The sequence below is a fragment of the Homalodisca vitripennis genome, chromosome X (genome assembly GCF_021130785.1).
Source record: "Homalodisca vitripennis isolate AUS2020 chromosome X, UT_GWSS_2.1, whole genome shotgun sequence".
Taxonomy (NCBI): Eukaryota; Metazoa; Arthropoda; class Insecta; order Hemiptera; family Cicadellidae; genus Homalodisca; species Homalodisca vitripennis.
Window position 1 is genome coordinate 57,001,856 of NC_060215.1, and position 144,179 is coordinate 57,146,034.

Sequence of the window (144,179 nt, forward strand, 5' to 3'; positions counted from 1 at the left end):
TGTAGACGTTGATACTCTTGTGCTTATTTTACTTCAGCAACAACAATTATTGCTGTATCAACAGTAATTAAGATCTTTAGTTGATTAGCTAACATGCAAGTTCAAATCAAATCAAAATCAAAGTTATATCAAAATGAATATCAATATCAATAACATGGATTTGTTTTTTTTTTTTGTACCGTAGGGGTTTAACTGGGATTGTTTTATAAAACTCATCAATTGATACAATTTTAAATGATACTTATTACGTAGTTGCCCATTTTTACTCTGTATTACCTGTGGGATAAGTTTTTGCAATTATAGTTCGATTTATTCAATGGTAACCATTATGTTTATTTGTATAATATTTAAAAATTCTATGATTTAAAAAGCGTTCATAAGATATATTAGCAACACAAAAAGACCAGAAGAACAAAATCCATTGCCTAATATTATTAAATAATACCCAACTATAACTTATAAAAATTAATGAACATAAATACCATATCCTAAAATTTGTAACAATAAACCAACCAACATCATTCTTCCTCTGACAGGAGCTTAAACACAAGCCTTTGGAAACCAAAAATTAAATTTATATGTAATGGTAACTTTACTATAAAAGCTAACAATATCATAAATCTATTAGCAACCCAAAAACTATATTCAAAACTTATTCTACATATCTTGACAATGAAACCAAGCACGGCACAATATTGTTTGTATATAGCTGTAGAAACAAGCACTCCAATGTCTCTGGCAGCGATCAACCTCCACAGAGCAACTAATCTGATTTTATAGTCATAAAGATGGTATTAGTAACTCGGGAAAAAGACAAGACACTCCTTTAAGAAACATTTTGCTTCATTTCACTGTGGGTGCACCATTCTAAAATGCAGTTTAATTCCTCTCATAAGTCATAACAATACTGAATAGAAATTATATTGATGTACAATTTAGCATCAACTCTAAAAAGAAGAAGTTTGGTTTTGTTGATTACATGATTTTATGCAAGATGAAGTAGGTCCCAATATTGATCATTGATATTGATATTGAGTCTGCCAGAAATAATAGCAAAGGCAGAAGGTAAAGAACCTCTATAGATGACAACCAGCAAACCTCCCTCTCAGTAGCTTCCAGTTTAACCAGCAAGTGAATATGGCCTATCCAATTGAATACCTTAGAGAAATCAGTATACAAACTATCCACTTGACAGTAGAGAAAAGGCAGACAGTAATATCATCCTGGTAAAGAACTAAATGAGTATTGACTGATCTGACACTTGTAAAACCACGTTGAGAAATGGAAATGTAGCTTCTGATAATAAAGGATAGCCTTCTCAATATAACAGCCTTCACATGTCACCAATGAGGAGTGGGGAGGAAATGAATGTCATCCTCACACCTTTCTATTTCTCAGTTTCAGTACAAATATTATGTACAATTCAACAATGATAGTTTGAAAAATAAATTAAAACAACAAATTTACTATATTATGACCATTTCGTGTAAACACTAACTCATAATTTGATACTTTTTAATGCAATTTAATTATTATATGTTTGTTCTGTGCTTCATTAAAATTTTCAAAACCTATACACTTTTTTTTTACATTAAGTACACATACAATGGTGTAAAAAAACACATAATTAATATAATATTCTTTTTTCTATAACAGGTTCGTTTCGTACCGGTGTGTAGTTTGATAATAATTTTGTAGATTACAACACTGGTTGGGTCGCGTCATGGCATGGGCCGTGCGGTAACACACGCATTGTACGGCCCACTTCAGACTTCGTCTGTAGTTCATATAATATATATATATATATATATATATATATATATATATAATAGTCTCTGGACATTTGAAGTTTCACAAATTGTGCTCATATTGGGCTCCCAGGCCGCTTACCGGGAAACACAACATGAGAAGAATGGGTGTGCTCTAGAGTTTTTGGTCCGATATCATGAGGAAGGTGATACACTATTAGAGAACATTGTCACAGGTGACGATGAGTTTCTCACATAATTCCAAAAACGAAACGTCTGTCCACGGAATGGTGTCAAATGATGTCACCGGTTAAAGCGAAGGCCAAGCAAATCTCAACACTCAAGGATATGGTGACGGTGTTTTGGGATAGACATGGAATATTGTTAGTCGAGTTTATGGAAAGAGGAAGAACTATACATGCAGCCGATTATTGCTGACAAACTACGACGTGCAATACGGAATAAGTGACGTGGTCTATTAACACCTGGAGTTCTCTTGTTGAATGACAACCCCAGGCCCTACTCTGCCATCCAAACCCAAAATCTCATCAGATCATTTGGTTGAGAGCAGACTGACCACCCGCCTACTGCCCAGACATGGCGCCGAGCGACTTTCACTTGTATCGCCGCTACCTAAAGGAGTTTCTCAGCGGTAAGCGCTTGACAACACACTGATGACAAGGTGAGATAATCACTTAAAGATTGGTTATCCTCCCAGGCGGCAGACTTCTTCCACATCGGCATTCAAAAGCTCGTACAACGTTATGTAAAATGTTAAAAAATGGAGACTATGTTGAAACAAAATAAGGATATCAGGAATCAAATAAAACGAGTTTTTTAAAGTCTGTTGTTATTTATTTTTTATGAGAAATCGGACTTTACTTTTCGGATGATCCTCGTAATTGTGATGCCCTTTTTTTATCATGAATGAGATAGCTCTATGAGAGTAGCAAAGTATACCGGGAAATTCTTTTTATAAATGATTACAAATATTTCTGTATCCAACGGATTTGATGTTCAAACTAAGATTGATTGGCTATAAGTATTTTTTAGTTTGACTTATCTCAGTTCATAACGTAATTATCCTGAAAGTAATCCAACGATTTAACATCCATCCTTTAGCATAAAATAAGATTTTCTCTGTATTTTATTTATAATGTTTTAACTATTTTCAATGCTATCTCGGTATCATCATATTAAAAATTTTCAACTGGCAATAAAAGTTGCAATTATGAGCAGTTCCCCGATTAAGACCAACAGTCTCATAAGTTCCGTACGACGTGGACGGGAAGAATCATCTTTGGGAAGAAAGAGATCGCGTCGCGCTCTGCGTATCTTATAGCTGATTTTAACATCTTTTTGATAGTTTCTCGTCGAATAACATCGTGTTGCTGACTGTGTGTTCTTACCCTAATGTGTATTATAAAGACTTCTCTACGCAAATGCCACTGAGAAACGATATTTTTGCAGAGTGATGAGCAGTAGCGTAGCCAGAAATTTCGTTCGGGGGGGGGGGGTCCGAAACAGGGGGATCCGGGGGACGTTTTGTGTGTTATTTGCCTATAAATTCACTGGTAAAAGGTAAATACCAAAAATATGGAGCTTTAGTAACTACGCCTTATAGAAAGTGGAAAGAAGTAATAGGCAAATTAAACTCTCACAGCAACTCTAGTACCACAAATTTTCTTGTATAGCTACAGAAACTTTACGAAGTTCGATTCTGGCCAAGTAGAAGGCACCAAAGTGATGTTGGATTCACTGGATAAGAAATAAAAAGATCAAAACAGAGCTTCACTCAAGCGTATAATTGACTCAACTATATTCTGTGGAGAAAATGAAATACTCCTTCGGGGACATTGGGCCACTGGTGACGGCCGAAAACCCTTTAGAAAAGAAGGGCGATTTTCGAGCGTTGCTCGGGTACAGATCAAACTAACGGTCGGAAAATGCACCGGAAAAACTCTACTGATTAGAAGTTCGGCCACTTTGGATTTCACTGATTGGGGTATTTATGAATGAGTTATAATGACGATTTTTTGTATCATTACACTGTAGACGAGTATATAATTATCGGAAAAATCACTTTCGGTCGGAAATAAAATACACCTGAAGAACTTCAACTACTTCGGACTTCGGTTGTTGAGGTAAACGTGGTATTCTTTTATTGAGTTAGGACGACGATTTTTTGTTATCATTAAACTGTACTCGACTACCTATATAATAATCGAGAAAAAAATCACTTCCGGTCGGTAAATACCAAAGAAAAGCTCTCTACTGATTCGTTTTGACGATTTTGGATTTCACTGGTTGAGTGGTTGAGGTAAAAGTAGTACTTATAATTATGTTAGGGCATTGAATTTAGAGATTAATTCAACGCCGACTAATAAATATATAATTATCGAGAAAAAGAAACAAAAATAATCACTTCCGATCGGAAAATGAAATAATACCTCAGTCAGTGAAATCCAAAGTAGTCGGAACTTCTTATCAGTAGAGTTTTTCCGGTGTATTATCTGACAGAAAGCGATTTTTTCAATTTTTATTTGATAATTATATAGATATTAGTCGGCGTTCAATTGATACCTAAAATCAATGTTCTAACATAATTCTAAGTACCACTTTTATCTCAACGACTCAACCAGTGAAACCCAAAATCTTCAAAATCTGAATCAGTAGAGCTTTTCCTCGGTATATTCCGACCGGAGGTAATAATAATACTTTTTATTGTGTCAACAATAATAAAAATTGCATACAATCGTCAAATTAAATTATTTAGAAATATGTATATCTATTTTAAATTGCCCCCATTCATACCCGTTCATACACAGTCCACACTCATTCCTAAGACTGATACATACTTACATCCATACGTTTTAAAATCTTCTAAATTTTACCACCAGAAATAGAGGATGATCGAATTACTTTAAATTTCATCCCAGCGGCTCATCTTAAAATCTTCCACTGAATAAAACACCCTCGACACCAAAAAGTGTCTCAATCGAGCTTTAAATTTTGTTGGTTCATTCAAATTTTTGATTTCATCAGGGAGCTTGTTGATCAGCTTAACACCAACCTCGGATGGCAAACGTTTAAATGCGGCTGTTCTGTGCGGATGTAACCGAAGGTTGTCCCTGCCTCTTGTCCCGTATTGATATACGTCCCTGCCCCGGACGAACTCGCACTTAAATCGGCAGAACAGGGCGACATCGAGGATGTAGAGACAGGGCAAAGTTAGCAATCCAAGCTCCCTAAAGGCATCTCTGCATGAATTTCGGGATTTCAATTTTGAAATGATGCGGACAGCTTTCTTTTGACTTCTAAATACTCCCTCAAATTTGTATTTAGAACAGCTGCCCCATAGCCTCAACTCGTACATTAGATGGGGGTGTACAGGGCCGAAGTAGGCCATTTTTAGTATATCCCGGGAGCAAAATTTTGAAAGGTTCCGTAGAGCATAAATGCCTGAAGAAACCGTTGAGCAGGTACTTTCAATGTGATTGTCTCAAGTCAGACTTTGATTAAGGTACATTCCGAGGAACTTGGTGGAATCAGTTTCCTCTATGAGGACATCGTCCGCCATCACAGCAGCGCGATCCTCAATCTCTCTTTGCCGCAAACAGAAATTTAGTGCATTTGATTTGGAGTTGTTGGTCCTCAGATTTAATTTAGAAAAAAAATTGAATACATGAATTCAGTTCTAAAAAGGAAATGATTTCTAATTCATGTTTTGTTGGAGCTTTAATGCAGAGCGTTGTATCGTCAACATACTGGACCATTTTCCCTCTCAGGAGCGATGAGTTCCGCCTGCTGATGTACACAAGGAACAAGACTGGTCCAAGTATAGATCCCTGTAGGACTCCATAGGAAGAAAGTCGCTAATTTAAAATGATTTAATTGTTTTTTTTTCTCGATAATTATATATGTATTAGTCGGCGTTGAATTCATACCTAAAATCACCGTCCTAACATAATCCTAAGTAGGGTAAGGTAAGGCAATTTCGCAGTAAAACCTAAAAAGTTGGCTTTTATTACAAGAAATATTGATTTAAAAACTACAAAACGTAATGTAATACAAAACAACACATATTAGTTTAAAATTTCCTTTAGTTTTAAATTTTATTGCATTATATATGTATATATAAAAGCTGTTTTTCTTAAGTCTTTCAAGGTAAGGTAACTTTGCATTAGTACAGGTAATCCCGCAATAGTGGTAGGTAATTTCGCAACATTGTACAAATAGGCATACCTGGTGTTAATCCGAGTCCTCACTTCCATAAAAATGGCTCACAAGCGTCACACATATAAATTAGCTCCTTTGTAGGATTTTTCTGGCACTTTTCGTGATAGGGGAATTTACAAAATGAACACTGTAACCACTGAGCACCATTCTTCTTCTTCACGTCCTCCGAGAACAGTTTTCAAGCATACACCACACTTCCAATCATCATCAGGCTTGGCAGGCCTATCTTTAGGAGTGCCGGGTTTTTGGTTGATCCATTTATCTCTTCCGGGTGGGTTTAGACACTTCGCAGAAGAGTCTCGTGGCTCTTTTGGGGGGTTTTCTTTCTTTTTATGGCGCCCTTCGTAGCCATATCTCCAACTTCAGATGTTGTTTGTTTTTTGGCGCGTGAGGAACTTCAAGCAGATCTTCTACACCATGCAGTTGTTCTTCAGAGGGGTCCTTTGGAGAAAGGGGAGACAGTGTTTGTCCAAGATCACAAGGTAGGCCTGACTTCCTAACACGAGTAGCAGGTGAAGATGGACCATAGCGATCAGTGAGCCTGCTTGGTGCCAATGCTTCTGCAGAAGAACGTTTGGGGTTATAAGGACAAGCCCCAGCTTTCTTGAATGAGTGTATGATATTCAGAGGAGTGAAAACTTTCCAGAAATGCAGGAGTAAAGAGCTCGTGGAAATGGGAACGACTGGGCATGTTGTTTGGGTTCAGTAACATGTGATTGTTCGACAATTTAGCCCAGACACTTTTTCAGAGACTTGTAAACTCCTACATCAAGGGGTTGAAATAAATGACTCGTGTGTGCAGGGAAAGTCATAAGGTAGATTTTCATTTTGCTTTGCAAGTTCTATGACTTCAGGCCCAACATGCGAGCCATGAGAGTCCATCAGTAAGACAACAGGCCTTGCTGGACAGATAGCACCAATGAAGAATTTAAACCATTCTAGGAAAAGTCCTGAATTTATCCAACCTTTTGGGGATAGCCTAATAAGTGAGTTTAGGAAGACTGTTTTCTTTGAGTTGGTTACTCCATCTTATCCCTTTAAAAATCACCATTGGTGGGGATGAAACTTCCATCAGCGCAAACACAACACAATACTGTTTGAAGCTGTCCCCGTTCTGCGTATGTTCTTTTATAAACATATTTTTTCCCCAACTTGACAACAATATTTTATTCGGTTTTACAACATATGTGAGTCCTGTGTCATCTACATTCCAGATCCTATTTGGCTGGTTTTTTATTCCCAGTTGAGACAAAAGTTTGTCTAATTTTTGAAAATAATCTTGCACCATCACTGGATTTGCCATGCTTGCTCTGTACCTTGATAAGTTTTCGGGTGTCCGAAGACACAAATTATAGCGTTCTTTAAATTTTGACCACCACCATTTGCTGGCCGTCTTTTTCTCTGTGTTAAAAAAGTGTGATCTGCCTATTTTGTCTGAAAGGTCATAAGCCAGTTTTCTAATTTGAAGCACTGTAAGGCCAAAACCCAATTCCTGCATTTCAACAATAAAGTTAAAAACACGCAACTCAATATCTGAGGGCAAGGCGAATGGTCTGCCCATTTTGAGAACATGAGCATGATCTAAATCGTCATTTTGACTAAAAAGTCTTTAATGTATTATAAGGAACCCCAGAGTCCTTGCTTGCTTTGTACAGGGTTACTTCACCTGCCTTCACTTTCTTCGCCGCACTTACTAGATCAGATATTTCATAATTTCTATAAGTCTTACGTTTGCTTAGCTCTTTGTCTTTAGGTTAAAACCATTTTTAAAATCAAGAGTAATCTGAAATTATATGAATAATGATGTTCACGAAACACAGTATTAATCAGTTAGGTAATTTCGCAGTGAAAAATAAAGAGTAAGAGAAAGGTAAGGTAATTTCGCAATAGCCTACATTTGATTTTTTAAAATATGCATAATAATATAAACATTACTTATGCGTCTGTATATCGATTTTATCAGGCAAAATAGCAACAAACTTTCTTAGGAAAAAAATAAATTACCTAGAACAGTAACAGGAACGTGTAAAATTATAGTGACTTTGCTAACAAAAACATCCTAGTTTCTAAGGTTATAGCTTATTTATTTTTAAGGTTAGAATTATCAAACTACTATTAAATGAAACTGTGTTTCATGAACAACATGTACCACACCAGAACTTCTACCACACACACGTATTATATAAACTAAATCCACCAAACAACTATATACTCGTAAAACAGCACAACACTCTAAAAGAAATTGTCAGACATAACCTTTAACTTTTTGTTTACAACACGAACTAGAAAGCAGAACCGGCGAAACATGTGTTTCTTCAAAAGTAGACATCTTTTGCTACCTAGAGGCAAATGCATGAACTAATAACTTTACAGGCAAGTCTGTAATAAGAGGAACAGAAATTAATGCGAAGTTACCTATACTGCGAATTAACCTTACCTTACCCTACCACTTTTACCTCAACCACTCAACCAATGAAATCCAAAATCGGCAAAACTTGAATCTGTAGAGAGCTTTTCTTCGGTATTTACCGACCGGAAGTGATTTTTTTTCTCGATAATTATATAGGTATGGTGTACAGTTTAATGATAACAAAAATCGTCGCCTAACTCAATCGAAAACCCCACGTTTACCTCAATCATTGAAGTCCAAAGTAGTTGAAGTTCTAATCAGTAGAGTTTTTCAAGTGTATTTTCCGACAGAAGGTGATTTTTTCGATAATTATATACACGTTTACAGTTTAATGACACCTAAAATCAAGGTCTTAACTTAATTCTATGTAGTCACTTTACGTCCCCACGACGAATTTGAACGAAGTGGTCGCTAATTTAAACTGTTCGCCGTGTTACGGTTCAGGTTACTTTGCGACGTCACGTGACCGCGCCCTATAGAAATACCGTGATTACACTACACTATCCGAAAGACCGAGCCCAAAAGTATCGTTTGATACTTTATGATTTAAACGAAAGGACAATTATATTTTTAACAACGGTCACTTCAATCAGTGAAATAAATCAATTTAATGTTTGTAGACAAGAGTAATGATAACTGTCCTTTTGTCTCCTGCTCCATGCTTTATTTTTTAATATGTCTTAAAATTTCGGGGGGGGGGGGGTCCGGACCCCCTGGACCCCCCCTTCGCTACGCCACTGGTGATGAGGATGTTACAACACAGCCAAAAAGCAGCGGACAAATTTCGCCGGCGGTTGTTGGTAGCTTCTGACCGAGTGACCAGTGCGTGAGTGGCCGAAGCTTGACACGCCGCTGCACGCTTGTAGTCATGAGTGCCTTCGATCTCTAGTCACATGGCAGTGCCAGTGGTGCTCAGTAGCAGGTGGGCTGGGCTGTCCATGGCCGTTGGAGGGGCAGCTGTCGATAGCTTCTGACCGAGTGACCAGTGCGTGAGTGGCCGATGCTTGACATGCCGCTGCACGCTTGGCATGCTTGTAGTCGCGAGTGCCCTCGAGCTCTAGTCACATGGCGGTGCCAGTGGTGTTCAGTAGCAGGTGGGCTGGGCTGCCCATAGCCGTTGGAGGGACGGCTGTTGGTAGCTTCTGACCGAGTGACCAGTGCGTGAGTGACCGATGCTTGAAATGCCGCTGCACGCTTGGCATGCTTGTAGTCGCGAGTGCCCTCGAGCTCTAGTCACATGGCGGTGCCAGTGGTGTTCAGTAGCAGGTGGGCTGGGCTGCCCATAGCCGTTGGAGGGATGGCTGTTGGTAGCTTCTGACCGAGTGACCAGTGCGTGAGTGACCGAGGCTTGACACGCCGCTATTTGATTGTAGTCGCGAGTGCCATCGAGCTCTAGTCACATGGCAGTGCCATTGGTGCTCAGTACCAGGCTGGCTGGGCTGTCCATAGCCGTTGGAGGGACGGCTGTTGGTAGCTTCTGACCGAATGACCAGTGCGTGAGTGGCCGTGGCTTGACACGCCGCTGCACGCTTGTAGTTGCAAGTGCTCTCGAGCTCTAGTCACATGGTGGTGCCAGTGGTGCTCAGTAGCAGGTGGGGTGGGCTGTCCATAGCCGTCGGAGGGACGGCTTTTGGTAGCTTCTGACCGAGTGACCAGTGTGTGAGTGGCCGAGGTTTGACACGCCGCTGCACGTTTGTAGCCGCGAGTGCCTTTGAACTCTAGTCACATGGCAGTGCCATTGGTGCTCAGTACCAGGCTGGCTGGGCTGTCCATAGCCGTTGGAGGGACGGCTGTTGGTAGCTTCTGACCGAATGACCAGTGCGTGAGTGGCCGTGGCTTGACACGCCGCTGCACGCTTGTAGTTGCAAGTGCCCTCGAGCTCTAGTCACATGGTGGTGCCAGTGGTGCTCAGTAGCAGGTGGGGTGGGCTGTCCATAGCCGTCGGAGGGACGGCTTTTGGTAGCTTCTGACCGAGTGACCAGTGTGTGAGTGGCCGAGGTTTGACACGCCGCTGCACGTTTGTAGCCGCGAGTGCCTTTGAACTCTAGTCACATGGCAGTGCCATTGGTGCTCAGTACCAGGCTGGCTGGGCTGTCCATAGCCGTTGGAGGGACGGTTGTTGGTAGCTTCTGACCGAGTGACCAGTGTGTGAGTGGCCGACGCTTGACACGCCGCTGCACGCTTGTAGTTGCAAGTTCCCTCGAGCTCTAGTCACATGGCGGTGCCAGTGGTGCTCAGTAGCAGGCTGGCTGGGCTGTCCATAGCCGTTGGAGGGACGGCTTTTGGTAGCTTCTGACCGAGTGACCAGTGTGTGAGTGGCCGAGGTTTGACACGCCGCTGCACGTTTGTAGCCGCGAGTGCCCTTGAACTCTAGTCACATGGCAGTGCCATTGGTGCTCAGTACCAGGCTGGCTGGGCTGTCCATAGCCGTTGGAGGAACGGTTGTTGGTAGCTTCTGACCGAGTGACCAGTGCGTGAGTGGCCGAGGCTTGACACGCCGCTGCACGCTTGTAGTCGCGAGTGCCCTCGAGCTCTAGTCACATGGCGGTGCCAGTGGTGCTCAGTAGCAGGTGGGCTGGGCTGTCCATAGGCATTGGAGGGGCGGCTTGAGGACACAACCGCTTATCACTCAGTGAGCGGCTGAGCGCCGAGCTGTCAAGGAGGTATTGCGTCGCTTGTTCAACCTCATTACCAAAGGTCAGTTACTACTTTCGGCTAAAGCACTACTTCTAATTATCTTAGTCATACTCACCTTCCTTATTAAGGTTACTAGATCACAGCTTTTACGAATAAGGTACTGGTAACTACTTTTTTACAATATTGCAAAGATATCTGAATTTATATTTATTTTGCGTATTTGATATTGTATTAACTTCATCATTCATATAATTTGAAGAAATATTGTATTAACTTACACATATTTTTATTAAATGATTTTCTAACGAAATACTCCAAATTAGTCATGTTATTCATTTACAGACTATAGTGTAATTGTATTTTATACATTTTAATAAACTGACCAGTCATAATGAGATTTAATTGCCATAATTTCTTTTTATACACTACTATTGTGTGTACAACGATTTCGATGTTGTTCCCTTCGATATCATTTTATAAACCATTGAATAGAATGTTTGTCTTCCTTTACAAGCTATTTATTATGATGGGTCTATGGTGAATATGACCACTTATACCCCATTTGGAGTGGCAGGCGCGTAGTTTTAAACTTGCTTGTGTAAAAGTTAACTTTAATACACCTCACACCAGACCACGCTGCTGTCGGAATTTGTTCCAGTGTGTTCCCGCGGCGTACTGCTAACGTACTCTTTTGAAAACGTAAAATGCGTACCCGCGCCTCTGCATTTTTTCAGATATGCTCTTGTTTTTTTGATGTGACGTCCATATGGTCAGTTTGAACCAGAAATGTTACTATATAAATATATATTATTTTTCTTATTAGGTGTTACTTAATGTTAATGTTAATGTTACTTACAAAAATAACAAACACATTGAAAATAAATATATAATATCTAAATAAGTATTAGGTTTCTTCAATAAGCTATTATTCAGCGTAACATTTGTTATTGATGAATAATTTTACTTATATTTTGGAAACAAGTAATGAATTTTCTGAACAAGTTTTGATAACAAAACGCTTCTTATCAGGGTGTTATGATTGTGGGGGGGGGGAGGATTTTTGCATATGGTTCAATAGTTTTAAATAAATAAAGACATTCCTCTAATACTATGGTCTACTTCGCTTCGTTAGCGTCTATCTGTCTAATGTCAGCATTTATTCCGTTATTTGTCATCCTATCATAACAAATAAGGTATTAAACTTTTTGCATTTTTAAGAGCTATCTTTTGTGTGCCTCTAAGTATCTTTTTTCGTCCGTTTTCATTAAATTTGGCTTTGACACTTTTGAAGGTTACATCCTAATAAGATACTCATAAAACATGCAACACTAAAACGCCATATCTTAAACCGTTTTTAATTTATGAATCTTAAAATAATAAAAGCAGAGGCAGATAGACGTTAAACGAAGCGAAATAAATCATAGTGTCACTGGAAACTTTTTGTTTATTTTCACATATCGGACCACACCACAAAGTATTTCCTCGCTCTTTTTAACACCCTGTACACGCATTGAACAATGTTATTTGTGTACTTATTCATGCGAATTAAGTATTGCGCGTACTTATTTGTGATTTGTGGTAGTTTGATGTTCTGAACAGTGAAGTATTAAGTTCAAATTTTAACAACAAATTATAAATGTATTACGTTATTTTATGTTTTATAATCATACACATAACCATAAACATAAAAATATAATCAGCCAACTGGTGATGTAGCAAGACCAACTCAGAATCTTATAAGCATAGACCCTACACATTCACATCGATATATGATTATGACATTCACATTCAAGACCTTCACAGTCTACAGTGTAGACGTCAATCCAAACGCCCAACTCTCATATATATATATATATATATATATATATATATATATATATATATATATATAATTTGTTGCTTTTTTATTTTCTAAATGGGCGCCTTTAACAATATTTCTGTGCCAAATGTTTTATTTCTTACATAAATGCTAAAAACAGTTATCTAACCTAAGCACTATTTTACTAGTTTTAGGATTATTTTGATGAAGGAACGGTTATGGTGTGAAGTTAGCGGCATCATTTTTGTCGTTCTTATATATGGAATATTCTTATTGTCCTCGCACATTGAATTCGTGTATAAATCGTCTTTTACCACTCAACAATAAGTTGTAAATCTAAATATTTATCGTTCACGTTGGTGTACTATAAGTGATATGAACGTCTCATAACACAAGAATGAATTTGGTCAGCAAAATTTTGTGAGAAAGAAATAAACTATTTTGTCACAAGTGTCTTGTTTAACATATTTATTTTAATTAGTACGAATTTCTCTATGGCTATGCTTGGCTGAGTAGTGAGTATGTTATTGTAAATTTAGTAATTTGTATTAAACAGGATACCATGTGTAACACCGAAAGGATATAAAACACAGGATACTAAAATAGCACAGTTAAGTTATAATTTTGGATATAAGTAAATTCATTCAATTACAAAGTATCCATCCTTTGTATTTCCACGGTTGAAAGCTTAAAAATATCCATTGCATTGGTGTATTCAATCAATCATTTATATACACTTTCAAATACCACCTATTCCAAATCAAGACTCCAGCCTTTAAAGGAATTTAAAGCCGGGTTTACTGAAAAAACATCCGGAAATTTGTTTGTCCGACAAATACTGTGTCAACCTTAATCAGTTTTCATTCTCATCCTTGGTCACCGTATTTTTCAAAGTCGTCTGAATTAAAAAGCATAACCACATCCAACGGACTTGGGGGTGTAGTAAAATTAGTTGGAGGATTAGTTAGGTTCTAAAATTTAAAAAGATTGAGATTTAAAAAGCAAATAACAAAAATAATAATGAGAAAAAGAAGCTCAGTCACAGCATCTGCGTATTAGTAATATTTGTGAAGTTAAAATATATTTTGTTGTATACATGTTATAATACAGTAAACTTCGTTGTATGATAGGACATTAATTTAACATGTTTTAATTTAATATGATAGGACATTTAAATGTAAAGTAGCCTAATTTACAGGATTTTTTCTGTCAAGTAAATAAATATGCAGGTTTTTGTTAATAGCTTGTTAGTTATCATCAGGATAACAAGCGCTGATTGTCTCAATAGCTGATTAGCTAATTGGATGGAGACAGCCGTTCGTATCCTACCAACATGTTCATAAAGTTTTTAATGTTGAAAGTAATTTCATGGATTTGAAGTTTTTTTATGGAAATACATACTTTATAAAGTGCTCTTTAAGCTGAATACAAAGCTATTAATGTCATAATGTTAAATTGTTTTATAGTATAACAAAAGCCTTTTAAGCAAGGACGTAACCAGCGAGGGGGTCCAAGGGGTCCGGAAGTTTCAATTTTTTGAATTATTTTTTAGTAAACGATTATTATTATTTCAATAAAGCAGTATTATTGACATGTACTGCTGTAAGATCGTTCTCAACAAAAAGAAAAAATTGTCCAAGAACTTTTTAAGGAACAAAATAAGGCCTTACTCTCTGTCCACTACGGGAAAAATATCTGTTGTCTGGACCTCTCCCAAAGTTTTTCCTGGCTACGTTCTTGCTTTTAAGAACGTTTTCCTGGAAAAATGGTAGTTTAATATTGACCGTTTTATGAGTGTTTGTTAAAAACAACTCTCAATTAAAACCATAATATTTTTCATATCAAATTCGTTTCTAGGATCAGCAAAACCGTTATAATCAATTATTAGAATTCTTATAAGGAGTAATATAGTGTATGCATTGTATTTTAGTGTTGCCTTAATTTTGAACTAATTGATACTAGTGACGATTTTTATGTACTAGTACAGTAGACGAGAGTATGCACTGTTCGTGTCACTTCGACTCTTGCTTAAGGAAACCCCGACTTGGTGTGAAGGTCTTCAGGGTTAGAGGAGGTGCGGCGTCACGATGTGACGACGAGTACCTGCAGCTGGCGACTGTGACGTAACAGAAACCAACGCTATTCTTACGAAGTACAAATAACTAACACATAAAACTTGTTCACTAAAAAATGGCTGAATGATGACTGCATCTCAACAGTCAACTGACCCGGCAACCGGAGAAATTCCGGATGTATTTCTACGAAAACGTGTGCTGTTTCCTCTTCTCGACCACAGTGGACGTTGTATTTTTCCTCTAGGTTAATTCGAGATGACGAGTAATTTATTATTTGCTGGGTGATGGGGAAAAGGAGAAGAACTGTCTAGACAAGCTCGTTCATGTCTCACTAGGATCATAGGGTAAAATGTACATATATAAATCGATGCAATTATTTTGAGCATAATCAAACAAGAAAGCAATAGAATATCTAGACATTTCATCTCCTGCCTCATCGCTCACCATACTTTATAATATTGTTATATACTCATTATTAATCGTGTCGGAATTTTTAACGGTATAACGTCAATGTATGATATAAATGTCCCAAGTTGAGGAAACAAGCGCTGATGGATTAACATTTGTTATTATTAACACGTTTGTCCAACAACAGCCACAAAAATCAGATTACCCAAATAAATCATAAGATTGTTCACTGTTTGCAAGTTCCATCGATTCGTTTTTGAACGCATGGTACTACTGCATTAGCATCTAATTACAAAGAAGTTTGTTCAGATAGATTCTAAAGTATGAATGGCCCTACCTAATTTCAAGAAATGACTCCACGTCTAGAAGGTTATCACTGAACAATCAGGTACTTAAAAAATTTATTTAACAATCATTTAATGTAACACATAAAACACAACACGTGTAGGTGCTCTAAGACATATTCGTTATATATCTAATATATAACAGGTAACTGAATAGCTAACATTTTATCTCCACTCAAATAACTCACCAAGAAAGGCGTATTATTCACCTGTGACGATAAAGTGAACTGGTTATCAAGTAGTAACGCCTGATGATGGTAAATATAGGTCCTAAATTTATAGATTAAATATTTGTTTTACGCTTTAAAGGTGATAAAACCATTCTGATTATATTATTATTTTATTGCTTCAAGTCGTGGCATGAATGGCGAAAAGTAGTCTATCTCGAGAGAGAAAAGTTTGGACCTCCCTGTGACTAGATTTATCCAAGTTATAGAACTCCGTGTAATTTATTACCTAGTTATAGCCAATTTAATGTTCACGACAAGTTTTTCGCAATCCCGTGAACAAGAGAGAAAACAAAGGTTAATTCTTGACGTGCATACTATCTTGGGTACAATAATAACAACATACTTCAAATTATCTACTGATGGATCTTACCACAACACACACTACAGTACATTGCCACAAAATTGATACAATTGTGTAAACCACGTGTGTATCAGATAGTATTAACACATTCAACTGTGTGGCTCTAGTGACCTTCCGGAACATTTTACCCACACTTGTGTATTGAAACTTGTATCTCAACCCAAACAGTTCCTGTGTCTTATAAAAGTAATTAAAGGTTTAGAATGATTCAACAAATACAAAACATTCAAGATCTCTAACGAGTTTAACAGGCTCTACAGGAAGTAAGACGTATCTAAAGTACTTGCAAGTTAATTACCTTTCCCTCATTTCATTCACAGTGTTATCTGCTGTTATAGCTTGAGCTCATCGTTATCATTAGTTCTTATCAAGTCAATACTATGATGTAAGAGTAAACAAATCTTTAGTGTCTGTTAATACAATGTAGTTTAAGTGGGAATGCATACAAAAAAGGTCGTTAAAACTATTCATTAATGCCACTGCGCAAACGATTTTCGATGTAAATATTGTAGTCTGAGACTAAGTAACAGAATTCTCGACCTTATTATTCAAGTAAAAATTGGAGAAACAATTAAACTAGTTTAGTACATGATTTGATTTATTCGAGCCAGTTATACTATTGAACTAACTGAGAGTTTAGGAATGAAAACCATTGTGAGTTGTAAATAGTACGTATTTACAAAAGTCCAAATCTTCGATCAAAACTAAAAGTGTAGTTTTGGATTGTTTTATTACTGTAGGAATGGCATGAGATCAGATGTTCTTAGTTCAGTTGGAAACAACATTATAAACTGGTTGCTAATGAAATGGGTGGAGAGATTTTGTTATAGGATATCCACGGTTGTAACATAACATGCATTGAATGGTCAACTGGACCCTTTTAAGGAGAAAACACTCGAACAAACGAAAACTTTACAGACATGAAGTTTTAATTTTATTAAATAAGTTTGTAGTTGTAAGACATTGTATATCACTAACTCGCCTTCGGCTCGCCCAGGCCCCTATTTGATTTTTCGCCAAATTCGGGGATAAGCGGAAGGTGCATTTATAAATAGGGTTTACCAGGGTGTTAAGGAGACTAAAGTATATGCTACCTTAAATAGTTTTAAGTAACGTTTAGCTTCCAGGATATTTTGTGGTTTAACCAAAGGGGGTCAGAACAATAAGGGGATTTGATTACCTGAAGAGTACTTGAGCAAAGGCAGTATTTATAATCATAAGAATAAGTTTATCAAGGGGTTTAATTTGCCTAGGAGATTATCTGGGCATACCAGAGAGGTTCCTCTGGGGTTAAAATAACAGGGTGTTCTTTCCTACAGAGAGTTGTGTCTATTATGAGAATACTTATACAGTAAGTAATCTTTGTTAGAAGAATAAGTTTATCAGAGGGTTTAATTCAACTCTGGTTTAATTATCAGTATTGCACATATGATAATGTAACGAATATTTTCTTTACTGTCCTCTATCAATTCCCGACATTACAGTCTAAGTAGAATTAATTAATAAAAGATGAATAAAGGGAAGGTTTGTAGAGAAAATTTAGTTAGGAAAAATGTCTTCAGACTTCCCATAGTCAGTCCAATTCTTTTCTAAGTTCGACAAGTTCTATATAGTTTCCTCTTGTGCTAATATTCTCTCAAAGCTAGAACAAGAAATAATAATGGGGACAAAAATAATGGTGACCAGGAAATTGGTCCGATTCGTAAATTCAACACTTTTTACATTCATTACTTAGGCATTTCCTTGGCATGACAGCACTCTTTCTATGTTGAAGACTATGTATCCTGAAGTTGTGTTTACTAACGCTACTTCATAGACGTCGAATGTGCGTTGAACATTGATGTATTCTAAATGTAAATATCCTAATAAAGTCATAGACTAGAGGACATAGTGGCTATATGGGACCTCTATTCTTTTCATTTAGACATATTGAAAATATATACAATAAATGTTTTATATTAATAAATACAAAATTTTAAAAGTCTAATTAAAAATAGATGTTTTCATTATTTTAAACAAAGATAAATACTTTGTATAAGTGTTATTTCTAAAACACCCCATGTTATGTAAAAATAATAAATCCCCAACTTCTTAAGGGCCTATTTGTGCTTTTTAAATTATGTTTAAACACTTTAAAATGTATTTAGAAAGAAAGCAAAAGTTCAATCAAGGGAAGTTAATGGTAGATTTTAGTTTTATACGATATAACTTGTTAGATATGATGTTCAAAAATTGAAGCAATTTATTTATGTACTCTTGTTATTTATTCACGATTACAATCGAGGTGGCTACTGATGTTTTGTTTGAATGGAATATCTTGTATGAAGTTATCAAATCGGAAATCCTCCACTTCTATTCAAAGCAGCTGCACTTAAAGTTTCAGTTCTTTCATATTTTAAAGGCTAAATTGTCATCTTCAGCTACCGCCAGGCCATACAATTTATATTTCACTATAATTATCAGTAATGAACTGGCTCTTCCTGTATTACACAAATGAAAAGATTAGTTTCCGACCTAATTTCTTAGTATCCGTCCTTTTGCTGTCTCAAGATGGAGATCGTTACAAAATTGTTCCGTGCCAGAAAGAGGTTTTGTGTATTTTAGTACAATTACTCCTTTAGCCAATGTTTGCAGCCTAATTTTAGCACGTGAAATAGTTTTGTGTGATGGCTCTTCATTTATTTAGGAACCACTGAAGTCTATTTGTTTGAAGCCATTACCTCTGAGTAGTGTTGTAAAACTCAAAGCAGCTTCGACTTCCGATAAATGTAATCATCAGATTGGGTTGAAATTTGCGATAAATTCCAGTTCGGCCGGGGAGTTGTGGTCCTGGATCAATTACCACCGGTATCCCTGCAGAACATTTCTTTCACCTGTTAGTGTTTTAAGCCTAAAATTTTATCCGCACTCTTCTCCATTTGCATTCTTTATTTAGAATTATCATCAGAGGATTCTGGAAATTTCTTCCTCTTCGGTAGCCCCTGCCCCGGCATCTCCCGGTATCGTCCTCCTAAGGCTGACGCCTCAGCGTATTTGGATCATTGTAAACCATTCACAGCTGCCTTTCTCGCCACTTTCATTTGCATCAGCACTGTATCTAGAGTACGGCCTTCATTTCGTACGCCTTGTTGAGCAGCTTTTTTGTGCTTCTTACGTTCTTGGAACAGCTTAAATGTTGAAAGTATGAGAAAGCTGTCTGCTCAATCATATTTCCATGATGTCCCTATCAATCATGGAACGTATAATTACGTTGGGCGGATACAAGTTTGATATACATGGTACATTTACTTAAATGTATATAGGAGTCCTCTAATATTTCACACATTTAGACCTGCAGTGAAGTTCGGTCTCTTGCGCTGTAGGAATAATTTTATTTCAGATATCCTCAAGTAAAGATTGTGCTCTTTTTCATTCGTCTGCCTGTCCTTTACCAATTTATATATTTAGTTAAAATTATGCCCAATAATGAAAAAAATGTTAAAGAAACTATAACTACTTTAATAAATAAGGCATAATGTTATATACGAGTATGCATTGAGTAGTAAGTTAACGAAGTTAATTAATATATTTGCAAAAGTGATAGAAAGAAATAGTTTGTTCGAAATATCGAGGTTGACACTAAAAACTAATAAAAACAAGAAGTGAGGTTTTAGCCGCCAGCACATGGATTTTCTCATGAGTAAATAATAAAAAAACTACAACATGGACATTCAACTATATAATTTTCCTCAAAACTAGTCAAAAGTGAGTTAACACTGGTTAAGAGAAATCATAATCGGTTTTGTGAGTCGCCTCATTAGAAGCATCGGTCCACCCTGCTGTGAAGAGTTTATCGGAACAACTAAACAATACTTAGAAGACCTCAATGTAACAGTTTAATTGATCAAATTAGTTGCGACATAGTGTTTACAGATTAAGCTCGTCTTTACATATACAGACGAGTATGAACTAAACAGTCTTTTCCTCCATTGTCTTATAGAACACTACAACTATATAACCCTAATTAAAATATTTTGTCTTTAAATAAAACTCATTCTTAAATAAATCTAATGGTAGAGCTAAGTAACTATTATATTTGATCCTACTTCGTTTTAGATTAAGCAATTATCACTTCTTTGTGTTGTAATAAAAGAATAGAAGTACATATTATTTGTTTAGCTTTCTCGTTATTTCAGAAATAATTTTCGCTTTTAGTGTTTGAAGTCAGTCTAGTGTGATATAAGCTTTGCATTCATTTATGCTCCAAAAGTATAGATTTAAAGAACTTTATAGATTTATGAGTAGTAACCATAATAGTTCTAATGTTTCTTACATAAGTTATTGTGTACGTATAGCAATTCCTACAATCCTATTCCAATCATATTCCTATTCCAAAATATGAAGAGTTAATATTAAATTTGGATTTTAAATAATTGATTTTATTTAACAGATTCATGTTGGTATGGAATGGTTAAATAGTTTTTTGACTCAAGACTGTTAATTTAAATTGCCCTCAATTATTTTTAGCCAAAAACTAATTGACACAGTTCCCTTGTCGTGTTGTCATCAATACCGGAATTTCGTTTTACCGTGTATAAAACTTAGAGCTTATTTATTATGGCGCCCTCTTGCAAATAAGAGATTAGAACACTTATGTTTCCTTATACGAGTATACAAACTAGTATCCGACAAGTTATTGATTGTAATTTTTATTGGTACTGCAGTTAGTTTTAATAAATTTTAATGAACATTCATTCTTGTTTACACGACGCGTCGTAACCACCCAAACAACAGATAGCTCAAATTACGATAAAAACATAACTAATTAAAAATTAGTGTCTAATTTTGTTTTTAACAATTTTGTTGCACAAAATTGACAATTTAAATCACCTGTGCACAATTTTATAATTCGTTATTTAAATTTATAAGTTATGTTTACTGTCATCGTTAGATAAGAAGCTCTTTTATAAAAAAATAAATCCGATCTTAAAGAATTATTTTTAAGGAAACTTAATATTTTGAGAAAATATAAGAAAGCTGTATTTTATTTCATGCCAAAAATTACTAAAATCGGCCAAATGACAAAGAGACTGCGGTTCAGCCCATGTTTCCAACGCCATAAATTTTATAGCAAGACCTAAATTTCCATTTATTTCACAGACCCATATTGACTAAAATTTGAACATTTTTATCAAAGTTTTATGAAAAATTCTTATCTCATTTTCAACCGCACTTATTAGTGTGTATTCACAATACTCGTTTTTTATACAACGGTAAAATAGGGTTCATAGCACACTGCTAAATCGTACTATCTTCTCAGTGTTGTATAGAGGTAGTAAACACAATGTATCATAATCCTCTGTTGTATATTATTTTACAAACAAATGAAGCGATGCAATACCTGGAACTACTATACTGTTCCCTTTTGTCAGTAAACATTATCATTCTACTGACGTAATACGACCCACTTTGGCCTACTTCAGTCTTCGAAAGATTCAACGGACCGATTCAGCGGTACTAGTCGGTATAGCCTAATAAAACACAACATACAGAAATGTAGAAATTGTTTATCGAAAACGTGTAAATTTTCTGTCAAAACGGCTCTCTAACCGTCCTGTACATAAATTTAGTGTTGCTATCGGGCTGTTACTAAATTCTAACCAATAACAGAAATAACAAATGGACTAAGAAGCCGCACAATTCAACAGGAAGTATTATTCGTTTACAATAACATGCCGTTCACATTTCCTATCAGGTAAAGTGCTATCACATTGGAAACATGTCCATTATCGCTTTTTCCTTGTCGTGTAGCCTAGCTCCTTTTGATTTCTGTCTCTTGGTCGTTTATAGTTTTAGAACATACGCTCTTCTAACTTATTCCTCATTTATGAATACCCTCAGTCTGTTTACGTTTTAACCACCAGTTCGTTTTTGCGTCATCTCAAGAGTTACGAGGCTCTCATTCTTAATGGTCTTGCTTGATTACTAAAAGGAAATGTTTCCCCCCGAATGTAGCTGTAGCTTCAAAACAACAAAATTATATATATATTATCCCTGGCAGCTAAACGATTCGAGACCTAAGCTGATACTGATTCACAGTTACAATATGGACAATTCAAAATGTCTCTAAAGCCATGAAGTCCACTTTACCATTAAATAATAAACACTAACAGATCAAAGAACATACATAACAATTCTTTGCAATAGCCTCGACGATATCAAAGCTAGAAGAAAGCCTTAAAAGAGGCCCCCAGCGAACTCTCACTTTGTTTATTGCCCACCGCAAAACTTTAACCGCAGCTATTATGACAGTGATAAGTGGAGAGGTGAGCAATTGTTTATTAGTGCTCAGCAAGCACTGTGTACGCCTACGACACTGCTGTTTGCACACCACCCACAGGACTTCTGTGTACACAACACACTGACATCATATTATACACTCAGCACTTGACGGACTCATCATTCACCCGTCACTTGACCCCTCAATTGATGGGTGGGGCTGAGCAAAACAAGCACGAATAAACACTGCGTCGATGGAAACCTCGTATGTCGTAAGAGTTGATAGAGACGATTTGTTCTGTCAGTGACCGCCGTAGTTCACTGACTCTCAATGCAAACATTCCGTTGATTAAAGTAACTTCCAGTGATTATAACGTCATCTATAATTTCGGCTCTTGATTTTAGATAAAATAATAGCTTTTAGTGGCCCCGTAACGCCATGCAACTGGGATCAGTTAACAAACTAATGAAACTAAGGATAAAGTTAAGTAGGATTAGGTATCTCCGTTGAACACAAAGGAAGATTCTGTAGAGAATTCATTGTCAGTTCGACATTAATTAAGGTTCATTGGGATTATTCAAATTAGTAAACAGTATGTTTCTGCTAATATATACTCAAATGTACTGTACATGTTACAGTAACAATATACATCAAAAATTTCGCATTTCCCCTTTTTAAGTACAATTTGAGTGGAAATGAACAGATAAGGGGTGTCACACTGGGGCCGAAGAAAATGTTTTTACTGTTTTCCTGGAAAAAAAATACTTTTTTCACAAATTTCTTAGTATTAAATTACTACTAATATACTAGGGATATAAAAGTGAAATACTTCGTCCTTGTTCATAAAAAATAATAATTTGAGTAACATGCATGATCATGTATTGTATCGTATATAGGAAGTTCTTCTTGGAGTATGACATCGTTCTGGCGTAAACTACTTGCACCATTCTGATGCGATCGATGTCCAGGTAGGATGATTGATTCCCAGTTCCTACATAAACTGATGGTTCTTCTTTAACAAGAGATAACAGTCTTGTTGTCAAGGCTCGTATACGATATACTTTATACATTCACCATATTTATAGTTTATTGAGTTTGTGTAGGATCTTCAGACAATGCGGGATCTGGTGGAGTAGGAGGCCAACCTCTGTGGGTAATTACCAGCTGGGCAATGGCAAATTTAGTCTCTTCCCATGGCCGTCTATGTTAAAAGGACGTATATAACAAGTTTAACAAATATTCAAGGAAAGTGCTCCTTTTGTAGACTGCTGTTTGTTTGGCATAGACCTAAAGGTCGAACAAAGTAATGGAAAGTATATATGTGGACGGCACCTCTCTACTATTCAACAGTACAATACGCCAATTAAATACTTTCAATACACATTTATATACAGTTTTATTGAAACTAAAAATTATCACCAAAACGGAAACTTCAGATCAGTTGATTTTTAGACGTTCTCCTTGATAAAAGAAATGGAATTTATATGTTTATCGAAAGATTACAACTCAGACCAAACAATGTACCACCCGTAAAGTAGGCGCCTGTTTATAGTTCCTTGGTTTACCTACTTCTTTCTCCCGACACTGATAAGTGTACAAAATTACAAAAAACGACATTTTACATACAGTTGTAAGCTATAAATCTATATATAGACGAATAATGAATCTATACTAAGGCGTCTATATCGATGCAATATTGAACAACATATAACAGATAAATAAAACTAATGTGTTTTCTCATAGTATTATAACAGTGGACTAGGGCTAAACAATGCTAAAGTCTTGAACACTATCTATACAGTACAGCACTGCACTAATAATATAAAATCTTACGTTGCATATCTGCTAATAAGCCAAAAATAATTGGCGAAGCCTGTTACGACACGTGGTGTGGCGTACTTATACCTGTGATAATCTGAACAAGGAATATATTATAACTTTATAATCAGTACTTTGATAAAAACGATAAAACCAGGTTCTATAAACTAACCAGCTCTGATTATCACATAGTATGCATTTAAACAATTATTCCAGAACATACAAACAACGGTTTAAAGAGTGGTGTCCAGAACCAGTTTTAGACAAACAGCAGTCCATGGTAAAATGAATGACATCGATTGACATTTTACATCCATTTCACAATGTTAGTAAGCTCTAGGCATTAAAACAATAAGTCATATAATATAGGGGTTTTAGGACAATATATCAGTGACTACTGATCATACTAACTGAAACAATTATGTGTTTAACACAATTCTCAACCGTAGCAGTGTCATGTCAGTTCATTACCGTACTACTGATAAAAGGTCAATGCGCCAGGAATTCGGGGTGGGGGGATCATAAAAGTATTTTTCTGCAAATCTCGACGCCAACTTCATGTACAATAACCGTAAGTACGCCAGAAAATGACGTGCTATTCCTGTCCAAATTATATATATATATATATAATATATAAAATCACTACTTATTGAACTGCTGTACTATAAAGGAGTTAAAAAATATGGTATGTCTGACTACACAATTATTCAATGTCTGGTCGAGATCAAGAAGATGGAGGTATTCACTAGTTCTAAATCGAATAGCGAAGATTCATTTGGACCACAACAGAACTAAAAATATTGCGCTTTCATTCTTCTCCGTTATCATAGATACTTGTTTGCTCAGCTCAGTACATTAATGTTGGGAAGGTTGAGATCGATTTATCTGTATGTACATGCTTCGGTTCGGTTTGGCTGTTGTTTACAAAGGAAATGCCTACGAGCCTTTTCCACGCTACTGTGCGCGACGCGACGGTAGACTAGGAGGCTCCACTTCGGCCTTCACCATCCATGACTTAACGCTTAGCAGGCTGTACAGCTTATATAAGTCATCTTCACCGTCCTTACACTGGTGTCCCGTTCCTATTGGATCGAGAAGTAAACTACTTCAAATCTGAATTATATTATAAATAAAGCTGGAAAATATCTATTAGTTTATACATACGGAAGAAGTGGTAATCATAACTTCACCGTCCAAAGGGCTGAGGTTTTGAACTCTTTACGTCGCTACCTCAAATTCATGGGTGGCCTTGAATGGTGATGAGTGTGCGAGCAGACCACATTATTCAACTCAATTAATTGTTAAACGGATCATGGCAATTTTTGTTAGGAATTTGGGTTGAGAGAGGAATTGGAGTATTTGTTGTGCGGTGTGGAAGAGACCTCGGGCCATATCTTCCTGACATGCAAGCATTATGATAAATTTCAGGAGAAAAGGTAGGATGTTGAGAGAAAATGGCGGTGGGAAGTATGATAGCTACTAAGGACTTAGAGTACGGTACACTGTTCCCAGTGGTGCAACATAGTTATGAGGACCTCTGTAGTAAGGATTGAAAATACTGGCTTCTTCGTTTCATTGAATAACATTGGTATGGATTAGAAACAGTATAAGGATAACGGATTAAGGTATTAAGGCGATGTCCTGAAGTCGTCTGATGTGACTGTTGTGATTAGTGGACGCAATCACTTAATTGTAATGATTTGGTATTTTGATTGTGATTATTACTGTGGAAAGGAATGAGAAAATTAAGATGAAGCTGAAGAGAACGCCCCATAATCCGTAATATACTAGGGTAGGAGTTGTCAAAGGTGGGACTTCAGGGACTACTGGGAGATGGTGGTGGGATTTCGGGAGGCAATCCCAAGACTAGTCTAGAAGAGGTAACCTGTTTATCTTCTCTTGAATGGTAAGTGAAGTGCCTGGGTTGAGTGAGCTGTATGCCGCAGAAGTATCGATCTCTAACAGATCGAAAAACAATGATCAGGTCAGTAACACAGACTTCTTTCCCAGGATGACACACTTATGTCTGGATTAGACTGTCAGTAAAAATTTAAAAATCCTGTACACCTAAACTGAAATATGAGGAATTGATTTTATTTGTATAACGAGTTTCAATCAATTCGTTGAATATAAGTAACCTCCCTCAACTCAAATCGCGGAAGTTATGACACACCACTATAACTTGCCGTTCGTGGTAGTTGAGTAGTTATTGTCTTAGAGTATCAACCCAGGTTCAAATCCCACACATAATTTTCGCACGCTAATCTGAGCCTAGCCTTTGGTAAACGGAAGAGTTTGAGATCATAAAAACACTATGACTTGACGAAACCACTAAACAGCACCTCCTGCCAGGACAGATAAAACTTGTCAAACTGCATTTTACACCATAGTGTCAGTACCACAGATAAGGGACATGGCAGATATTGACTGTCAGGATAGATAAAGCTTATAAAGTCGCGTTGTACACTTGGTATAAATAAACTGTAGATTACCACTTCTGTAAAGTCGGGCCATCAATGCCACGAGTAAAGAAAGAAATCGTTATACGATTTTGATATTCCTTTATCATGAGTTTTATCTCATGAATGGAAAAAAATTATATTTATGTAATAGGATGATTACACAATACATATAAGCCTGTCCTACACTGTTTTACAGAGGTCTACGTTTTCAAAGTATCCAAAAGTTTTGGACTGTCCTTACTTTTTTTGCAGACCTGAGTACATTCATGAATTTAATTTTTCAATAAAGTAAATTCTTAGTTAATTCCATTATCATAGGAAACATACTTTAACATAGTTTTAAATCGGTTATATTATGAACAAATACGTTATTTGAATCAGGACTTTTAAGACATTTATAAAATCGACCTCTCTAGTCTAGATCATATTACAAAATGTTACCCGCACAAGCGATAGTGGAACCGCAGTGATCCACTATCGCTTGTGCAGGTTTAACGTGTTTGTGCTCATAACTTATGTGTAGCGACAACGCCTGGGTTCATTTTTTCCTGTCTGGACTCTAAGCTGTGTCGGGTATAATATTTTTTAGTGTTAACGGTTTTAAATACTTTTTTATACATTACATTACTTACACCTGACGAAGAGGATAGATTCTAATCCTCGAAACGCATTGTTATACATTTTGTAACATATAACGATGGCAAATGTCCAAAACCTTATTAAAAATGTTTCACATTGAAAAAGTGTTCCAATTTGTGTTAAAAGTTTGTAATTTAAAACGTTATGAACGTATTTAAAAACTTAAGCATGGTTAAGAATAAGCTTCCGTTAGAAGTTGTTACTTATACAAATGAAAATATAAATACTTAAATATGCTGACAGTTGTAAACTGTAATTTTTTAACTAATTTTTGACCTCAGTAGTGTCACAGTTACCCGCGTGTGTGGGCACTCTTTACCCAGCTCACGCCTACATGCATTAGATGTGGCACTGAATAAAAATTCACGTCACAATTGGCGGCGTATTCAAGTTTTCATTGTTTTAGATTTGCATTTCAGATTTACTATGAAACATATGGACGAAGTGGAAACTGAGAAAACAAATGTAGGGAAAGCAAATCTTTGCTTCTCTTCAAGTACTCTCTTCAAATAAATTTCCGCTTACAGTGAACTAGTATTTAGTTTTTTTAACTATATTTTTAGATGAAATCAAAATAAATAGTTTTTTATTGGAAAGATGAAAAGCGATTGTAGCCAAACGTACTCAAGCATTATTCCTCAGCTGACATTATTTTGCTTATAGTAATGTACTAGTAGTAAAAGCTTATAGTAATTTAGACTATATTTTTAGATGAAATCAAAATAAATAGTTTTTTATTGGAAAGATGAAAAGCGATTGTAGCCAAACGTACTCAAACATTATTCCTCAGCTGACATTATTTTGCTTATAGTAAATATTTTGCTTGATACAATTTCCGACGGCTCAAGCAAAAGCCTTTCAACCCATCAGCTATCTATAGCTTTTAGGCATCACTCTTGGGGCTTACATCTTTAGAAATTGGCCACTGTCGACTAACGCAGTGTTGCTTCTATAATTACTGCTCCAAAAACTTAAAATTCTCACTTTTATCTTTACGCTGATCGTTTATACTTGCCGAAAACGCACAGTAAAGTAATTTGATCTTTACTAAGGATTTACCTGGATACACCGAAATAGCTTTTGGAATTTCCAGAGATACAGGGTGTGGCTAACCGAATACAGTGTGTTTCTATTTGGTTCAGTTTGTGTCGTTAGAGACTGAATATTATTCTCTCTAACCCACTATCTTGTACAAAGAGGTGAGGAAAAGAATAATATCGTTTTATCGTTTTGACTCGAAATCATTTAAACTTCCTTTAACACAGCTACGTAAAATTGTGTGTGGACAACTAAATAGAAATGGATAATTAAAGAAATTAAAAGAACGAAATATATTTCTATAAAGTATAGAGGTGCGTGTAACAATTTATTTTCAGTTACACGAATAACATATTTGCATGAGTGTTAATTTTGTCTTTATTTTAGTGATATAAAGGCCACCGTTATCCTCTAACATAATACGAATTATTATCAAACGCAATTTGATTAATCTCAGCAACCATATTTTGTGTGGATGAGTATGTGTTGTTGAGTGCCGTGTGCGTTGTTTGTGTTTGGATTAGTAGCCGACAGATAATATATTAATACTTTTATTTCGTTCAAGTGGGAGATCTCAGACAGTTCTACTTAGATACAGTTGAGAAGTTAATGACTGCGATGGACGGATGTCGCAAATCTCATATTTGTCACATTATCGTATCAGTTGGGTGCATAGAGAAGCAAAATCGGTAGATAGTGTGGTACGTAACGTGACCTTGGAAGACACGTAGCAGACAATTATTTAGGATGTTCTGAATTCGCGATCGACAAATTGGGTACTGCATCAGACACGTTGTACCTACCGAAATAGTCCTGGGACACCAGAGTCAATTTGACCTGTATAATCTGCGCATAAGAATTTTTCTTGGAATCGATGGAGAACTTTTCTCTAAAAAAGAAATTCGCCCACACCTATCTATGTTTGGTTTTGTAACTCAGGTCATCCCAGTGTCTTAGTTCTGTTGACTGACTGACGCTGATATATCATTCTTTACGTGTGTAAGGTTTGGTCTTAGTTTATTAAAATATCACCTGAGAAACATGTATAGTTTGGAATTTTTTTAATGTTCCTATCCCTTCCATTTCGACTCCCACATAAACCAGCAACACTGACGATCAAATTCTTACAGAAAATTCCTGTATAAATTTCACGAAAAACTATGTTGTGTTCTTACACAGAGCAGATTGGCTGTAGCCTTCCGGATCATAAGAAAGATGTCTGCTTTACAGCGAGCAGTAGATAGGTGTTTGCATTTGAAGCAAAGGAAGCGTAAGATTATGATATTATTTATGAGCTTATGTATGACTTAAGTCATATTTCAAACTATCTAGTAAATGATTTAAGAATCAAATTTACTAACGGTTTTTTTACAATTCTAAGTGGTTTTTTATTACTTCATAATATTTAAAATGAGAATGTAATGTGTTTAATAAGGCCTTAAACAAGTTATGAAGTGTACCTTATTGCACAACGTGGTGAAGCCGAGTTGTAATAATCAAACACTCGATTACTGTATAGTGGTTTGACAAGCGTTTCCAGATTTGTTAATTCCAAAAAGTACAGGATGTTTTAGTTTTATTACTCCAATGGTTGAGGTTATGTTCACAAGGTTGGTATTCACTTAAAGTTTCATAATGTCTTCTTCAATAGTTCAGACCAACTCAATTAGACATCAGGTTGTGAATACTGTATAACCTTCCCTTTCCCCGATTCCTTATTCCTGGTACTGATATACATCAGGTGATTGGAACGTTAAGTATTACAGCGAACGGCTATCATTCGAGTCTCTAGTAATATTACGTGCTAGGACAGGGCGATTCAACTTGGGACTAAGTGAAGTTAATATAATTTACACATGTTGTCTTCTGTAGTACTTAGAAATCCAATAATGTAAAGTTATTGCAATACCTTACGATTTAAATTAAAACAAACATTGCCAAGTCTGGATCAATACAATTTTATTTTAAAACTTAAGCTGATGCAAAGTGCTATAGAACAATAGTTATGGTCGTTTTTTAACTAAGAAGTCGGCTGTAGTTTTATTCCATTAGAACGGTGTTAAACTCTTAAACACTTTACGCTCTTATTTTTAGTTGCAGAATTATGGCAAATGTTTTATTTAAAAGATATTATTAATATCCAAACTCTTTTTGTGTTTTCTTGTAAAGTGTATAATATATTATGAATATTCAAAAGATGAAGTGAGAGTAAATCTCAGATTTGTTTTCAGTAACCAATACAAATATTAAAAAATAAAAGCTTATTAATTATACTTTTAAAATAAGAAACATTCATTAATTCTACGACTAAAAAAGTCCTAATCGTGTTAGAAGTTACTTACGTGTTTGAACATTACTTCATGGGGCTCTAATAATTAAAGTCGGTTCTTAAAACACTATGGCAAATGCCAAAGATACTCCCCGAATGCATACTTTGAATGCCAGATCCACATTCATGAATCTCCTTTAGTTTTCATGAGACAACGCAGATATTTCAAGTTGTATTTTTAAGCATTACGACAGTCTGAACACGTGAAATTACTTAGAAAGTGGTTTCGACCATTAGACTCTCAAGAGAACTGGTCTTCAGAGACGCAAAAAAGCTTTTAGAAAGGGTATACGTAAATAAAAAATAACTCAGTTCTTATTTGAACCGTATATTTTCTGTATCCGAAACAATACTCTGTTAGAGAAAAGAGCAATTCCTGGGGTAAAGTTCAGTTAATAAAACTCGACAGTATGATAACTTGAGATAAGTAAATTCAACTCAATTTAATCCAAATCGTGTCATATATTCAAGGGTTTATGACCTGCTCATAAAGACATACCCAAAATAGTTTCATAGAACCTATCTTTACGTTATGAACAATGTGTTGGTTTCTTTGGTATAATACATTACCATAACATTACTTCACGTAATTGTCTATGCTACAAAAAACGTAAATCGGCTCAACAATGACAATTTTTTAAATAAGCAACAACTGTAAATAGGTTTAATAATACTGTTGCTAATCAGGTCATTATTATTCTATATTATTGTACTCTCATTTCTGCATCAAATATATTTATCTAGTTGAAAGGTCCAAACAGGTTAGCAACAGATCTGTACACGCCATTCACTCCACTGAACCTCGGTTATTGCTGAGAAGTGAAGTCTGGTTTGATCAGGTCTCCTGCGTGTTTGTGTAACAAGGAGACGCCAGTAGAATGTCTAAGGCGATCTGACCATGGCTCGTTTGTTAATTGTTACGCAACAATCTTTCTCAAATTAAAGACATTCAACAATGAGTACGTGCAATCTTGTAACGTGGTACCTCACCTTCATTGAGAGTTCAAGGTCAATACATTCTATTCACCTGCCACTCATACGTTATTGCCAGTGGGCCGTGTTGTTAAAGGAATGATTTTACCTTCGCATACACACAAAGAACCTTCCTCAATACCAAGATTAGACCATCCAGTTTTTTCTCAGTTCGATCCCTCTTAGTTTCAGTGCTTGGTTTCTATTCAGTTGGCCATTGGGATTGACTATTGGATGATATCACTTATCCTTTAGAACCGGATTTAGTGCGACGACCTTGAATTTCACCACATAAGAACAGTGTTTAACTTCAAACACATTTGGGCCTTTATTTTGGTTGTAAATATATGGAAGGTGTCTCATTTTAAAGAGTTTCTTAATACTCGAATATTTTTTTAAATTTGTTCTGGTACATTTTATACCTTTTCAACATTCAAACGACGAAGTACAAAATATTTGAGAATTTTGATTGAACAACTAATACAAATATAAATAAAACTAAAAAACGGATGGATGTGTATTAAAAAGAAGGGTGTAAAGATGTTTTAAATTTAGAATTGCTCTCATGCGGCTGAAACCAAAATGACCGCTAGGACAGCCATTAAAAAAAGAAAAGAACCATAAAAATATCAAAATCATGTAATTAAATAACAATGATTGGAATGATTTTCACATGTACCTATTTTGAACTGAATTCATATTCATGTACTTTGAGTATCAATATTGGGTAAATAACTAAATTTAAAGTAATAATCTAGTTTACTTACATTGTATGGCTTATGTAATAAATAATAGTAAATTATAGTACATAGTTCATTTGAAAACTTTAAATAAACTACTTCTAGTAATTTATGATTAATACATTTTTAAAGTGTTATAGTTGAAATGATGAAAATCAGTGTATTTTTACATGAAATACTTTCAGGATTTGGTAAATATGTAGGTGCCTTCACATGCTTTTCTGTGGTGTGGTTATCTTCACTTTCCAAAGTGGAAAAACGTAAATTGAGTCGAGCGTACATTCAAAATTAAATGTTTGCTTTCTTACTTTTATATTTTGTTTTTTATTGCAAAATCGTTTTGTCATTTACAGTTATTGATAAATGTGACATTTTAGTCTTAAATTTGAATAAATGAAAGTTCGCCAAATTAGCTTCATTTATTTCTTATCGTCTAATATCTAAAATTGAAACAATTTTTTTATACTGGACCTAACAATTGTATTTACAATCCAACTTATGTTGTCAAACTGTAAAATCAATGTTATAACGTTAGTTTCATCAGGATACTAAATCTTTATTGCTGTAAAATTACTAATGTGAATTGAATTAGTTTAGAGATTAAGGTGAGGCAATCGACGTTTGGTTGGAAAATATTGTTTTGTGTTACATTCATAACCCATTAAGATAACTATAACATGTTAAATATTCCCAAGTGAAATTACAGTTTAAAGTTTAAAGTACGAAAACTAGTCAATTTTGTATCAGAGTTTAATAAAAACTGCTGACGATAAAACTGTGACATTTTACGTTATGGACATGAATTATAGTTTCAAGGAGTTACCAAATTTTTATTCACTTATCGAAATTATATTTACTAACCAAACATTTGTTTAAAACATGATATATTTTTAATAACATTCTCTCATCAACGAAATAAAATGTTTTATGTATAAAATACCTGTCATTTCTTAAAGCTATAACTTGGCTTTAGTGCATATACTGTAAACGTTTCACATTTTTATCTTAGGGTGTTTTTATTTGAGCCCGATCTTAAACTGCCTACATTTCCTGTTTCAAATGCCTGCAATTCCTCGTACAGTTATAAAAGATATTCAAGTTTTTGTATTCAAGGATGTTACTTAGTCTATGAATTTAACATTAAACTGCTTGTAATTACACACATTACCAATGCCGGTAAATGTACAATCCGTAAATGGTCTCGCATTCCTTAGACAGTTAACTAGTTCTGGGAAATATACATTACTCTACATTGTAAGCGATGAATTTTATAATGGTATTGCAAATAAATAGGATAGGAAATAAAGTATTTAAATGTCCTTAAGAATGCTACCTGTATCGAAAAGTTAGCAAGTCCTCATAAATTAGTAAATAAGACCAAGTATAGCAACATGACAAAATTCTTGTTATATCGCTGCCAAATAGATAACACATTCCATGACGCGGTTGGCAATAACGTCATCTGGCTTTATAGATATAGTCCTTCGCTTCCGGTCGAAGAGTTACCTCATTTTAGTTCGTACAACCTACTTCCATCTAGTTTCAACTACATTGTAGTTTTAATAAAATTAAGAGATATCCGTCTTAATCTGTGACAAAATAAAACATGACGCATCTCATAGTTTATATACTTATATTGTTTTTATTTTAAAAATGGCTCACATTTATACATCACTTCAATTATTTTAAGCTTTTACAATTCTTGTCTTCAGTAATGAAAATTTTGATTATTATTAGAGTTAAAATATTATGAGATTGCAGCGAATACAAACCGAGGAAATATTTAGTTAGGGTTATATTGTTTACTAAAGCCACAAAACACGCTGTTGTATAGTTTCAAGGGTACAAAAGGACGCCGCGCCGCAGTGTTATCCTGGATTAGTGGCTTGGTTGTTGAACCGACCGTAGGCCTTGAGTAGAGAGTGACTGTCATTACACTAATATCGGCGGCCGTTCCAAGAAAGTCATTACAGGCAACCGGTGGGTTGTATTTTGATGTCAGGGACCATCATGATTATTATGGTTCTCACAACAAACATGCTATCCTAGTAGTAAAGCTGTAGTGGCCCTAGGTTACACCATTTCAAAGCATCAATGTTCAGCGTACCAAGGATTTAATATATTATTTTAAATTGGTTTTATATATTATATATTATTCAGCATATTATATATATATATATATATATATATATATATATTATTATATATTTCGTTATATAATTTCCAACATTATTTAATATTCATAACGGAGAAATAATATTCCGAATCGAATACAAGTAAAAGAACTAGACGAATATCCTTGTGATTACCTTAACGTATAATATGTAAAGCCAAAGTAAAAGAAAGTATTTTTTTCTTTAAGATACAAAGGAAGTAGCTTATTTTATATTGTGAAAGACATTCATCCAGTCTAAGATTAACAATAGCTCGTAAAATTGATCAAATGCATTACTAATTAACATTAAAATCTCATGCATTGACCCTTCATTAGAGGAATTATAAATTTCTTCTGCACATCCCTATGTACAGAGGAAATGTATAATTTTTTGTGTGTCAATGATGACAGGCAGTTGACCTAGTGATGTTTTGAACTTTGTTCCAAACAGACATATTTACGAGAACAAAACTTTCGGAAAGTCTCTAAGGTTATATGGCCTGTTGAGGACTTTATTAACAGTCTATACTCATTAGTTAAGGCTTATTAATGTATATTATCTATCATGATATGGTTTAGATGATACGTACTTATATTAGGTTAATCTGGTACCCAAATTAGGGATCGCCTTTTACTTGACCTTGACATGAAATCGAAGAGCTGCAACTTCCATTCGTTGGTGAAGACGTAAAATAAATTAAATAGTGCCACTCTTGAAACTGTTAAATGATAGCCCTCAAAATACATTCTTTAAGAAATCCGAAGTTTATGAAACAAACCAACAGGAGCGTCGCTTTGCTAAATATGCTATATGAACTTTGTGTAGGAGTTTAGGACACTAAGTATAAATCAATACTGCACTATTTGGAACATTTTAAATAAAATCAGCTTTGTTACAAAGAAATTCATATATTACATGTATTATTTAAAACAACCGTAGTAATTGTTTCCATGTATAAATAGATTAGAAACTTCGTTTACAAATATCCGTAAACCCATCTGTCCAAATGAAAATCAAATCCACGGCCAGTTTAAATTTTGCTTTGCCTTTTTACGGGAAAGAAACTTCTACAAATATATAGACAGTTTCAACAGTGTTGAAGTTAACTTTTGCGTAGTATGGTTTGTTTAAATTGTATGATTTAGACTTGGCCATGATGTTTAAGCAATTTTACTACATATTTTATATCATCATGTCGTTGAAGAAGTTATTTATTGATGGACATAATTTCAAAGTACATGTAGATTTGCAGGTTATTGGCTTACACATGATACACGAGAAATATTTTATTAAAAGAAAATGTAGTTTACGTAAAACACAAACAATGTGTTACCTACGGCATTCCACAATAACTACACACCCAGTCATAGATAATGTTACCAACTTGTGCACTGTCGCCTCTGTGTAAGATAAAATCTTAAATCGTTTAGGGCTTAGTCAGAACATCCTTCTATCCTTCAAGGGAGCGGGAAGCCCTATACCGACAATGTTAAATTATACAGATTAGGTATACTTTTCTCGGGAACCATTATAGCTGTATGTGTAATTTATTTGATGCGCATTATTATGACATTTATCTAACTACCAATGTACTTTGGTAATGAAAGTATTTTATTAACTCTTGGGAATTTCTGTACTCCGTTCATTGTGCTTCCAGGTGTGTTCAGGTAATTAGGTGTTTTAAAAGTGAAAAATTGAATTACTGTGTCTCAAGTAGTTTTTGAGAAAAAAGTAACTAAAGACAGTAAGACAGTTTTCGGGAATCAACAATTATAGGTAAAACTAGGTAGCGTACTTACTTTGCCTTGCTTAGAACATGCCAGCACCATATGCAGGGTCAGCAGCATGCTCCCAATCCTCTTCTAAAACCAGTATTCTCTTCTTTATAGCTATCCTGGCTTACTTGTTCTTAAATTGGGGAGATCTGTCGGCTTTTTTAGTAGTAAAACATCAAAACCCGCAGTGTTGAGTTTTTTGCTCTCAGGGTCAAAATGATGTAGCCAGGTTTCATCAGCAGTGACATTTGAAAGAAACTCTGGATCTTCCTCTGATATCTAATGGAATGCAGACCTGCATGCAAATGTCCTTTAGTTCGGAAATCAACAATCTTGAAACCCATCGCGCACAAAAACGTCTCATGTGTATTTTTTTGTCACCAACGTGTGGGCGACACCCTATGAAATATTCAGTATTTCAGAAAGTGATCTCAGGCTAATTCCTTAATTCGTTGATCCTCTATCACAATAACAGCAGGATTGTTGGTGTTTTCTTCCGAGGCCTCAGATTTCTTGAGACGAAAGCAGAATTTCAAAGCTGCATATTGTTCCTCCTTCGCATGTTACCCACATTGCAGCGGTAGGCGATACTGAACAACTTTTGGCTGAAATTTTGATTACAAGAAATAAAGAACAGCTTCTTTTATATGGATTTGAATTGGCTATGAAATACAGTTTCCTACCCCTAGGTAACCTTGGCTAGAAGAGTTTTCTATTTTCTACTCCCAGAAAACAGGGTTGTTGACTTCCAAGAAGACGGTATTGTTTCATAAGTGCATGAACTTGGGACATACTCGCTCATGTTTTAAAAGTTTCTGTTCTCTATAAAGTGGACGATTTAGCCTTGGGTATATTTATAGAATAAACGCACTAGATGAGGTCATGTTTTGATACACCTGGGAACTGAAGTTACCCATAAGGCCAGAATTAATTGTCTCGTGGTTTCGAAACTATCATATGGTCGAGAAATGTCTCAAGATTTAGACTAGGTAATGAGTGTTTTGGTTTAAATGATAATGTTGTCAAGTTATATGAATTAACCATGGAAGACGACTCCTGTTATCATAGGTGTGATCATTTTTTTTTTTTTCAATAAATCTATGCTGAAGCCACCAATGGTGTACAACCATATGCATGCATGAGGTGTAAGAGGGTATGTTTAAAGCCTGATAGAAGTATAATGCTGAGAGGACAATAACTTACGTTAAATTTAAATCACACACATTATAACGGAGTATTTAGTTAGATGAGAAGGCGAGTGTATATTACCACACAAGCATCCCGTGCTAAAACCACACTTCATTTATAACAATATTACCACACAAGCATCCCGTGCTAAAACCACACTTCATTTATAACAATAAAGTAAGGATAACATAGTTATAAAATGTGCATTGTTCTCACTAAACGTTTTAAAATTATACATTATAAAAATGTTTATTTAACGGAACCTGCAGACAATTTTAACTAAACTTCACAGAATCAATACTATATACATTAAAATTAATACACGTAACTGATACGTATTAATTAATATATACATGAATTCAAATTGATCGGTTACTACAAACGTAGACTGATTTAGATATTTATTCACGTTTTATGGCAACATTAAAAAAGTTTAACAAATAGAATCACTAAATCCAAAAACAATATGTCCGAGGAAAATGAAACAAAATATTTTGAGGTTTATGAATGAAAAGTTCCCATTCAAAGAAGAACGGATTTATCAGACCCACCCGGATCTTGTGGCAAAAGATCTGTTGGCTCCCCCACTCTGCTTGGAATTGGTAACAGCGCTATCGTTTCAACTTTGGGCGGGTAGTGTTTATCAACGTAATAAAAGTATCGTAAATAAGAACTTAGAGATAATGACGGTTTTACATTCATCAGTGAAACACAGTATAATTACATTGCATTTACTAACAACTATTTTAAAGCAAAATTATTTAAGAAAATGCTGTTCAGCGTAGGTACCTAATTTTACATTGACAGTATAACTTCCACGACTGTAGATCAAAATGCCTTCATGGACTGTATTAAACACCTACTGTATTGAGTAGCGGAGTACAAAATCAATACATTGTATATTATACAGAGTGTTCCAGACCATTATAAACGTTTTCAAGACCAGCAAGCAGGAGGTGTATTGTTCTAATATTTGTATTATGCGCAATAACAAGACCAAAAAATTAACTTGGCCAAGTTGATTATTGGTTGTATTGTTCATTTGCTGCGCTCGAAACAACTGTTTTGGTCAAAATTTTGAAACTGTCAAAGCTCTCTTATAAGTACCTATATTGAAATATTGAAACGTTTTTTACCTGAAATTTCTTATAGTTTTAAAATATTATAATAAAAAAAAATTAAGAGCAGCAAACAGGATGTGTAGGATTCGAGTCAAGTATTAAAAGAAAAACACTACCATCTATGTGACTGTTATTATAAAGTTGTGTATCTGTGACCATGTTTACAGGAATCATGAGCACTCCCCGTCCTAATAATATTCATAAGTTGACAAATCGAAATATTTCAGTTAATTGCATTAAAAACTTTGCCACGATGTCTAAGTATGACAACGTTACTGAAATATTTCACTGTATAGTAATTAATGAATGTAATACAGTGTATTCTATACACTTGTTACATTTTTACATACGGTTGATGAACAAAAGTCGGGATTCGAACAGGAATCTCTTACTTGCCGGGCGAGAATGCTACCATTACACCACAGATGTTTAGGTACTTCTTGTCCATAAATTATGTTGTGGTATTTGGATATTTCTGTCACACGTGTGTATAAATAATCAAAACTATCATGTGATCGAAAGATCAATATGTATAGGTTTTTTCGAGGGGGAGAGTATGGTTGTGTCCCTAGTTAAAACAAACTTCCTATTCAAAGCAATGTCTATTTTTCTCATAGTATGCCAGATTTCAGTGATGTAACAGCTAAAACAACCATCCCTGTTTTTACAGTTTATGCATAAGAATAAGAATAAGAATCATTTATTCCATTGATCTGTTTACAGAAATAGGACAAGTCATTTTAAAATTACATACATTGTTAGAGCTAAAAATTACATTAACACAAAAGTGTTGTAAAAAGTTCACATGAAATTTGAAAGAGCGCCCCCCCCAGAGGACTCTGATTACACTGACGTAGAAATCCAGTAAATTTCTTAATTACGTAATTTTGATGAACGATAATTACAATAGTATATATATATAGGAGTGCTTTGAATAAACAAAAGCAATGAACCAATGAATGAGTCAACGTCGCACCCCGGACCTAGTTGACCTTGGCCCCGCAACTTTTTTCTTTTGTGTACTTTAAAATTTATGCGCCCCCTAAAATTTTGCGCCCTAGGCCTGGGCCTAGTGGGCCTATGGGGAAATGCGGCACTGAGTATGCCAGATTCCAGTGATGTAACAGCTAAAACAACCATCCCTGTTTTTACAGATTATGCATACAGGATAAATGATCAAGCTTATTTAATATTGTATATCTGGAAAAAATTAAACATATGACAGATTTTCGGATGAAGAATAAATTAATTTAAAAGGAACCACAATTAGGAAGTTAAGGTAAAATGTATTTTTTGTATGTATGTTTATTCTTCGGAAATCAAATATAATATTTAGTTGTAGAAGATATGTCTTTTCTGAACAAGGTCAATTCTTTTCTCTTATATATTTTTTCAGCTTCAGGGATCTGTAAATCATTATAATATGAACACATATTAAAATGGATAGTCACGAAGGCACTTCGGTCATATGGATATATGTATAGTTGGAATAAGTTAGCATCTAGAAAGGTAATGGGTAGAGAAAGAAACACAATGGGTTTCGTCCAGTATATCATTTCACACTCCTTTTTACGACCCTGATTGCCTTTCACCTCAGACCTAGGAGTAAGGGCTTCCTTAAATGGCTCAATGATTCTGAAAACGTTGGACAACGATGTGACTACCTACAGACACTTTATAAAGTAAATTAATTTAAAATTGTTGATGTTGACAGTGAGGAAATAAACAAAGGTACTTAGTTTGTATAACCTCTTCCATTTAAACTTTTTCGTCAAAGATGGTATACTCAGTGTGTCAAATAAAGCTTTCGTAAGTAAAAGAAGCTTGTAAACATGCCACATTGCATATACAAATTGCAAACATTGCAAATACTGCCAATAAGTCATCAGTATTTAAGATCCACTACAGAAGTATCTTGTTGAGGGATGTTTCTACTCTCTTGTGAGGTTCTTGGTCTAAAATAATGACGAAGAAAGTTTTTTTTAAATATTCAAGTATTTAATTTAAACTCTGTAATTATAATTATTCAATTCACGTAGTGTAAATTATAAATAGACCAATTTCATAAATATTAATGCATAGTTATTTAATTGTTATAATTTTTATTTTTATTTAGCGCTCCCTGGTTGTGATACCGGGCAATGCTGTTTGAAACAATGGTTATATAAATCAATTTTAGATTAAAGTAAAAACATCTAGAACATACTAGGGTTTCATGAACATATCATAAGCCGTACGAATGAAGTGAACACTCGTTCCCGTTCATCCCGTTCCATTTCGACCGTCTGCAAGGACAAAACAACATAATGTCATCAATATCTAACCTCTTTAAACTTGACATCTGAAAAATATTATTAATTAATTTATCCAATTACGTTGAACAAACAAACAAACAGTTGTAGACAAAAGTTTTTATTCAGAAGAGATTTACTCGTTAAAGTAAAATTTAGTTGTTTTAGGTTTTTTTAATTAATTAGTTTATTCTAAATGTTTTACAAGTTACGAGGTAACAGAATAATGCCTTCATTTAATTTCTGAATTGTAAAATATTATTTTAAATGCATTACTGTTGTAGAATGAAATAATATTATAGTTTTAGAATGAAGTCTTATTTATAACTATATAATGACAAATTTCTATCTGATTATATCTGTGTATGTGACTGACATGAAAACAATAACCCAACTTAACCTGTGTAAAAAAGATACATTATTCAAATTTGATAATTCAGTGAAACATGAAGTGAATTAGTATAGAAACATTCAATTAAAATTCCAGAGAATTATAGTGCTATGGTATGTCCTTAACTTAACATACCTAATTTGTAGTGTACTGGTTCAGTTAACCTACTTATTCTTCTATAACTTATTTAATCCTAGGTTGTAGGCATATTAAGTTATTTAGATGCTTTATGAATATTTGTTTCAAGTATTCTTTAAAAAATACTATACAAAGGTTTAATTTTTTTGTGATGGAACAGGACATAACAGTAAAATTAAAAATGGTAATCGTGAACTAAAGGCCGTAGTGTAAACGATATACGAGTTTTGCATTATATACCTATTGCTGTCATCCTCCTAAACAAAACAATAAAAAGTTTTAAGGGGTGCAAATGACAAATAGTACATTAAAACATTAAAAGTGGAACTACTTTTCCTCGCATGGAGTATTATTTCATTGTTCTATGGGCGTCACATGGTCTTGTTATGATCATAGCCACAAACAACCTTGTATTGGTTTCTGCTGAAGTCAGCCGTTATGCCATCTTACAATAATGTATATATAAAATAATAATGCTGAAGTAGGGGAATTTTACCTAAATAAAAGATGTTTTAATTAATATAGACCTTCTAAGAATAATAGTTCATATCAGACTGACACAAGTGCCTCTAGCCCCCAGTATGGGAAAACATCAAAGGCTATCAGATTCGTACTAAATTTATTATAGTAAGGTAGGCCACAAAATAACAGCTCAAATTAAGAATATATATTTACTTTTTAATCTCATTGGAAACTTGTCAGATTAAAAGACATAGTCAAGAAATCAACGCTTAATATATATTTAACAGAAGCAGTAAAGTATTGGTAGATTTAAAAATTAAAAGGTATATTTTCGGGTTGTGTAACAGCAGGTAATCATTAATTTTAAAGCATGTTAACATTATTTGAAATACAGTTCACATCCAACGGAGTAATATTAGTTAAAATAAGACTTTCTGGATCCAGAATATCAATAAAGCTTTAAATACAAAATTAAATTTCAATATGATTTGGATGTCATAATAAAAATTAGTCTGTAAAAAGCCTTTATTTTACATTTTTTCAAAATTTTTAGAAATTAAGTTTTTAAATTCATAGTTAAAGTGTTAAATATAATGAAAAGTATAAAAATGTTATTTCATTTATTTATATTTTAGCTTACATTAAAACTAAATCATTAGCAACTAACATAAGTAATGCTAAACAAATTAGCACACAAGGACTGTTCTAGCTTTATTATAAGTCAACTTATAAAGAAATCAATATTACCCAAAAGACAAAATTTAGATTTTTGGCAGTTTTTAAAATCCATAACCCTACAATGGCTTTATATAATTTTTTTAAATGTCATAGCATAGTATGTTGTGGTTGATATCTTTGTCCTTTAAAGATAATAACAAGCTGTAAATTCTTTACTTAGTTTCTTTAATTTCTGTTATGTACATAGAGGTACTGATGAGTCAGTTAGAGAAATATTTAGTCATAAATATTATTATGTACATCTAGTATTTGTAACACATATCTTACGATAATACTCTATGCAAGTAATCTGAACATGCAATTAACATAAATCTTATTTGTTACTTTAGTACAATCTCACAAGTTTATAAATAAGTTTTGTATAACTTCATTCTTGATAATTATTGATATTACAGGACTGATATTAACTGAGATACATGCATACTGCCTAGACCTAATGTTGATAAGTTATGACACTCTCAGATGATATAGTTTTAACTCTAGACTTCGGTTATGCAAGTCAACTTTTTAAAGGCATATCTGTATACATGTAAGAATAATTCTGTTGATGCACGTTTTATAATATGAGGGAAAGTCTGTTATAATCTCACTTTAAAAATAATCCCAAACATATTTGCAAGATTTTCATCAAATTGCACCTCCAATTCTCGGAGATAGATGCTATCTAATCAGGTGAATACTCTCTAGTCAAGTGGAAGATTATACATAAATACACATTTATAAGCTTCTCCATGTAATTCTATTACAGTATTACAATAGAACAATATACTACGATCTGAGATTAAAAAAAAATAATTTTAAAGGAACATAACTATCAATATATAGGACAAAACATTTCTCTGTAAATACTAAACGTTTCATCGTGCCTTGATAAGATTTTATAAAATTCTTCCTATGAAATTGGCTATTTCCCTCCATCATCATCCATAAAAAATTAGTTTATCCTGCACAGTACCATAGAATTTTAGTTCAGTATTACCATTTATAGACGGAATTTAGCATTTCATGCTAGGAGTTTTACCAGTATCATATACATTTTTTTAAATACTGATACTCTAATATAGAATTGTAAAGGGTTCTTACTATTGTACATTACTATTTTATATATTAACACTTTAACTGCCACATCGACCCTATCAGGCAATGTTTATCACATTGTTTTGATGTTTTTGCCTTAAATAGCATCACCAGAGTGCATCCTAATGGCGTTCGGCCGTAATATTTGGCCATGACACATTTTAAGACTATACACATACTAATTAATACTGAGTTTAAAGATATTTGTAGGCTTTTATGTTGCCAATATTCACAGTCCTATCGGGTCAGCACTTTTTATTTAGTATATTTCATTGTGGGCAATACAAAATCTTGTTTTGAATTATTAATGTAATGACATCTAATTTAGCTGTATTATACATAATCATTAATTATAGGTATGTTGATAACACGTTTTGGTATGTTTTGTAATAATACATAACAAAATAAGGAATTATAGGTAGATGATGTAAAAACGAATTTGAAAAGGAATTATTACAAATGCAGTAACGGTGTATTACAACACTGTTTACTGAACATATATGTGTAAAAATAAAATAAAGAAATGTAAGATAAAATTTCATATTTGTTGTAAGTTTTTAAAGCAATATATCACAAAAAATTAGCACTATCTTTAGGTTTTTGACGATCCTCAGTAGCTACTAATTTTTTGTAGCATTTTTAGTTTTTTTTCTTACCCTACATCTGATTTTACCTTCTCTATGTAGACCTCTGCCAGGTAGTGGTGGCCTAACACCTTTGCAGGGTCTAGTGTACTATCTTAGATATTCAGTAAAGGATAATCAAGCTTTTCTCGGAATGGTGTGATGGAGTAGAGTTTCCTTGTGGTTCTACCTGTGTTTTCTTTGCCGGCTAACCAGGTACTGCTGTACCCAGAAGTATTTCCTCGGCTGCTTTGCGGAACCATCTCATGCTCTTGTACACAGCTGTACTACAAGAGGACTCTTGGTCTGATACATCGATAATGATTTTGACCTTACTATAATCATGTACCACTAGAGGAATGAGGATGGGTTCACTTTGCTTAGTTTTTTCCAATATCTGCATATTCTACAGAACTGTTTAGTTGATATAATTCTAACTATCCTCTTATCCATCCAGTTAGTGTAAAAGATCCCATTTTGTCATACTCGCAGATCATTTCGCCTCTTTCCAGCTTCCCTATTTCAATTTTGCATTTTTGATGAGGAAACCAGGCATTATTGGCTATTACTGTCCTAGCAAAGTGGGTTTATGTTTCTAAGAGGATGTTTGCAAGATCCCCGGAGGTGTAAAAATTGTCTGTTCATAGAGTACGGCCCTTACTAAGGTAGTCAGTCTTACATTAGATCCGATACATAAACCCCACTAAAGATTCCCAACCTCCATATAATTACCAACCTCGACAGTAGTAAATACTGTGTAAAACGGAATACTGCATAGCGCGGTTGTCATCTTTATTTTATAGAAAAGAATGTGTGATGCGGTTGGTCCAAAACTACCCTCCACCTTCCCACCAATTTGAAAAAATTTGTAAAATATCCAAATTATTATTATAAAAACAATATTAGCAACAAAAAATTCAGTAATAAAGTTGGCAATACAGAACTTCTTGGGACCATATATGGTGGCAGCTAACATATTAATATGTGTGTAATGTTTAAATAGTACTGTTGGTGTTATATAAAAATGGGAGTGACACTCCATTTAAAGTTTATGGATTAGTTTTTAATGTTTTATGCCCAAAATGTATACTTAAAATATATACAACTTTTAAAAGTTTAAACAATACAAAGTTTATTGTTTGAACAGAGGTATTCAGTGTTTGAAACAAAATGATTTAATATGTAAATATACAGAGACAACAAAAGTATTATTTAGGAGAAATTGTCAGTAATCTTGTTTGAGTCTTCATGCAGTGTCGAAGACTCAATAATGAACCCAACTATTCAAGTTCTTTGTCTATAATTGAAAGAAAATCAAGAGCTAAAATTATCTGTCTTTGACGTACTTTATCGATCCTCCATAGTAATTTCATCATCCATACTTTATTAAAGTTTGACCACTTTATTCAGTGGCGTAGGAAAGGGGGAGCGGGCTGCACCGGGTGTCACCTTTTTTGGGGTGACACCCACCTGGTCTCTCAACTTTAAGAACAATGTACAAACAAAAAAAGATCAATCGCTAGCACAAAAATTTCTTTTTTGATGGATTCCTCCACTTGATCTTTGACGTTTCAGTTGGAACATCTCTAATTTGTTTTGTGAAGTGTGTTGTGTTTGGTTGGCGTGAAATGTTAAACGTGTATTATTCTATAGTGATAGATAATAAAAAGAAAAAAATATATTATATCCATATCCATGACCTTTATCATATAAAATTTATTGCTTTTTACTTTCGATGGGGTGACACCTCCAACTTCCGCACCGGGTGCCAACTCGAGGTAGCTAAGCCATTGACTTCATTACAGTCACAATGTGGTGAATACATTTAATAGTAGTGACAAATCTTGCACTTCTAACATGAACTTTTGCAGCTTGCAATATCAAATTATATTTAAAAAAAATGAAACTTACAATGTTTTTTAATTTGGTAGTGGTTGTATGTTTTTGTTGTCTCTTTTCTTACCAATTTTTTCTCCATTCCGTTTTATATATATTAAAAGTAATAAATTAAAATGCATTACAAACTAGAATTAAATCATTTGTTCACAGGTTTATTACTACTTTATCATTATTAAAATTTTATCCAACAAAAGTATGTTGTAAACCAAGCCTCATGTTCATGGTAATATCAATTTTAATAATGATAAAGTAGTAATAAACCTGTGAACAAATGATTTAATTCTAGTTTGTAATGCATTTTAATTTATTACTTTTAATTAGTTTAAAAAAAGTTATTCAAAAGTAGAAAAACTACAATTTTAAAATGTATTTAACTGCAATGTTCCCAATTCAATAATAACTCAGTTAATGATATTATAGGCCAAAACTTGTTAAGACAGACAAGGTAAAAGTATTTTTCAAACAAAAGTTTTTACTATAGTGTTTGTTCTTTTATACAATTCATAATAAAACTGAACAAGTGTTTAATGTAATTAATTCTAATTAATTTCTGACCTTCATTGCAGAAAAATCACGAGATCAGTGAATTCTTGATTAAAAAATTTTTGAACAAAAACAATTAGCAGGTCAGAATTTGATCTTTTACTCAATGTGGCTATTATCATAGTCATAACCTTGAGTTTTTACTTGATTTCACTTCATTGCACAATATAATTGATCGCAGTTAATTGATTATTACGCTTGTTATTATTTTATGTGTTAATTGTATTTGTAAAAATATTTCTTTGATGGAAATATGTTGTTTAATGCATTACAGTTTTACAGCAGTGTACCGTGTTCATTTGTAATAGTTTTGTAAACTAAACCGGTAAAATACTATTAAACTATAGTAAGTTTTTAGTTGGTTAGTTCAAACCCTTTTATTTTGAAAGGTGATTGATTTTGACTTAGGGAGGTAAAGGTTGGTATTTGCTGTGAACCATTTAATTTTGACGTTTGATAAGAAGTAATTGAACAGCTATTGTAGATTGAGTTATAACCACTTAGCAAATATAACCTATAATAGCTTTGGTTTTTTTGGAGTTTGTCTTAAAAACACCTTAATTCAATTTCAGTTTATGAGGATTTTTGTACTATGAGTATGTATTTAGTCACAAGATTTCCCATAAGAAGCTTATACTATTATAAACAGTAGTAGTCTTGAAAGATAATCACATTTTTAACAATTCACTAGCGTTGAGACATTAAAGTCTATGTTTCTGAAGTGGAACACTTATGAATTTGTTATGTGTTCCTACCTATAACACAGTTTAAATTTTATCCCCATGTTGAAAATGGAGCCTCAGATGTGCAACAGGCAGCTAACTAACGTTGTCTCTTAAGGAATTTTGTTGTGATCAATATGGATATCTCAATAATAATAAAATATGAAATGATTGCAGACACATTGTATTCTATTCAAACCAGTATATAGTGTTTTGACCTCATAAATTGGGTTTTTAATCTAATTATTGATTTCTGGTTTATTAAGTTATTGGTGTGGGTAATTTATAGTGTTCTGGCCTAATAATTTATCTGTCTGAACGATTTATTGAGTACTGGCCTAATAATTTAATCGTGTAACTAAAATATTGTGTTCAGGATTATTAAGTTAATTTTAAAATATACAGTTGTCTTTTCACACTAATGGTTTAAAATATGTATTCAATATAGTTTCTAATGGAAATCTGTATAACTTATAAATTAAAAATAACTAGTGTTAAATTATAATTGTATATTTAACAATTCATTAGCATACAAGTTTCTGAAGTGATAAGGTTTTGGATTTGAGACAAGTTCCTATTATAATACAGATTTAAACTTTAGCCCCATGTTATAAGCGGACTTCAGATGCACAGTTGGAGCTAACTTGAGTGCTCTCTTTTATCAGTATACGAAGAATGAATGTGTATTTATGTTAAGAGCTATTTTGCAAAATGTAATTTTTACCTTCAGACCCTCTAAGTAATAAGTTCACTTATATTGTATTTTAATTTTGGCAATTTTATTTGAGAAATATGCAAAAATTACAAAATTTGTAAAAGTTGAGTTGTGTTGTATATTTTTAATTTGTTAATGTGGTGATAATATAGAAATAAAAATAGTTTTACATTTAAAATAAAATTATTGTATTAATGTATAAAATTAAAATTAGGAAATAGTTACAATCACAAAAATTTAACTGCTTAAAAAATCCTTTTACCATAGAAACGCAAATATGTATTATAAAAATCAAAACAAGCTGAAAATTGGTGCATATGCTTTATTTTTTTTTTTAACTTTTTAGGATTTATATTCTGTATTTACAGCAACATTTTGGCTAAAAGAATATGCGGAAATACTGCAAATAATAAATTTATAATAATATATAAATACTCCTCCCGCCCATAGAAAAATCAACCTTCTAAGTTTTATGATTTGCAATGTAAAAATAAAATATCAGAACATTTTATACATACTTAAGCCATACCTTATTTTGAAATAGTATGTATATGATTTTGTTGACATAGAGCCAAACATAAAAGAGATGCATAAAGTAAAACCTTTATAATAATTAAGTAATAACAATAGCCTCACACTTTTTTATTTTGAGACTAATAAGCAGCAGAGAAGGCATTCTGAGTAAACAACTCATTTATTAGAATTGGTTAGAAAATATATCCTACTAAAAAGAATGTTAGTCATAAGCGCTAAACTATTTCCTAAAGAACTATTTACTATGCACATTATATTGCATCTAGAGACTCAAAAATATTTAAATATAAATTAGAGTCTATGGTATGATTGTTACTAATTATCATTCCGACTTCTTATAGATGAATACAAGTTTTTAGTTTAATTGTTAGAGGTATCTCATTTATCAGTAACCATGAAAGCACTTGGTTCGATGCTTTTTCTTTGTGACATAAACTTTCTGTAAATTGGCATTGCTGATAATCAGTAAATAACACTATTTGAGATACAGCTTCCACAGTACTAAGGTTAAATATTAAGATTACTGGGTTTCAACTCAATAAGATCTTTAAAATTATACGCAGTTTGACCTATACCTCCATTTAAGATTTATCATTAATGCCTTATTGACCTTCCCTTCCGGCTGTGAAAAATTGAATATTGTGTAAAAATGTTTGTGGCTTTAAATTTATGTCAGAATTTTATTTAGCACGAATGTTTTGAAAGCTGTTACACTATTCTGATACTTTTCATCACCTCTCTATATGTGTAGCATGTACAAAGAAGTTTAGCCAATGCAATGAGTGTCATGTTGTTTTTTTTATTACTGAAGTGATAAAGTGATATTTTCATAATAAATAAGTTTAAGACCCCACACAGATGTTAGTGATTAACTATATGAATATAACTTTATGTTTTAAAATATTTTACTCCCAGCAAATGTTATTTGTGGTTAAAGTTTTGTTTTGTTTACAGAATTCCCAGAATGGATATTGAGCCTTTGATGAATGGTAATGTAGAAAAAGGAAATGAAAACTCAAGATCTCTTCACCATCCTTGTACTCAACAAGAGTTCAATTCTGCCTATCACTATGTTGACGTTCCAGAAACAGGTAGGTTTTAAATTCACATTACCTCAAAGATTGGTGTACAAGAGAGGCAGTTGAACTTTTTAAATATGTGACTAGCTTAATCTTCAATATTGCTTGGAAATGTTTGATACCTGCATTTAATATTTTTTAGTAATATTAAGCTGTACATCAATAATGTTATGTTTTACAAATAACATCAAGCATCAGCATCTACAAATCGTTTGCAGCATTTTGATTTAAAATATCAGCATTTTTTGACCATTTGCAAACAAATTCTATGGATGTCCAATCTTTTGTTCATAATCTTTTATGAAGGATGTTGAGGACACTACCATGTGATAAATTTACCTCAAATGTAATTTTGTTAATTATTAATCTTCTGTTTACTCGTACATTTTGCTGTATTCGCTCACTGTTTTCATAATTGGTAGAAGTTAAAGGTTGCCTATAAGGGCCATGTTCAATGCTTACATGACGTTCATTCGTAAACTTGACTCTTCTTCATTGCCTCGTCTCCGTAAGCATGAATTAACAACTCAAGAGTCTCTTTTGAAAGAGTTTTATATGATTTTTGAAGCAAAATATAGAATTTAATGATTGCTGATTTTTCACTAATTGCCATTTCTTTAAATCGAGGAGGTTAACTTACAAACACATGAAAACACTCTCCACAAGTAAACAATAGCAACTGAGTGATACTAACACTACATATTTTCTCTCCCCAGGAGTAGTATCAACTCCTGCAAAACAGATTTCCCACTGGCGAGTACACTGGGTGTATATCAAAATTGTTTCTGGGAACTTGACTCTACCTTGTTCTTTAAAATTAGGTTAAACCATAGCCTAAACAAGAAAATAATAAACCAATAAAAAATGTTTAAGTTTAAAGCTAGTAAACGTTGTAAATGTTTGAGAAATGTATTTAAATCCGTTATTTAAAGAGCTGAAGCTTCAATACTGCCATTTAAATAAAAGTTGAAGTGACATCCATGGAATTTTTTGGTATAATTATGCAAATCATGTCTTGGTGGAGAACTCATGATTTGTCCTCTCATATTTCGGGGTGTTTTTCCTCACTATTTGACTTAGTTTAGAAAGTATCTCAAGGTTATATTGATTAATTGTTTAACCTTCAGGAACCCAGGGAAGGTACACAATTCGATGGATATTAAAAAAAAAAACAATCATCATTGCTTTAAAATTTGATTTGCTCAATCAAGCTTTTTTGTTTGGTGAAATTGGGCTCTTTCAGTGCATGGATTGGCACTTCATTTCCAGATCATAAGTAAAAAACCACTTATTATCGTTTCAAAAAAATTTGGATAATTTCAATAACGTACAAAGTGTCAGTACAAACATTTTTGTGAGCTTCTTGTTGTTCAAACGTTAGAATCTTAGGCACCATTTTAGCACATAATTTTTGCATGTTAAATTGTCATGTAAAATTTTTCGTTTGCATTCTTTATCAATACCTACAGTTTCACTAATTACGCTAATACTTAATCAACGGTCAGATCAATCAAATTACTGCCATTTTCATTTGTTTTTGATGTTGAAGGCCTGGCCATGGCATCTTCAACGTCTTTTGTGCCATATTTAAAACACATAAAACATTAAAAATAACGTGCCTATGATAAACATTCACTGCCATACACTTCTTTCAGTTAATTATAAGTTTCATTAGCAGTTTTCCTAAGTTTAAGGTGAAATTTCACAATAATTTGTTTTGCTGTACTATGACACTAACCATTTTATCTGGCAAAAAAAAAAACAAAAAAACAAAAATAATGCGATTATAGGTTCTGACTAAACAGAAGTGTGACTACTAAAGAGAGAGGTTAACACTAAACAGCTGTTGAATATTGGTGGTTGACATGTGCCTTGATCCGCAGCAGCGCCAGTCTCGTTATTTAATAGCCACACCTAGTATGTTTACACACTTAAGCATTTGATGCTATACTACTAATTAATATGTTACCTTACATTTAACTCTTTTAGGATAAAACATAGGCAGTCATAGGATCAAACGTACTGTACTGAATGGGAGAGAGTTTTTGCCAGTTTTGTGGTACCAATTATTGGGTTTAATACAGTACTTTGCATTACGTGTAATTGTGTTGTACAAGTACAAAACCCATGCAGAAATCAAACAATGTCATGCAAATAAAAAATGTGTTGGTTGCTGTAATATATTATCACCTTATTTTATAACATATTAACACAATTAGCCTTTAATGTGCATTAAGGTTATAACATGATAATTTTCATCCAATATGGATCCATAGGAGTTAAAATTATTCAAAGGAGCATTTAAACATTTAATTAAATATATATATTTAATTAAATAAGTATACCTTGGTCTTCATGTGTGTAAAGGTAAAGAGTTTGGATCTCCTGCAGGTCTGTACAGAAAACTACAGAAGAGTGCTCACTGCAACTTAGTGTCATGTTTGGTTTCTCTGGTACCAGTGCTACATTGGCTGCCAAGATATAAGTGGAAGGAGAATTTTTTAGGTGATGTCATTTCTGGGTTCACAGTTGCTGTCATGCATATTCCTCAGGGTGAGTTCAGTTTTAGAATTTACTATGTAAACTTGTAGTGTGTAAATGTGTGATATGAAGTCGTAACATGAGTATGTGATGTAAAATTGTAGAATGTGAATATATGATGAAAGGTTGTAGTTTATTTGTGATGAAAACATGAAGTATATTAATGTGTGATGTAAATGTGTATATATGTGTGTTGATAGATTTTTCCTGTAAACATACAGTTTTATCTTTAATATTAAGTTAATAACTTTTACTAAACATTCCAGCTATATTTTCTAAAAGTAAAAAATCTACTTTCCAGCTGTAATGCATTCTTTTCTTTAAAATTTACGTTATTATTTGGGCATAATACTCATTTTAAAATGGAAAGTATGTACCTAATAGTATTTGTGCTAAGCACTGTGAGCATTGGTACACGTATGACTATGTCTATTCCAAAACACGACTTACTTTTTATATTAGTTGTGTTCCCTCAATAAAACATTACATTTAATGTTAGAATTTCGTTTTATAAGAAACCTATATCTATAAAACCTAAATGCCATTCACTCATATTACTCATCAAATCACTGGAACCACTGAATGGATTTAGATGACACTTTTGTACAACTGTGACAAATGATGAAAAAATTGTAAAAAAACATTTACGTTATTTAAAATGTGGTTTCATAAAAATTGATTTACCGTCCCACTAAGAGCTCTGCCTCACTGGTGTTTAAATTTCTAATTCAATACAAGAATAGTGGAGTTCTATAGTGCGTTACCTGAAGTTACCTATAGTTATTTCACCATTATGTTACCTGTGTACATCAGTACTCTTCATAATTAATTTTTGTACAATTTTACCAAATAACAGTTTTTAGTGGTATCCCTGTTGTAGACCACTAATTTCCAAGTGGATGGTAGTGTAAAATGACACACAGAAATTAGATTTAGTTTTTATTATTACTAAAATTTAACATGGAATAGTTTTTGTGTATCAATCAGTATTTTATTCCTATATGTTCTTCATAAATCTTGCTTTGTTCTTTTTATAGGTATGGCATATTCAAGCCTGGGAGGTGTACCACCAATAGTTGGAATATACATGGCATTTTTCCCAGTGCTAGTATATTTCTTGTTTGGAACATCCCGTCATGTTTCAATGGGTAAGTGGTTTTCATTATACTTGCAATTATTCATAATCATAATTATTTAAAATTCTTTCAGTAGTAGTTACATAACACTGTTTGGGAAGCTGTTTAGACATTTTAGTCAGTTGTACAAACATTAGTAGATTATATGTGCAGTATTGACTTTTATTTTCCCCTCTCAATGACTGCACTTGCACACTTAACGACCAAACTGATGATCTAATGACCTGTCTGTAAACTAAGGTTACATGTTTGCAATCAATTGTAAGTGTTATGAATGTTTTGAGTTGTATTGCTATAGACATAAATGAAAACTTTGTTCCTTATTGTCTAATTGTTCAGGCATTTCAGTGATTATAATTAAGTTATTATTGCAATTAGCTGGCAATGTGTAGAGGGTATATCTCATAATTAGAATCACATTATAAACGAGAGAAATCTTTTAAGTTGGAGCTGTATTTTTTACAAAATCACTAAACTTAAAAAAACCACATTAATTTTTAGATTCTACATACTTTTCTTTGTTATTTTATATAGTTGCCTTGTTTAATTAGGGTCTTGTCATACCTAAAAACTAAGATTCAATATCTTTCTCTAAAGAAATTTGCCACATGCTCTGACAGCCAGGAGTTCATGGCTGTTTTCACTTTTTCATTGTCATTGAAATCTTTCCTGTCAAGATGATGTTTCGGCTACTGAACAAGATAGAAATTTCTCTGAGCAAGTGGGGCTATACAGCGAGTGACCAACCAATATCAGAACACAATGTGAGGCCTTGCATTGTCATAGAGGTACAAAATTCCTTTTTTATCAGCATTCCCAGTCTTTCGTTCTGAACCGTTTGATCTGTCAGCATGGTCAGTGTTTTGCTGTAGGTTTCTGTGCTGATTGTCATTGCAGTTATCATGAATTCTTCCTTCATCATCGTAATGGGTCAAAAAATAAATGAACTATCCAATCTCTTTGTGGTCCTTCGCAAAACCCATCCAGGACATAATTTTAGGTTTCCTCTTACAGGTTATACAATGTTATCAGGACAGACTTAGACACTTGGTATCATGAATTTTGACCTAGACTGAGGATTGCCCTAGATCCTTGGAGAGATTGGTTATCAATTTTCTGCCCTCACAAATTTTCACATCAATTGCACTCACCAAATCTTCAGTGATCTCAGGTGGTAAACCTGAATGTCCTTCATCATGGTGAACGTTTTTATGGCCACCCTTGAACTTTTGGACACAATGTTGCACCTTGCCTTCACTGATTGCATTATCACCAAAAAAGCTGATAATGAATGTTAGCAGCAGATATGTTTCAGAAAACATATCACTGATCGTACCTCATCCCTGGAACTGATACGGTTTTGTTCATAAACATTTTAAAATCCCTAAAAAATATGTAATGAACAGAAAACGTATGGTATTATACCAGGTCTGTTAAACAAAAATTATGACTTTTTCATTTTCGCGGGTTACGTATATTAGTTTTTTAATTATTTTTTTACGTTACGTTGGTACACATGTCTCTGACATATGCAAAAGTTTGGTTATTTTGAATATTCAGTTAATTGTTTACAGCTGATTTGCTTGCACGTGTTGGCTCGTCTTCGATTTATGCCTATTCAAAAATGGATCAAAGAATCTGTTTCAAATTTTGTGTTTAAAACGAAATTAAGTGCGTGGACGCATTCTGAACGTTAACTGTGGTATATTGAGAAGTTACACTGGACCCAAGCAACGTTTATCAGTGGTACAAGACGTTCTCAGAGGGCCGAGAAGATGTGAACGACGAACAGCGTGCTGGACGCCTGAGCACATCAAAAACGGACGAAAACATTGATGAAGTGAAGAAAATAGTATTGGCCAATTGTCGAATCACTGTTAGAGAAGTTGCCGAGGACCTGAACATATCAATTGGCTTGAGCCATTAGATTTTTACCATTGATTTGGGCATGAGACTGGTCACCGCAAAATTTGTACAAAAATTGCTCAATTTCAACCTAAGGATAAGAGGGTTTGGAAGGTCTGCTCTTAGAAATATTATATTTAAACATTTTTTTAAATTGAAAACGTTTAATGAATACATAGCAGTAATTAAAATTAATCAAATATTATAATGTCAACTTATTCTTCCACGGTTTCTAAATTAATTGAAACTTGAGACCAACCTGAACTGGTGAAATGAAAAGTAGACGTTTTAATTACCACCACATCATGATGTTGGTCACCATACTACTAAATATTGTGTATGCTACTGTTGGTTTTCATTAATTCTTTTACTAACAGAATAACCAAGGAAGGAACAACATAAAAATTATCCAACATTTTGTTGCATAATATGACTTTAAATATGATATACATTTAATGAATTTGTGTTCTTTTTCAAGTTTAAAACTCCCCAAGACATCAAAGTTGTGATGCAGAGGAGGTATTTACAAAACAAGCCAAAGGGTATATATATATACAATGATATATATTTTAGCTGTAATACCTAACCACCTGAGTAGATATTAAACCTTTTATTGCCACTCCAAATGTTTGGCATTTATATTGGAAGTGGCAAGCATTCACACGTCTGTATCATCAGTGCAAGTCACTTTTGGACAAAATCTATCCTTTCCAATGGATAAATTGAAATTGATATTTTTATTTTATTTCTAGATAGTTGGAATATTTTAAAACTGTAGTTTGTATTACTTTAAATTTTGGCTTTTACCTAAATAATAAGTAAATAAAAGTTAGATTTTATTTATTAATTTTTTTAGATTGATTTATGATACACAAGTGAAAAGGAAGTGGCACACAATTGATTATACCAATGAATTCTTCATTTTATTTTGCACAAAGTCATAAAATTTCAAAAAAGTAAACAAATAAATTTTGTGCTAACCTGTGAAAACATTCTGTTTTGAAAAAGCATCTCTAGTTGATTTGATGCAAGTTAAAAACACTATAAATCAATATTGAAAAATATTTTCAAACAATAGGATATCATGTTCTTGAAAGGAATACAAATTACTCTCTATATAATACTCTGAAGAACAACTAACTACTTAGATATATGTACAAATTGAAGAATAAAAGAGAACACTCAGTGAAGAGTATATATATGTGTATATATTTGTATTATTTTAATTTTTTTAATTTCTAATATTATATATTCATGCCAAAATGCAATATAACTGTTTTATAATTATTGATTTTACAGGATAAAATGCACAGACAGAACAGACAGACAAGCAGTAAACTAAGCAAGATAGGAATAGGCTTTATGTGACGTATCTTCTTCATTTTGACTTGACAAATAATCTGGTGGTTTGATAGAGTAATTTATGGACATCTGATTTATTAGATTTATACACTGCACATTTTTTATGATAAATCTTGTCTCAAAAATGCTAATATTATTAATCTTTTTTCTTTTCGAATTCACACACAGCAGGAAACATGAAAATTAAATGTGTTGTACAGATTTAAACTCAATCAATTCATCTGATTTAGTAGATTTATACACTGCACATTTTTTATGATAAATCTTGTCTCAAAAATGCTAATATTATCAATCTTTTTTCTCTTCGAATTCACACACAGCAGGAAACATGAAAATTAAATGTGTTGTACAGATTTAAACTCAATCAATTCATCTGATTTAGTAGATTTATACACTGCACATTTTTTATGATAAATCTTGTCTCAAAAATACTAATGTTATCAATCTGTTTTCTCTTCGAATTCACACACAACAGGAAACATGAAAATTAAATGTGTTGTACAGATTTAAACTCAATCAATTAAAATGAAATAACGTTGATATCCAATTATTATTATGTTTTGTAGACATTAGACAATGTAATGCTAGAAACGCTGTTACACTGAAACTCCTGGCCTCAATAGTTCACAGTAGAATAAAAACTTGGATATTAGAAAGTCATGATATTGTCCAAACTTGGGGCTGACAAATGAATTTTGTATAAAACTTTTGTTGTTGAAGTAATAACATACATTGTTGTTAAATGATGATCAATATCCTTGATAAATATTTTATTTTTATCAGTAAGTAATTAACAATACAAATCTGTTCTAATTTACTGTGCTGATCGCTTAGTAACAACTGCGTAAATATACTTTATAAGAAACTGTATGGACATAATGTGCTCTGGGGTTTATTGTTTGATAATCATATATGTAGAAATAAGGGTCAGTTTCTAATGTCATTGATATGAAAATATTAAAAATCATACCAATTTGCCTGTTGGGAAAAAATCAGCAATTTATTCCTTAGCAAAATGTCCAGAAACTTAAACTTGTGTTGTTTATGCCCTGTAAAACCAGAAATAAGTATAGTAGAATTTAATTATATTAAATCACCAACGAAAAGAACTTTAATATACAACCTATGTTCAAAAAGAATATCGCGAATTTTGTGTATTTTCAAAAATTATTTATTTATTCGTGAATATCTATTTTGTTCCCTTCAAAGTAATCCCCCTGGGATATTATATACTTGTGCCAACGTTTTTTTTCAATCTTCGAAGCACTTCAAAAAAATAATTTGTTTGTATCTTGTTCAGCTCCTCCTTCGATGCCGTCGCTATCTCGTCAATCGTGGCTTAGCGTCGTCCTTTCATGGGCCTCTTCAGTTTCGGGAACAAGAAAAAGTCACAGGGGGCCAGATCTAAGGGTATACGGTGGCTGCGGTATCATTAGTTTGTTGTTTTTGGCCAAGAAGTCGCGTACAAGCAGTGATGTGTGAGCAGGGGCGTTACGTGGTGCAAAAGCCAATTTTTGTTTTTCCACAAATTCGGGCATTTCTGGCGGATTGCTTCGTGCAAATTGCGCATAACTTGCAGGTAATATTCCTTATTCACCGTTCTACCTTGTGGCAAGAACTCATGATGCACCACGCCTCTGCAATCGAAGAAAACTGGAAGCAAAACTTTCACATTCGACCGAACTTGGCGTGCTTTTTTCGGTCTTGGTTCATGCGGCAGCTTCCATTGAGATGATTGAGCTTTGGTTTCCACGTCATAACCATAAACCCACGATTCGTCACCAGCTATGACCCTCTGGAGCAAATTCGGATTGTCATGGACAGATTCCAACATCTCATTAGCAATGTTTATGCGATGCTGTTTTTGATTGAAATTGAGCAATTTTGGTACGAATTTTGCGGCGACCCATCTCATGCCCAAATTATCGATTAAAATCGAATGGCACGAGTCAATCGATATGCCTAGGTCCTCGGCAATTTCTCTAACGGTGATTCGACGATTGGCCAATAACATTTTCTTCAATTTTTTCGTCTGTTGTTGAAGTGCTCGGGCGTCCGGCACGCTCTTTGTCGTTCACATCTTCTCTACCTTCTGAAAACATTTTGTACCAACGATAAATGTTGCTTTTGTCCAAATTAGCTTCTCAGTCAACATTCGGAATGCATCCGCGCACTTAATTTAGTTTTTCACACAAAATTTGATACAGGTTCTTTGTTCCATTTTTTTGAATAGGTAAAAATCGAAGTCGAACCAAAACACGTGCAAGCAAAGCAGCTGTCAACAATTAACTGAACATTCAAAATGGCCGAAATTGTCAACATAAGTGAGAGACATATGTACCAACATAACGCCATAAAATAATCGAAATTCGAATATACGTAACCCGCGAAAATTCAAAATTCGCGATACTTTTTGAACACACCTAGTATTTTGAGATGTTTTATATATATATATATGTTGATTATTCATTAATGCTTACTCATATAGTTCATCTAATAATACGAGATGTGTCCAAAGAGTATCCGACCTTGACGTCTGGCATGAACTGACGTTACTCTGCGGCAACGGCGATCTGGTCCCCTTCAAAGTACTTCTTATTCCAACGCTCCTCCCACTTCCGGAAACACTCCTTAAATTCATTTTGCGGAATGGCTAACAGGTCCTTCGTCGCATTTTGTTTTATTTGTTGAACATCGTCACATCTTTTTCCTTTCAAAGGAATTTTTAATTTCGGAAATAGCCAAAAGTCACAAGGAGCTATGTCAGGACTGTAGGGAGGCTGTCGTAGTTGGTTGATGTTGTGTTTGACCAAAAAACGCTGAATGATATTTGAGGCTTGTCCACAGTTCAGGTCGTTTCCTTCGCACTGCATCTCGTAGCCGCCTTAGGACCTCAAGATAATACTCCTTATTCACTGTCTGGCCTCTTGGAGCATATTCATGATGAACAACGCCGTCCTGGTCAAAAAAAACTGTCAGCATTGTCTTGACATTGCTTCGACTTTGTCTTGCTTTTTTCGGCCGTTGCTCTTCACGAGTTTTCCACTGTGAAGATTGAGCCTTTGTTTCAGGGTCGTAGCCATAAACCCATGACTCATCACCAGTAATAACGTTTTTAAATAGCCCTGGGTCACTTTTTATCAAATCCAGATTGGCCTGTGTGATTTAAAGTCGACAGTTCTTTTGGTCTTCTTTCAGCAGCCGAGGAACAAATTTTGCCAAAACACGGTTCATTTTTAAATCTTCGTGTAAAATGTGACAAACTGGCGATTTTGTTATTCTTAAATCTTCTTCCAGCTCTCGGACAGTCAATCGACGTTTTTCATTAATTGCTGCACGAACACGTTCAACATTTTCAGCGTTTCTGGCCGGTTACGCCGCGGCCGCCTACTGGTCGACAGTCGGATACTTTTTGGACAGATCTCGTATATTATATTATTTTCTTCCTACTAGAAACTTAATCATCTACCTAAATTCTCTGTGTTGTATATAAATAATTTAGTTTAGTTTAGTCGTGTTCCTTTGCATTGAGACCATAGAAAGAAATTTAAACTCAAAATATTTTGCTACACACAAAAAGTGGTCTCATAAAAATGAGTCAGGGGCAGAAATATTATAAACATCGCTCATTTTATTCCTAGCTATGTTCAAAAAGTGTGATTAAAATGTCTAGTTTATGCTGTTGTAAAATATATTATCAGTACTACAAATTTAAAGTGTCTCTTATGCATTTAATATTTGTCCAGGTACATTTGCAGTAGTGTGTATGATGGCCAGCAAGCCTGTACTACGTTACTCTACACCTTCGGCTGTTCTATTATCCAACTCTACTTCAAGCGAAACATTCTCTGATTCTCCTCTGCCGTTGTACACTCCTATACAAGTTGCCACTGTAGTATGTTTGGTTGTGGGTATTTGGCAGGCAAGTACAATGTGCACCAGGCTAGTTTAGTACTAATTGCTCTGATAGATTCCATTCTGAAAACATTTTCATTTTATACCTAAGTTAAGTATATTTTGCATGGCCTAATTTACAACAACAATTTGGTCACCATAAAGTATATTTTAGAAGAGCATTGTATTTAAGTTTTAAAGAAGAATTTACTATTATTAACTATACTGTTGAGTTTTTTTCTCAATGAGTTAAAGAAATATACTTACTTTTGTATCATTGAATAGTAAACTACATATTTTGTACTCTGAAGGTGAGTTTTGGAAAGGATGGTTTATAATTAGTAAACTTCTTCCTACAACGGTATAAAAATATAAAACTATTGAATCTAAAACCATCAGTTCTTATAAATGGTATGTTAGTGATATACAGAAGCAAATTGTGTAACAGCATTAATCATTAATGATATATAAATACTGGTTATTTAAATTAAAAATGTGTTTTTTTCACAGCTTTTCCAAGTTAAACAACTGTGATTGGTTGCAGGTAATTCTTGGGGTCTGCAGGCTGGGATCATTGACAGTGCTGATGTCCGACACCCTTATTAGTGGTTTCACTACTGGTGCTTCAGTTCTAGTCTTCACTTCACAAATTAAACATGTTTTTGGAATAAAAATTCCTCGGCATGCCGGGCCTCTAAAATTAATTTATGTAAGTAGAATTTCATAATTGTAAAACTTCAAATTCTAAATGATTTAATTTAAAAAAATTAAAACAAATCCAAAGAAAGGATAAAATTGTCAATAATAATATAGAATACGTAACACAAAATAGCAGTCTTGCCAGAATGTTTATGCAGTTATCCATTATACAAGATGATGATAAACCCTGAAAACAGGTTGCTACCTTTTAATGGTCCTACAATTTCTTTTGTAACAATACCTGCTCAAAGTTTTACTTTTTGTGGGCATTGTGTGCAGCTTTCATGTTCCAGTACAGGTTGCTGTTGTTCCAGTACCAGGAATTATGTCTGTTAATTCTGCCGTTTTACATAATCTCATCTTATCTAGAAATATAAAATCATTAAAAAGTATTTAGTGTTGGTTCATTTTATTCATAACAATTCTACAAAATTCAAGCCATTGGTCATAATTGTTTTTAATTCAGTTCCTAGACCAGATGTTCTTGGTATGTTCTGAAATCAAACCTTTTTAAAACCTTATTCAGAAAATATTCTATGATATTCTATTGGACATCTAACTGACTCATTAAGATTTTCAATGAAAGACTGAAGAAAATCTGGCGAGGCATGTCACTGTAGTTTGTTGTCCAGTTTTGACACAATCCATGACACTACCATTCTCTAAAAAGTAGGCAACTGTTTTTTGTGTTGTGGATTTTTAGATAGTCTTCCTTATCAGAAGTGTTGATGAATAAATGTGTAACTTCTTCACATTATCTTCTCATCTATGCATCATTAAAAGTGTTATTCTTTTACTCTCACTAAGTAACATAGATCTAAATGAAGAACTTGAAAATCTCTAATAAAAATTATGATCAACAGTGGAAAGCTTTGACAAGTACTGAAGCTTGAATACTACTGGTAATGTAAGAGAGATAACTTAGCTATTGTGGTGAAAGTCAAATTCATAGAAACTCCAAAGTCCTACTCCTTTCATTGAGAGAGTATTTGTTTCATTTATAGAGATTTCTGATTATGCACGCTTCTATGGTCAAATACCTGGAAGGGAAAATTTTAAACACTGTATTTTTACAAGAGTTCAATAAGTATCATCTTCAACTTTTAATAGGTTAGATTTTTTTTATTTCATCTATACTACATTTTCTGCCTTATTTCCCAAACAGTGTGAACCTGAGGGTGTTGTAAATCATTCCTGTGCCTTTTGTTATAATTGTGGCAGTGTTGCTCTTGAAATGTTTTAATATTTCAATTGTAGAAAGCTTTAAAGCATAAAATAATTCTTTAAGATTTTAGAAAATTAGTCAGGATTAGTATAGGTCCATAGTTATAGTGTTTATTCTTATTCCGTTTTTTGGGTAACTCGTTTGATTTGTAAATATTTTAGCGGATTAGTTATATAGCCTCTTCGAACAGACTGATTTATGATAATCCAAATTGGTTTATGGATATGAAACACATTTTTTAAGAGAGCTACCACATATCTCTAATCAGGTTGGGTTAGAAAAAAAAATCTGAAGATTCCTTAATACTTAGATATTATAAGGTAAACAAATTATAGACACTAATATCTGGTCAGGAAGGTCTCTTTGGAATATTGTGTACATGCCTTACTACTTACATATTTTAGACCAAGTAAATCCGAAACTGATCCTTTTACTTAATGAGTGGGTTGAAAGATTCAAAGATTGTTTAATATTATGTTAATATTAGAACCTATTTAACAACCAGAAAAGCAAATAAATAACACCAGAAACTGATCTTTGATTGGCATGACTGGGTAGAAGATTGCTGAGGATACTCATTTGGATCTCTGAGACCATTTTTAGTACCAGAAGTAGACATCTATTCAAGAAGAGCTGGGTAAAAGTTTCCAAGTTTGCTTATATCTTTGATCTCTTGAATTCGGTTAATATGAAAAAAATTACGGTCAAGAAGAATAACATTCTAGGTTGCAGTAATTGTTTATCACTTGCACCTTTGAGACAAATACCAGAAATTTATCTCAGATCAAGGTTGGCTGGCTTTTGTCAGGCTAGTTTTGCTTCTAACTAGCACCTTTCAAACCAATACCATATCTGATCCTTGCTTATTCAGTTATATTTATAGTTTTGTATTTTATTTATGCCATTACAATCAACACTCCTTTATAATATTTAACCTGAATACTCATTTACAGTGACGGATGACATAGATTGTTTAAATAAGGGCAGATGTGTTCAGATTGTTATTTATGCAGAAAGGATTGTTCACATAACTTATGTGAATAGTATTTAGTTATTTTTTAGAATTTATTAAACTGTCGTAATATTCATGTTAACAAGTGCTTGAATTAAAATTAAATTTGTAAATCAATATCTTATTTAGAACTTAAAATGAATATTGTGGGTTGTTTAATAAATAAGAAATATTTGATTAAACTTACAAATATTAAAACAATAACAATTGGGATGCTAAGAAATTAATAGAGTTTTATAGTAGTTTCCAGCCAAACACAACTTCTTACTATGAAATTATGATAAACCTTGACTCATAATTGGTTTGGATAAAAATGTGCTTCTACTATCTGTAAAATCCATAAAATTATTATTTTTTGTTCAACTTGTTTTTTGTTTGTTTGTTGTAGACTTATATTGATCTCATCAAAATGATAAACCAGACAAATTTCTTGGCATTAGCCATGACTTTATCTGTGGTCACAATACTCACAGTCTTTGTGCAATGTATCAAGGTGAGTTTTTGTTAATTTCTAGCCTAATATAATCACCTGCTAGCTTGCATAACAGTTTAAATTAAGTATAAACTAAATATGAACATACACATGATGTAGCTATGTAAGGAAGGATTGATTGAATGTGGATGTTGAATTTAGCTCCAGTTCACCTTCCTCTTAGTGCAGCGTTTGGAATCTGACGCTATCTCAGATTTGACTTGTGGAATCTGGACTTATGTTCGTCTGAAGAGATCTAAAAAAAGTTAGTGACACAGAAGCTCAAAACATATTTTATATTTTTGTACTGTAGGTGTCTCTGATGTCAATATGATGTAAATAGTTCGTTTTGAGCTTCTTTGTTGCTAACTTTTTTTGGATTTCTACAGACAAACATGATTCCAGGAGTCAAGTCTGAGACAGCATCAGATTCCAGATGCTGCACTAAGAGGAAGGTGAACTGGAGCTAAACTCAACAACAATATGAACAATGTTTGTAAAAACATAATTACTTTTAATCACAACATTTTTTAACACATTCACTGCTGAAAAAATTTTTTAAACTTACCCTAGGTGCTAAATTTTTTTTGTGGATTAACTTACCGTATGACATGGTTATACAGAAAATTACACTGGGAGTCATCAGATGTTATCTGGTCACTGCCAAGATGGCCGCCAAATTGTTGGATCCGATAGGTCCCAGCAGCACCCCGCGAACGGTCAGCGACCTAAAGTTTTTTATTCGGCGCACAAAACAGCACTATATTCAATTTGTTGCAAATTAATCACATATAAAAACATTTTCAACGAATGAAATTAAATTAAAATGTTCAAAAATTATAAAAACTGTTGTGGATCCGAAGGGTCCCAGCAGCACCCTGTGAACGGTCAGCGACCTAAAGTTTTTTATTTGGCGCACAAAACCGCACTATGATTAATTCTTTGCAAGTTTATGTCATGTACAAACACTTTCGAGGAATTGAATTAAATAGAAATGTTCAAAAAATTAAAAAAACTGTTGTGGAATCAATGGGTTCCGGCAGCATTCCATGAATGTTCAGCACTAGGAATGAACACTTATGACATAAATACAAGTTATTATTAGCAGTAAAATTAATAAAACCATTTTGCTTAGCACAGAGAATATTTACAAATATTTACAAGTTTTTTTTAAGTTTAGGTGTGCTACTTGTCGAAACAGGCCAACGCACACAAACCTGGTTCTTCATTACATTCTGCACAATAATAAACTGTGCGTGTCTCGCGACCTTCTTTCTTACACTGTCTGCATCGCTTGAAATGCGCGGTTGGTTGGGCTGCCTGGCGATTCTTGAGATGACATGCCTGTTTGGATTTCGCTGGACAGGCTGCATTTCCAAACGTTCTTTTGGAGGCAACAGTGCATGAATTACCTCGAGTCTAAAATCATACAGAGGCATTTTAGAGTTAGAGTTAGACTTTTTGAAAAGTCGAAATGAGTTTATTATACTCATCTGCAGGATGTGCATAAATACCTTCTTGTACCATCGGAGTGATTTGTGTTCACACGGATAATACGACATCATCTGGTCGTGTCGGTCCACCCCAGACATTTCGGCATTGTAATGAATGATGGCCAGGGGTTTGTTCCTTGGAATGCCTTTTCTGTTGTGGGATATCCCCATGGTGTTTTCAAACTCAGTTGAAATATAAAGAACACTTCTTTTGTCTCTCCATTTTGCCACTGCTATGCCCTCTGCATATCTTGCCACAGTCTCTCCTTTTTTAAGAACAGCTGCTGTGACATCTCTGGGTAAAAATTTACGGTCAGCCCTAAGCGTACCTGTGCAATAGGTTGACTCTCTCAATAACTCTGCAGCAAGTGGAACACTATTATAATAGTTGTCCATGTAAAGCGCATGACCAACACCCAATCGCTGACTCATGAGGTGCATAACAACTTTTCTGGAGTGGCCGACACCACCTAGCTCACCTCCTTTTCCAGAGTAGATAGCAAATTTTAGGCAAAGACCTTCTGGCTCACACAACGAGTACAACTTGACTCCATATTTGTGCCTTTTATTTTTGATATATTGGCGGAAAAGTAGACGTCCCCGCCACAACATGATATCTCGTCTAGGGAAAGTTGTTTGCCAGGATAATAGATTGAACTCATCGTATTGTTAAAATTGCTAATCAATAGGTTCACCTTATCTAGCCTATTCTTATCTCGTTCATCAACATTTTGTTGTGTATTTTTTGAGAAGTGTAGGCACCTCAAAATCAAAAGCCACCTGTCACGGCTCATTTGTTCTCTGACAAACACAAAATTGAAAAACCGGTTTTTACTCCAATAATCATTGAACCTGTTGGTCCGAACTGTCCCCATATGCAACAAAATGCCTATGAATGTTCTCAACTCTGTGACTGTTAAATCAGTCCATTTGTTAATACGTGACTTGGCAGTTAAAGATGGAAGTCCAAACACATCCCAAGCATATGCATTGGTGTAACGGCAAATATTTTCCAATAAGACCACATCAAACATTACAGAAAACCAATCATATGGACCATTGTTCCCTGGGACTGGTATTAGCATTTTATTTTCTTTGGTAAAGGGCAATTCTCTCATACCTATTGTAGTGTTACTCCAGTCATAATTATAATTATAAACTACATTCTCACCATCACTATCAAGTTCCTCCCTGTCATCTGGTAGGGGATACTGATGCGCTTGCGCAGCGTCAAGTTCACTGTCGCTCGAGTCATGTGTCGAGTCTGTGTCAGAGTCACTGTCAGTCACAGGCACTGGATTTAAACATGAAGGTCCTGGCAATTCCGCCATTATTCACACAATAAACACTAAAAAAACAATAATAACAACACTACATTACACTACAAATACTCAAACACAGGTACACGGTACGGTAATGGCGATCAATCTCCACCAAGCCAACAAAAGCTAACCAAGAACGTTCACAACACGCTGCAAAATAACAATCGGCCACACCGCTGTGCTGTCGATCTCAGAGTGGCATAGCAACGGAATAAACCGAGCGGAACCGAAAGGTCCCGAACGCACCATGTGTACGGCCGGCGCGGAACCTAAAGGTTCCGCCCGCAGTAAACATGTTAAACACAATTTATTTAATTTATTACTAAAATAATGTTTCAGAGCAAAATTCTAGTTTGATAACAGTACTAAAGTAGTTATTTTCTAGTTAATAGCTGTTCTTAGCACATTTCTAGCTAGCACATTAACCCTAGAACTGGCGGTCATTTCATCCTGTAGTGTCGGGCTGTTTTGGAGCTTCGCGCAAGGTTTTTTTAAAAAAATTATTTAAAATATAAAATAAAAGCAATATAAATAAGAGTATATATTTTTGTGTTCAGAATTAAACGTAGAATTGCACTATATTGTAAAATTAACCATCAAAAATTTTCTAATAAACACTTTTTTTAATCAAATATAAAATTTACGAAAAATATTTCTTAAATTTGGGGGGGACCATACCTAGCAAATGAAGTTATAGTGAGAAATATTTATAAGTGAGATAGCCATTCTGTGTCAAATTTTATCTAGTTTCAGAAAAACATAAACATTATACACATTTATGAAAGCATCATAAAGCTATAGAACAAAAAGCAGCGATGCGTATAAATTCTGAAAATCGGGTGTACACGTAAGACTTTAGTAAAACAAGTTTTTCAAATACATTTATCTATGAATACATGTTATTTTGCATATTTTATTACTTAGAATAAAATAGAATATACAGTAGTAATGAAATAATTACCATAAATTATTTTTTGAAAAGTAAAAAAAGTTAAATTTTGCCATTATTCAAAAATTTTGCGAAAAATTTTCATTCAGCAAAATATAAAATAGTTTCTAAAGCTTGTACTATATCAAAATTTATGGTTTATAAGTAATAGGAAATATTATGTAGTTAGAAAACTATAAATATAACTAAAGATATTAAAAAAAATAGAGAATAACCCAAACAGTTATTATATATAACCAAAGAAATTACAGGAAATATATATTTTATTGTGAAAACTATCTATTTACCAAAAATAAATAGTTACTTCAGAGCTAAAAGAGTGCTATAAATAACGTTTAGTAAGTGAAAACAATAACAAACTATGTGAAATGAATTTTAGCCAAGTCATTTTGCCATAGCCTACACAAAGCCGGTAATTTCTCATACATATTTCAGTAAATAGAAATTGATTTATTCTAAAATATATATGTTTACACTACTACGACATCAAACAACACACTACACATTAAATACGACACTAAAACACGCGTAAAACTATTAAAACTTACAAATATCCACAGCTCGGCACGAAAGTGATACAGAACGGCAGCGGCAATATGGCGGTCACAACAAACGGCGTCTCGTTTTCTTTTACTTTCAAAATAACAAGCTTGCTACGTCATAACCATAATACAAAGAGGAATAAAACTCATCTGTTCCTTAGCATTTTTCTTCCCGAATCCAATGGTGCATGAATTATATCGATACGTTACCGGAGTATATTATAAAAAGTAATTATAGGAGGGAATGTTTGATCGACAAAATTTTGACGGTTAACACCACAAAAGCGGTATTAACCGACATAATTATGTCGATTAACAGTTCTAGGGTTAATTAATTTTTATCAATGCTGTATACCTTCATGGGATGACTCAGTTGAAAATCTAAAAATGCGTTTACTTTTACTCACAAATTGGCCACAAATTAGCCTTAAATTATTTTCAACACAATTACAATGTTTTAGTTATGTATGTTAAGTAAAAAAGGCTATTGACATATCGTATCTGAGCATCTGGTAATATAGGAGTATTTATTTAGGTAAAATAAAAACTTTATTTTTACATACATTTTCAAAATGCTTAGTTAAAATAACAAATAAAAATATCTTTTCACCTGTTTAATGTATTTTTGAAATGTTATCGCTTGTATTACAAATAATATTCAATTAAATTGTATTTATTTTCAGTTTAAAATGTTTTATTCAGTGATGTAGTGTATTTTTTCAGCTAACTAACCCAATTCTAATTGTAGAACAACTAGCCTGATCTAAATATGTAATTTTTTATAGGTAAATAATTTTTTTCCAGTAGTTGTAAACATTTCAAAATATTATTTATAGTTTACTAAGTCTGCCTTATAAATTAATGGTGAATATTTTCTTAGACTAATCTCACACAATACAAATATCATATAATACAATAATTGCAACAAAGCAAGACATTTGACATGTATTCACCAATCCTATTTTTACTCACTCAAATCACAGATCATACTATAACACTATCTTGGATAAAAAGCATTCAAACATTATATGAGAGGTTCTGTAAAGCAAATGATCAGTCTATCATTTTTATACTATTAAAAACTCAACTACCTATGACACGGAAGAATATCAAAATATGTTTTACTATGTCTCCATTTAGATTGCTTTCTATTATATGTTATATAACTATATTTATGGTACTGTGGCCTTATTTAATATGTGTGCTATAAATTATATAAAAATGTTAAAAATTAAGTGTGTTTACCACCATTGTAAGAGGTGGATTTTGGAACAATCTCATAACATTATGTGATAAGTGCTAAATAATGTGTTGTATTATACTAGTACAAAATGTTAAACTATGAATATAATAAATAGTAAAACTAGATGTCATATGTAAGTTAAAAGGATTTAGTATGGAAATGTAGGATTATGTAATGGTTGTCTTCTGGTTTTTAACACATTCATACATGATAATTGATTTTTGGAATCAAGTAGAAAATACTGAAAATATCTTAACACTCTAAAATGTATAATTGAAGATCAAAACTAGAGTATTTCTTGGTTGGAATGTGAGTATGGAAAGTAAGTATTGTTTCACTGTAACACCATTGCAGTGCTATTGTCAGCACTGTGTGCATGTTCACTTGTTTCTTTGGTTCATCATCTCCAGAATGACACTGTAATAGTTGATTAGTCTTGTGTTTTATGTTTGGCAAATTCATGTTTAAAACAATTGATCCACCGATTGGGAGATGGGCCGGCAGTTTAAAGAAGGAAACTTTTATTTCAAAACATTAATTAATTTTTGAACACATCCTGTATTAACCTAAGTTGTTATATTTTTCGAATTTATTAAAATACCGCATTTTTATTGTGTGCTGATTTTTATTAACCTTTCTTAAGCCTCTTAAACACAGAGAAAGATACACAGAAATTACAAGGCTAATCATTTTTTTATTGAAAAATCCTAAATTATTTATGAAGTTATGCAAAGATTTGAGAGCAGTTTGTTTTCCAGCCAAGATTGTCGAAGAAGTCTAAATTTCCAGTGCCAATGGAACTGATCATAGTTGTCCTTGGTACTCTTATCTCCCGGCACTTCCAGTTGCCAGAGAAGTTCAACATCTCTGTAGTTGGAGACATTCCCACTGGGTCAGTAGTTAATAACAGTTCTTTAACCCATTAGATACTTAGATACATTAGATACCAAATGGTTTATTTGATTTTTTTGTTCTGATTTAAAAGTTGTGAAAGATTTAATTTTAATTTTGTTAAATGCATTTAAATCCATGACAATGACTATACACATTATCTGGTTGTGATGGAATTGGAATATAAGTTTAATTTATAAGTGTCTCCAGACAACATTTCCCTCTGTTTGGCATGCTTTAAAATTTGTTTTAAACTTATAAGTTTTTAATTTTTATTTATAAAGTTATGGTATAGGTGTAAAAGTAAAGTGTAAAAAATGGTGTAAGCCAAATATGTAAAAAATATTTTTATTCAATACAAAACAGACCATGTTGTTGATGTCTCATGTATTGATGACAAAACCTGTATAATATCTAAATTAGGAATCCTAACAGTAATTTAGGGGGGGAAATAACTTAAGGAAACTGCTTGTTGTTAATACAACTTATAGAAGGGTTATAACAATATAAAGTATGGCTTAATTATAATAAAACCATTTCTTTGGTTACATTGTTCACAATATTTATTTCTCTTCCTCAGAATTTAAGATCAATGAAACAATGTGTAAAATTCATATAATACAGTAAATTATACTTATAGTAATTTATAATTGAAATAATTAGTTGCATTAAATTTTAATATATTTTAATAAACTCAAATCTGATTTCTTTCAGTACTAATTTGGGGCTAACAACATGATAACAGGGATTAAAACTACTAGAGTGGATGGTCTAAGTTAGGGCTGTTGTGCTTGATCTAAAATTTCTTGAAATGAGTTGCAGCATTGTTCTTGTGAAGGATTCATGAATTAATTTTAACAAATTAAGCTGTTTCCTCTGAAGTATGTTCCCTTTTTAATGTATTCATGGCAGTTTTTAACCTACTGTACACTCAAATAGCTATATGTACAATAAAGAATAAATACAATACAATTGTTATGCCACTAAAGAGGTGTCTGTACTGTATTTTTTAACAGAAACTTTACATTACTGTGTAGTTGTGGCATTTCTGAAGGTTTGGCATTTTTCTGTTACTCTATTAAATCATAAACCAATTTCAATGCCAATAGATGACTGAGTGAGCTAGGAGGGTGAAACTTTTGTAGAAGGAAGAGAGTGGATAATAGGAACGGGATTTCCCACTCTCAGCCAGTTCTGTTTTTTAATCCACTGTAGCAATGTAATTTTTTTATTTTATAGCTATCTCACGGTTACCCCATAAATGGAAAATTACCTTAAACCAATTTTTATTTGAAAACCTCAGTAATGACCTTTAGACAGATGAGAGGTGTAAAACTCTGCAAACCCACCTATATCCTATTTTTAACATACATGATATCCTGAATCAGGGCTGCAGATTCAACTGAACACTGCAATTAGCAAATCACAAATTTGATTAAACCAGTAATTGGTGATAAATTAACCATCTTCCACAAGATTGGTGTAAGATAAAACAGTTAACCTTGTTTGGCCAGAAGTTTTATTTTCTGTCAATTGTAACATTGTAAAATATATGATCGGATCCGTGTGTACCATTCGGTAATTTAAAATTGTAAATGTTGCTCTATTATTTTAGCTACTTTTTTCAAGATTAGTATTCAGGGACAACTGTTTGCTATCTGATGGACAATTTTTGTTCCTTTAGATTTTCTGAGAAGATTATTACCTAAATATAATTTTAAAAGGTACATAGATAATAAAAGGTAAATTTTTTTCCAGATTGCCCAAACCAGAAGTGCCTCCATTGGTTCTAGTACCTAACGTATTAGTAGATGGTTTGGTGATCGCAATCGTAGCTTTCTCAATCAACATCTCCATGGCATCTATTTTTGCACGCAAGGATAATTATAAAGTAGATGCAAATCAAGAACTACTGGCATCTGTAAGTTAAAAAAAAATAAACTTAGATTTTACTCTGGTTTTATTATTTTAATTTAAATATGTATAAATATTTATGTTCATATATGTGAGGTTGGAGCATATTGCAGGAGAGTGATTATGAGGAAAGAGGTCATTGACATAATTGTGAATTCAGTGACTGATTTGGACTCCTCCATTCGTCGTGTTGTGCCATGTCAGGACAGAATAAACACGCCAAGCTGGCCTGATATAAGACCTGGCAGAATAGACCTGAAAATGCCCGTGGCCCGAGAGAAATTGGGTCACGAAGTAATCAACCTCACCGTGCTGCCATTCCACCCATGGTCGAATGAGTCTGAAGGTCCAACATCCTCTTGACTAGGGCTCCATGGCACTGGACTCGTGAGAACCGGTTTTGGTGAACATGTTTCTCCAAGACGTGGGTCCAGACCTCAGCTCCGTATATAGAGAGACAGATTGAACTGACATTAATAAGCGGCATATGCAAGGAAGTGGTCCTCCAACGTTGGGCAAAAGCCTGCCCAGGGCTGCAACAGCCTTGGCGGCTTTATCTGCGGTGCGCTGTACCTGCCCGCTGAAGGAAAACTTGCCGTCAATCATCACCCCGAGGTACTTGGTCTCCAGTTGGATGTTGTCCATTTACAGGGGGAACAAGGTGGAAATTCTCCTCTTTGTAAGGAGCACTATTTCTGTCTTGCTGATCATCATAGGCAGATCACTCGTTGACTGGCTATAACCAGAACAAGTTTGAGTGTCGCCTGCTCAATGTTTCTTTCTGCGATCAACGCAACAACATCATCGGCATAGCCAATAAGGAGGCTCCTGTCTGGCATCTCGAATCTCAGCAAGATGTCATAAGACACATTCCAGAGAACAGGCCCAAGAATCAAACTCTGTTCAGCTCTGAAAATGATGGAGAATCGCTGCTGAACTTCGGTGGTATCATACAGCAGGATGTGTTCAGTCAAGTACGACTCAATGATTCTCAGGAGATAAATCGGAACGTGAAATGTGTGCTCTAGCGCCCACAGCATGTCGCTCCACCTGGCAGAATTAAAAACATTTTTCACATTGAACAATGTTTCACATTGTGATGAGGAGGACCACGCGACCAGTGGTTGTGATCCTCCGCCCTCCGTATTGCCAGCACTACAGTACCTACTGGATGGCGTCGATGGTAGAGTGGCTGGATCAGAAACTATGCTGCTGTGGTGATAAATCGCTCAGTCTGATACGAATGAGCTTCTCCATCACCTTTCCCGCTGTTTCGAACATACACAAGGGGCAAAATGAAAAAGGAGACTCCAGTGCAGCTTTAGCCTTGGGGATCAAGACTAGGTGGGCCACCTTCTATATAGAGTTAAGGACACTATCTGCTAAACACGCATTGAAAAGGTCCAAGAGAAGTTGTGGATTTACCTCCGTGACGAGTTTAAGGATGTCAGAGGGTAAGCTATCAAAGCCAGGCACTCTTCTGTTACGGAGAGATCAGACAGCGGCGATAAGTTCATCTTTCCGAAAAGCTGGGAAGGTACCAATATTTCCGAACTCCTGAACTGGTCGCACTGGGTGAGACGGATGTCTTACCCATTTGAAGCATGTAAATCAATAACAATCTCATGTTCTTTTCTTAATAAACTCAACATTACAGGTTTGAACTGACACTCCACCTGAAACACCCATCTATCTAATCGAGTGTGTGCTATGTTGTTACACTTGTGGATATCTACTTGGAGAATAACCTTTGGTAAAACACAAACTCGTACTTTTGGGACAGTGATATACATTTTAGACAAAAATCTCTGATGTTTGAACTTGGCTCCTGAACATTAGAAAGCCCGCAGTCATGTGAAAGTATCCATCAAGTCACTCAATTTCAAGGTGGATGTGAATGAATTAGAGTATGTGAAGAAAGATAGTTGCATCATAATACGTTTCACTTTCAAATACTATTTGAATAGTATTGTATTTAAAATTTTGGGTTTTTGTTACACTGAAAAACCCTGTGATTCAGACGTGTACTGCAATGCTGACAAAAAGGTAGTCGCTTACTCCAATTTACTGAACTTGACAGAATTGGATGCCATATAAATACATTGCAGTCTAATGAAAAATAGTTTTTGCAATCACAATATGCATGCATACAAACATGATCACTATGTACTAACACATTCTCTCCCAACACACTGTGGGGCTATAACATTTCTAAGACGTGTAAGAGATACTGCATACTGTTAGACACAGAACATATTTGAGTGGAGTCCATGGCGGTTATTGATCTCTTCTATCTTCTTCCTTACTCTTGCTCTGTCACCAGTACTCCCCATTACCTGGTTAATTAAAACTATTTGAATTAAATAACCTTTTTAAATCAATCCCTCAATGCACTTCATAATCTCATATAAATTTTGAACAGGTCTCACAAGTGTATTCAAATTTTATAAATACAATATAGAACCTGATATATTAAAACATAACACAACTCAAAGATATTAAAATAATAGATGATGTCAAAATCGATTTTAAAACGAGATAGATCAAACTAAAAGAACTAGTAATACACGTAACCAACACAAAATTCCTCTTCCTTTTTACTCACTGTCTATCTTTCTCTCTAGCCAGCCTTCTAATTGGGGTTGCACAAGCTTTTCAATAACTATGCCTCACCAATCTTATGTTAGTATTGGGAACGCATTGGCTTCTTTAGCAACATATCATGGCAAACTTTTGCAAAAACAGCTTTATCTTTACCCCTATATAAACAATTTTTTTTATATGAGCTAACCAAAATTATTTTGGTACTGTGAGTCATGATTGTAGATAGTTTAAGTCAGTAATTATCTAACTCCTTACAATAATATTCTCTAGTAGAAAAGGAAATCCCATTTTTATCATTAAAAAAGGGGAGTGTGAAGCGAGCGATTGAAAATTAGTTTCATGTACCACATCGAGCACTGCTTATAACATTTTGTTGATATTGATTACTCACTGTTAAAGGGATTTGGCAATGTTGTTGGGTCACTGTTCTCCTGCCTGCCATTTGCTGCTTCTCTGTCACGTAGTTTGATCCAGCATGGTGTGGGTGGCAAGACACAGGTGGCTAATATCGTTTCCTGCTCCATCTTGGTCCTTGTGTTGCTCTTCATTGGACCTTTCTTTGAACCTCTTCCCCATGTAAGTTTCTCCTAAAAATAACAGACAATTAATTAAAATGGTTTAGTTTGCTTGAGTTTTAAATTTCAGCAGTATGTCCATCAAAATGTCTGAATTGATATTGTAAATTATCTATAATAAATAAAGCAAACTCTGTTGACCTAATTAAAATGAAGCAAGCCTTGTGCTGTATGATTATATACTAAAAGAAGTAAGATGCTATACGTCACCTCTAGCATGTTCATCTAACATTAGTGCCTTGAGTTTAACTAGCATAGAAACAGTAGCATGCTTTATATGGACATTTGTACGTGTTCATAATCTAAAGAAGTTAGTTGATGTAATGTTTTCTATATCTTGCTTACTTTTTATCTGAATGCTCTAATAGTATAACTTGGTATCTGTAACAAATAAAATTTTACCATTGTAGATTTTTGAGTTTGGAATGAAGGAAGTGGCTTAATATTTAAAGTGTTAGCTTGAGCAACCGATTTAAAATAAAATGATTGTTTAAGTAAATGAACTATTGCAAAATTAATTGTGAGATATATTTTTGATAAAAGAATCTGTTTTGCAGTGTGTTCTGGCAGGTATAATAATAACTGCGTTGAAGGGAATGTTGATGCAAGTGAAGGATCTGCCAGTAGCTTGGAGACACTATCGAAGGGATGGTGTGATATGGATAGTTACATTTGTGTCCGTCATACTAATAGATATTGATGTCGGCCTGGGAGTGGGAATCATTGTCTCTCTAGCCTCTATCATCCTCATGGGCCAGAATCCCCAGATTCATGTCCTAGGTAATCTGCCTAATACAGATATCTACTTGGAAATAGACAGATACCATACGGTAAGTTTTATGCCTTATTTTTAATGTTTATAAATATATTTAGTCATAAAGATTAAAATGATTAACTCTTCTACTGGCCAGGGACTCATTTTAAGTTGTAATGTCATCTCCACTTCTATGACGTATTTAACCATCAGACAAGGATTTAACTCAGACAAAAATATCTACATGTTCCCAATATACTAAACTATCCCAAATAGGTATTGAAATATCCCATAAACCTAATCACTTGACTTTAGCAACTTATAACCTAGTCGAATAGTTAGCGCCTGCCGCAAAATTGCGAGAAGGCTAAAAAACTACCTGTATTTCCAAGCATCATACTAAAGGGTATTTTGGTTTTGCAAGAATGAAACTTACACACTAAAAAGAGCAGCTCTTTCTAAACATGTTGTTTTTTTTCTAAATCTATGGTTTCTTTAGGGGTATAAAAATTGGTAACCTAGCAACTGCATGCGTGTTTCTCTATAATGGCAAGTGACACAAATCTAGTTTTTATTGTTTATACGGTTTAGATACATTTTTAAGGTGAAAATATTATATTTAGAAACTAGAAGAATTGAAGTTTTGATTTAGCAGTATGTGAGTTTTGTTTTCTGCCATTGGCTTGGATGCTAGATGAAGAAGAGTCATTATCAGCTGTTGCCCTGACTGAAAGTGCAGATTCAAAAGATATGCAGCATGTTAAATAATGACTGTATTTGTGTAAAAAAAATTACTTCCTGATTTATATTTTTGTTTGTGCGTTTTATTTATTGTGACTATATTTTATACTAAAATGTCACAATTATTATATTTGGAAATCGTAGGTACTGTACTTTTTTTTTGTTATATGTAAAACAATATTACTTCAAATTTTTCCTTTATTCCAGTAAGAATAAACATATGAAAAATGTTTTTATATCAATACAAAGCTTATATTCTAAACTATTCATAAAAAAATTATTCAATTTAATTATTGAAAATATTGTTATTATTTCTTTTAAATAAACTTATCAATTCAGACTAAAAACTGTCATTATACCTAATGTGGAAATAATCCTTAAAGTGTCTGCAATATCTAAATTTGTAAGTACATGTACCACGGTGTAAAGACATTCAAAAAGAAATATGAGAACAACTTAATAAAAAATATATAGATTTAAATATCACGGAAAGTGATAATTTTATCAATGTAAACAATCCTGTTGATACATTATTGCAAATATTTTCCACGTGTAAAGTGCAATTTAATTTGTTTTCTACAGTAGTCAAAGACAGTCAAATTCATTAACCCTTAAAGCATATTCATTAAAATATATATTTGTTTTTATAATAAAATAATAAAAACAAATAAAATTTAATGATGAAAATATTGTACTTAAGATACACCTTTTAAAAGTTTTTTACGCTTATACCTATAATGTTTTTTTATTTTAAACTGTAGTTATTTTAAAGTGAAATATCAACTGGCAGTTATACAATTAATCAAAGTAATTAATTAAGTTAATTACTAATAATCATGTTTAATTTTCATGTGTTCTTTGTTTTAGTTTTCAGGAAAAAATGTGTCAACTTTGCAAATATATTAAGATAATCATTTGACTATAAAAGCTTGGTTTTCATTTTTAGATTCTCGCAAATAATTTGATCTAATAAAAATTGTTTGAATATTTAATTTATTTTAAGCTTTATAGCCTAAGAAATTTACTTTACTAACCTGGCTTTATCACGTTGTTAAAATAAGTGTTATCTTATAAAGTGCTGAATTTAGTTAATTATTCTAAACATAACAGTATTATTTATGTTAATAGCTTCTACCCACCTTATCCAGTGTGCTCAAAGATAGTTTTAGTTGTGATTAAGTGGTATCTTATGTTTTATTTTAAGCAACTAAATTTGTTGTTTTTTAGGCATTACAAGTTCCGAAGGTTCTAGTTATTAAGATTTCTGGAGGAATGCATTTCGCAAATAACAGTTTTGTCAAATCAAAAATTGACAAGCTGTTGAGGAAGGAACTGGAAGATGTAAAAAAACCTAAGGTAAGCTGAGAATTTAAACAAATTTATCAATTTTATCTCTTGAAAAACTCAAATTATGTATCACTATATCAAATCATAGAAGCTTTGTACTGGTAAATGTTTATAAAGCTGTGTGTGTATTTTGTGAAGTGTTTTTGAAATTTTGCTATTTACCTTGCCATTGATTTTGATCTGCAGTCAACCTCTGATTATGGGTAATGATGCCTCATGGATGACCTGAATTTAAGATTGGACCAAAGTCATGTGATAGCTTTAACAAATTATAACATACTCAGCTGCTATAAATCAGTTATTCGGTAAAATAATAACAGATTTATACTATTTTTGAGCAATCTACATTTAATTATACGCATTGAATTATATAATTAGAAATAAATAATAAATTAATTATTTACCATGCAAAAGAGATTTTGGTGTAAAAATTATCACTATTAATTAATCTATTATTAAATGAGATACTAAGCCAGAGAAAACACAATCCCATGTCTATGTATTAACTCTAGGGGTGAATTGTCAACTTTCTTTAGTAACACAGTGTTTTATGCCAACTGTTAATTTATTTTTCTAAAGCATATTTTCAACCTCAACCAATGGCCAAAAGGTAACATATTAAAGTGGAACTATAATTACAGTTACTATATATATATATATATATATATATATATATATATTATATATATATATATATATATAAAACTATGGATAATTCAAACATTTTCAATGTAAAGTTTTGGTTAGTTCAAACTTTCTCATAATCTTTTGACATCCCTATACAATAGCAATGAAGTTTACATAATTCAAAATCTTGGATAATTTTTGTTTTCAACCATGTGAGCTTTTAATTATTCCACTGTTTTTATAATTGTTTTCACAAAAGTACATAGAAAAATATTGTATTCAGAAAGTTAGAAAAGTTAATATTATTAGTTTATGACACCAAAAACTATGTAAAAAATAAAATAAAATGATATCTTATTCACGGATTGTATTTTGTATTTGATATTAACATATACAAAAGTTCATTATATTAAATTGTATTAAGCTTTTAGTGGTAATTTCAGAAATATGCAGTTTGTATGTCTTTGAAAATAAATATTTACAATTTTCATGTATATTTATTTAGAAAAATGTATACACATATTATTTTTCTTTTCTAAGGACATAAGCAAAAACCGTTATTTACATGTTCATATATAATGTATTCAAGGCTCTAAAACTACCTCTGTACATGATTTTAATTATAAATCAACTAAATATTAAAAAAAAACATTGATGCAATATACTTGAATTTACATGTACAATATATATTCTACAATATATAAGTGTAGAAAACAGTTCTACTCTAAGTCAGAATCTGTAAACTGTTATTTAGCTATTGATCACTAACTAGATGAAAGAAACTCTGAAGTATACACATAGAATAACACAAAAAAGTAAACAGATGTTGTGAAATAACAAGATGTCAGTCACAGCTGTACAGGCGGGCCAGCTGTCTATTATATAACTATCTCCTTATACATGTGTAGACAACTAAAAATAATATAAAACTACCTCCCACCTCTAAGAATTAATTAAACTTGTTTAACTTTTATTAGTAACAAATGGATGTTATATAACGTTATGTCACAGGTTTAGTGACCATTTCCTCTTCAGGTGTAATACATAAAATATAAGTTTAAGCATGCATTGAAATAAAACATTTCCAAAACCATGGCACCTGATGTGGAAAAAGACAGATAATTTATTTCATAAGCAATCAATTCTCTACAAAACATGGCCAAATAGTTTTTACTGGCCTTGCCTGCGGAAAAAATATTACTTCCACCTACTTTTCTGTCATAAATTCTTTCCAGATAAATTTAACAAAATTAATTTTAAAATGATAAGCAATCAACAAATTATCAATAGAAGGATTTCCATAATTGAAATTGAAAATATTCATTGTCATTCAGTGCAGGTTTTATGATCTCTGTGACCTGGATCATATATTTCTACTCCTGTCTCATTAAGAAATTTAAATTATATGAAAAATGATTCTCAAGGCTATCTCATTCAGGAGGTGAAGACTTTTTTTAGAATATTGTTGAAATTTAATTTATATTTAGTAGAATTTAAAAGCTAACAGACTTATAATAATCTCTTAGAAAAATATATTGCAAATAACTTTGTAGTATAATTTAGTTATTGCTTTCCTTACTCAGGAAAAGCTAGAGAAGGGAGCTTGAGCCTACAGCTTCAGTCCATTTCTATTAAATTCGTAAACAGGCTTAGCTAATATATCATTATAAACATACTCTAATAATAATTAGTCCTTGATAAAGAAACCATAAATAATATCTTGTGAGAAACTGACTCACATTTCTTAAACTTTGAAATATTTTTTTCCAAACAATACTCAATCACTCAAACTTTTGTGTGATAGGTATTTTCTCTGGTTTTATGTATGTTCTAGTACTTCACAAAGAGGAGAGCAGATAACAGTTCTTGAAACATTTTTATTTTATATTATATTCAACAATGGAAATTGTTCGTAATTCTTTTGTCCCTTAAAACTTTCCATTGTCAGTAGTACACTTTAAACAAAGAATTGCTTAAAATTAAAAATGGACTTATTATACACTTTGTTGCCCCATTTTAAAATTTATGTTTCAGATAAAAAATGTAGTGATAGACATGTCTGCTGTGATATTCATCGACCCGTCGTCTTCTCAAGTACTACTCAATCTAGCAAATGATCTTGAAAAACTGCAAATTTCTCTCTGCCTTGCCAAGTGTTCGGGTAAGTCCAGTTCATACTTCTTTTTGCACTAAAATGTGTGAAATCTGTTTGGGAGATACAAAAACTGGAATTGAAGGACAGTTTAAAGAACATACAGTGATTTCAAATGAGATAATTTCATTTTCAAACAATCAGTATTATATTTATTATAAAAATAAAAATAAGTTTGATCATTTCACTAATAATAAAATAAGTAAACCTGAATGAAAAATATTGCTTAACCAGTAACCAACAACATTGTGACTAGTCTCATCACAAAAATCCAATGGTGACACCTACTTTTCATTTCTTGGAATAATAAACTCTTCTGAAATTGTGATATTATCCATTTTTTTTTTTACTTAATATGCTAAGTATTTCCGCACTAGTTTAATATTTTGTCATATTAAGCCAGTTTTTATGAATGAGGTGTCAAATAAAATGTTACCTTCTGATTTATCTGAAATTATTTATTTTCTGTAGAAACAGTTATTTCAGGTTGAATTTATTATTTAAAAAAATAATGATTCTTCTTATGGGGATCTTTAGTGGCAACCAAAACCAACAAAGTGTAAATCAGTTGTATATTTGACCATCAGTTGTACATGATGGCAGCAGATTTTAACCTAAACAGAGGAGATGAAGCGGCTGTTATAAAACCACGCTTCATCGTGTTGTATAGTTACTGAAAAACATAATTGGATTTGTTAAGTAACTTATAAGAATATGCCAACTGCATGTATTTTCAACTGCAAAGTGCACCATCTTCGATGTTATAAAGCTGTACTGAAGCTGTCAATATACAAAATTTTGGATATCAGTTAGTTATTCATACCTAAACTGACAGCATCTAACATTTTGAAATTTTGTAAAACAATTAATTAAAAATATAAACATTCATATAAACAGTTTTTATTTGAGACCACTTTGTTTATGATAAAGCATACTATATGTGCAGCAGTTCTTAAAGTAAAATTCCATGAGTACTTGATTTATCCGATCAAAAGATTATTAATGGGGTTATTTGATTATTGTATGATCAGGTGGTATATTTGGTACTTTTCTGTGTGTGTATTAAATTGTGTATTTATATTATATCCTAAAAACACCATTCATATCTGTATTTTATAAAGATATTTATACGTATAGAAATAAAATAGGCAAATTAAAATTTTCTATGACCATAAATAGTTATGAATTGTTATGCAAAATAATAACAAAATATAAAGGTGGGCTCACAATGTTGGAATATACCCATCCTAAACAGCCTGGGACTGATGGGGTAGTAAATAAATTCTCTGACAATAAAAGTGTTAAAAAGCTTCTTTTTTCTTAAAAAATTTGCAGTTCTGTTGAATCTAAAGACTTGTAGTGGAAGAAAATGTGTATCAACATTGATTGTCAGTGTGAATTAATTAAAATATAATTGTATTTTCCAATTTTTCAAGCTGTATATGTGTAAATTTTAATGATTTCAGAATTTTAGTTCTCAATGGGTATTATATTTTATTATAGTCTTGTTCTGCATTTAGCTGATTAGAGTTATTTGGATAAGTTGTAATTTTTTTAAACATGAATATTTTTAGCCTTTTACCGTATTTTACGTTTAAGATTAGCAAGGTATAATAAATTTCATTTATTCATACCATTCTTGTTATGTACAGTTCATGTTCATGAGCAGTTGAAGAGGAGTGAATTCTTCACAAAATTTTCAGAGGACAAACTCTTCCCATCTGTAGATAATGCTGTTTTGTATACTCAAGGTTCTAGTCTTGCCCTTCAAGATAGTTCAAATGTCCCATTATGACGATTGTGTAGTATTATTGATAATGTTGTTAATTTTATTAACAGTATTGTAGCTGAATTTGTAAATGTCCACACTAAATGTTTCTATAAAATAGTATAAATTTTAAAGTGGTGAAGGTCAAGAACAAGACAAATGTCTAGTATACTTTTAGTTGTACTTAAATATTTTAAACATTAATACACCAAAGACTGATCTTTCACTCTATTCAGGAATGTTATCTTTATAGGACATAAAACCAAAGGATTTCAAGTTTAGACTATGTGATGTTACAAAAGTACAGTGTGTACTTATAATTATTATCTCTTTACTGGTAATGTTTCAAACATTAAAACAATTTCTATTGACTGTTAGGGCCATATTTTAACGGTTTGTAATTCTACTATTATTAGTGATGTATATGCACCAAAATAGTTTTAAAGAAAGAATGTCGGAATCTGCTTTAGCTTATCACTACCCAACTCAGCCAAGAGCTGCTTGTTATGAAGTCATGGGTGATGAAATCAGGAACAACATAACGTATTTAGTGCCTAAAACTTCTTGCAATGGTGAGTAAAAGTTGGTCATTCTATTGCAAGCACATATATTCCTCTCAAACTGTGCTTATCATCTAATTCTAGGACTGGAGCTCCGACTTCCTTTTACTTGGGTTTAAAGTATTAGGTTTTAAATACTGTGTTAGTGGGACAGTGTACAAATCTAACCTAGTCTTCTCAACAGAATCTTATTGACTTTTTAATAATCAAACACCACCTTAGTAAAGTTTGTTGCTGAAAACATTAAGAGTTCAAACATTTGTGACTGTCTAAAAATGAGGCTTAGCAATAATAACATGGAAGACAGCTTTAAAAGTCGATAATTAATTAAGATATACTGAAGGGTTTTAAAAGAAATGTTGTAATAGAATAAACTTGAATATAATGGTGCAAGTTCACTAGATACTGCATTCTGGCATTTTTCTCCAGTTTCAATTTAATCTAGAAGACAATTTTGTAGTAATGATTTAGTTGTTATAACAATCAATGATGAATATAGAAACCCTTCATAATCAACAGATCGTAGCAGTTGTAGTGTGCACGCTCTCGGCAGAGAGGTTTTTTAATACAAAAAACTATTTATTGTACATAATAGTCTGACTGGCTGATAGCGTAAGTAAATTATGAAAATATTTTTGCTGAAAACTTGTGAATATATTTTTAAAGATATATTTTGGTATAGAGTTAGATTTTATGTTTTGATGAAAGTAATAAAAAGGTATAAGCAACTAAATAATATATTTGTCATCTTTGACAATATTATAATCGTACTTGTACTGTTGTGTACTTAAATTTCATAAGTAATGATGAGGTTTATTGTAAAGTAATTTATTTTAAAGTCTTTAAAAATAATTTAGGATGTCTTAAGAATTTAGGACTTAGGTATATGAGAAAATTAAAATTGCTACTTAAAAATTTGTAATAATGATAATGCTTTTAAAAACCTCATTCAAAACTACAGAAGACCTGTCAAATAAAATTTGTCATGAGTCTTCGTTATTTACAGTAAATAAATGTTAGGGCTGAGTTCTTTACATTTTTTTTCATTAACTGCTCAGTAGCTTAAACAAGTGATTTCATTCTTAATATTTTTTAATTCTAAGGATAGTTCTTCAGATCCCTCTCTCTAATCTTTTTGCTAATACCCATTAGGTGTTCTAAAATTGATGTCAGGAAATTTCCCCCTTGAGAGGTACAATTCTTTAAAGTAAGGCACAAAATGGTATTTCCTTCCTTTATGAATTGGCAAATATTTGTCTAAAGGTGATTGGATTATTGACGTTTATCAAAGCGAGGTGCCTCTCGTACCTATTCATGCTATCTATTGTAACTGCTGGGAACAAATATTCAGAATATCTTTTGCCTAGAATGTCAAAGTACTTTGACCTAATCCTCTTGTAGTGTAAATTAATATGAAAGAAAATGAACTGTTTTAAAAGTTTACTTGTGTGTTTGACAAATGTTTTTCAAATGTTGTAATAAAAGATAATACGTCATTGAAAAACTAGTATTTATGAGATTTTAACTAAATATTATTCAAAATACAGTCACTAGCAAGTAAGCCTAGTGTTATTGGGTAAGTAATGTATTTCTTTATGGTGCTTATAAGTTACCACTTTGAAAAATAGTTTCAAGAAGAATCCCCAGGGTGCTACCAGAGACCTACAACCTATTTGAAACTTAAATTTTTCAAGGAATAAAAGATGAGACAAAAACACTTCTGAAATGTATTGCTGAATCATCCTAATTATAGTTATCTAAAAATCTGTTAGTAGCCTTTTAGATTCTTATTAGATGAATTTATAGAAATCCTTTCTTATTAATACATTTTAACTGTTTCCTCCTAAAGTGTATTTGGAAAATTGTGTCTTAGTTTGTAGAAATACAGCGATTGGTGGTTATTTGCTTTTATACTAAGAGTGTCCGCAAACCCATGTCACAACATTCATGTTAAAGTAGAAATAATTACATATAAACTGATCTTTGCTAGTTTAACAGACTTATAAGTTTTTCCATTTATTTAAGATGGAAACAATTGTTTTTAAAGTGTAAAGTTTCATGTTGACTCTATGAAAATATAGAGTTAAACACACAATATTTATATTACAATAAATGCATCTAGAAATCTAAGGTTTTTGCAGTGATGTAAAAAAAATCATATGTTAATATCTCTAAATGGGTATTATACAAGTATGATTAGCATGCTATTTTACTCAATTTCCATTTCAAAATTTTAATTCAATTTTTCAACTCATTTTTCCCCATGATTTATACCCATTTGACTTCCTCCTACACTATTCACTAACTTACTTTATTTTTGGAGCTTCTAGTACAGAAGAAGGTAATTCAAGTCAGGGTTTATAAGGCAGAAATTAATGGCTTTAGAGGCCTTGTATATAGTTGAAATCAATAGTATATAGTACTAAGTATGTGTACTTTGTACCAAAATATGTTATAAATGATACATATACGGTACTACATAAGAGTGCATTTTGTGGCTGCTTCATCACTAGCTAAGTGTTGAGCTATTTGGTAAACTTTGTGAAAAAAGTTTTAAGTACAAGGGCGGTTCAAATATAAATGCATAAACCTGTTGTACTAAAAAGAATGGACTGCAATGTTCTAAAGAAATGGAAGTTAGCACTCTAAATTGAATAGTAAAGAGATTTTACATGATTTCCACATTAATTATATAAAAGTTGGGTTAGGGGAAGGAGGAGACTACAAGTTTACTGTTATTCCTAGAACATAATTTCTGTCATTGCTTTAAAATTAGGCTAGCATATTGTAATGAAGTGTTGGTCACAACAGACCAGCATTTAATTGAACCTCCATCACTAGTGTTGCGTGTGCTAAGGTAGGCAGCACTTGACTCACCTCACCAACAGCTGTTTTTGGCCATTCTGCCTACTTAGCCATTTCACCTTACAAGAGTAGTACTAGACTACATCTTTTCATCTAAAAATTTCCCACCGACTAACTGTGGAAAAACAATTCTGGTCAGATTCCGTTATATGCCCCCAACACTTAAACTTTTTTCAATGAACTTAGAACGTTATAAAATGATGTAGTTGAGTAACAGAACTAACATTATGCCCCCTAATTTTTCATTTACGGATGATTATAATGAATTACAATTGGTTACTAGCTAAGAAAAAAGGGTACTTACGTATTATATCGACCACACCCCTACATTTCTCCAAACACAAAATAAACAGTACCAAACAAAAACTAAACTCTTTATTGCAAAAAAACACACAAAACTTGTTTTTATTCTTGATTACACTCCGCCACCCAAAAGGGGTTGCGCTGATGTCAACGAAAGAAAAACATCACTCGAGGTAGTACCTATCAGTAAAATATCAAATTCTAGAGGGGCTGATCAGAAATATAAATTGAATTGTAATGGAAAGGCAATTATGTACCATGCAAAAAAATTAAATAATCATGTGATGCTGCGCCGTAATCGGGATTCTCGAGAAAGATAAGATAACAGTGACAACAATACCGATCGAAATACCTGGAAATGCTTGTTGATTGATGGAATGTTAGTTCTGTTACTCAACTACATCGTTTTATAACGTTCTAAGTTCACTGAAAAAAGTTTAAGCGTTGGGGGCATATAACGGAATCTGACCACAATTCTATATAATGGTAACTTCATTGGAGATTTCTTGAAGTTAATTGGAACAATCTAAGGTCATAGCACATTCCTCAACAGACAACCTTAAATGGCTATACATTTTACTGATTTTCAGATATGGCTCACACAAAGCCTCACTTGGATATATGGTGCCGGCCAGATATGGCCTATGAGCAGTTAAGAGTAAGGAAACAATCTTTTTGGCAGAAAACGTGTTAAGTTTCTTGATTATGTTCAGAATTTTAGTTGGTATAAAACTAATGAAGATTTTCTGCAGGTTGATAACACATTTTGAAGAGCACTGATTGTCTAGATCAACTGGTTTTGTTTTTGATTAGGAATTCAATGAATTATATTACAATTTTGAAATGAGGACTGGTGTAGTTATCTTTATGCAAATTGTATTTAAACTTCCAAATATGTTGAATATTATGTTTTATCTGTATATAATTGTTCTGGCAACAATAAAGTGTGGTAATAGAGTTTTAGAAGGAAATCAATTTGCTTACGTTTTCAAATAACGTGGGATGTAATTCTTCTCTATAAAATTGTGACACCCCCATCAATCCAGTGGCAATTGAGGAAATGAAACTCCTACACCTTTCTTATAGCTCAACTCTCTTGTCATGTGATCTTCATATTATATCAAAGAAAATGTGGAATACATTTCAATGATGGTAATGTGGAGTTTTAGTGGAATTCAATCTATTACATCTTATAAGATGACATGATTGGAAAAGTACTTCTGGAAAATGCATATCTAAAAGAGAAGATTATACAACAAAAATTAGGTTATCATGATAAAAGAAACATTTTAATATGACAATTAAGCCTTATGTTTGATCCACCCTTGGAGAATTGTGTTTAAAGTCATACTCTCTATTTATTTTTGTGAGGTTGTAATTTTTTGCATGCATATTTTCAAATAAGCAGATTTTTCATATAGTTTAGGCTTAAACTAGTATTTATTAATTGCGGTTTTTTAAAGATTTGAATATTTATTTTTACTGTCAATAACTAAACAAAGTACTTATTACAGGCAGATTTATTTAATTAGGCTATAGTTTAGACGTAAGACTTGTCAGGCATCACATCTATTTATTTTTTTCCATTTTTGTTCCTTGTGTTATTCATATGTGTTAAGAATATTGTGATATTGAAGAATTATGATACGTATTATAATGTTATCAATGTTGCATGTGTAAGATTGGATACGTTTGTCTTACAAAGTTGTTGGCAGGTTTCTTAAATTATTAAAGATCAAATATCTAGAATAGCTGTTACATTATGACAATATTTTATGTTTTGTTGAACATGTTTTCATGTTAGTGATCATACAGATAATAATATATTTATTATTTTTCATATACAAGTTTTTTGTGAACTTATTACAAACACTATCAATGATTTCTGAACTTAATTTTAACTTTAATTTTAGATGGACCTTTATTATGCTTTTTGTTTTGATCATTAGTGTTTGGTAACTTATACCTTTAGAGTATGTTGTAGTAAAATTGGTTACAAATTGTTCCTTCAACATATTAAAACTTTGTTTTGTTTTACTTCTGATTTTTATTAAGATCCCCTTTTCCTTAAAAGTGATCAAATACCATGAGTGCACATAGAAGAATTTGAGAGGGTCTCCTGCAGCAGAACTGTCAAACTTAACTGTAGTTTGTTGAACAACTCTGGTTTAGAGGTGTCACAGTATGTCAACTAAAAGGCTTTTTAAAGTACTTTATATTCTGTGAATAATGTACCAAACTTTAGTAAGTACCACGAAGCTAAAGTAGAAAAAGTTCCATATTATCTTCTGTCTCCCTTCACTTATCAATTATCCATCTGTGTTTTAATTTTTGTTAAAAAAGATAAATGTGGACATCACAGGTTTAAGAGTGTCAACAAAGTAAAATATACTAAATCCACTCTAAATTGTCTCTTATCTCCTTCTCTCCCTCTAATCCTCCTTCCTCTGTCTCTAATTTTAGGAAGTATGTTCATTTCTCAGTTATTTATGATACAATTACAATAAATATGGAAATGTTTTGCTTTGACAATTATTTGTTCTTTTATCTGATTTCGTGACATTAGACTCATATGAACATTCTTAAATTGCTTCTATTTTTAAACTAGTAAAATATTTTATATTTTTAGTAGGCATTTAGGCTATATAAAAAGTTGAACATTATGCCATGGCCTATTTGTTTATGACTTTTTGAATAGTTTTTTCCACATGTCTGAACAACATCAATGACAGAAGTATGGCATGTTTTGGAGATGTAATATAAACATAAAACTGGATAATTTACAAGTGGATGAATATTTGGAGATCACAAGTATTTTTGGATTTGAACATCTTGATATCAACATCCATGTCACAGAAAAGTGCTACTTGCATTGATCACATTTTATATAAGGGCCATAAATCTATTCTTCCTGTTGTATTGGCTGTCATAGACTCGTTTGTCATTGATTATAGTATGTTTTTCAGTGTGTTTAAATAAATCTTCCCCTGTTAATATTCAAATTCTTTCAAATCAAATTATAAAATTTATTACACTTTTTTAAAACAAACACTATTGTATGAATCTTTGAGAGGTCTATTCTGCTTTGGGTGTGAATGAATGCTTCAATGAATTTATTAGAATTTTGTAGGATAAATAACTCAAAAATTGATATTCCTCAAGGGAATTCAAAGTCTAACAGTAAAAAGCTAATACCATGGATATGTATATAATTGAATAAAACAAGCTAAAACTCACTATTATGAGAATTTGTTTGATAACAACTATTAAAAAAATGGGAAGTAATAAATTAATTAAGTGTGAACAAAAAATATTTAAAAACATAATAAATCTAAAGTAAAGTTGGGTCATTTCATGGTGGATGACCAATTGATTGCCACTGAAAGTTTTAACAACTTTTTTCAAATGTACCTGTTCAGATTGTATCTACTGTAGAATATCCTAATGCAAATCAAATTGATATTTACAATAATGCATTTTCAGTAGCCTCTTCTCATAATTCACCATTTTGGTTGCCAGTGTCATTGTGGGAAATAGAACTTTAATTGCTTTACTTACTAATCACAAGGCTCTTGACCAGAAGTCTGTTAAAAATATACTAGTAAAGAATGTGTCTTTGGAAATAACTTCTGTTTAGTATACATATTTAATAAAAGTTTAAGTTTTTTTGACTGTGTATTTCCACAAAAAATTAAAAATTGCAAAAGTAGTCCATATTTTCAAGAAAGGCCTGACTAGTTCAATTGAAAACTATACCTATATCATTGCTGTCCGTTTTTTCAAAGCATTTGGAAAATATTAACTAGACTCATTAGATATTTTGGTAGTATAAAATTGTTCTCTATTTTCCAGTTTGGTTTTAGGAAGGACTTTAATACTGAAATGGCACCACAACATTTTCTTTATAAATGTATTTAGATTTAAGTAATTTGCAATCTAATAAGGCAGCTGGTTGTTTCTGGATACAAAAAAGGAATTCGACACAGTAGATCATGAATTACTAATACAAAAAATAAATACTGGAGTGCATGGAACTCCTCTTCCATGGTTAAGATCTTACCTTACTATTAGACAAAAGTTTGTTTCAATTGGAAATGTTAACAGTAAATTTAGACCCATAGAGAGTGGTGTACCCCAGGGCTCAGTTATGGGGCCGATTTGTTTTTAGTATTTACTATTTATCTGTATTGAGATCCTATTAATGGAAAAATAACTGTATTTGCAGATGATGTTACAAGTCTATTGTGAGATTTCAGAAGTAATTCATTGGACTGATATTTAGAAAAAGATAGTAGAACAGAGTCTTTCCATTACTTACAGGGATTGAAATCTTGCCCCTTCACCATTTATTCGTTTTCAAAGTTTTAACACTGCTTTTTCTTGTCAGTGAAAATAGAAGTGCGGTTGTGAATGAACATCCTCAGATGCACATTACTAGACAAAAAAAATCAATTAACCTTTCCTCCCTTAAAATAAGTTATATGGATTTTGGCCCTCCTCAACCCAATCCTGGTTGTATAGTACTGTAATAACACAAAAATGAACAAGAAATATAACAAATGTTTCGAAAGGATGCAAGGTTTATTATCTTCTTTATTATAATCACCTGAAAGATAGCTGAGAATATATGTTTTTACTGTTCCGTTGCAACCATACCCAATTAAATATAGATCATAAAATGTTTTAACAATGTTAAAATGTTGTTTTCATCAAGATTATAAATGATTATTTCAGTCTTCGTTGTCTGATTTTAATAAATAAGTACTGAGCGTTTAGTCTTGTTTGGTAAATGTTTGCTATTTATGTTTTATAATTATGATACTTTTTGTTCAGTTTGGAACCAAAGTAGCCAAGAAAAACCTTTTTACTGACACTAAGACCAGCTGTAGCTCTGTTCAATTTTATTGACACTAACACCCAAAGAAAATTATAATTGTGAAACAAAATATGTGTTGGCTGTTTTTAGTTTGTTTTTGCTATAAATGATGTATATAATTCTATATGAGGTGTGTTCAAAAAGTAATAGGAATTTTTAAGTTTCACGGGGTTGGAGAGTCAGATAGTCATGATTTTTTCATTATGTTGGTACTCATACTCCTGAAGTATAATAAAATTTCCAGCTGTATTATTATTTACTTTTTCAGTGGCAGCTGCTAAGGTTAGACGTGTTTTATGAACTCAGAACATTTTTTTTCAACCAATTTAGTTCTTTCTAATCTTGATATAACAAAATTATTAAGTTAAATGGTTATGCTGAGTCTCTTCTACATTCCTACAAAACATATGGTAAAAGCATGAATACCAACAGCTGTTTTGTTTTTTGCTCATTTCATACTTTTACATAATGCATTTTTTTGTTTTTATACTTTTAAACATTTTAGTATGTTTACCTAACTATTTATAATGTTTGAATAATTGGAACAAAGAGGATAGTAAAAACACCAACATTTTACAAACATGTTATTTTACAACAATAATAAAGCTTTAAAACAATAAATACATATGTATTAAAATACATAAAATTAATTACAACAAATAAATAAGTTACTAAAATAAATTACTTTTGTACAAGTAGCACACATTAAAATACACAGTCTATTAGGTGGTTCCTTTTTTGATACACATTGTCTTGACCCGTAAACTCCAAAATGCTTCATAATCTTTAGTGGATATATCATTACATTAAAAATGTGTAATCTTGTATGTTTTAAATATTTTTTAAAATTTTGAATATTTACTTTTTAAATTAATTTCACTATAAAAATATATTATTTACTAATTGTAAACCAACGTGTAATCTATATGATTTTAAGATTTTAAACTGAGGGAGGTTTATTTTAATTTATTTCTAACTCAATAGGACTGACTTGCGTGTATATAAGTACTGTTTGTTATTGGGATTTTGTATACATTAGACAGAGTGTCAAATGTAATGCACATGATTTCATATGAAAGTGGCACAATTTTTGTTTTATTTTCAATTGGTATTTGACCATATTTTCTTTGACAATAACTGTCTGTACACCTGGAGTAATTTTCAGCAGTTTCAATTCACATGATATTATTTCATTTATATAATGCACATCTTTAAAATGTATAGATGGATTGTTACATAAAACAATACAAATAAAACCCCCAATGAACTAAATTGGTCCATCTCTGATTCAGGATTATACATGTATAGTTCTCAGTTTATAAAACTTATACTATTACTTAAGAGTAATTTGTATATTCTAAAAAACATACAATCAGACCATTATTTATAAATTGTCATATACCACTAGCATGTAGCCTAAATAGACATTTCCAAACTACATTTATTTTTGGCTAAGTCTCTTCTTCAAAATATGACAGTAAAGTGTTAAGAACAATTACACTTTAAAATAGTATCAACATTAATTAAATAAAGTTGTGACAGATCAATAAAATATTTCCTTCAACTATTTTTGCAACAAAAGGAAATAAAATATTTATAATTACCAATAATCCTTAAAAATTTATTCATTTAGGATTGGTAACAGGTTTTAATAAGTATTTTTTACATAAACCAGAAACATTTTCATAAATAGTGAACAATAATAAGTTTTAATATTAATGTATGCAGTTATAAAAAAATTAACAATGTTATATAGTATATTTGCACACAAAACATTAATGATACACAAAAAGCATTCCAGTAATTTTTGTCAATTAAAAATACATTATAGCTTTATAGTTCCTGAAATAACAGAAGTGTGGAAAATACATAAGGCAGGACACAATACAGTATAAGGAACAGTGAATAAAAAATATTTGAAGGTGATAGGCAAACAGTTAAGTTGATTAAAACAACAATGGTAACTAGCTAACAGAAGCTTAGAGTAGTTTGTTGAAACTGGACATTTTTATCAAAAATCAACCACCTAACTACTTCCTTATTGTTTACTTTTTACATTTATACATAGTGTTCACAATATGCATTTTAGTTATAATTTTAAGTGTAACTGTTTAGTTCAAAATATTCATATAACAAACCGGTATATCATCAGGAGAACACAGAAGTTGTAAACATACATTGTATGCTACGTGCACTGGAGAGCTAAACATATTTACAGAATAATCAATCTTCTTATTGCCCTAAAGTCTTATGGATACTAACTTGAAACTGAAAATACCTTTCCATTTTATTAAATAAAACATAAGAATTTATGCATAACTGATACAATAAATTTTGGTCTATTAATACACATTTATCTTCCTAAAGTATGTATCAAGAGATATCATTCAATTCAGCAACTAATATGTAGTTGAACATGAAATTTAAATACATTTCACATGCATCTTAAGTATTGTTTATATTTAACAATACTTTTTTATCCATATAGTCTTAAAATAATGTATCAAATATTATATTCGAGTATATTATACTAAAATATTGTACCAGTCAACAAATTGAATTTCTATTGGAGGCAACACTGTTATGCAATAATAAATGCACATCTGAAGCACATAGGTATTATGTATCAGTGACAGAACTAAACTTTGTAAACTTACTCATTTGAAATCGTGCAAAGGTCATTATGTAATATGATTACTTGACCACTAGATTAAATGAATGGGTGAACGATGGCCCTTATGTGCATGCAAAACTGTGTAGTGTAGAATCCATATGTATGGAGTTAAAATAGAATTTATTGACTGCTGAAATGTAATAGTGTGGTCACTCATACTTGAACCTGTACCACTCTGAGACAAGATAGAGCAAATGCAATATACAAATTGCTTTCAGTTCAGTCATTAATTTTAAACACTCTCTCAAAACATAAAAAATAAATTGCTTTTAATCAAGTGTTCTTATCAGTTTCTTTGCTTCAAAAATGTATCTATAACAGTTTTTATAGACAACGGTTTTTTAGCATCATACACCACTACAATTGAAATCTTGCATAAGTAAAAATTTGTAGAATCCATTGATGACAGCTTTACACATGTGTGAGCAAATGTACAAGTGAGTGTTGGTATCACTGCTCTGCTGTTATCCTACTACATATTTGCTACCATACCTATTTTGTCATGAAACATGATGGAAGTGTAAGACGATTGGAAATAATATTACTAAAATCTGCACTGTTACATGTTTTACATGTACTAAGCTCTAGGGCGTGAAGAAATCGTAATGATCAAGTACTTCCATATCTTGCTGAAAACAACTATCACTGTGAATGTACTAGATTAATGAATAGACCGATTGTAAGTTCTGTAATATTTTCTGCAATATTTTAATTAACTCTAAGGCTTACTTATTGTGTTTTCAAATTTTAAAAAATTTAAGTAAGCAGGATTGAAATTCTTAACTAAGACACATAGTGTGTACATACATATTTATACAATATGGACATAGAATCTACTGTTTTAACAGTCTTTGGAAGTAAAGTATATATCACATTAATAGGAAGTGTCAGGTAGTGCGTACACCAGTGATGGTTTGTAACCATGGCTTGTAGTAGGTGGTTCTCATGTAGACGCCAGGCAGGTATGGTGCAGCACACTTGATACCGTGAGACACAGTACCAGCTAGAACCCAGTGGCCATCTGCACGTTCCACCATCAGTGGCCCACCACTGTCTCCCTGCAACATCAGGCGTCAACACTCAACTCACTGTCTGATCAGCACAAGTGCGGGGATACAAGGAGGACGTTTTAGATTTTTTGAGATTTTGCAGGTGTGGTGAAGGGAAGGAGACTTGACCCTCTCAAAATATATTTTATAAAAAAATGTGCAACCTTATTAAAAACAAATGATTGATATACATCATAGTGGGTATAACATTAAATGTGTGCTTTATATTCTAGTGGCAAAAATTTTAAATGTTAAATTAACTAAAATCAAACTTGTTACTGAAGTTAAAAACTCTCTTAAATATGGCAATAATGCTTTTTCATTACATACACAATCTCATAAAACCGAGGAAAATGCCAATAACCTCAAGAACACAAGGAAACTATTCTCCAAAAATTATTAGAAAATGTAAGAGACAATATGAAACACAGTTAATTAAACTCTATAGAGAAGAATTTACTATAGAACCAACTCTAGAGACTATTACAAAGCCTTTCATACACAATTACAAAAGTACAGCCCTCCGACATTATTGTTGAAAACAAAAATGGAAAAACTGCACATAACAATAAGGAGAATGCTGAAATAATGGCAGAAGCATTTAAGGAACTCCTGAATTGTAAGGAACCGGAGGAAATTTTGGAAATCAACACTAATACTCCAATAAAAACCAAACCTGTAAAATATTAACCCCCCCTACAGTAAAAGAAGTGGAAACTGTACTTAAAGAATTGAAGAACTACAAAGCAGGTGGTGAAGACCAAATGTTTGCAGAGGTGTGGAAGTATGCTGGAGTATCTAGTCATACCTCTCTTCATATGATACTACAGAAAATTTGGGTTACTGAGAAATTTTCCCGATCAATGGACTATAGCTATAATTCACCCTTTGCACAAGAAAGGTGACAGATGTAATCCGGATAACTATAGAGGTATATCACTCCTCGATTGTACTTATAAGATTTTTTCAAAGATTCTCTACAACAGGATTAAGGACCAACTAGATCAAGAACTTGGAGAATACCAAGGAGGATTCAGGCCTTGGAGAAGTTGTACAGAGCAAATAATTACACTAAAGTTAATTATGGCATATTATAGAAAACAAAATAAACAACTCTCAATAACATTTGTTGATTTCAAGAAAGCCTATGATTCCATTCATAGAATATCACTATTAAAAATACTGAGACATTTTGGACTTCACCCCAAATTAATTAAAATTAATAGAACTAACATTAACTAATACAAAGTCTAAAATAAAGTTTAGAGGAGAACTTTCAGAACCATTTCAGATAAAGACTGGCTTAAGACAAGGTGATGGATTATCACCGCTTCTTTTTAACTGTGCATTAGAGTACGTCATGAGGGAATGGGAAAGAAATAACCAAAAAAACATAAAGATTGGATATCAAAGGGACAACATTAATCTGAACTGTCTGGGGTTTGCTGATGACTTAGCTCTTTTGGCCAATGACATTCAGGAAACAAAACAGCAAATTAAATCTTTACAAGATATAGCTCAGAAAATTGGTTTAAAAGATATCGTTTGAAAAAACAGAAGTTTTATTAACACAGCCTCCACTTGCAAATAAAATAAGGTTGGACAACCACAATATAAAAATTGTGCAGAAATTTAAATACTTAGGAGAAGTAATCACTTATAACCTGAATGAAAAAACCATCTTGGCAAAATAAAATAGACAAAAACTAACTAAGATTAAACATGCTACTAAGAATACGTATAATAAAAAATGTCTTTCAATAAATACAAAATTAAGACACTACAAAACAGTTGCTCTGCCACAAATTACATACGCAAGTGAAACAATATTTAAAACAACAAATACTAATTGCAATAGATAAGGTTCTTAAGATGGAGAGAAGAATAGTCAGAACTTGCTTAAACAAAAACTATCAAGTAGACGGAGTTTGGAGACTAGCTTCCAATGAAACAGTCTACAAAAATATAGAACCCATTACAAGTATAATTAAAAAGAAACGAATATCATTCCTGGGGCATTTGTTAAGAACACCTGAAAATAGAATTAGCAGGAAAATAGTAGAAAAACTGTGGTATAGTAAAAGTGACATTAAATGGATCACAGAATTAAAGGAAGATATGAGAGAGTTACAAATTACAGTAGAGGATTTAAAACACAAGACAAACACATTGAAGATATTGAATGACAAACACTCTACACTACAGCTGAAAAGAAACAAACAACGAATAGAAGAGTGGTTCCGGAGGAGGAAAGGAAATTTACGCTCGGAAAAGGATGAAGAAATATTGGGTGGATAAAAGAAGAAAGACTAGAAAATATAAAGTGACTAAAGTGGTCCAATGTAGGCCATAAAATTATAAATAAATAAAATGCTTTTTCAATAAATCAATTTCAATTTGTTACAGCCATTCTTTCCCACCATCACATCCTTCATGCAAACTAGACAACAGGGTCACTCTGTCAATAAAACTACTGAAACGTTAATAGGCTAGCAAGAAACAATCATAGTATCCCTTTTCCATTCCTACTAAATATAGTAAATGAGCCTTGATGCTTCTTACCTTATGTAGTTGCTCAGCTAAACTGTTCTTTGTACCTCTGAATTATGGTAGAAAATGGAAATGTGTTTAAAAACTAATAAAATTTCTGTTGAATCAATAAAACTATATACACTTATTTACTGTTTATATATGTTGCTGTTTAAATTTGTAATTCAAAATTGATATTATAACTTTAAGTCTTGAAGTCTTGTATTTCATCAGATGAATTCCGTCAGGCAAAACAAATTTATTAAGTTTTTGAATTAAATAAAATTTTTGTATTCAATATATTATTGATCATGTTTCTCCTTTGCTCTTGTTACAATTTACTACAATATGGTTTTTAACAATGTAATTAATTAAAAAAAATATTTTTGTTTTTAATCTCATTAACTGTATTAAAGGTAAACTAAGGTCGTGTTTTGAAAGAGATAGTTCTGAAATTAACTTCTGGTATTTCAAACACTTCTGATGTCAGACGTTCTATTGATATTTTCCAGTACTAATCCAATTTGAAGATACTGACCTCACAAGAGTCACGCTGGCCATTGGCATATCCTGCACACAGAAAACTGCTGATGATGCTCTTGGAGTGTCCAGCGGTGTGAAACATCTCCTGGCACACAGAGTTCTCTATGACAGGCACTTGCACTTCCTGCAGGACGCTTGGCACTCCTCCTCCTGCAATAGTAGTTCAGTCATCCAAACTTATACTAGCAGATATATCAAATACAGTACAGTTATATCAAACATTTTTGAATCTTTAATACATTCAAGCCAAGCTCTATTTTGAGACATAGCACCCAAAAACTAAAACTTAATTTCAATTAAAGTCTATATTAGTTTGGCATTATAATTATGAAATATAATCACTTTTATGAAACAAATAAGTACTCTGACCATCATTGGAACTAACGGTTTGGACATTTGTCTCACTGACCAAATATTTGCATTGAAATTCTTGATATAATACATACAGGTGTACATAGTAATAAAATTATTTTTGTAGATAAAATATTACTTTTTACATCAAAAGTACTAAGATGCCACCATGCTAATTCCTAATGGTATTGACATGTCATAACCTCAAAGTCAATAATAGTGAAATATGTAAGAAAATAGTGGGATCCGAGTCAGCTAATAGTAGTAGAAAATGTGAGAGATTGGTTGAAATTGAGTCAACTAATCAGATCAGCTGACTACAAATCAGCTGAAACTCAAGTTGTAAACATCAAGAAATAATCAATACTTTGAAGACTGATTTCCAGAAACCAAGGTAGATTTGTTATTCAGACATCTGGATAAACATTTAATATAGAGATAATTACGATTTATTATTAAGTAGTAAACAATTTCTGCGGCTTAAAAATACACTGTGGCATCGTCGGTACTAGTTGTGTGGCATGCGCACGACACTACTGTGGCGTCACCAGGATTTGATGTGTTAAAAGTATCAGTTTATAGAAGTGAATTTATGATACAAAAAAACACACACAACCAAGAATCAATAAACATTCACATGAACAATAAACAAACAAACAAACAACAAACAAAACAACAAACAGTAAACATAAACAATAAACAAAAACAACAAACAATCAACAAACAAACAAACAATAAACATTCATTTGTGTCTTTTAAGTCTGCGTAGGTTGGTTTTGTTTGTTGGTATTAGACTCTACACATAAAAGTCAAATAAAACTCAGTTGTAATGAACTATAAAGATATTTAAGAATTTACATATGCCAATTTGCTCACGTGGAGCATGTTGCATTATGTAAATATCAGATCAGATTTAAAATACATGTAGTATATATTTTTATTGGCAGTGTTTTACACAAAGAATATCTATATAGTGTGTGCTACAAGACATAAAAGACCTTGGTTTTTAACCCCTAATGGTTTATTTAAAGTATCTGAAATCATACTATTTTGTTGATTTTGTTTTACTTTTATCTTTTTTTGAGACGGTTTTTCCTTGTTGGGATATAAGGCTTTTTAAATCATAAAATGCATTAGTCATTTTAAATTATTTTTAAAGCTTTTTTTGTCTAGACGCTATTATTGATATTTTTAAACTTAAAAACTATGTGTTTCATAGCTTATTGTTGCAGTAGTAAATTTGGAGTATTTTTTATTGTTATCCCGAAAAATCTTTCAATTTTCAAACATTTATTTTGCAATGCACAGCTTTTGACCTATTGTTGGAGTCAGCATATGCATTTTAATGGTAAAGTTAAAATTTATACCTCTTGTTTTACTGTTTTTATTTTACAAATACCTGAAAACTAAATATAAAGGTTCTGGTTAATTAATAGTTTCTTACGGTTTCTTCTTGTAAAAATAACTCAACAAGTACGTCTTCCATAACCTCGTCTACTGGGGTTACCACTATCATTCTCTGGGTCCAATTCATCATCACAAATCCATACAAAAAATTGATTTGAGTATCGGATACATCAATTGCAGACTAAAACATTTCATTACAACCATATAAGTCTATTGATACACTGAATGAAGTGGTTTCTGTCCGCATTGTATCACGGATGACCTCTAGTAAACAATCATGATTTAAAGGTTCACAAAGTATGTGAATAATAATCGTTAGTTGTGGAACAAACACTTGTGTTATATGATTATGAATAAGAGAGTAAAAATGAGACAAATGCGAAACATAATATTATTTTAGTGGAAAATTTTTGTAACATGGCCATAAACATAATATTATGAGAGAAACTGTTAAATGTATAAGAAGATTTCCGATTAAAACAACACTCTGAATCACAAAAATTAAAAATTGACAATTTAGCTTTGTGCAACTTTTTATATCCGGAAGTTCTCATAACCATACATGAAAGCTAATTTTCAATTGTATAAAATTATTGTGGACTACTAACATGCTAGCTAAACTTACTTATTAACATTTTGTGTTATAAAAAAAAATACAGCAGATTAAAGTAATATAACAGTTTATTTTGGAACATGGCATTGTTTTTGAAAATACTTGATTTTTACATAATAATATTAGTATTATTAGTATATAAAATAATATTAGTATATAAAAAAGATTTAATTTCTCTTTGTAGATATTGCATTGGCGACAGCCTATTGAGGGTTAGCTGTATGTCTTTTTTATATAATAGAGGATATAATGGTAGAATATAGTAGAGGAAATTATAGGAAGGTTTAAGTCAATTAATAAAATATAAAGACTGACCATATTTTAGCCTGCCCCAACCGGTGACTGTAGCCATTCTTCCAGTAAAGTCATCATCATCTTGTGGCATACATATGGGGACAATGTGTGAATCGAAAGCTATCGGAGATTCAAGTTCAAGCAGTGCGATGTCGTTCTCGAAGGTGGCTGCATCATACTGCCGGTGAACAATGACTCTCCTTACATTCTTGCTGACACTCCTCTGTGACTCCAGCTCTCCACTGATGTCGTACTCTCCGAACACAGCCACCAATGATGCTAGGAATCTGCAATCCAACCACTTGATATCAAGAGAAGTTTGGTCTTTTAAGTATGAACTTAGGAATTGTTAAAGTTATGGATATAAAAGGACTGAGGTTACATAACTGTTTTGGTTATATTAACTCATTTAACAGACAGTTAGATAATTCACTAGTAGAAAATAAGTAAATCAAAGCAGATTTTCTTGAATTGTAAACTGTTTTATATTTAGTAAAAAAGTTAATGTCAGTACTTTAATAGTACACATAACTAATGAAATAACTATGACTTCTGATCAGTTTTCTTGAAATATTAAAGATTCTTAGAAGCATATACATTAATGTAAGTAGGTATTAACTGTAAATAATCCTGATGAGCTTATTGGGTTGGCTTGTTTGCTTTTGATTACTATACATTGCAAGTGTTGTTTCACTTGAATCAAATGTATGAGATACTTGATTAGAACATAGCAGGGCTACTTCTATTAAGTGCTAACCAAGTATTCATATCAAATAAATGCTAAATAACGAGTAAAATTTTTTAAACTATACAGAATATTTCTTAAACATTACATTATTAGTCTAAAAGTGTACTGTAAGTTTTATCTTTAAGACATTTAGGATCATTCCTTCCCCTAAACTTGAATAATTAGATAGTAAAATAAGTGAGATGAAACTAGCTGTAAATTAAAGAGCAGAATTGTGTCCTAAGCATTTTTTTAAAAAGGCTTCAACAGTGTTCTACACCTTGTCTGCAATTTCCTTGCTCCAAGATGTTCAATTTTCTCACTGCCATGGTTCACGATTCCACCATCATGTTTACCCACTTAATGTATAACATTTAAAATTGATTTCTGAAGCCATAAGTTGGTAGAATTTTTGTAATTTTCCCATATTGTATTTCAAGATTTTTATTTTTTAATGTTCCTTTATGTAATGAAAATTTTTGAATAGGTCTACCATACTATCCACTAAAATTGTCACTACCTATCCATAATTTCTGTATGGCTATTAAATACGGATAGAGACAGCCAATGACTGAAGTGAATCACAAGAAAACCTTTGATCGAACATGATGATGTATGATATGTGATTAAGTGTGATGTTTAATCACACTTGACGTTTTATATTAAAGTATTAAAGGTACCAGATGGAAACACTCATCATTTGAGGTCTAGGATCTAAATAATTTTCTGGAGAAGTCACCAGCCTCACCCTCTTATTCACCAAACCCAAACACCCAGTATGATGTACAAAGTAGCTTTATGTATAAAAGTACTAAAGTGAATACTATATAAATAGAATGAAAACATGAGAAGTTAAAAAGTAACACATTATGAAGTTAAAATATCTGCTCAATTTATTTGAACCGCTTGTATTGTGAGGATGAATTTATTAAGAGCACATTAACAAACTATAGTTAATTTTGTAATGTTAGAAATATAACTGAAGAAGTGAATATTGTAATTTATATTGTTAGGTTTTACTCAATGTAGTGGTACTTGAAAAAGTGACTTGTGTTGCTGTTGAGAAGTGAGGGATAGGTTTTGTCTGATCCGTGCAATTCTGCAAAGAAAATCATGCAAGGTCTCTTACAAGTTTTCTTACAAACATACATCAACATTGCTGATTTACCCAGGTTGGCAGTGAGCAGCTGTGATGACGTAGCGACTCGTGATCAACACACCTCCACATTTGTTTTTGGTGAACAGCCCCAACCAAGTAGCCTCTCTCACTAGAACTTGCCATGGCCATTCTCCAAAAGTAGCCCCCTTCCCTCCAACAATCCGTCCATTCTTCATCAGCGGTCTAACACCACATTCTATAACATTCATAATATATCATTTGGGTTCAAACTTTAAATAATCTTGCCTTACAATGTCTTATCAAAAGACTGGGGCTTTTATTTGTGTTTTCATCAATTAAAGATAAGTACTTAATAAGGAGTTTTAAAAATCTTATGAAAGGATTTCTGTAAGTACATATGGGAACTAAACTTGTTTTGGACACTTATTTCACAGTAAAAATATGCTTAACATTTGTAAAATAACAATGATACTAACATTAATGTTCCCTCGAGATGACTTCCCTCGCACTGCTGCCATCTTGGTTCAGGCTGGACTCAAGGAAATGTAGATTTGAGAATAAGAAGAGGAAAGGAAAGTGAAGGAATGAAAAATAAGGTAATAAAGACGTCTGAAGATAATCACTGGCTGAAGTTTATATCGGGATTTTCGAATGATTATGTTGGCACAATTAACTGTTTGAATTGAAGGTCTAGGCCAAACAGTCTCTTCAATAACTTACTGAAATTAACCCTGTTTAGCAGTACTGTAACAAATGGAAGACCCTAATTTGAAGCTTATTTTAAAATGTAACTGTTCATATCCAAAAACATTCAATTTGAAAATTTTTGTGGGCCAGATATTTTTACGTGAAGTTTGAAACAAATACCAAACAATCACTCACCCTTCTTGTAGTTCACTTCCGTTGTCGGTTTTGATGGCGTTGCTTCAGTTTGTTCCTCGACAATACTGATGTTGTCTAAAACAACTGTTGTTGGAGTAGGTCGTTTTGTTGTTGATGAGGTTGAACTCGGTTGGAAAAGAACTATCGTTGGGGCTGGAGTAGGTCTTTTAGTGGGTTTGTTTGTCTCACTATTGTCTGAAGGTTTGGAGTAAGTCGATAGCAGAACAGTTGTAGTTGGGCGATTTGTGTATATAGATACATCTGGTTTGATCGATGTAGGTTTAGTAATTGACACAAGTGGTTTTTGAGTCGAAGTTGTCGGTTTACTAGTTGGTTTTCGGGTCGGTCGTGATGGTCTGGTGGCAGTTGTTGAGGCTGTTGAAGGACGTTTCAGTGGTTTTTGTGATAAAGTTGCATTAGAATTGGTTTGTCCATCCAACAAAACGTTTTCTAGGTCAACAAAGTTGCCCTCAAGTGACTGAACAATTTTCTCAACAAAACTATGAACTTTGTCATTGAGATTGTCATCTTCCACCAAGTTTACTGTGGATGGTTCATCGTCACTAAGAGTAGTAGAAGTGAGTATGTCTGGCTTGTCGGGCTGGGAGCTTAGGAGTGTGATGTTCGGATCCCTAACTGGAGGGAAGGCAACGAGAAGACTTGAAGTGTTTGCTGGATCTTCATCAGATGAAGGTTGATTAGAAATCGGCTTCAGGGTATTTAAAGAAGGTTTGAATTTATCTGCAACTTGTGGCTTTGCAGTAGTATAAGAAGATTGTAACGGTTTATTTGAGGAATAAATTTGAACATTCGGTACAGAAGTTGATGATGAGTAATTTGGCCTGTTTTGATGTACAGGGTATCCAGGTTTAGATGATGTAATTAACACAGGTTTGCTCGATATATGGCTTACAGGTTTATTAGATACATACGTTACAGGTTTGACAGTTGTGAAAGAGATAGGTTTGTGACTGGAATAAACTGATGGGTATGGTTTTGGTGGCTTGGTTATTAAATGCACTGGTCTGGTCATTTGTTGAGATCCACTGGTTGAGGGATGGGTAATTGTTACCTGAGGGGAATGAGTAGTCCAGGGTTGGTGATACGTGGTGTGTGGGGGCTTGACAGATATTACACTACCATCAGGCTTCACTGTCACAACTGTGGAGTGTTGAAAAGGAGATAGCACTGTCACAGTTTGTGATGGTTTCTGTTCTCCATAATTGGTTGTTACAGAGGGCTTCATAGAGGAATAAGTATTAAACGGACCCAGCACGATCACAGTGGGAGGAGGCTCAGGTGAAGTACTGTCATGAGGCTTAGGGGTAATGTTTATCTGTGGAGTTACCTGGAAGGAAGGCCCTTGAACATGTTGAACTGTTGTACTCACAGTCGGTTCTTTGAACTTATCATGTTGAAAATAACTGGGAGTCGTGTAAGAAGTTAGGGAAGAATCTGTTTTCTCAGGTTTTCCATTGATAGAAACCCATGTAGATAAACTCGGTGCATGAGTTGAAATTGGCTCTGGGCTAGGTTCACTATCGTTCAGTAGGTGTAGTATATGGTTTATTGAAGCTGCATTTGTTACGTCTTCAACACTAGGTTTGTTATTATTTATAGTTGGTATTAGAAGCAAATTGTCTTCGTGTAAAACAGAATTTGTCATGTAATTCTTCTCAGTGGTCGGATGAGTAATGATATTAGAAACTGGTTTTGGTTTAAGGGGTTGGTTACTAGAAGTGTAAGATATTGGTTTAGTGACTAACCCAGGCTTCTGAGGTCGCTTTGTAGCAGCTGGTTTTGTATAGTACACGTAAGAAGGGTATTTAGTAGTTGAATGTAAGTTGCTGAATGTTGAGTGTACAGGTTTAGTCATTGCATTTTCAACAGTTGTTGAAGGAAAGTTTTCCTCGTCATGACGAGTTGTACCCTGCATAGAAGGAGTAACCATTTCAAATTCCAACACTTGAGTTGTTTTAGACATGGCTTGTGAGTATGTACTAGAATTTTTTGGGTGTTTTGTTGTCCACTTAGACAAATTGTCATCTTCAGTCTTAGTATAGAGATTATTGTCAGGTGATAAGTAATTGCCAGGAGCAGTAATATAACTGAAAGTACTAACTTCTGGAAGTGTGGAGCCTTCCTGTGGCTTTTTTAGCAAATTGAATTCTTCAGGGCTATTCTGGTCTACAACAACAGAGCCATTTTTATGGAGAAGAATAGTTTCACCGATGGGGTGAAGTGTGATGGGCTTTGCAGATTGGATATTGTGGTCTACAGGTTTGAGAGATGTAGTGGAGGGTGAAGAGGAAGGTAACTCAACACTGACACCGTGGTAGATGGAGCCTGGTGGTAGCTTGCAACAAGCCCCGAACAGGAAACCGTCCATGCACGATCCGACCACTTGCCCGTCTCTCTGTGCACACTCATAGTTGAACATGCACACGCCCCTTCCTTTGCCACTTGATGTTGAGTCCACACAAGTCTTTGGCACTATTCGGTAACCTCCAAATTTTTTTCCTGTAACAGACAAAACTTGTGTAAGTAGTTCATATCAAATAACACATAAAAGCTATAGCTGATTATAGGATTATTTTAAAATTTCTATTCTGATAACACCACTAGGAAATAGATTCTATATTCTGGTTTATTTTAATATATTATTGTTAAAAATGTACTAAGACTACAAGGCTGTACTAAGAATTCAAATTATGTTTTTGTCTGAAATTAAGTTCAACTTGGTAAGGTAAACAAACTAAACATAATATATATGTATTTATATAAAGTGGATTGGAAACCTGAGAAACCCAATAACTCCTAGAAAGGAAGAGGTAACTGTGAAACTTTGCTTCAGAATTTCTAGAAACACCATGTCCTCATTAGAGTTTGAGCCATGTTAGGGGTTTCAGTTAAGATATTAGTAGGCAGAGGGATGATACACAAATGATCAAAGGGGTTCTCTCCAAAACTTTGCCTTATTGATCATTATATTATGATAGTGAAATTGATTTGATTTGGTTGATTTTTTAAATTGAAAAATCATAATCCATTTAGATAATGTTCTTGAAGACAGAAAAAGTAGAAAAAGACATTTAAAGCAGAAAACATTGTAACTAGATCAAGATCAGAAATAGCATAAATTTACCCCGTCTAAATAAAATGAAAATTTAAATGTAAAATAGAATACTATTGGTAAAATTTGTATAACGGTGAACAGATTAAGATAAGCTATTTGTGAATTTTAATTATAGGCAAATTAAGCTACAAATAAATTTATAAAAAGAGGTAATATCCTTTTTTTCTGCCCTAAAAGAAATATGTCCCTTAAAAAACTTGTTAAGGTACGTGAAACAAGACGAACTGAGTGGCATGATGGTCTTAATCAATTTACAATTGGAGCTTTATCCTCCAGAAAAATCCTTGATGTTACAAGAGAGCAGACAATGATTAACATCTCTTGAAAGCTCTTCAAGGTCAAAGCAAAGAAGAGGCAATTCACTTCATGAGGTGTTCATCAATGCTACAAAATAGATACATTAGAAGATGTGGAGTTACAAAGACCTAGAATGTATTCATGTCAAACAGAGCACGATAGCTAACAAGTTGAATCTGTGGGAGAATTTTACAGACTGTTTGTATATATTCCGCTGCTTATTAATATCATTGTAGATACGTAAAAGAGGTTTATTGTAAAAGTAACGGATGTTTTAACTTACCATTAATTTTGCCTGAGCCTGTTGCGAAAAACTGGAATAGTTTCCACTTGATCAATAAAAAGTTATAGATTGGTTTGGAAAGATGTTGTAAGGTTCAAAAGCAGAAAACCACTTGAGACAAAAAGCAAAACTTTGTCAGTGGTGACATCATTGGAAGTCAAAACAAAATAAAGGTGTGGAACTTTTAACGTAGGCTCTGAAAGTTCTTTGAGAGTACAATAATGATGTACATTCTTTTTTAAACAAATTGCTGGAGATCCTATGAACATTGCCTATTAACAATGCCACTTCAGCGAGGTATGTTTCTAAACTGCAGCTAATCGAAACACTTCTTTGGTCTACTATGACTAGTTCGGCTTCCATTATTGATCATCTACAAAGATATACATGATGACCCAGATAAAGTAATTGATCAATTTTTAAACCCAGAAACCACATAATCGTACTTTAAAATGAGTTATTTTCTTGGTTTTACTAACTAATAATCTTTTTTCTGGCATTTGCAAGTTTTCCAAAGAACTAAGAGTATTCTAACAGAAAAGTAATTGCTTCACGTTAAGGGGAAAATTTAAGAACTAGGAGCCAGAAATTACAAAACACAATGTCTAATGATTGATTTTTGCCAGCGCGAGCTTTAAAATGTTTTAGAGAATGTTCATAGGCAATTAACTTAGTTAATTAACTTAATGATTATAATATGCTTAAAGTTCAAATCTTTTCAGTAGGCAAATAAATGATACACAACTAACTTTTCAACATGAAACAAAACTATAAAAAAGTAATGATAGTTCTATACAATTTATTCAAATTAATTCAACAAATGTATTTGGCTTTATCTGAAAAATTAAATTGTATTATTATTTTAACCCTTCAGTTAAGTAGCCATTTTAAACTGTACAGTGATAAGGTATACAGTGCATTACACTTGTTATTTAAAACACCAAGGCCTAATATGAGTTAGGCATACCTATGTGAAGTGATGTAGAACATGATGTTCAAATTAAGTGTTAGCTTTTAAGAAAGAGAATGCTAATGCAATGGAGAAACTATGGTGAATTAGGGTACATGATAAGCTATGACATGAGACTTACTTGTTGTTCTTGCCGCGACTATGAATGAGTATATATGATAAACTATGACGTGAGAATGATGCACTGGCCGCCACGGTGAATGAGTGTAGATGATAAGCTATGACAAGAGAATGATGCACTTGCCGCGACTATGAATGAGTGTAGATGATAAACTATGACAAGAGAATGATGCACTGGCCGCGACGGTGAATGTTGTAGATGATAAGCTATGACAAGAGAATGATGCACTTGCCGAGACTATGAATGAGTGTACATGATGAGCTGTGACATGAGGTTGGTGCACTTGCCGCGACGATGAATGAGTGTACATGATAAGCTATGACAAGAGATTGATGCACTTGACGCGACTATGAATGAGTGTACATGATAAGCTATGATATGAGACGATGCACTTGCCGCGATGTCCCTGCCAAGCCCAAGTTCACTTTCAAGGCTCAGTAGGTCAGCTAACGGGGACTCCTGACCTTGCCATGGACACCTGAAACTGCACTTTCATTGCCGGATCCAACTTCCTCGATCTCCATTCATATTTTAGATTCCTGGAGAATTATAGTTTAATTGAAAATACCAAGACACTTTTGTCTCTAGTTTAGTTTGTTTTGTGATCAGTGTAATACGGCGACCTAAAGTTGTTCCTGCCCATTACTAATTACACAATTAATAAACAGATGCCTATAACCTTGACCGTCGTCCAGATTCTTGGACATTAACCAACTTGTGTGTCCGGGTCCGAATATAACCTCTGCCGTTAAAAAACACTTTCTGCTATATAACTTTCTCTCGAGATTTCATTCAAATTATCAACAATTTACAATTTTCTGGACTCAGATATGAATTAAATTCTGCATGTAATTGTATAATATATTCATTATACATTATACAATATGACTATTTGTATACAATGTGGCTATTTGTATACAATATGGCTATTTGTATACAATATGGCTATGCTTTATATGGCTAATTGTAAATAGCCATATAAAGCATTTTATCTAATTTTTTAATTTTCGAGGATTTTTATAAACCTGATGAAATACAATAAATGTTTTTCAATATAATTTAGAAACTATTAGTATCAACAGATAACCGTATTTTTACAGTTAATTAAAGCACTAAAATCTAAGGTTCTAAAGTGAAAAATTTATGGATTTGAAACGACGCTTGTTATACCTTATGCTCTTTATAAGGCGTTTTAAAGCTAAGCCCCACGTTAAAAGCGAGAGCCTCAGATGCGCGGCCGGCAGTTGATTAGCGTTCTTAAATGACTCTTATTTTACTTATCGAAACTTTGATTTTTTTAAAACAATTCTTCAAAAGTTAAAACAGAATTATTGTTGATTTAAGAAAGAGAGGCGGTTGGAGGCCGATATATGCGATCGTGAGCCTGGGAGACGAATGGGCGACATTAAATCTGTATATGTATATATGTAAATCTGTGTCCACAAAGTCATGTCACACTTTTAATTGATTTGTCGAAAACTATAATGAAGGCCGTAAAACGACTTTTCGGTTTTGAACTCTTATGTGGGTTAAATTCGTATTTACGTTAAAATAAACTGTACAAAAATATAATCATTCATCAATGTTTATTTTGTGAAAAGGGCATACAATTAAAAATATTATTAAAAACCAGGCATTTTCTGTTATGTTGAATATGTATATATTATGTGCTTGAAGTTAAGTAATGTCTAAGTACTTAATTCATTGAACTTATTTTATTATAGAGGACACATGTATGGGGTTCTGTATGCATTCATAATACTTAAAATAATAATTATATGCTAAAGCATGTAGTCTAAAAATGCTGCGGGGTTTATTATTATAAAACGTACTCAGATGCTGTTATTACATTTCGCCACAAGAGATTTAAATTTCTCAATAAATAAATAAATAAGGCCTTTATTCTTGAGCGGATTTCAGTTTACAATCTGTTTTACAAATCGACTCACGTCAAACTAATCATAACAGTACAATTCGTATTTTAAAACTGTGACACCCAAATATTGCGTGCTGGAAATTTACATAGAAAATTCATACTTAAACAACAATACATCATTAAGGTACCTATACAGTTTTAACTTCCTTTTTGAAAGTTTTAACAGACAAAGTCTTTATAACTGGTGGTAAGGCATTGTACTCCTGGGGTCCAAAGTACGAGAAGGACCTTTTTGTAGCCTCCAACCGCACACGCGGCAGTTGCAGCTTGTCGTCCTGTCGAGTGTGCCGTTCTCTTAGAGTCGCTCGCGCCACTAGTTTCCGTCTCAGGTAAGAGGGTTCACCAGTTACCAGTTACCAAAACCTTATGCACCAATGTCACAGTTTGGAGCCTACAAATATCTTGAACAGAGTGTAAATTTGCTCTTTTGCGATAAGGTGAGATGTGGTCAAATTTTTTTAGATTATAAACAAACCTCAGCGCACTGTTCTGTATCCGTGCAAGGATGACATTTGCCTCTTGAGTTAAGCAGCTACCAAACACTGGAAGGGCGTAATATATTGATGGAAATACCAGAGAATTTACAATATGCAGCTCAATCGCTCGAAACTTTAGGAGGAGGTGAATTTTTTGGACGGTGCACAACATTTTGCATGTAATTGTAGTTGTATTCATATTCCAGTAGGTTGGTTATGTTGGAAAATGCATAAAGTAGAATTCAGAGTTAATTTTATCTTGAAAATCTGGTTAAATAATCTCTGTTGGCAAGCTTTGCGTCGAAAATGTTTATACCACCACCTCACTGAGTAAGTATTAACAGGTTTTTCTAGGGTTTTCTAGGTATTTCTTTACTTTAGTCCTGTAATATAACCCAATTCTCACCCACTAACGTATCTCCCATTTCACTGGAAGAGGAAAAAATATTTATCTCAATTGCAGGACCCATTTCTACTTTTATGCTGCTTGACAATTGTACAGATATAGTTGTACAACTGTGTGTAGCTCGATCTACTTGATAAATATTGTACCTTCCACGACGTAGGCTTTTGGTTTTCAAATACAGTAGATATGACATGGAACATTGCTTATTTTATTACTATACTTTAGATATTGGTCAAAAGCCTAGATACCCTATTCTTCCTGAATATTGCTTTTACAATCATACTCCTGGATCGTTGGCCATATATTAGCAGGAAACTATATCTGACAATTAGTATTGACCAGAAAAAAGTATATTACTTGACTATCACAAAACTGATCCACTAAATAATCTACAAATTCTCATCTTGTAGAAACTCGGGACTTACTTCACTTACATTGCTTACATTTCCAGTTTCTTTTTAATTACATACCCTATCCCTTTAATTTTCGACATCACTTCCAGTTTTACTGGCACGTGAAGATAAATGCACAGTTAACTACATAATTCTTATGATAACTGTATTTTGCCATCGTAAACGGACAAAAGAGCCAACTGAGGAGTCCTGGAGCAAATATTTTCCTCTAAGAGACCTGTAGAGACATTCAACTTCATATAAGGAAACATAACGACTGACAAGGTCATTAGTCAGCAACAAGTGTAATTATGTGATGACCGCAATTACGATGCTATTCGATGCCGGTTGCCTGCATCAGGATCGGTAGAACGAATTGATGAGGGACGTTTCGTGTTATACATAAGAGGCGTTGTTGCAGGCGACATTTCCTGCAATACCAGGCGAGGGAAAGGACACCCTTGCTCCTTGTGATTGGCGGAGTCTGAGATGACGAGGAGCATGGGTGGACAAACGTGAAGCAAAGTTCGTGAGGAATCAGGAGAGTTTGAAGAGTGTCGCATGAGATGAAGAAAGTTTGATAAGAGTAGAGGAACGTTTTGTTACTAGGACGATGTGAGAGTAAGATACGAGCAGAATGCGCCGAATGTTGTCCATTACACAGCACATTTAGTTACGGGTCATGGAAAATTTAGCACCAAGAACATTCAGGTTGAGAGAGAGAAAGGTAAGATGGTTTTGAGTATGGGATGAGAATACAGCTGGGTACAGCTGTAGTGTATGAAAGGAATGAGTAATGTAGGCAGAAATTTGAGAGCGATGTTATGAGATAAAGCTTACCTTGAAAGACGAAGAGAAAGTTAGCTAGTAATCAAAGTGTTTAATGTAGCTGTTAGGATAATAGATAAACTGAAAGTGTGTGCAAACAAGGAGAAAGAGGAGGTAAAAAAAGATAATGTTATAAGCCAATCGTTATGTGGACGAGAATCGATGAAGTAAATGAGAATTTCGGACTTTCTTAATGACTGTAACATATTTATAATAGGAGTTATGATTACGTTAATATGCAGTGTGTTAATCATGTAGTAGAAATGTATTATCATGAATGAGAGCCAAGATGGTTATAGGAAAGGAAAGAATAAGAAAAATGAATCTAGCCAATAGTTGCGGAAACATTTAGCTAAAAGTTTTGGATTGTGGTTACCAGGGGAACGGATTTAAATGAGGATTTGGTTAATGTATTACAATTTAGATTAAGAGTTACGGTATGCTATGTGGAATTTGTTCAGATAAGACTCAGTCAGCAGTTGATGCTGTGTTAAGTTGGGTAGGATAAGGAAAAATAGACTGGGATGTTTGATGAAGATAGGAAGAGAAGAGACCCAATGATCCGTAAGGTTCAAGAGTGTTGTATTTAAGACACACATATATGTCTAAAATAAGCCATGCAACCTTCCCAAATTAGCTTTTAGCAGAATCAACGAAGGAAGTAAGACATTTCCTGAAGCATTTGGTGAGAGGAAATAACATAGAGAAATAAAGGTGCGAAATGATCACTTTGTGGTCGAAGTATAGATTATGGAGGCCTTCGAGGCTACAGTCAAAGGTAGATGTGAGTCCTCCCAAGACTTGTAAAAGATGAAATGACCTAGACATCACCCTCGAGGGATATGAGTGTGAGCTTCCTAGTGAACGCAAGCTGTAAGAACATCCTAACAAACGCATCCTTACTGTCATCGCTCTTCTGTGGAGGCTTATTATTCACATGTTCAGTGGTTTAGGTACTGTGAGGGTTGATTCTAGAGACAACCAATCATTGAGGCTGGGTCTGTTTCAGAAATGTGATGTTGAGTGCAACATTGACTTCTCGTTGCTGCATGATCACGTGGCGCATTATCTAATCGTCTCAGGAATTCTTGTTCAGTTTGGACCTTTTCTTGGCCTCTTTGGGAAATCACGGAGTAGTTCTCCAAAACAGTCACTAGGTGAAACAAGAGGGCTACTAAAATTGCAGGGACTAGGAGGGGCCAATCCGCTCACACATTCCAAGAGTGAGACTTGAGGTTGAATGGGGCAAAGTTGTGGCTACCAACTCCCTCCTTATCTATAATTATCTTTGCATTCTTTGATCCATTTTATCATGTTAGTAGGTAGAATATCATTCCCCTCCTATTTAAACACATTCCTCACATCTCTTCAAATAGTGTAGAATGTATAAATGTAAGATCTGCATGTATACGAACTGTTACTCTTAATAAGTTTATTTTCTTAATAGATTCCGTTAAAATTGCAAAGGCATTTATATACATTATATGCTACTTCATAATAATTTATAATATAGAAGAGATTTCATAAATAGCTCCATTACATCATTATGAGTGTATATTTATGTAATTATTATAAGTGATTTGATTTTGATTTCTTAACGAAATCCACCTACGAGTAAATTGATGTCATTGACAATTTTATTCATAGGTGTTGCCATTTGTAAATTTTCATCAATTCAAATGAAGGGTGAATTATTTTATTTCCTTCTTAGGACACTCAGCTATATTTCCACGCAAAAACTTAAAAAGACGAGTTACAGTTTTCTTTGTCCTTATAAAAACGTATAATGGATTATTGTCCTAGGCTATTTTGAACACTTTTACTGTGATATCCATTTGCAGCTTTATACACGGTGTTCATATAGGACATGCACTCGCACCATTGTTATAGATGCCTTCCATTTGAAAATCATTGTTCAAAATGAATCTTATATTTATAACAGCGTTTATGGTTTGTTCTGAAGCTAAAATCCCAGTGTAGGCTTAATTCTACAAGGTATTTTTTGTAATTCAATCAGTGTTTCTGTTATATTGTACTGTACTAAAATATATAAGATACGTTTGCCACTAATAGTATTTTTACCTAAATGCTTTACGTATCTTTCTTTCGAATCTAATTCTAAATACCAGCCTTCATCAAATACAAAATTGAAGTTATTCTAAATTACAATCTCTTATCTGTTTTATTATACAATAAAATCCATTCTGTCTTAAACCATTAGAGGTCTTCAAATTCTCTCCCCTACTAGGTTGAATCTTTTACTTATAGGCAAAGACTAAATTAGTTATTCAAGAGAAGTTCAAGACTGAGTTCTATGGTAAGAAGAATAAGAATCATACAAGTTACATGGTTTATGTTTTGTTTGTGTAATTTATTTATGATTTTACTACATTTAAAATTTGTTTTATAGATTCATTTTTGTTAAAAGAAACTTTATGTAATAACCCGTTTTCATTTAAGTAATATCTCTTGATTTAATACGTTTGTGGAAAAACTCTTAAATTTTCTTATAAAAGTTATAACAGTTTTCTTATAATATAAAACCACAATGACATGTAAATAAAGAAGGCTATTTGAGAATAATATTTGAGTTCAAAATACTAGTAGTTATATAAGATTGAAAGTGAGAGATGTTGATGTTCATTTACTGTAATTTATGTACATTATATAAATAAAATTAAACATATAACCACCACAAATCTTAATGGTGTATAAATGTGTTTAAAAGGCTTTTACTGATCAGCATGTGAAGCGGATGAACGGATATTCAGGTTATTGACCTTGACCAAGGTTTTACTCTACATACCAAATGTCTGCGTCACCCTTGCTACAGGCATCTCTCAAACGGTTTAATTTAACTTAGTGTAATAAACAAGATTCCAGATATTGGTGCCGGTTTTCGATAGTTATTTTTAGTGTAATTTATTGTAATTTATAAAGTGATTAGGTCAAGACTGAATTGACATCCACATCACAATTTGCCTATAAATTTGTAAAATGGTTCGATTCTATTGTAAAAATTAAATAGCACTTACACAATAATACAAGAACATTAGTATTCACACTATCGAAGTCTGTTCAACTGTGTCTTATAAACGATATTGTGAAACTGTATTTGCTTATTATTTTTTTATTTTGAATTAAGGCAGAACCTTATTCTTGTACAATGTAGACTTTGTTGATCTTGAATTTGTTTACCATTTCTGAAACTACTACTTGAACAAATCGCAGATAAATAATAATACAGTGTCTATTAAATTACCACTCATGCAAAAAGAACAGAAGTAGTTAGTCCTTTAGGTGACATCTGGTATTCATTTGAAATTTTGCATTGTGCTTGCAGAAACAATACTTCAGGTAAATTAATTTGAGGAAGACGTATCTCCAACATCTGGAGGTTCAGTGAACGTAAGATGTTCAAATCACAACACAGAAATTGGCTACACTTCTCAGAGAAGTACATGTAAGACACAAAGGTTCAGAGTTACAGAAGACAACAGCGAGAGGACCATCCGCAATCGTTCACAGTTATGACTAAATTGACAAAAGGTGTGGCTAAAATCTACGCGGTTGTGTCTACACTAACAAAGATCCTGAAATTTGATTTTTAAAACAGTCATTAAAAACACCCACGATAGCCTACATAGTTGGGGGGATTGTTGCTCACCTGATATGCAAAGTAACTATTTATTTTCAATAAACAAGGATATTATTCTCCGAAAGGAAAACGATACTTTACAATTGTTTAGTTGAAGATACGTTGTCTGGCGAAATTATTAAAGTAAAACAGATGTTTTACTGTTATAACTTAATAATTATAGCAGGAAAACAGCCGTTCTAATGGAATTTTAGAGAAAGGTTCTATTGAAGATCGCTCTATAACAACAGATGTTGAGGTTATAGTAGAAATCAACGTTATTTACAATGAAAAGTAATTTGGAATATAGGCTTATATTCGGTTAATTTCGAAATTTTAGCTGTGAGGCAAGGGGTATTGCATATATCGCGGAAGGAATGTTCCTTGGTACCCTCCTGATAATTGTCGTCTTCGACTTCAGCATGACGAGATTGTGTGTACTTACCAGTTGTAAATGTGTAAACGTTTAATGTTTCTAAAATCATCTGAATTAAATTTTGTATTGAACGTACGAGTATTTTGATAGATAAACTGTGGCCATCAAATAGACAACATAAATATGGACGTACTAAGTTGTTTTAGATGAACTTAATATTGGATTTATATAACATTTGATAAATACTAAGTGGAAGCAAATGTTCTTTTCTTCTGGATTTACAAAAATAAATTTATTTTTCATTCATAATTTACTCGTAAGCATATTTATGAAATGTTATGTATTCGTTAGCTCGTCCAGCTGCTGATCTATAACGGAATCCAGTATTCAATTTAAGTTCAATTGTTTAATATGACTGTAAGGTACGTTAAATACTATTTTAAAGCTGATGTTAGTATTATGAATAACTTGGATAGACCAAAGCTTAATTAACATTTGTAATTAGGATTAAAAGAAGTGTTCACTACCTTGAACCGGTGCGGCCGCCTGGTCGGAGTAAAGAGCACTAAAAGCAGAGACTGAGCATACGGAGGCCGAGACCAAGATGAGTAGAGCGGTCATACTTCCAGAGAGTAACTGCAATAAGATACATCATAATGAGAATTTCTATTACTTATAGACATATCGAGCACTCATACTTTCAGAGAGTAACTGCAACAAGATACATCATAATGAGAATTTATATTACTTATAGAAATATCGAGCACTCATACTTCCAGAGAGTAACTGCAACGAGATACATCATAATGAGAATTTATATTACTTATAGACATATCGAGCACTCATACTTTCAGAGAGTAACTGCAACAAGATACATCATAATGAGAATTTATATTACTTATAGACATATCGAGCACTCATACTTTCAGAGAGTAACTGCAACAAGATACATCATAATGAGAATTTCTATTACTTATAGACATGTCGAGCACTCATACTTTCAGAGAGTAACTGCAACAAGATACATCATAATGAGAATTTCTATTACTTATAGAAATATCGAGCACTCATACTTCCAGAGAGTAACTGCAACAAGATACATCATAATGAGAATTTCTATTATTTATAGACATATCGAGCACTCATACTTTCAGAGAGTAACTGCAACAAGATACATCATAATGAGAATGTCTATTTCTTATAGACATAACGAGCACTCATATTTTCAGAGAGTAACTGCAACAAGATACACCATAATTAGAATTTCAATTGCTTATATAAATATATCTTTATGTTATTTTTTATTTGTTGAGTAATCGATCAGTTTGTTTTATAGAATGAAGTGTGGTAAAAGTGTAATGTTTGCCCTATTTACTGTTCAGTAGCTATCCTACTGTTCCATTATGGTCGTAGAGTGAACAAAATATTTCACAATAGAGTGAAAAAGACCATTCAAAATTGAATAACTCCCTAGTTTTCCTTTTTTTTCATACACAATACAATTTTGAATATGTTTTAGTGTGAATTAGTTTTGTTGATATAAAAAAACTTGTTGATATATTGTTGTATGAACTTTTTCTGGTTAGTTGGTTTTGGTCAACTAACCAGAATTTTTCTTTCACACCTAATATGCGTTCCTTTTATAATGCCAGTTATATATACATATATATATATTGCTTAATTTTGTTAATGGCATTAATGTTTTTTTAGTGTTTTTTATGTTTTAAGTTCTTTATTGTAGTTACTATAGTACTTAGTGTATGGCCTATTAAATACGTTGAAAGTCTATTAGTTTTACTGATTATATTTTGGAAGTAAATTTCTCAAAGGGTTTCTAACCTAGCGAAGCTTTGGATATGTTCAAACTCATATATTTATCCGTCAGATACTTATAACTTTTTTGCCAAGCCCTTGATAATGCGAGTAAAGTCCAATGCTTAGATCCTTGTTATGCATACATTTATAAATTATTTTTCAATATTTAAAAATCACGGGAAACTTGAGAAAATACATTTTGACACTCGGGTTATTACATTCCTCCTAATCATGGTATGAACGTTTAGATAGACTTTACAACAAATCGACGATTACATGTATTTCGTACATAAACTGTAAGTTTAAAAATGTCCATTAATATTGGTTAGCACATATGGTCCAAGAGATAAAAATATTTCTGCTCGCTTCCACAAATGTTTGTATGCTGAGAACTTGTACATTATCCGGTGGCCGATAACAATACGGAAAGGACTGAACATCCGATTACCGTACAAGCGTAAACATCACTTGCACTTTCTATTCAAATAGAAGAACCCTGAATATATTGGGAAATGAGTGAAAGTAGGAATAGCGGTGAGTCAGCAGCTGCCGCGCCGAAACGATGGCAGTGGGACGAGGGTCATGCTGCCAACACTACGGCGGAGAAAGGGATCTTGGACGATGTTTATAGAGTAACCGTATCACTCCCACTCTTCCTTATTGGGCATAGCCAGAATGTATGTCACATTCACATATGCCCACAGTTTGTAATAGGCTTTTACATACCTATACCATTTGCATCTACATTCTACGGTTGTCACTGGACATTTACCACAAATAAAAATAAGCAGTATTCGGACACACAACTTAATGTAAGGATGCCAGGAAGCTAACAATATGATTAAGGAAAGTTCCTGAGTTGTCATTGACATGCAAACTCACTATGGAGGATGTAGCATGATTTAAGGAGATACCGAAGTAGTCATTGAAATATGGGTTCAGCATTTGGGCACACAACGTAATGTAATGATGCAAGGAACATTATGACCTGATGTGTGTGATGAAATACAATGATATAATGAAGTTAATGACCTAAAATAAGGAAGGTTCCATAATTGTCATTGGACATTAACTACGCAATAATAAATCCAGTTCACATTCACAACCTAAGGTAAGCATAAAAGAAAAGTTAAAATGAAAAAAACTTTATTTGAAGAGGAAATGTTAGGGCCATATGACCCGTTCTTACACTTAACCGGCATCATAATCTAAATAAATAAACCGAAACGTGCTAAAATTACAAGTGGCTTTTAACAACCTTTAATAACTAAAAACACTAAACAGGACACAAATTATAAACGCAATTATCTGAAGGTTCTAGAGTTGACACTGAATATCAATTACTCATAAAAAGAAAACAAGCATTTGGACAAACGGCTTTGCCAACCTACGTTCAAGTTATTGTGTGCAGACGTTAAATATTCCCAGACAGTCTTATAAAGAATGTTACTCAAATTGGTCAGACTAAAGTTTGGAGGTCTCCAGAGTATCCAGTAAGTATTTAGGTTAAGACCGAATTTGTATTTTTATTGTATTGTTTGTTTTGACGAAAGTTATTTTGAAAAGCTGTTTATACAGAAAATCGCTTGAAAATAAAGGCATTTTTATTTATTATTATTTATTTATTTATTTATCTTGGTTTACTGTACCAGTTTTATTGTGGACATTTCATTTTGTGTAACAGAGAGAAAGAATTAGATTTTAGTCATTTTGACAAACAGGCCTAATCAACCTGGAAACTCCTTATTAGCTAGTTACCAAATAAGCTGCAACTTCCGTGGACAACCAACATTTAACTCCGACTTTCCTGTTAGACTTGGTGCTCACTGACAAGGATCACCGTGCTCAGCCCCACTTTTTCCTCCTATAATTTTAAGCTTGAGAGTTGGGAATGAATCTCCATGAGGTTAACTATGTAATGTATCTACCTACACCGCTTCCTTACTGGCCCATTGTTGAATCTTTGATTGTTGTTTGTTGTGTTGCACGGAAGCTGTTTGTGTGGCTGTAAGTATATCTGCGTACCTGACCGCCTACCTACCTGGAACAACTGATAGGACGCTTACCCGCCGCTGTGTTCCACCGAAAGGTAACCCTTCTGGAGGCTTCTGCCTTAACTTTGGACTGTAATCAGCTGAGGAGTGACCTACACACCGATAAGTAGCAATTGTATTGCTATTCAAACCAAATTGCAGATTGCCTCGAAACACCAGTACTATTAAGCCTAGGCCTAAGTCGGCATCAAGAAAATGAACTTTTCCTCGAACTTGGTGAAATTTATGAATGTTCGATATTCGGAAGAAATTGCTTGTGCTCTACTTCACTGCGGCTACCTCGAAGAGCTTCAGCGCATTGCGTAGTTTAATAATTACTTTTATATTTTTCTATTATACATATATGTCTGTATCCAGTAAGTGTGTGTCTGTATAGGAAAATATTGTATAATTTATTTGTATGGGTAAATACCAGACATATTGGTGGCAGGCCAAGGTATTGAATATTTTTATGTTTTTCTCAATTGTTGTTCGGCTTCTGAGCCGAAAAAAAACCTCATTCTCTTATCGGGCGGTGAGCTTAAAAATTTTATATTTCACGCTGATGAGAAATTGCGGCCAAAACACGAGAAGAGCTATTGCAATTGCAGAAGTGAATGAAGAAACATATGGTTCGTTTATTTTAAAATAAAAAAGTATTTTAAAGTTTCAAACGGTACTGGTGATATAGAGTTAAGGAAAATAATAATATTTACAAACTGAAATAGAATAGTGTTTTATTATTAAAGATATGATATAGTAACTAAATATTTTCGTCATCCTATGGTTGGTTTGGTGGTCAATAAAAATAATAGCCGTGTGGCGAGATCCGGTCCGGGCTCCGGTAATATTGTCCGAAAACTCCGGTCTGAGTTCGGGCCTGGTAACAGCCCTTATACTACCTCATTGACTTTCTCATAGCAAGAACCTTCTTCGTATGTTCAGATTATATTGTTTATGGCAATACGATCGAATTGTATTTAGATAATTATCTGGTAAACAGGTTCTTTTGTTGTCGACATTGCTGAGTGACACTAGGTTGTAGAACACTTTCATTCGATGGGTGTGAGGAGGACACTGAACGGACGAGGAGTGGCGAGGGAGAGAGTGCAGACGCAGGCAAAGAACCAAGAAAGCAAACGTAAGCTGTGGACCGTGTCGTCTGGGCCGTTACGCTGCAGTTGTTCGTTCTTTATAGTTTACTTTCTCTACTGCAGTTAACAATTTCCAATACCTACCGACCACTTTTCTGATGAAACAAATCGCTCCATTTTACGGGTTGGACAATGGTTTTATAATTATGATGTCGAGCCTTTCGGGCCTTTCATCATACCCCGCACGAACCAATTTTGCAACAAATAAAATGAAATTGTTGTGTTTATACCTGAAGAAGGGAAATGGGTCTGACTTCTAGGGAGACGGGCTGCTGAGGAGAAAGAAAAGTATTCTTCTGGGTATTACCAGTTAGGAACGGAAATTTCGCAATATAACTGTGCGGAATCTACTTAGGCTACTTATATTATTATTGCGTAAAGATGAACAGATTAACTCATGTACCAATTGACTGATAAAAGTATGACATTTGTTATTGCCCTTTAACAAAAGATTTCATTTTAAGGCATTGAGAGGTAGGCGCTAAAGTGTTTTTTCCAAGTGGATTTTATGTCATAGCTTATGACAAATGTATTAGAAACATGATTTTTAGATCATCTCTAATATATTGAACCTTTTAAAAGATTAGCTACAATTTACACTTTATAACCTAGCATTACAGAGTTATAGCCTTACTAACTGAAAAAAATGTTTTTTGAAATTGATAAAAAAGACAAGTGTAAAAATTTTATAATTTTTTATACCAACACATTTTATAATTGGCAATAAATGTATACAATTACGGGCATTTTTTCCTGAATTTAGCAATGCTACACGTCATTTTCTTTTAAATTACACAAAATATGTGCTTTCAGGGTTAATACAGGGTTAAAAATAAATATGTTTTTAAATATGAATTTATAGCCTCCCTCAATATAATAAGAAGTATAACGTTTGAAAACTGAAACGTTTTCAAACATTTTTAAGGTGAGTACCAATGAGTAACTTTGACAAAACTGTCAGACATAAGCTAAGCCCTTTTTCCTCTTCTAAAAAAAAGGAAATATTTTGTGTCGAGTTAGCAGCTTTTCGTGATTCTGCGTTACAAATGAGTGAAAACAGAGTAAGTGGGTTACTTTGAACGTTTGGAGTTATTTCTGGTAGTAATGCTGCCAGCGCGAACAATATCATTAAGTGTGTGTATTCTGCTCCATTCACTATGCACACTAGGCCTCGAACAAACAAAAATCCTTGTTGTTATAGCATATGCAAATGAAGTTTTACTTTACGACGTTACACGTATACAATGTGTGTATCAAAACACTTCTTTTATACAAAGGCCGAATTTTAGATCGTCAACTTCTCAACAACCGTTCGTTAAAGTTCCTATTTCATTGTGCGGGAAATACGTATCTTTTAATCTAAAAGCTATAAGAATTACTTTACTTACTGTAGTGAAATGGTTTTGGTCTTGGACTGTACTATATATGAAAATATTTTACTGCCATTTAAATGATGAAGATGGTGTGAACAAAGTATTTAAGATGAGTAAGAGTATCTAGACAAAATATAGTCTATATGAAGCCGTTACTTTTTAGGTTAATTACAATTATATGGAAAAGAGCTTACATGGGCAAGCAGTCGTGCGTAGGCGTAAGTTAAACTGTCAATAATAAACTTCCATCAGAATACCCTACGCAATCTTTGCCTTCGTTTTGGTAGCTGTTTCTTACATTGAGTCGCACAATTTAATATAGATTTTTATTTCTAGCATTTAACGTTGTTGTTTATTCGGTGATCACAGAGTTATCATAGTATACGCGAACGAATTCAAAAGTTAACCTGATATTAATTGCTGAAATGAAATAAAATATAATGGAATTAAATATAATTTTATTTCCTAATAATATACACACTAAAGCAAAGTAGAAGAAATACTATACAAAGTGTATTACTTTGTAGTTGAAGTAATATGTATATTTACAAAGTTAAAGGCAAGATTTGATAAATTATTAAAATATAGTATTCTTAGAAGTATATATAACTTTGGTTAAATTACAATTATAGGCTATGGACAAGAGCCTACATGGACAAGCAGCTGTGCGTCGGATCAAGTTCAGTAAATCAAATCAGTAAACACCGATTTAACAAAAATATAATTTGGAAAATAATGAACTTCGGAAATATTGTTTAGAAAAATATTGATTTAATTGGATTTTGACAACAAAAATTATAAACAAATAAATACAAAACAGTTAAAATATGGTGAGGAAACGACAAAATGGTTTGACGGAAAGTTGCTAAAACATAGCAATAATTAAATTAAATAATGTAGATTTCTACAATACGTTAGCAACAGTAAAGGATAAGATTTAAAAGAAACAAAACAATGCTCCAACGGAATACCAACATCCTGCTTGCTGGGTGCGAATGAGCGGAGGGAGAAGAGCACGTTTCCATCCAGAAACGAAAGAGCTACGGCATCGTCCAATTCCATCTGTGATAACATATCACTGACGTGATCTATAAAAACTGACCGTGAAGGTGAATGAAAATTATTATAGAATGAATAGTGTAGCCGTAAATTTCCATACAGCATTTGGGAAATGTAAAATGAATAGGTTTATGATATGGATCGGTCAACCCAAAAAGGCGCAATCTGGATATTTTGAGAGTATCTGGTATTGTGCTCATGAGTTGTGAAGGTGCTACAATAGAGTAATTAGTGCTGTAAAGACCCTCGTCAACCCCTAACTGTACGACACACAACAGTGGCCCGTGTTTTGTTTACAGGGCGACAAGTTACATAGAAATGTTTATACATTTGAATTTAATGATGTTATATAAAAAGTTGATGGACAGACAGGACGGCCAAATCGTGAAAGAGGGTCAGTTGGAAAACTCATGGACTTATTCAATCCAACTTCTAAAGTTGCTTTTTGAATTATATTAAGTGATTGTAGTAAGTATTTGAAAGCACCCCTCCCCATGCAATAATACCCAAGGCCATAAAGATTGGACGTAGGCGAAATAATTTATCTGTTTGCCGTTCTAAACGCCACGCAATTTTCTGAATCCATAAATATAGTTCTTAATTTGGTATTTATAATAATTACTGTGCTCACTCCATTTCCATCATCGATTATTACGCCTAGCTATTTATATGAAGTAACTTTGACATACCATCAAAATCAAAATTCCAATCACAGTTTATATCACATTAAACAAATTTAAATAGTTGAAACGGATAATCAGTGCAATCCCTGAGAGATATGGCCATAAATATGGTTTTGGAGATATTGAGTGATCAGATGTATTCGTTTTAAAACCAATAGATTTCTGATCGCTTAACGTGTACATCCTTAAAAAACTAAAAATCTCATTAAAACGTAAAACTTTGGCGTTTAAATCAATTGTTATGATGCTGTTAATATTTATTTATTTTTTATATGTGAAGAAAAGAATTGTTCCTAGAGTGATACCTTGTACCACCCTATAGTCAATTGGTCTTGGATCGCTGTTGGCTCCACAAATGCTAACAAGCCGAGTTATTCTGACAAATAATTTATAAACCGATCCACTTTAACCTAATGCTTCTGCTTCTATTTTTCCCAAAAGCTTACCTATCTTGATAGAGTCAAAAGCTTTCTTAAGTACAAGAATGGCGCGTTTATTGTTAGTAATGACCTAGTAATGGGTTGTTTTAGGTACACATTGTGAAGTACATTATGCGCTGCCATTTCTGACTGGATCGTCGTATTCTGATGCGGTAGGCGGCGTTTCACTCTACCCGCCATTTCTGATTGGATAAACCTTTTGAGATGCGGTTTGTGGCATTTAACTCTACTAAGTGAGCTCTTTCAAATGAGGTATCACTCGACCCATGCTTTAATTTAAGATTTCCATGTTTTCCTCTGTGGGCCGTCCCCCCATGGTTGGCATGTCATGGTAATAGCAAGGAAAAATAGTTTACATAGCCATATGACACTGTGTAAAGTTCATAGATGTTATCTGCTATGGTTTGTAAAATATTAAGCCGTACCCATACTTTTCAAACACCTTGTATATGTCACATCTAAGCCCAAACTGACGCTCGCTAATAATTTTGTTTTCCTGGAGGTAAGTAGGGAACTGCTATTTCACGATTTTTTCTAGGACCTCAGAAAAACACTAAGAAGAGATATTGGACGGAAATTACTTTAGTTTGCCATGCTAGTTGACTGTCTAGGAAACATTCCAGTATTTATACTTAAATTGAATAGACGAACAAGCGGTTTTGACGGTGAATTTAACGTTATCCTTCAGGATGGGCGATATTCCGTAACAACCTGGAGCAGACCCACCACGCAAACCAGAAATGTAAAGTAAATGTTGAGTCTAGTCTAAACTTCGAGTCATTAGTGTCTAAGCTCCCTTCATGATCTATTTCTCTGGCAAACTTTTTTCCCACTTTAGAAAAACCTCATTAAAATCATTAGCAACCTGTTTAAATGTATCTGAAAACTACACTTGCGAATTCATTTCGGCTTTTTCTGCTGCATCATAATTTAAAATACCAAATAACTTAGGAGTTTTCTTTCAGTCGATCAATTTAGGTGTATAATAATTAATTTTTGCTTGTTTTGAATTCCTTTGTAAAATCTGTCTGTACGATAAATAATTTGCTCTTAATACATAATTAAATTATTGAATTTTTACTTAATTTTGTCTCTATCTCTTATCGAACGAGTTAAATCTAACGATTTCCAAGACTTGCGTTTCTTAAATTCTCGACTGATTGAATTAGGAATGATATAGATTTAAGATAAGATAGTTTAATAACACATAGAATATCACCTGCATTTAAAATATACCCTCCTTTTGATTAAATAATAATGCAATATAACTACTATTGAATTTTGAATGAATGTGATATAAAGTTTATATCTAACAAAAATGTGAGATTTACTCATAGTAAATATTAATATTATGAGAATTGTCCTCCCTTATGACCTACACCCAGTCACCTCCAGCTAGCTCTCCAGCCCGGGGCGTGCCCCACCGTGCCGTGCAGCGCCGGCCGAGTCATGACTAACGTCCGGGAGTATCCGGGACGCGTCTACGCACCCATTGGCTTCGGGGTGAAATTTCTACTTTCAGTCTATTAGACAGAATCCGGATGAACTTGAGTCACAGCTTCTGTCATGTCTCTTCTTTCGAAAAGAAATCGTGCCATTGCAGGATGGTATAAGAATTCAACAATGGGTCTATAAATCATGTTCAGATTTCTAAGGAGATACAATACGTTATGTAGAGCACGCCATGTAGTGACATTGCACTCGTTAATATGCTAATAAGATATTGTTCCTCTCCAGGTGCTGAATTTGGATTCTCCTCTCACCAGCTTGAGGTTAACTTCTGACACATAAATATAATCCTCAAAAGGATAATTAAAAACTGAAAATTATGTTTTGGCCCTGCATTCATGTGTAATGCTGTATCTTAATAATCTACAGTAACTATTTAGGAGATTTGATGGGACGGTGTTTCGATGTTTTCGTTCTTGGCGTTCCCGGCTGCTACAAGAGTCTGGTATGTTGGAATTTATTTTGGATTGATCCAATTAATCCATCAATGAGTGAAACATGAGGGTTGACGTTCAGACACATTGGTCTTATTCGCGTGTTTGACACATTTACAGATTAGTCACGCATAACTAACTAAAATCTCAGTTCAAATTGTATATTCATAAACTCATTGCCATTTTGTTCCTACCCATCCACCACAAGTTCTGTATTCTTATACGAATCATATGCAGAATCAGTGAACATAGTGTTGTTATTAACTCCCAAACACTCCTCGCTATCGACAGAAATCTCTTCTTCTACCCAAAGGACAGTTAAAAGACAGTATGACTATAATTATTTTCATAAAATTCGTCCTTTTAAATCGGACTGTTTTCTAATTCTTTCAAAAGCCCTATTGCCAGATCACTTAACATGAAAGTAGCACAGAGAAGTTTATTATTTACAGAAGTATTGCTCAATTCTCAACATTCTCGAATAACGACTGTAAAATGTATTTAATATTATTATTGTGCTGCTGATAAAAATAGCATCATGTTGGGCAGAAGGCTTTTATAGAAGGGAAATCTAGAAATTTATATCCTATGTTGCAAAGCAATCTCCATGTCTTTTAGCCAACATTCTCTGCAATGTTTTGATTTTAGATTAAAAACACCTTCTATCAGACAAGTTATGATTCGTTTATGAACTCAATTCCCTACTTATTCCTAAATACCCACGTAGAAGAATCTTGTTTGTTAAAATAACTATTTTGGATAGTAATAAATCAATGTGTTTATATATATATTTAAAACTATTATTATTTCTAAGGATAAAATTGTCTGTTGTCCCTGTTCCTAAAGGGGTCTCTCAAGAGCCTGTGTTGGGGTCTCTATTGCATCTATTATTTATCAAAAACTCTTCCTTTTTAAATTACAAATGAGGAAAGTAAGATCTGTTTATTTGTGAACGATACTTCTTACTTGACACACTACAAAACTGGCCAAAAATTAAAATAAAATTGCATGTATACTGAAAATTTCTCTTGTTTTATTACCCATCAGCCCATCTCCAGTTAAAGTTTATCTATATAGTGTAATACCTGCGTATAATGTTTTGCCGTTTTTGTTTTCTTATAATTCGACGATTCAAAGTGATAAAATTTATATTAAAATTTGATAACAAAACATGTCTTTAAGTTTCATATGTAGCTTTTCGTTAAAGTTTTCAATTAGTCAAGTCATTTCAATTAGATGATAGAAGTTCAAGTCTGATTGCGAGGTGTTCTCTTAGTTGGTAGTAGTGATTGTACGTTCTAATGGTGAAGGTCCCACGCTGAACTGTGATTTTCAAAGTTTACTTGTTCTGGAGTATTCATTGATGAAATTTTTTAATACCAATGGACAGTACGTAGTATTTATTAAAGTAATGGGACTGCATAAGGTATGGGCACATTCTTTATCAAAAAATGTTACTGATACTGAATAAAAGAAAGTATACTGAACAGTCCAAATATCAGAAGTTATCCAGTAGGTAACATCTGCGGAACAGTTCCCTGCGCTGTAGCGGTGCGTTGACTTTGGGTACTGTTAACAATTAGCATGTCTCTGTAAGATGACGAGTTGAGAATCTGCCGGCAACCCTCTTGTGTGCGGTCATGTTCCAAAAATACAGTACCAATCCTCTTTATCTCTTTTTAAACAATTCTTTAGATTTTAAATTATTTTAAACAGTTTTTGTTCCAAATTGATGATTATAGGTATACTTTCCATTACTTGTTATTGTAAAATACGTATTTCATTTTAGTGCGCCTTTGCGTACATTTATAATGCTATTTCACGTATGCTGTTTTAAAGGCATTTTATTTTCATAAATTGAGAGCGTGAGATACAGTAATATATAGACTTTGACTACATTATTCACGGAAAAAATAGTACGGGTTGTGAATTAGTACCCGTATTTCACTGAATATTAACTCAATGATTACAGTTATAACACTAATACTGAATATTATTACTCAATGTTGATTTTAATGCATTCAGAACTTGCTTCAGAATTATTATAAACAGATGAGTTTTAAAAATAGAAATTTTTGAATATATAAAATTACAAGATATTTGAAGATATGTCACAGCAAGTTTTAATTATGAGACAAATCTCCAACGATAAATCACGAGGATCGAGGATCTTGTTTGAATAGTTTTTTTTGTTATAATCTTATTAATTATTTACTTAACAATACAATGGCATATCAATTTAGCATGTTAATGCTATGAATAATATCGTTATCTCAAGATCTAACGTGGTTTAAACAAATTACTAACTTAAAAGTACTTGTTCCGCAAAAAAAACGTATTTTATGATAATAGGATGCTATTTGAACAATGTAGTACTAAGAGTTTAGTAATTGTATTGCCCGCACGATTAACGTTACTAAAGACTGATCTAATTTGTTTTTCTGAATACTGTTTTATCACAACCATTATGTGTTTTGTTATCCTGCCTAAGTTATTGTACTAGTAGTGAAATTGACCAGTTTTAACTAAATCTCATTTAAGAGCACAAAATGTGTTCAGGTATGGATTGCGCAAAATGTTTGCACACTTTTCAAATCGCTTCAGATGCAGTGCACTCAGAACATTTGCCTCCAGTTTGATAAAGGTGAACGAATTCATTCAGAATTGGAATGTTATAAATGAAGAACATTAATAGCAAAATTGCTTCAAGATTTTTGTATTGTTACATATACCCTAGCCACTCGTTTCTATACTTAGTTAGAATAAAGTCCAGTTCTAAAACACAGAATGTAGGAAACATTCTATATTATTGGTCATAAGTAGCCTATAGGTGACATATAATTAGAGTTCTGTAGAGTTGCATACTGCATAGACTCGCTGGGGGCTACGCACCGTTGGGGGAGCTGGCTAAATTTGGGAATTATCCAAGAAAAGCTAGGTGATGACTGAATTCGATGACGATATTTGCCTCGGAGTAACGTAGACGTGAGCGTACTATGTTACCTGTTCTTTATCGGCTTTACCGTTACAGATAAGGCCAACAGTGACAGGATTTGTTTGTAGAAAATTTTATTATCTGAACTAACCATGAGTCGGGTTCGAGGTAAGACTTCTGGTGACATATAGTTACAAGAAAGTCCAGGTTTCGTTAACCTCTGTTAATTACTCGTGGCTGCTGATACCTGAGCAGAATGTAGTCTGCAGACTCTCAAGAAAGGGGAGATGTCGCGTACGGAATGCGAGTTATCAGGTAGACAAGCTGAAAGCCCATTAGTTTCTTCTACCCCGGTCACGGCCTTGTCGTGTCTGACATCTGTAGCCTGTGACCTCGCCTCGCTGCACTTGTCCGATACGACACATTGTGTGCGGCAAGTATCAACCGGTTTCAGTCCAGCACAGTGTGAACATTGGCCAGGCCAGTCTTCATCTCGTTTCTGTTCTGGCAATAGTTCTTCGATTTTTTTACGCATTGAAAATTTTTAAATAAATAATATTAAATTATAAAATCTTGCATTAAAAGCAGCATTTGACTTAGTTACTACTACTACATACTAAGTTGAATTACATTCGTTCACATGTACTAATCTATTATGTATCAAAGAATATAACATCTTATATTATAAAGGATTGTTTATGTTTTAAAACAGGTACAGATCATCTGGGTTCATGATAACGGCAGTTACTATTACAATGTTATAATATTGTTTCTTTTAATAAGAATAAAGTTGCACAGTAAAAAAATTTAACTCATTTATACCTTTTAAATAACGTATCTTTAGAATTTCACACGACTTTTGGATGGGCTGAATGGACAAACAACATAAAATATGCAATTGCTTACTAGACAAAAATTGTAATGTTTAGTTATTGTAGTCTAGTGGGGCTATGCCTTATACGTGTTAAAAGAAGCAGTTATTTTTCTGTGCATGTATTTTCTGTGTAGATATATTATATAAATATATATATTTGTAACTTTTTTTATTTAAAGAATTACTTTAGGCTTTGCATTATTTTTAAATAATACAATCCAATTGAAGTTATTAAGCTTTATAATGTATTTCTCTCTGCTATGGCAGATATTCAATTTGTATATACCATTAAGCAATGAAATACGAGTCCACCAGCTCACTCTCAAATCGCTACTAGAGATTTTGCCAACAAAAAAGCAACTCTTTACTAAAAAGTAACCAAACCGACCGTTGCCTAATGCGTAAAACGCGTACAGTAACAATGATGGCTTGCACGACACGTCCTAGTTATAAAAGATACTTTCGAATAAACTGCGGAAGATGGAACATACTGTTTTTCCTGACCTGGTTTCCGCAGAACAAACGCAATTACATAGGCAATTAGCATGGGCAATTTACCTGGTCGCCGACCATGTTGACATGGATAGCCCGTAGAAAGTAGCCTACTGCCACTATACCGCTGGTGACTTCCGTAAAGATAACCCCCAAGGCGTCGTGTCGCTTATTTTGTTACTAAATTTGTCAAATGATTGATTGAAGCTCCGTCTTGTTAAATTCATAACTTCATGCTTACACGTTCATGTCAATGCACTACTGGTATCACTTCATTAAGCACTTGACATTGTGTCGTAAATATAAACAAAACAACTTCTAGATGCGTAGGAGCCGGGTGTGTGAGAGAGTTACAGGGTACTAATAGACATCCTCTGGTAGGAATATTCTTATAACTAAACATTAAAAATTCCTTTTAATGCAACTAAATTACATTAATATTATATTTATTCACATACGTGGTCTACTGTGGACACCCTAAACTGTTTTTATGAGTAGGCCCAACTTTGATATAGGTTTCACAAATAAAATAAAAAAATAGATTTAGTCCAAATAAAAGCAATAAAACAGTAAATAAAAGAATACATTTCCAGGAAATCTACTGAACGTACAAACATACGTACATTTCAATTCATACATTTAGGTTGTCTCTTCCGCAAGAGGAATGAGATGATGCCTCATTTTGGTTAAAATAGGAATTTAAAGTTTCTTTGGTATTAGTAGTTTAGAATAAGTACTGCTGCATTTACGACATTCGAGTAATGCAATTAGGAGTAATGTAGTATTTGAAAGATTTGAGGTGATAAGACTGATCTCCTCCAAGTGATCATTTCCATGCTAGGTAAATGTGCGATTGTTCACATACCTAAACACCAACCGGTTTTCTTCATTTTCCTGTTGTAGTGGCCTCGTCGGGCCAGCGACATACTTATTACCTACCACGGACCTTGCTAGTAAATTTATTTTGCGTAAATATTACAGTTATTAAGGCGACAACCACCTGCATATAGTAAACTGTAAGTAATAATCAATCCATTTAAAGTGATGTTCCTTGCATCTTTTATTCAGTAAAATCATTTTAAAGTAATTCAGCTCGCACGTGCTTACTGTATTTTAAATAAATAAATGTTTCTACTTAAGGCTAATTAATTTGGGACCTGTTGTAGGCGGGTTGCGGTCGAAATTGCGGTTGGACTTTCACTTGCATTTTCACCTTTCATCATCCAGGCAGTTTTAAGTTTTCATATTTCACGACCATTTCGTGTTTCACACTTCACCTCGATCTGCATGACCTACTACGTTTAGATATTAAATCCCGAGGGAACGCAGAACTCCAAATATCTAGGAATTTAGGAAAATATTTTTAAATAAATAGAACTTTCGCATGATATAAACAAGTATTCATGTGGCTGCTAGTTTGTTTCGCCGCATTTGTCAGAAAACAAGCTTAGGTATGTACAAAAGTAACTTAGAGGTTTATTTATACGCGCAGTGTTGATCATACGTATACTCGTATGAACAACAGTGCAGTGCAACAAATACAACTTTTCAAAGCAATGAAGAACTAAATTTTATAAATACACATCAACTCTTATATTTAGTTATATAAGAGTGACAGTATGTATTACTATTATCTATTTTAAAATGGCTTTCACTTCTGAAGGATCATCTTTTTCAGAAAGTTGTTTTAACACTACGATTAAACTCATATGTTATATAGTAATATAAACGTATGAAGTAAAGTAAAGATGTTTCATTTTACAAGGCGAAGTTGTTTTATAACGTATCGTTATAAAATGGTATTTTCTAAGCCAGTACCCTTTTATTGTTGCGGGTTAAGTGAACAGTTGAAGCTTGGCTAAGAGGTTCTATTAGAAATTTTGAACTTGAGATGTTTAACTTGAGTTTTAATTTATTAGCTTTAATATTTTTAGCATTACAGAGGTTTATAGACGGTTCGAATAAGGCTTTTGTGAACATATCTCACTGAACTCTACTAACAAGGGTACTCCAGATTAGGGCAAACGGTTGTCCGGACAAACTTTATTTCGGTCAGATGATATTTCACACTTGTATACTGTAGTATGGATTCCTCGGGTATGTCTGACTACTGTCAGACGGATTGACTACGCTACCTTTCAGCCCTTGTATAATGCAGGAATTCTAGATCAGGCTCTTGTACACATCTAATGTATCTGTGAATTATTAATGCATTACTGGAATTATAAATCAAATCCACTAAACCAAAAAGTTGTGAAGCTGGATCTACTAACTATTCAACACTCAGAAAGCAGTTTATTACAGCAGCAATTTAAAACTAGCCAATTGTTTAAGGTGGGTGAAATTCTTAAACTTCGTTTTAACTACATTTTTATCCCATGTTCTAACTCTTTGCAACCCCCGGGAGGGTTCACTTCTGGCTGGTTTAAACCTTCCAGTTGAACCCACACTGGGCTCAGTAAAAACCGATGTGCCACTTAATCTGGGCAACTCTATGGATGTCCAGGAGCGGTACATCACTAAGCGCGAGTCGAGATTCTGGGGTGCAAGGGTAATTGGATAGGGATAGTCTATTGCGGAAGATGACTGTTGGAGTCAGTGGGGTCTGTGGTCTAAGAGTCAAAGGTTCTTGCTAGCATAGACATAAGGGTGTACTATTCCCTTGACTGAAGAGGTTGGTTCAGAAAATAACAGCAGAAAAAGTTGGAATATTAGTGGACAACGTAATTTTTGTTAAAGGATCACTTTGGAATTGTGCTGGAACACACAAAACTATTCATAACTAATGATTATTTGTGAATTTACAGCGGCTGTAGGTGAAATTATCTATATAGCACGATGAGATTTACAGACACGATCAAAAAAGAGAAAATAACTAGGCTATAAGAAGAGAAATAATGGTAAGCACTACCAGAATCAGGTCATCACTTCTTTTGTTTCTCTCTCGGTGTATTTCTTTTGAATGTTTTATCAGAATGAGAGGTCGGTCACGGCCATGGGCACGGCAGCGGTAGTGGCACGGCAGCGGCACGGAGACAGCGGCGTTGCGGCTCGGCCCCCGGCCACTGTCAACAAAACTCGGTGAAAGTCGCATCCACCAAACACCACTTGCCCACTCAGGAGTTATCGTAATGAACTTCCGTCTCTTTTCGTTCCGAGTGCACACTGCCCAGTGATCCGATTCTCGCGGCCAATTTGAATCGGAACATGGGCAGGATGTGAATGGTGGTGCTACCTGTTGTTCCTCGAACCTCGAAATGGCGAGGAAGAGAAGTAAAAGTTGTTTTGGTCGGTCAAACACTAGAACATTGTAGCACGGTAGATGCGAATACCTTCTCTTTTGCATCTGTATTATTTATTTTAAATTTATACTATTTTCATTATCTTATCATTAAGATGAACACATAAATTATTGTCAGTTGTAAGGATAGAGAAAGCCTATTTAATTATTTTGTTCTGAACTTTAATTGACTCCTACCTTCTAACTTTGGGCTTGAAAACTATCTTACACTGCTTAATGGTCAATGCAATACTATAAAAAATATCCTGTATTAATCATACAGAAACAATAAATACATTTTGGTGTACATTCGTGTTGAACCAATAGCATAAACAAAATCTCCACGAAGCGCAAACATTTTAACCTTACTTATTCTAAATATTGAAATAATGACAGGGTATTTAGAATATCCATCCATCCTCTCCGCTTTAGCGGCAGTACAATAGTCGCATATTGGTCTTATGTGTGAGGGCAGTACAATAGTCGCATCTTGGTCTTATGTGTGAGGGCAGTACAATAGTCGCATCTTGGTCTTATGTGTGAGGGCAGTTCTTCACTTAACAAATTTAAATCATCTGGATTTGGAATCTGAATAATCTAAAACTGCAGTAAAGTCTTCAGAATAATAATCATTGTTGAGTTACAATTTGTTAAAGAGAGAGCCTGTGGTAGTGCGGTCTAAATTGCCGGGCTTTAAGTCTGAATTTGAGATAGCGCAGGTTCAAATCCTGTCTGTGTCCGTTGCAGATTTTATTAGTACTGCCGGCCTTGTACTGTACCGACCCTTCTTCTAAGATCCTCACACAGGCCAGTCATCCATGAGGGCGGGCAGAATAAAGCCAAAAATGGGATTGACCTCTCCTTTAAAATAAGCTTCTTTCTGCAATTTGGCAAAACTTGACAATGCTAATTGAATGTGGCTGACAAGATGCCCAGTAGGTACAAAATATCCAAGTGACTATTCAAATGAATTGAGTATCATAACTATCATTTTTATTGTTATATTGTATGTAGCTAAATCTATAAAATGTCTAGAAAAGAGATAGGGATGACAGTACAGTCCACTGTAAACTCACTAACAAGTAAACAGTTACACATTAAGTTACATTTTATACAGTGTGCAGGCTAATCTGGTGTTTAGAATGCCGGGTGAAATATGCAATAATTGTTGTAACCATCCCGCCACGCCGCGCCTGTCTGATTAGACACATAACAATGGCACATCCCCGTAATCCTGTTATGCTGTCTAAGTTTGTCTATTTTGTGTTAATTCGTATTTCATAACTCTAAAATTCTTCCAAATATTCCAAATTTGCATAAACAACTTTTAAATTTTTATTATATTTCCGACTTTATTTCTATTTCATTGCTTATTAACAGACTATGAAAATGTACCGCTCATTTCCGTTCATTTCCTGTAACGGATAAGTTCTTATTATTTTTAACCCATTACCAAAACACCGTGCATGAATAAATCAATACTCTGTATATACAGAATATATATCAATTATATAAATATCAATCATATAAATATATATCAATTGAAAATACAAAACATAATTTACATAATACATCGTCAATAACATTTTGTTTTATAACAGCTATCTAAGTTGTCCGGTTGACACCATATTGAAACATCATTAAGCGATTATATTCTTATATTATGTAGAGAGCTATTTTCAGTTAACAGGACGTTAAAGCGAAACTGCTCATAAAACACGTCTTGCTTATGCAGGTGAGCTGAACACTCCATATTGCTTTTTTATAGCCAGCTTTGCTATAATTTTACGCTATGTTAGTTATTGATGTTGTTTTCTTTTCTTTCTTGGTTGTTTCTGTAGTTTCTCTTGTTATCCTTGGGCAATCAATGGTAGAGGACGTTTTGTTTTGTCGAATTCTATTGCATGTTGGGGTTTGAAACTGAGTTCCATTATAGCCTAATTTTCCGTATCCTGACGTTTCCAGTGTTTGTTTTTTATTCCTGTAGAACGCAAAAAGGAAAATTAAGAAAGTAATGTGCTATAAGAATAGAATTAAAACCCAGCTAAAGATAAATCTTGAAAGTTGAGAAAATACATTTTCTCTCCTTTGCTTCTCCCCAGTACGTAGCTTTAATTTACATTATAAACCGCTTTCTCAGGCATTAAATACAAATATATGCAAATTTTACAGTTTTTATCTAGAAATAAACAAGCGGTTTCAGTGACAATCTGTGTGCACGTCACGGGCAATGATCCTCCATCCCAAAAGCAATCTTTTTTAAAAGTGGTTCTGTGGAAGTTTGAATCCTTCTTACTTTAAAATTTATAACATTTCACATTTTCAGGAATATGTGGATAAGAAAGACAGGTAATAAATCAAATTTTAGATTTACTACGTTCCACTGCACTATATTTTTACCAGTGTAGCATTGATTTCGTTATTAATTGATACGTGTGATGACGCAAACTTCCGTTATGAGTATCCCTATATTGTTTCTTTATCCGTGAAAATATGTGTTTAGCATGATACATGTATTATGTTTATTATATATGTGTGCGGTCTATATATTTTAGTTACTTTAGTTGTGTCCTCAGAAAGTACCTCACGTGTACACAACTAACTAGAGATGAACTGCTTGTAGACGTAAAATGGAATGTCCTTCTTATCATTCTTTCATTTTGTCCCCAAAACGTAATAACAATTGCAACCGCGAATACTTTTTGTTAATTTTTGTATATTTTTAAGTTGCAATAGATATTCCCTTGTTCACTAAAAAAGCACCATAACCTTTGTGTAGAACGGAGGAAGTTAGTTCTTATTCCAACTAAATAAAGTTGTGACAAATACGTCAAGAATACTGTGTACAAGTACTGACCTTATGTAATAAAATTAATTAATTTTATTAAAATGTGTTTTATGGTAATGTGTGTATGTGTTTATATCTTTTAATTTAATTAGGACACTAAACTTCATATTTTTAACTAGGCCCTATGCCTAAACTCATGTACAATCCTGAATCCACAAGTGTAAAGAGTAAATAAATGAAGTACGTTACGAGAATATGCAAGTACAACATGCTCTGTAGCCAGTCCGTGGAAGTGATGAAGATAGAAAGGTTTCTTACTGAAGGTGTTTTTTGTATTACTCTATTATATATTATATTCGTGATATCCGGATATCAGTTAAGGGATTTTCGAACGGATTCTTGGGGGGGGGGCTTCTAAAAATAGTTTTCAGCTAAAGAGTAAAAAGAGAAAATTGTTGTAAGCATATAATCAGCAAGTAACGTTAGTAGTATAAACTATATTACTATAGGATGTAAGTTTACAATACGTGTTGTTATTTGAATAAACTTTACAAACGTAACAATAACAGCATGAATATATAAAACACATGACAGCTATATATAACAGCATTAATTTATTACTGTTTGTTAGGGTAAAGTTATTTATCCAAACAAGTATTTAATGAAACAATAGCCGATTAAGGCTGTACACTGAACGCTTATTATTGTTTTAGGAAAAGGAAAGTATGAAAAATAGCCCAAACTCATTTTCTGCTGGCAAGAAACATAAACCTTACGTATTTATATACAATCTGAATAAATACCATGTTGGTGATATGTGGTCTGTTGCTGATCGGCTTCGTTATGCCGACAATTGTAAATACTGAGTCTACACTGAGTTTACTTTGGGTAAACTTCATCCAAAAACGAATTAATTTTTTTCTTGGGTTGAGAATAAAAGTGTTTCATTATTTCCAATGACGATGGAAGCAGCTATTCAAGAATATTTTTGAAGTTTAAATATTAATTGAGTTATGTTTAAATGTACATTCTAATAAAACAAGCTTTATTTTATCTGGCACTTGAGTGCTCCTTGAGGAACTAAATATTTTATTAACTTATCCTTTTATAAAACGAAGGAAATGCAACAACTACTTGTTCATTGTGAAATCTATGGCTTGGCAGTAAAGTAAACCCCGAATTTTGGAAATTACGTACACGAACGAAACTCTCGCTTCCTCCTCACTTCGATTTTAGAACTTTCAACAATAAATATCTATGCCCGTTATTATTTTAGTATAGTCTTAGACATTCCAAAATATTATGATCGGGTTCAAAGCACAACATATTTTAACCATAAATCACATTCTGTCGATGTAATGGTTACTGTAATAATATTGATAAGGCATTATTATTTTTGTTATTATTATTATTGTAATTATTTGTTAATTTATAAGCTGTCATTCGTTTAGTTTTATTGATACCGTAGTTTTATGATTTGCTGTTGTTATTGTTTTTGTTACTGTTGCTATTGCAAATCTATGATTTTATTATGAGTCATAAGTTTAATTTATACTACTATTGACATTGTTATTTGCTGTTTTATCGTCATTGTTATTACTAGTGTATAATTCATGTAATTATCAGTGTACTAAAATTATGTTGTCGTTGTTTATATTGTTGTTATTATTATTATATGCAGTTATCATTTAATCTTCTTTTGCTACCAAAGTACTTATGTAAGTGCAATTTCAACTGTCGATTTGTTTGATCTAGAAATATATTATTATTATTGATTTTGGCCAAATTTGGTCATCTTTATTTAGTGTTTGTTCGTTTTGTAAAACGGCGGAACCTTTGGAATAAATAAATCAAGTGAATATTAACTTCAATTTAGCACTCCTCTCTAGTATACCAGTAAATACGCTTATCACTACGTTACTTCACCACATCCAACCCCTACTCTCTTGCATTACATTCAATATGGCAAGATGTTGCTAGTATTTCAGTTCATTAATAATGTCTGTTCCAATACAGTCTAAGGTAGACATTTTTATTACAACAAAAACACATTAGTACTATATTATTGTGACAGTTGTCATATAAACCATCTCTATAGCAATTTTTATCATAAACACAGTTGTTTGCTGCTGAACACAGGAATTTTAGTTTGGGCGCGCGCTAACAAACTATTGTTTACTGATTCAAATACAGTTCATTGGGCTTGTCTGTTTTAAATTGAAGATTTTTATTTTAATAAATTGTTTGTGAAATTCTTTCAAGAATGCTTCAGCCGTTTAAATTAGCAATCTCAATATTCTATCTGCTAAAAAGACTTTTGCACAATTTCTTCTAGGACGTACTTATGTTCACATTAATAAGTTGAACCCCTTGCAAGAACTTTATTTATCTAATAAATTTTCAGCAGTTGCAATAAAACTAATATTAATAATGTATACTAACAACTCCTTATTATAAAATATATTGCCATAGTATAAAAATGTGTACATTTCAATTTGTCTTTTAAACGAGCTACATTACATTACCAATACAAAAAAATAATATATAGTTATATAATTATAAAGATAAAGTTCTTTTCAACAAAAATATTTAGAATATTGTACTAATATTGACTGACAACTTATTACAACATATGTCTGCATGCACACAGTTAAAAACTACAATATTCCTGTACTAAAAGTGAAATACTCGCTTTTTTATAATATTTTTCTTACCTCATTTACACGGAAGGTTTAACCAAGTATCAAAAGTTTTGTCAAAACAAAGTTTTCTAGATATGTTATTTATAGATTCTCTACGATGTTTTATAAATGTCTGTTTTTCTACATTAACGTCCTCAACGATTCTTTATATAACGATTCTTTTTTGTTGTGTATAAAACGGATTAAAATGGTCTATTGCTGTACGGCGTTGTAGACGCCGAAATTTGAAGTATATCAAGTTTGTTTTACTACTTCTTGTTTTTCGGGGTTACAAAGCATTGACCTTGACATTCTGGCACATTAACTGTAACAGGATTCGGAAACATGCAAGAGTCACCGAGCATTCAATACGAAATGAAACCAATGTTAAGGATGCAGACTGGTATCTCTAGGCTATGAATAAGAATCCAGAGCCCAGTCACACCGATTGTGATGATATAGAGGTCAAACGGCCAAACTGACCGACTACTTTCACCTGCTGTGATTGTGACTGAGACTTTCTTCACTTACCGGCTTGCTGCTGCGGCTACGGCTGCGGCTGCTGTGGAGTGGGCGCTGATTCTGTGGGAGAGGTGAGAAGTCCCGGTAGCGGCTAGCGGCTGTCGTTCTAACAGGTGTCCGCGTCCCTGTGATGTACACTTGAACCGATAATGTCGGCGGGGGCACTGCTCACTCCCATAGGGTATCCTCACATTAGTCTTTGCACTGGGGCGTAAACTGAAATAACATCCAACTCATGTGATTGTGATTCTCAGTATCGCATGGCATTAGAGTAATCGTGCCATTTATACATTTATTTCTTATTATATTCAATTAATTTTGTACAAAGTGTTAAACATGGTGATGCTCACTTGGTGCTTACGTGTTGTGATGACTATAATACTACCGCGGCTAAACAAGTAACAAGAATATATTTTGAATGAAAGAATTCCCGAATTTTCACCGGAATTTCACATGGATTTATCCTTTTCCCCGTGCCAATGTTATTTTTCGATCAGACTATTTCATTATTGCAATCAATATATCAAATTTATATTACTAAGTCAGAAATTCTCTGACTAACCCATACGTACAGAGAGTAAGTAACCTTCAAGTTACATGTTCTAGTAAATAATTTATATTATTGGTTTATAAAATGTACGTCACTTAAGCCTGAAAATCGTATTATCAAATCAAACCTGTACTTAAGAATATTAAGGAAACAATATATTTTCACTGATATATTAATGTCAGAACTATTGTGCTTTGCAACATACAAGTAGTCATCAAACATAAATTTAAAATAACTTCAATAAACAATCGACAGCATAATCAAGATTCTGTCGTAATATATGTTAGTATTATTGTGCTGATAAAGGGGCACGAAACATAGCGAATGGCCGTTTATCATACATGTCACTGGTACATTCTTGACAGTACCGTTCATATCAATCTTTAGTTTATGAATCTTTATTTAAGAAAATTCCTTTTAAAAATTCTTAAACTAAACATCACAATTTTTTTGCAGTGCACTAAATCATCCCGAAATCATCACTGCTAATAAAATAATAATTCACTATACATTTCGAAACTAGTGAGTAAATTTACACATTAGAAGAATCGATGATAAATTAAATATTTTTATAATATGGGAAATTATATGAAAATGTAAAATGTAAACAGTCGATCCAGTAATGAATGAAGTATCGTGAGGGGCAGCTAACTTACTGAGTGTCCGGCGAAGGTTCGTGGCCTACTGACTCAGTGTTCAGTCTAACGGGACTGAAGATTTCACTCCGGCTCGTCCCCTTCCACTTCCACCACTTCCCTACCAACTGTTACATTAATATTGGCTCACTTGTGTCCAGACATACTGCTCACCGCTTCAGAATCCGCAAACGGTGACAGCTGCGGTACGCGGTAGGGGGCGTGTCGGCCGCAATCTGGAGTAGCTAACTAGATTTAGTTTTGGCGGCAGGGGCGTGCACCGTGCAGCTTGGGAGGTTGTTATTTCCACGTATGGCTGTAGTAGGCTATTGCTCGGTTGACTTTTGGAAATCACGACAAATGTGGAACGTGGCAAAGGGTTCGTAAACCGCAATCTGGAGTAGCCAACTACATTTAGTTGTGGAGGAAGCACTGCGGCGACGTGCAGCCCAGGAAGTTGTTATTTCCACAAATTACTATAGTAGGCTGTTTGTTACTTAGTAAAGAGTGGACAGCATACAGTAGCATCCCAAGATGTTTTTGGTCCAACCTTGAGTTGTTGAGGGGCTGCAAAAATATAATACGTTTTCGTCCATTCCAATAAATTTGGTTGTTTGTGTAGAGTTTTAGATAAATAAAAAAGCGCCTAGCTTTCATGTTATTTTGAGGATATTTAACTAATGTTTTAAAGTATAATCAGTGTAATAAAATAATGTAACTGTTTACTCAGCATCAAATTTTCCTCATATCATCAAACTTGTCTGGTTTGTGGATCCGTTAGGAACATGATTACCATAACTTGTCGGAATTATAGTAGGAATGAAGATTTAAAAGCTTCTTAAAATTGTTTGTATGTATATTTAAATTAATGCTGAAACGTTGAAAATTAGATTCAAATTTGCTCTTATCACTAGCATTCAGGCCGAAAGCGACAAGGAAAGAGAGAATATGTGAACAGGACATGACTATTGGACTAAAGTTCAGCACTTAAGCCTAATAAAAGTGATCTCTACAACTATCTGTACCCTGCCCTGGTATCGGGCGCATCTGTATCTGTAGTGTTCGCGATACTGCGTACACTCTCATTTTGTACAACAAATAAAGTAATGCGTGGTTTAAAAATATTGATCAACAATATCACTTTGAGATAGATGTCCATGTAGTGACTGGGTATCAGGCGGTATTAGTAAGTAACCTTATAATTGCACATTCGAGAAATCCAACTTCAAAAACGTCAATATAGCTTTTATATTTCGCCATTGATCAGGCTTTATATTCACAATACACTGAATGTATGAGTTTGTGTAGACCACAACCTTAATGTCATTGAAACGATCACCTCTCTGGCAAACGGTATCGAACTTACATCATCCAACTTAGTAGAAAACAGTTCTTTCTGTGACATGGTTCAACCAACTGTTTTCACGTGGTACAATCGGTTTTCAGTTGTGTTAAGTTTTTCTACCACAATCGGGTTTTCCACTCACATTCCTTTAAAACACCTACCGTAAATATAGGAAAATTGAAGAAAACTCATTCACTATTCCATGAAGAATGGTAGCTGACCGGACTGCAGTTACAACCTTGTCGAATTGAATACTATGTCAGAGTGATTCATAGTTAGAACCTTATCAAATTAATAGATTGTTTGTTCCTAAAGATATTGTTGTAAGTGTGATGTATTAAGCAAGGTTTGTATAGTTATAATATTTTTTTTTACATTAAATTGGCAAAAATTTTGGAACCTTGTCAAACCAAGGTAATGATGTGCTATGAAGTTTGTGCAATAAGCGTACTGTATGATACGATATACAAAACCCTTACAATTTCTCTCTCGGCAATCTATGGTTCTTAATGCCACTTAACTTTATTTACAAGTACTCAAACTACAACTTTGTTCTACAAATTGTGACATAATTCAAAACATTGGTAGACCAAACCTTTTTACGATCAAAACTTTCCATTAAAATAAAGTTTATTTGGCCTTTTACTCCCAGGGAAAAAAATTGAAAGTACAATGATGAAACCAACGACAACATAAAAAAACACATACACAGTTGTATGTATGTGTATATATTTATATAAACACATGCATACACAGGAATACACAAGCAGTTCCACAC

General features: G+C 33.3%; 2 protein-coding genes across 6 annotated transcripts; one reads left to right on the forward strand and one right to left on the reverse strand.

Annotated features, from left to right (window-relative positions):
• The first annotated feature begins 10,943 nt into the window (after positions 1 to 10,943).
• On the forward strand, positions 10,944 to 84,630 carry LOC124369024 (solute carrier family 26 member 6-like). Of its 5 annotated transcripts, none has more exons than XM_046826692.1 (14): positions 10,944 to 11,094; positions 49,856 to 49,992; positions 52,372 to 52,533; positions 53,559 to 53,669; positions 60,671 to 60,846; positions 61,363 to 61,527; positions 64,143 to 64,247; positions 70,534 to 70,667; positions 72,425 to 72,587; positions 75,584 to 75,760; positions 76,317 to 76,589; positions 78,482 to 78,610; positions 81,263 to 81,389; positions 83,033 to 84,630. In XM_046826692.1, the coding sequence occupies exons 2-14, from the start codon at positions 49,866 to 49,868 to the stop codon at positions 83,173 to 83,175; spliced, it is 1,992 nt and encodes a 663-aa protein (XP_046682648.1). In that variant the 5' UTR covers positions 10,944 to 11,094; positions 49,856 to 49,865; the 3' UTR covers positions 83,176 to 84,630. The 5 variants fall into 5 exon arrangements, with proteins under 5 accessions (XP_046682648.1, XP_046682653.1, XP_046682651.1 ...); XM_046826695.1 differs by lacking the exon at positions 10,944 to 11,094 and adding an exon at positions 41,048 to 41,274; XM_046826693.1 differs by lacking the exon at positions 10,944 to 11,094 and adding an exon at positions 41,301 to 41,563.
• An 8,802-nt stretch (positions 84,631 to 93,432) lies between these two features.
• On the reverse strand, positions 93,433 to 142,123 carry LOC124369025 (serine protease filzig). Its single transcript, XM_046826698.1, has 8 exons — positions 142,078 to 142,123; positions 140,881 to 141,087; positions 117,327 to 117,435; positions 103,942 to 106,461; positions 103,108 to 103,294; positions 101,234 to 101,499; positions 98,543 to 98,697; positions 93,433 to 95,484 (listed from the first exon to the last, which is right to left on the reverse strand). The coding sequence occupies exons 3-8, from the start codon at positions 117,418 to 117,420 to the stop codon at positions 95,314 to 95,316; spliced, it is 3,393 nt and encodes a 1,130-aa protein (XP_046682654.1). The 5' UTR covers positions 117,421 to 117,435; positions 140,881 to 141,087; positions 142,078 to 142,123; the 3' UTR covers positions 93,433 to 95,313.
• Between the last annotated feature and the right edge of the window lie 2,056 nt (positions 142,124 to 144,179).

Excerpts from the sequence above, each read along its gene's own strand:
- LOC124369024 (XM_046826692.1), top strand. The coding sequence starts at position 49,866 with ATGGATATTGAGCCTTTGATGAATGGTAATGTAGAAAAAGGAAATGAA. Across the intron at positions 64,248-70,533 it reads TCTTTGTGCAATGTATCAAG|CCAAGATTGTCGAAGAAGTC; the intron begins GTGAGTTTTTGT and ends TTTGTTTTCCAG. Across the intron at positions 76,590-78,481 it reads AAATAGACAGATACCATACG|GCATTACAAGTTCCGAAGGT; the intron begins GTAAGTTTTATG and ends GTTGTTTTTTAG.
- LOC124369025 (XM_046826698.1), bottom strand. The coding sequence starts at position 117,420 with ATGACCGCTCTACTCATCTTGGTCTCGGCCTCCGTATGCTCAGTCTCT. Across the intron at positions 106,462-117,326 it reads GGCGGCCGCACCGGTTCAAG|GAAAAAAATTTGGAGGTTAC; the intron begins GTAGTGAACACT and ends TGTCTGTTACAG. Across the intron at positions 101,500-103,107 it reads GCTGCTCACTGCCAACCTGG|ATTCCTAGCATCATTGGTGG; the intron begins GTAAATCAGCAA and ends GTTGGATTGCAG.